At 42.2% G+C, this 127,754-nt stretch overlaps 2 protein-coding genes and 1 pseudogene across 3 annotated transcripts; 2 read left to right on the forward strand and 1 right to left on the reverse strand.

The window, feature by feature from the left end:
• Window positions 1-1,263: 1,263 nt before the first annotated feature.
• LOC117046786 (renalase-like) lies at window positions 1,264-101,594 on the reverse strand. Of its 2 annotated transcripts, none has more exons than XM_033149189.1 (7): window positions 101,426-101,594; window positions 100,286-100,391; window positions 97,080-97,222; window positions 94,639-94,800; window positions 31,594-31,767; window positions 15,878-16,053; window positions 1,264-1,561 (listed from the first exon to the last, which is right to left on the reverse strand). In XM_033149189.1, exons 1-7 carry the CDS (start codon window positions 101,544-101,546, stop codon window positions 1,409-1,411), a joined length of 1,035 nt encoding a protein of 344 aa, XP_033005080.1. In that variant the 5' UTR covers window positions 101,547-101,594; the 3' UTR covers window positions 1,264-1,408. The 2 variants fall into 2 exon arrangements, with proteins under 2 accessions (XP_033005080.1, XP_033005081.1); XM_033149190.1 differs by having other exon boundaries at window positions 94,639-94,797; window positions 101,426-101,592.
• An 8,932-nt stretch (window positions 101,595-110,526) lies between these two features.
• Window positions 110,527-118,737, forward strand: LOC117046788 (lysosomal acid lipase/cholesteryl ester hydrolase-like). Its single transcript, XM_033149192.1, has 10 exons — window positions 110,527-110,637; window positions 112,504-112,616; window positions 113,176-113,290; window positions 114,691-114,889; window positions 115,197-115,306; window positions 115,625-115,761; window positions 116,929-117,075; window positions 117,600-117,671; window positions 117,755-117,823; window positions 118,420-118,737. The coding sequence occupies exons 2-10, from the start codon at window positions 112,515-112,517 to the stop codon at window positions 118,651-118,653; spliced, it is 1,185 nt and encodes a 394-aa protein (XP_033005083.1). The 5' UTR covers window positions 110,527-110,637; window positions 112,504-112,514; the 3' UTR covers window positions 118,654-118,737.
• On the forward strand, window positions 114,144-114,555 carry LOC117046787 (annotated as a pseudogene).
• Window positions 118,738-127,754: the final 9,017 nt, after the last annotated feature.

Genomic DNA, 127,754 nt, shown 5'->3' on the forward strand with positions numbered 1-127,754 from the left:
GAGGAAATGGGGTAACAGTGCCCTCCTCTACACGTCTATGATTAAGTAAGTCCCACTAAGTTTAATGGACTCACTCCCAGGTAAATGGGTATAGAATTGCCACCTGAATAGCTCTGCCATTCTGGTAGATTCCTTAGATACTGTGCACACAAAGCCACTGCCTGTATACGACACGACAAAGAACTGTGGTAAATAAGTCAGGGTAATGGCTTTTTTTAAAAAAATCACAAACTGTTTATTGTTTTAGGACACATTATTATTATCTCGTTCAGTGATTCTCAAACTATATTCCAGAGAGCAATATGTTGAGGGAAATAACTGGTATGTTTGCAATGAAAACGCAAGCCACCAAATATTCTGATATATGCTCTTCAGTGAAACCACGCAATTCCACAATTCCCTCAGAAAGCCTTTGTTTGGCAATAGTGATTTTAGGTGGCCATTTTAAAAGGTGGAATAATCACCACGAGGTGACATTCCTTCGCATTCACATGGTAAAATGGTTCTGGGAAAAAGTGCAAGGCCACGAGGTACTATGAGAGACTTTGGGTGCTACCTTGCTGCACAGGAAAAGGTTTCATCAGTTCCCCTGCACTTCCTGTTCTGTCACCACACCACCTTCCCATTTTGCATCTCCTTGACATCACTGCGTAGAGAACTGGTTCATGTCATTTCTGTGCAACAGAGAAACATCCAAATCATGTTTTGAAATAGAAGCTGTGTTGTGATATTGGCTTTCCCAGGATTTGGCAACTTGAACATTTTGCAAGACCGTTTTAGCGTGTGAACATGGTCAGGAAAGCCACACCACCATGGCTTGTATATCCCAACTTTGTTCCATTGTGGAACTCAATATAGTGTCCACTGGTTTTCCAGGTGGCCTCCCATCTAGGCCCTCACTGCATCCAGCATGGTGGTTGCATCATGTGACTTCATATGATGCTAAAACTGGTGAATACAGATGACCGATCCCAGTCAGAATCACACAACTACCCATTTAACTCACTGGCTTGCTGTTCTTTGGTGGTTGGTCCCTATAATAATTAAGGAGGTAGTCTAAGTTTTCCTCCCCCTTACCCATCTAAAATTGGTGGAAATGTTTTGCCGAGAGCTGGGGAATTTGGGTGAAGACAGAAGGTATACAACCATATTTATGTGTGTCTGACACTCTGTGAAGCCAGAAAAGTTATCACAGTGAGTGTCTTCAAGGCAGAGCAAATAAATAAGCAACATTTCCAACTATTGCAATAAGTCTGTGAAACGTCTGAAGACTTCTCATGATTTATTTCCTTAAAATAGAGGGCAAGTAGGTAAAGTATATCAAGCTTTAGTATATTGTATAATTCGTCATAGAAATAAGATGGCATGGGGGTGGGACAGGAAACAAGCAAGCAAATGATGAAAAATCCTACAAACTGGACTTCAAAGCCTGCACAATACTCATTGCTGAATCTATGCACCCATCAAAGTTGGAATGAATAAATCCATCACCTCCACAGACAAGAAACGGTTTTGTATGGAGAGTTATTTGTCCTGGACTGCCAGGGAAAGCTTTGGTAACCTGGAAAAAAACAAACATGGAGGGGATTAGAAAAATAAGCAGCTATTCATTATATTGCATGACATATGAGTAACTCATATCTCAAGGAAAGACGTGCGTTAATTGGAAGAAACAGTCCCTTCGTTTTAATAATAATTGACACCTATCACAACAAACATGTTTAGTGCTCTTTCATTCTATGGTAAAATGCTTTATGACACGAGGAGGGAAAAGGAACTGAAACCTCTATAAAATTCATGAAGGCCATCTGCCTAAAATACATTTGCACTACTGATGTTGCCGAGTTTTGAAACATCGGCAATATGAATCTTAGCAGCACGCAATACTTGTCTCATAGAAAATACAAAGTACCGAAGCCTGCTTTTTCTGGTTCCAAAGCCATTTCCACTCATTCGTACATTTACCTTCCTCGCTGGATCTCATGGGGGAATCGAAGGAGGTCTTTCATTCTCCTCTCTTTGCACATGGCATGCTGCCGCACATGTGAGCCAACTGCACTGGGAAAAGTATTTCCCCCAGTATGGCACCTGCCAAGCCAAGTTGGTTTGGTGTGCCTCACCTGCACCCGGCAACATGGATGCCCACTTGAATAAAACTTTTTTGGGGGGCAGGTAAGTCCCACCCTGCATATTCGATCAAATGACATGGCATACCATTTGAATGGGAATTCCCTTCAACCTATGGGGGGGGGAGTGGCCCCTTCAAATATTTTATGGGGTGGGGACGAAGGGACCTCAGCCCGTAGGAGTTGGCTTCTATGCCCACCAATTTCAGCATAGTCTGAAGCTGCATGATAGAACACCCATGATTGCTAGAGTTAAGCAGGTCTGGGTGCAAAGAGGTCCTGGATGGGAGTCCGCCTGGGAAATCAATGGACGCTGCCTTGGGTTCCAGGATGGAACAAAGGTGGGATATAAATGTAAATAAATGGATGCATGACTAGATGGATAAATAAATAAATAGATTTAAACTTGGAAAGATTGAATCCCCATGCCTTATATAGGCTACGACTCCAATTAAGAGATTTCTTATGACAGCTAGCACTACAACACCATCATCGTTTAATATAGCTACCCATCAATAAATACCCCTTGTTTGACTTGTAACAAAACAATGTTAAAAAGACAAGATATAGCAATTAAAAGCAACCAGAAGAGTAAGAAGAAGCAAAAAAACCTCCTTACAACTTAGAGTGAATGAATCAAGTTAAGAGCCAGGATTTTAAGTACAATTTGCAAGTCTGAGTAAATAAAAAGGTTTTCAGCTGCCTCCAAAAAGATGATAAAGAAGGCATTCAGGTAGGCCTCTCTGGAAAGAGCATGCCTAAGCCTCTGCCCATAAGCCATGTTATCAGTGTGCAGGTTTGCATTATGGCTGTGAAAGCCCCTAATCTGATTCAGGGCCTCATTTGGCCCTTTGGAGTGGCCCTAATCTGATCCTGACCTGGATCCAGGGCCCAAAATGGATTGGGGCCTTGCACAGTTTTTCATTAGGGCTTAAAACCACAATTGAACATTTGGTGGGTGGGTGGGTGAGGGAGGAGGCGGCAGTGTGCATGCGTTTCCTTCTACTCCTTTCTCACCTCACCTCCTGACCCACCCTTTAGACAGGCCCAGATTGATCTGGGAGACCTGGGGCTGCCTCAACCCACTCTGGCCAAATCCTGGGTCAACCAGAATCAGTTCAGGATTTGGGATTTGTCTGGAGCAATGGTTTGCATATATTCAGCATTATTAAAATAAAATAAAAAACACCTCTCAATTTGAAGAAAGCACAGAAGCAGTGGTCCAAATCCAATACATAAAAACACAATGTATGTTGAACCTATGATACTGCTAATGGTCAAGGAGTTCTCTAAACAGTGAGAAATGGCATTACATTTCTCTGGGCAAAGTAAACACTGCATGCGTGGTCCCCTCCACCCCTTGACTTTGTTAGGAGAGGAGTGGAATAGATTCCTTTTAGCATCAATAGACCCGTTTACAGAAAGAGAGTACAATATAAATAAAAAGGAACATAGACTGTGATTACTGCTGATGCAAATGGAAATAGCTGTTTATATGTTTACAGATATGGAATTTGCCTGGGCTTTATAAAAGGGACACATCCACAGATTAATGTCAACAGGGCAAAACAGCAACGACTGCTTATCAAAACCACTGACTCAGATGAAAGAAGTGATACGGAAATACTTTATCTTGAATTAAAGCTATGCCTGCCATATGGCTATAAAGATGAGCCACAGCTGAGTCAGCAAGCTAATGCCAGCCACATCTTCCTTCCTCTCGGCCTTGGTTTCTGTCCTGCTGCACTCTTAGCCTTCTCCTGCTTCCCACCTTTTCCTGCTCATCTTGCCTCACCTGCCCTGTTCATCCCCATCCCTTCTCCATTTGGTTGTCACTTCTACCATATGCCTTTCCCTAGGCTACCTACTGCCTCCCTCTTTTGACCACCATGTTTACTTTCTTGCCTACTCACCTGATCTTTCTGCATTTGCCCCCTTCTTCCACAGCTCAGTGGTAAAGCATCTGCTTTATATAGAAGGTCCTAGGTTTAATCCCCAGCCTGACACCATGGAGAGCTCCTGCCAGGCAGTGTGGACAGCACTGAGCCAGATGGAGGAAGGGTCTGCCTCAGTACAAGGTACCTTCCTATGCTGCCTTGTTTCCATATATATAACTTATAGGGAAGTTCACCCAGCCTTGAGATGGCTGAATCCTTCTAACAACAAGCAGAAATCTTTTTCATTTTTATTTTTTATTGTTCGCCCCCGCAAACCTGTAAAGTCTGCTTTTAGAAATCCTGCATTGTCATGTAGCAGTCCATATTACTAGACAATGTCTGTGCACTGGGCTGCTTGCTTCTGTAGGTTTGCATTCCTTCTTTGACAATTATTGTAAAAAAAAAAAAGGCATTGGTAATGCTTACAAATATGCCTAGTTAATGTTAGACTTAATCAGTGCTAATTTTTCTTTAATAGAAAAAGTGGTGCCGGAACTCACCGTGAACACCTCCCTCGTTCTCTTAGAATGGCAATGGCACCCACCTGAGAGGTGCTGAAACTCACGTCAAGCGAGTTCCGACTGAACAAAAGCACTGGACTTAATAGTCTAATAGCAGCCCCCACCCCCAATGGTAATGTGTATTATTCTACATCCTTCTCAAAATGTAGTTAGCTGCTCCTACTGCATTTGGTGGCCCACTTCCACATTCTGCCGAGGGGGCCATTTGACTTTTGCCGCTCCGGCGGCATCAACAATTTTTAACCTTTAACCCTTTTCAACTCTGAACTGAATTTAGCTTGCGGATAAAAGGCATATTTTATTTATTTCATGTGTTAAAATTCGTACCCAGTGCTCAAGACGGCTAACAGCCTCAATGTAAATACAATGAGAAAGCATCAATAAAACACATTGTAAAAAAGAACTAAAGTAAGGCAGGCAAAACATTACTAACAACTCTTAAAGCAAGCCCAACATTAAGTCTCAAACCTCAGCACTCTTGTTTCGTATTCAAATTAACAACTAAAGACATTCACAGGAACATAATGCTCAGCCTGACTGATGGAGACGTTGCTCCTTAATCAGTTTTATTTTACTCATTTATTGCTTTATCTTATACATGTTTATCACCAAGCGTTGCAACACCAACTTTTGCAAAACTTTTATTTGGAAGGCAGTTGTTAACCAAGAGCACCAGCCTTTGTATCATACAAATTGACACGATGTGTGAACTGAAATGTCCCAACTGGCTTTCGCTGAAGTCTGCTGAAAATCTCAAGCAGGGTGGATGGAGGTTAAAGGAATGAATACCGTGGGTGATGCTAATGGCTGCATGTGATGACAAAGCAATCAACATGGGCGAAAAAGGTCCAATTTTATACTCTTCCTGGTTAAGTTTTTCACTGCGATGGATGCCAATGTTTATGAATGTTGCTGTCAAATATTTATTGAATCAGAGATACGCTTGTAATATTGACTGAAATGTACATCTTCTGGCAAGACTAAGAGAAGGGATTGTGCATCACGTTAACTGAGATCAATGAATAATTTAGAGTGGCCTGCATTTTCATTTTCCTTTATGCATGTAATATAAAGCCAATACCCATCCGCACCATAGACAGAGCCATGTAAAGCCAGGGCTTTACATTACATGCACTTCATGCCAAGTAGCATGCTTGGCTATTGACACCAATTGCAATATCCACTGTTGTGTGTGTGTGTGTGTGTGTGTGTGTGTGTGCATGTGCTGAGTGTTGATGGAGTTAGGGAACAGACAGAACCCAGGCCCTTTTCTTTTCTCTGGAGAAAAGTGGGGTGTTAGGGCTCACCGTGATATTTGACCGAGGGAACTTCCAAGCTGTCAACAATCTATGGGAGAGGCTGAAGTGCATACTGGGAAATTCAGCCTTGCATAGCTGAAGTGGGTTAAAGCACTCCGCCATCCTAGCACAACAAATACACTTTTTAAAAAATAAACAGGCTTTTTGCAGTTAGGAAGGTGATGGGGAAATGCATTGAAAAGCATGGAATGAATGAATGAATGATTAACCAGAAGTATAAATACCTTCAAAGCATATCAGAATGCTCATTGTTGTATCCAGGCAGAGACTGGGTACAATCCAACCTCCTTCTAAACTTAGTGCAAGCAAATCAGGATGCTCAACAGATTGTCTGGAGAAGCCATCAAACTGAAAATACAGTGAGAGAAGGCTGAGCTTCTCTTACCCTGCTGTTTCATGAGCATAGCTTAAAAACCATCTAAGTATACAGTGCCTTGAACTTTCTAAATTTAACACTGGACAAAAGTATCTAAAAACAAAATCCAATTTAATTTTTTTTTCCTTTTCATTTTGGGGGCGGCGGGGGGGGGGAGAAGCAGCCCCTTGGAAATTCCCAATTGACCCATTACAGAGAACGAATAGCTGAGCCTGCAGGATGAAAAAAAGAAAGGGAAAGAAATTATTTAGTACAAGGAGGAGAAGGGGAAGATAGGGTGTGAAAACAAAGTGCAGCAGGGGCCAACAGGAGAGTGATGTGACCAAATTAAGCCATGGCATAAGGAGAGCCCAGTAGGCCCATCTAATCCAACATCCTGTTATCAGGGGCCAGACACATTCCTATGGGAAAGAGAACTTTTGGACCTCTCTTTGTCTTTCTCTCCTCACTTCCTGTGTCAGCCTTTCCAGCACAGTCAATGGATATTCCCCCTATACATTCTACCACTGTGGTTAAGGATCTGCAGCCAAGAACCAACTGTGCAGTAAACCCAGCAAAGTTTCTCTTCCCCCTGTGTATCAGCTCCCTTTAACATTTAGCATGCCCAGTGGCCTTTTTTGTTTAAAAGGCGGTTGGGTGGGGGGGGTGGGGGGGAGGGAGGAAAGAACTGTCTCCAGCCATTGCAAGCCAGCTGTTGTATGTGGGCCACTGAGCTTTCTTTAATAATGGAAGGGATGTGCTTTTAGGAAGCAGTTCGAGACTTGACAGCTCGTGGTGGCCTGTTTGGCCTGCCTGATTCCACCTTTCACAAACGAGCCCGTATAAAAAAGCAGGACTCTCTGGAGAGCACAGAGTACAGTAGATGAGTCATGCAGAGCATTACCGTGACATCTGCTGCCACGGCTATCGTTATGGATCCGTAAGCCTGCCTGTTCAGGCTGACGGTGTATGTGTGTGGGAGGAGTTAATGGGATAGAGAGAATTTCTCTTTCCCGAACTCTGTAACGCAGTGCCAGACTGCAGTGTCCAAAGCTGCAGCTGCTCAAGGGGCACGGCATCTATGGCAGTGCCTAGGAGCAATCTGTCTGCAGAGAACATACGTGCAGGAGGAACCCAAGTGCACACTTCTGGGACCAGCTTTCGCCGCTCCACATTGTCACGGAAAGGAGGGCAGGGGCAGGGCATGCCCTAGTGAAATGGCAGTTGTATGTAGGAATGAATACAAGGGGAAGGAAGGAAAGGAAAAGAATGACCAAACTTAGTGGGGCCTTGTAGGCATCTAGTGCAACCCCTTCCTCAGTACAAGAAACCCATAGCTAGATGATTTGACTAGACTTTGCTTAAAGACCTCCATCTCTCCCTTAGATAACTGGTTTGACTATAGGCTTGTTCTTACTTAGACATTTCTCCAGCTGAAATCCACCCTCCTATATTGATTTAAGCCCAATAGTTTTAGTCCTATCCTCTGGGGCAGCAGAGAACAAATCTTTGCTGTCTTCTGTGTGAGAATCATTGGGTATCTGAGTGCTGTTGCGATCTGCCTCAGAATTCACCAGACCCAAGTTGCCCATTTCTTTCAAGTTTTCCTCATAGGCCTTATTTTCCAGATTCTCAATCATCTTTGTTGACTTTTTCCTGAACCTGTACTGGTTTGTCTATATCCTTCTTAAAGTGTGAAGGCAGAACTGTGCACAGTGCTTCCAGATGAGCTCTGAACTGTGCAGAATAAAGTGGTGCCTTTACTTCTTACATATTGGAAACCATGGCTCTATTAGGCTAAAACTGCATTAGCCTGTATTGATGCTACATCACACAGCTGACTCATGTTCATGTTGTGCAGGACTGTGATCCAGACATCACAGCCAGGTATTCCCCCCCCCCCAATCCTATACTTGTACAATTGATTTCCTTCCCTCTAACTGAAGAACTCTGCAATTTTCTCTGTTGAATTCAGTTTCTTTTTGTTTCAGACCAGTTTTCTATTCCTTTTCATTTTGCCGGAAATATTGATCAACAATGGGAAAACATCCAGAAATTTCAAACGCTATGAAAATTGTATTACCGGTATATTTATAAGGACACCTAATGTCAATTATTCCTTCCATTATTATGTGGCTTACATTATTAAGATTCGCTTGTAATTATCACTCTTTTTAGAGAAGCTAATCACTGCCGTGCTTTACTCACATCCTGTACTTAAGATTTATTTATTGTCATTGTCCGTATATACACAGTATACACAACAACGAAAATCAAACACCCAAAGACCGGATTTACCATACACATTTGCACATATCTCCAACACTCTCATCCTTATTAAAACATAATCTATTAAAACATAACATAATCCAGAGTATAACATAACCTATTAAAAGCATAGCATAACCTAAGAGCCTGTCTCATTCCCTACTACTCACTGCTTACTATTACTTACTACTGACCCTGAGATCATTATTAAGTGCTTCTGAAGAGTTCCTGTGAACAATTAGTACTAAATGTCGCCACGAAACTGCGGGATGCACCACAGAGAATATACAGCCGTACCTTGGAAGTCGAACAGAATCTGTTCCGGAAGTCTGTTTGGCTTCCAAAACATTCAAAAACCAAATCACTGCTTCTAATTGGCTGCAGGACGTTCGGTTTCCAAAAGAATGTTCGCAAAATCACTTCCGGGTTTGCGGAGTTTGGGAGCCAAAATGTCTGAGTTCCAGGGCATTAAGGATCCAAGGTATGACTGTATGTCAATTCTGATGAACTCTACTGGTTCCCTGTTCACTTTCTGGGCCCAATTTAAAGTGCCCAATTCATTAGTCTTTGACTGCCATTCAGGGTAGTTAAAGGACCATCTTCTCCACTATAAACCTACCTATTCTTCAAGATATTCATTGGAGGCCTTCTTTCACTTCAAGTATGGGAGAGAATTGCCCTGGGCAGTCCCTTTCAAGGCTTTGGAACTCCGAGACAAACAGTGTGTTTGCAAAGCGCCTTTTGCTTTCTGTCTATGGTACTGAGCTTTTTAGGAGGAAGGTTCTGCTGCTTTTTTGATTGTTGTTGTTGCTGTTTCAAATAACTGTATTTGGTTTTGATGCTGTGTAGCTGCCTTAGAGTGTCAGTGTTGTGAAATGTGAAAGGGAAAAAGATAAAGAGTTTTTAAAACTAGATGAAAAAGAATAGAGTGGCAACTGAAATGACAACAACTGGAGCAAAATCTTCTGAACAACCAAACCCCATTTTAATACACAGTAGAAATGAACATTATTAATGTTTTTGGTGGTGGTGGTGGTGGGGGAATGGGACATAGATCAACGCTTGCTTCAGAGTAAAGGTTCTTTTAGGTAGATCAAAAGATGTACATCCCTCTGGCAGTGAGACCAAATGATATAGAAGTGAAAGACAGCAAAACAAATGAGAAGGTTTTTTTTTTAAAAAAATAACAAACAGCAGCTTAAGAAAAAGAATGCAACCCCCCCCCCTTCAAATCTTCCCAGTAAAGTTTCCCACTTGACTCTTCCCTGGAATCTGTTGTTGTTCAGTTTGGGTTTGCCTCTTCCGGATCAAAGATTTGTTTAGAAGTGCAACTGAACTACAAATGTCAAGTTTACTGCTCTACTTCCCTTGTGTTATTGTATGTCACTAGGTACAAGGCAGCACAAAGCATCAACCTTAGTAAGAAAACGATGGTACCGAGCAACAACAGCTCCGATCATTCGTAACAAAAATCATTGTCTACAAAATAATAAATCATGTGCTTCAGGTGTTTAATTGGGACTTGTAAAATCCAGCCCCACTGCTGTTAAGAATTTAACTGGCGCTCTAAGCCAGCTAAAACTAGGGAGACTAGCTCACTTGTTCCTGGACTGTAATGGGGAGGAGAATGGACAAAGCAAAAGAGGGCCACCTGAAAGGGAGCAGGGTGCAACAGGAGTGAACAACAGGTGTGCAGAAGCAACTGGGCAAGACACAAGCCTCTGGACCTACAATTCAAACAATAGGCAGAAGAGAACCCTATCCTATGGAGGGAAAGAGAGTTAAAAGAGGTCTTCTGTCCTTTGGCTACATTGGATCTTCTAGTGACTAGTCAGTGTGCACACAGAATAATAGCATTGTGGAGTTGGACAGGATGCCGAGGGTAATCTAGTCCACCCCCCCCCCCCGTAATCCAGGAATCACGCAAGTATGCACACATATGCGCACATACAGGGAAGAAATGCAGCATGCCTATTTAGGATTATTATTAGCTGACAGTGCTGTACTTCGAAATTCAAAATCCCCTTCCATAGGGTCATTTTGGCTGTATGATACCTATGGCAGAGATGCCCTTCTGATTCAGCAGGAGAGACCAAGTCAACGTGCCTTTTGACCCTTTGTGCTTGGGAATGGGAGGTGGGTCTGCTTTTAGGAATGTGGGCTCCTTTAAGATATAATTTCAATGATATAGCAAATGCGCCGCTTATAAAACAAGTATGAAATGACCATATTGCTCAGGCTATGCTCCCCCCCCCCCGAGTCCTACCACAATGCAACATGATGGCCGAAAAGACTTTCTGGCTCAGGAATCCTTGATTGCTGATGCTAATGTTGTCTTATCATAATTAAACCATGGGATAGAGCACGGCAGCTGTGCTGCTAAGTAGTATCAATAGAAGTTTGGGAGGACTAATCCCACATCTTCCATGGATAATTGTAATGTCTGCATTTTAATCCTGGGATTGTATTTGGCCCATATGAAGGGCATAATGGCTGTACTGAATTAACAAAAAGAATAAATCCCGCTTGAAAGCCTCGGGGGGTTGGGGGGACCACGTCCACCCTTCATTTTCTCCTTTTGCTGCTGTGTCAATAGTTGATTGGAATGTTAAAAGCAAAAATGGCTGTAAGGTAATTAGTGAGCACCACTGCATAGTCAGTAGTCAGTTTTTGTAGGAAGCTTCCTTTCTGAGAATGCATTCTTCAATTACATTCACTTAATGCCATCTACGGGGACAGATCTATGGCTAACAAATAAGCTTCTTATGAATCAGCAACATCTAATATATAAGCATGTGTGAATTAATGGGGCAGGCAAAGACCTCTTTGTCGTTGTCATCATCACCATCACCAATCACCATCACCATTGTTATTTATTAAATTTCTACACCACCTTTTACCAGAAGATCACAGGGTGGTTGACAATATAAAAACAGATGAAATACGTCCAAAAACCAAGCCACATCGGAAATTCGGCTTCTGAAAAATGTTCAAAAACCGGAACACTTACTTCTTGGTTTTTGGCGTTTGGGAGCAGATTTGTTCATCATCTAAACCGCTTGAGAACCAAGGTCCCCCCCCCCCCCCTTGTCACAGATAGTTTAATTATCTTAAGGCCTGGGAGAAGAGGTATGTTTTTGCCAGGCACCTAAAGATATGCAAGATTGCCCGGGGAGAGAATTCCACAAATGGGGAGTCACTGCAGAAAAGGCCCATTCTCATGTTGTGGTTCTTGAGGTACTGCAGTCCTGAGCTGTTTACAGTTGTATAGGTCAAAACCAGCACTCTGAAATGGGTCTATAAACTAAATGGCAGCCTGTGCAGTTGGGCCGAGATTGGCATTATATGCTCAAACTGTCTTGTCTCAGAGAGCAACCTGGCCGCTAAATTCTGCACCAGCTAAAGTTTCGGAACTGTCATCAGAGGCTGCTCCACGTATAACACATTGCTTTAATCTAACCTAGAAGTTACCAGAGCATACACAACAGTACCTGTAGTTAAGACTGCCCCTGTCCTGATATGGGTGCAGCTGGGCCACCAGCCAAACTAATGGAAGGAACTCCACAGCACTGGGGCCACGTGAACCTCAAGTGACAGCAAAGTACCCCTGAGCTATGTAACCGCTCCTTCAGAAGTGAAACCCCATCAAGAGCAGACAACCAGCCATTCAGCCTAGGGAACCACTCACTAACAATGCCTCATTCTTATATGGATTGAGCTTCAGTTTACTGGCTCTCGTCCAGTCCATTACCAAAGCAAGAAAATGGTCCAGCACATACACTGCCTCACCTGCAAATGTAAAGGAGAAGTGGAGCTATGTGCCATCAGCATATTGCTGACAACGTTCTCCAAACACTAGGTGATTTATGACTTCACGTGCAGAGGACGTTATCTGGCATGTGGGTCATTATGTGCATTATAAGGTTTGCATAAATGTTAAATGCAAGGATCCATTTCATGCCCCATTTACTTTGGCCCTGAGCTATATGCCTAGCCCTAAAGTACCATGCCACACAATCCTAAGCTTGGTTCTTGGCTAACCTGTAGTGGACACAGAAGTGGTGGCTAGAGAATATATAGGTCCAAGAAAAGATCTGTTCAAAGCACCCTTATTATTTTTGATGTGGCCAGTTGGTGTAACCTTGCTATATTTATAGTACTGAAAAGTTGTTGTCTTTTGCACGCTCTTACGTTCCTTATATGTTGCTGTTTTATTATTGCTGTTGGTATGAAATTATTCTTACAATGTGTTGATTACGTGATGTATTGTTGTTCTTGTTGTTGTGGACAACACAACATCTTTTTTTGTGGAAAGGCGGTGTACAAATAAAGTGATGACGCTGATGATGTTTGTTAGGGAAGCTAACTCCTAGGGTAAGGGTGCATAGGATTGAAACTTTAGATGCCTACCTATAAGATGAATGTGGCAAACAGATAATTGCAAACATGCTTACGAGACACACACTTGTCAAGCTCTGGCTGCCTCAGTGGCGGCCTCTGTTTTTGCTCCATGGCAACCCTAAGATCCATGAATCGTGTTCAGAGTTGTGCATCTCTCTTCTTCTCTCTGGGCTCCAGGAATTAAATACCATGTCCCTAATTTCAAACCAGCTATTACAGTGCAGGCCATTGTGGGCATTACAGTAGCACGAGTGATGAATTATAATAACCACAATAAACCTAATTAACAACCTGGTGTTTTTATCTTTGTAATTAAATCTAGCTGCCATAATGATAACCACTCTGGAAATCCTGCTGCTGCTGCTATTATATTATGATCAAAACAGATTACCTTATGGTAGTATTTTTAACCTCTGGTCCTCAGATGGCCTCTTGCTGGTTCAGAGGCTGCTTCCTGCCACTCTGGAGCAAGAGTGGCATTTGAGCCTCCTGCTGCTGAGGCAGAAGCTCAATTTGCCCCTTCCTTTGACAGAAAGGGAGTCCCAGAGCCAGATCACTTTGTAGCTGGATGAAAGTGGGGAGATGAGCGAGTGATAAAACTCAAGTTTCAGGGCAGGCTATGCTCACCTCCTAAGAGGCTGTTGCACATGTATTGTGGCAGTCACATTTAAGAACAAGGGACAAACCAATGCTACAAGATGAGTATGAATCATGTGCATTGGCAAAAAAACGTGCCTTAAAATCTACTTTTCTTCTTTTAATTTCAAGAAGAAGAAGAAGAAGAGTTTGGATTTGCTATCCCGCTTTATCACTACCCTAAGGAGTTTCAAAGCAGCTGACGTTCTCCTTTCCTTTCCTCCCCCACAACAAACACTCTGTGAGGTGAGTGGGGCTGAGAGACCTCAAAGAAGTGTGACTAGCCCAAGGTCACCCAGCAGCTGCATATGGAGGAGTGGAGACGCGAACCCGGTTCACCAGATTACGTGACTACCGCTCTTAACCACTACACCACACTGGCTCCCAGGCTCCAGAGCCATGGCAGAAATGGAAAGGTGACTAACTGGCTAAGTTTATATGGCCCTTTTCTGCCAATGCATACAAGACAATTTACGATTTAAAATAATGGCTTATAAGGCACAGTACAAAATGAAAACAAAGCAGAGAAATAGGAAACCAAGCAAATGGAGTTATCAAAGATAATCGCTGTTTCCATTTTTCATGTTCATCATAGTTTTGATTTTTAAAGCTGAGCAGCCTGAGGCCAGGGTGTCTAAAGGACCACCACTTTCAACATGAACTTATATTCAGAGTCATTTTAGTCTTCTGGGGGCAGGGAGGTGCTTGCAAGCAAGGGGGTCCTTTTACTGGTGGTGCTAAATTATGGAATCCTGTCCCTAGATATGCTTTCTGGGATCTTTCCTTAGTTATATTTTGGGTGCCAGGGAAAGATTATACAGTACTGTTCTTTCATGCTTTTAATGTATCTAAGATCCTCTCATTGTCTTTTTTTGTTTGTTTGGTTAAAGCTGCTGTTTAATTTGCTGGCCTTGATGTTTTTATCTTGCAGTTTGATTGTTGTTTACTTTGCTGTTTGGTATTGTTTATTCTTCTACTGGTTACTTGAGGGTATTGTCTTTAAAAAATGGACTTTTATAAAACAAACAAACAAACAAACAAGTTTCTTCAGGGGCAGTGTGATGAGCATAACAGGTATATATCCATGTCTGGTCCTGCCCTGTAACATCTTGTGAAATTCATTGCGCGATGTGATGATATCTATCTATCTATCTGGTAACTATCAGCATCTTCTGGTAATTATCTGCACACACATTACAGTTGCTATATCAATATATCAATCTCTCTCTCTCTCTCTCTCTCTCTATATATATATATATATATTCATTCTCCTTCTACAAATGTTGTTATGGCTCCATTAGTTTATGTGAAGGCATAGAAGAAGAGAAGAAGCTATGCCAGAAGAGAGACATATATGAAGAAACAGCCATTTCAGCCACCAGAGCAAGGTGTATCATATTTGACAGCCAGCTATATACTATTTCCCTTTATCATCTTTTATCCAGAGATAGGAAAATAGCTAACCATGATTACATCAGAGGCACCATTTTTTTGTTCCCAGCATCTGGCTAGCTGGAGGCCCAACCTGGGATGGGGGGCATCTATCTCCAGAAGGGACTCACACAGAGAACCAAGATAGCAACAGTTTCTCTGCTCCATTTCACACATTTGATAAGTAACTGTCCTGCAACGCTCAGTTGTCCTGTAGCAAGAACAAAGAACTAACAGGGTCAGAAAAGATAAAGCAGAATAAAGAATAGACTTCAGGCCCTCTGTGCGACCCCAGGTTTTCACGCCACAGTGGTGCATGGATATAGGGTCTCTCTCTGTGATACGGTTGACCACCATGATTGCTGCTGCTGCCATTGCAGGGTGCTTTTCTAAAGAAGGTGGGTATGAACCTACCTTAGAATGGGTCAACCTCATGGAATGCTTACACCCAATTCTGCACATTTTCCATAGTTGGCGGCAGGCATAATACTTAACTGGAGATGCCAATAATTCAACTAAACCCACACATACAGAACTCAAAGTGCTGTAAATGGTATTGGTAGGTGGTCTCCCCTTTGTCTGGATCTAGACCCGCTTAGCTTCAATGAGATGAGTGCATCATGTGCCCTCATAACAAAGCCCTGGCTCTTTGTGCTATACCACAAAGCTTCAGCAAGGGACCACATCCTGATACAACAGTGATATGTAGGCGGCTTGCATTCAGATGTCTCACAAAATGCTGAACAAACTACAGCGAGTCAGTGTTCAGAAGCCAGTGCAACACTTGAATAAAAATCATGTGCGCCTCTCACATTCCCGAACAAGCTATCCTTGGATGGTATCTGACTTGGGCATTTTGCTATCATCCATTATTAGAGATTACCTGAGAATACCTCCACCTATGGCACTTGATGCTGGCTGGTTTAGGCAAACTAGGTACAACATCTTTCAGCTGGTCTAGGATCAACTGCTGAACCTTTTCCTTGTCTGACTCCAAGTGGCTAGTTCCAAAGGGAACGCTGGTGTGAACAACAACAGATGGCGCGACATCAGGTGATTCTGCAAGAGACACAAAGAAATACATATATATATACATATATATTTACAGATGGCCTCCAAATAAATATGTTCAAGATTCAGCACTGTTTTGTAACTTAAACGCAGCTTCAATTGGAATCCAAAAGCAACTAATGGCATAGTAGCTCCCTGAGAGTTAATATGGATAGCGCAAAGTAAGCATTATACCGGTAATCTGTTTTCTCTCTGAACAACATTTAATTCAGGGGTGGGTAACCTTTTTCAGCCTGAAGACTGCATTCCCTTCTGAGGGCCACACGCCAGAGGTAATAAATGTATTTTTTACTTTTGTACAATGGGCTAGTATCCTCACATATTCACAAGCCCCTCTCTGTCATCTATCTGCACAAGCAGGAGGCATTATTGGAGTTCAAGGACACAATATAAGCGGGCAAAAACACTAAAGTTGTGGCTTGGGGACAGGGGGTGTAGCTTAGAGAGAGAGTCCTGAGGACCATATAGAGAGGAATGTACCACCTAGTAACTAAAGTATATAAAAGGTAAAAGGTAAATGACCCCTGGATGGTTAAGTCCAGTCAAAGGCGACTATGGGGTTGCAGTGCTCATCTCGCTTTCAGGCCGAGGGAGCCAGCATTTGTCCACAGACAGCTTTCCGGGTCACGTGGCCAGCATGACTAAACCGCTTCTGGCACAACGGAACATCGTGACTTAAGCCAGAGTGCACAGAAACACCGTTTCCCTTCCCACTGCAGCGGTACCTATTTATCTAATTGCACTGGCATGCTTTCAAACTGCTAGGTTGGCAGGAGCTGGGACAGAGCAACGGGAGCTCACCCTGTCGTGGGGCTACGAACTGCTGACCTTCTGATTGGCAAGCCCAAGAGGTTCAGTGGTTTAGACCACAGTGCCACCCACACTAGGCACACAGTGTGCCAAGGATGCAGAACCTGTGGTCCTCCAGATGTTGCTGAACTCCATTTCCCATCAACCCCACCTAATACGGTCAGTGGTTAGTGATGACGGAAGTTGTAGTTCAGCAATATGCAATATGTTGTAGTAGGTAAAGGGTTAGACTAGGACCAGTGCATTCCAGGTTTAAATTCCTACTCAACCACAAAGCTCATTGGGAAACACTTGTACTGGTCGTATTGTCTTCACTTAACCTATTTTCCAGAGTTGGCGTGAGGCTAAAACAATTAGCGGACAGCCATGTGCACCACACTGAGTTGCTTGGAGAAATAATTGTAGTAAGACAATAAATCAAAGTATGCTGCCACCAGTGAGACAGTGGTAGATCCTGCTGCCTGGTTCTGTCAGCTGCTTCCTCCCTTCCCTCACTATTCAGACCAACCATGTCTCTACTAACCACATCGGTTGAATGCATTAGCTCCAGGGTGAATTAGGGATGCTTTACAGTGGAAAAGGCAGTGAGAGATTTTACTTTCTTGGGCTCCATGTTCACTGCAGATGGTGACAGCAGTCACAAAATTAAAAGACGCCTGCTTCTTGGGAGGAAAGCAACAACAAACCTAGACAGCATCTTAAAAAGCAGAGCCATCACCTTGCTGACAAAGGTCCGTATAGTTAAAGCTATGGTTTTCCCAGTAGTAATGTACGGAAGTGAGAGCTGGACCATAAAGAAGACTGATCGCCGAAGAATTGATGCTTTTGAATTATGGTGCTGGAGGAGACTCTTGAGAGTCCCATGGAATGCAAAAAGATCAAACTTATCCACCCTGAAAGAAATCAGCGCTGAGTGCTCACTGGAAGGACAGATCCTGAAGTTGAGGCTCCAGTACTTTGCCACCTCATTATTATTATTTTTATTATTTGTACCCCGCCCATCTGGCTAGGTCCCTCAAGCCACTCTGGGCGGCTTCCAACAAATATTAAAATACATTAAAATGTCACAGATTAAAAACTTCCCTAAACAGGTATTCAGGTAATTTCTGAATGTCAAGTAGTTGCTTATCTCTTTGACCTCTGATGGGAGGGCGTTCCACAGGACGGGTGCCACTACCGAGAAGGCCCTGTGCTTTGCTTTTCCTTGTAGCTTTGCTTCTCGCAGTGAGGGAACCGCCAGAAGGCCCTCGGCGATCTCTGTGTCTGAGCTAAACGATGGGGGTGGAGACGCTCCTTCAGGTATACAGGACTGAGGCCGTTTAGGGCTTTAAAGGTCAGCACCAACACTTTGAATTGTGCTGGGAAACGTACTGGGAGCCAATGTAGATCTCTCAGGACCGGTGTTATGTGGTCCCGGCGGCCACTCCTAGTCACCAGTCTAGCTGCCGCATTCTGGATTAATTGCAGTTTCCGGGTCACCTTCAAAGGTAGCCCCACATAGAGCGCATTGCAGTAGTCCAAGCGGGAGATAACCAGAGCATGCACCACTCTGGCGAGACAGTCTGCGGGCAGGTAGGGTCTCAGCCTGCGTACCAGATGGAGCTGGTAGACAGCCGCCCTGGATACAGAATTAACCTGCGCCTCCATGGACAGCTGTGAGACCAAAATGACCCCCAGGCTGCACACCTGGTCCTTCAGGGGCACAGTTATCCCATTCAGGACCAGGGAGTCCTCCACACCTGCCCGCCTCCTGTCCCCCCAAAACAGTACTTCTGTCTTGTCAGGGTTCAACCTCAATATGTTAACCGCCATCCATCCTCCAACCGCCTCCAGGCACTCACACAGGACCTTCACCGCCTTCACTGGTTCTGATTTGAAAGAGAGGTAGAGCTGGGTATCATCCGCATACTGATTAACCCCCCAGCCCAAACCCCCTGATGATCTCTCCCAGCGGCTTCATATAGATATTAAAAAGCATGGGGGAGAGGACGGAACCCTGAGGCACCCCACAAGTGAGAGCCCAGGGGTCTGAACACTCATCCCCCACCACCACTTTCTGATCATGGCCCAGGAGGAAGGAGCGGAACCACTGTATAACAGTGCCCCCAGCTCCCAACCCCACTAGCCAGTCCAGAAGGATGTTATGGTCAATGGTGTCAAAGGCCGCTGAGAGATCCAGCAGAACTAGGAAACAGCTCTCACCTTTGTCCCTAGCCCTCCGGAGATCATCGACCATCGACCACCTCATGAGAAGAGAAGACTCTATAGAAAAGACCCTGATGTTGGGAAAGATGGAGGGCACAAGGAGAAGGGGACGACAGAGGATGAGATGGTTGGACAGTGTTCTCGAAGTGACTAGCACGAGTTTGGCCAAACTGTGGGAGGCAGTGAAAGACAGGCGTGCCTGGTGTGCTCTGGTCCATGGGGTCACGAAGAGTCGGACACGACTGAACGACTGAACAACAACAACAGTGGAAAATTTAACGCCATGAATCTAACTGCAAGGTGGCAACCCTGAGATACTTCCAGGGGTAGAGACAGCTCTTACTAGACCTCCTTCAAGTCTCTGTCTAGCTTCAGATATTCTTTCTTTCTTACATCTTTTGCAGGTCACACCTAAAATCCTTCCAAGCCACCTGAGGCTGCTTTGGGCCTAACTTTGTGCAATGTGTAAATGATTTATCTGCCAGCACAAGCTCTTCTCAGCTCATCCCCAAAGGGGTGCTGTGAGAGTTGTGTTGCCCAGGAGCAATGAACCACAGAGGAGATGGGAAGCTTCCTAGTAAAAGTAAAGAAAGAGACGGACGCTGTGCTCACTCAGCAATAAGGAACGGCAACTGAGAAGCTGTTTTTGTTGGGATGGCAGCAGAGAACTGTGTGTGACTGAGGCTGAAACCCAAACTGCGATGGATTTAACGCTGAGGTTTCTGGAGCGAGATCGTTCTTAAAATTAAGGGTTATTCTTAGAAGATGACATTCAAAAACACACAGAGCGAAATCAGATTCTGAAGGTGACGGGCTATGTTTTTATGGGGGGGGGGGAATCACAGTTAAGTTCCATGAAAACGGTGGTGTGGTGAAATGCAGAAACTGACCAAAACTAAAAGTGATACAATAGGAATGCATCTTCCTGTATTTTGCGTATTTGCTGCTCTTTCTACAGTTTGCTCAGCATGTGCCTCATCTGATTTCAGGCACAGAACTCATTTATCACTCAGAAATGTCAAACATGCTTGTGTTTGGAGCCAAAATGTAAACAGGGCTCAAGCACTTGGTACAGCCCCAGTTCTGTTGCGTATGACCACCAGGATAGTCTCGAAACAAACCTAAAAAACTTGTTACCGCTCAAAGTCTTGGGGAGGATTATTTATTGGGAACCAGAAGCTTGCTATGGTGAAGTATCACTACCCACTCCGAAAAGATGGCCGATACCACATGGAAAATAAACAAATAGAAGCAGCGAGTCTAACTCAGACAAACAAGATATCACAACAGTGAAGAAAGAGAGGGAGAGAAAGAAAGAAAGAAAGAAAGAAAGAAAGAAAGAAAGAAAGAAAGAAAGAAAGAAAGAGAGGCCAATAAGAAAGTACCATATTGTGCGATTTTAGCTATAGGAAAGATCTTGGTGCCAATGTCCCTCAGGCTTATTGCCAACTAAGGAATGAATCAGTAACATTCTAGAAACTGGACTAACACAACTAAATTTGGTTAGATGCTTCCAAAACAAGTTAGGCAGCAATCATAACCCTACCTACCTAGGAGTAAGCCCCACTTAGCTCAATAGGACTTACTACTCAGTTAGGATTGCCAACTACATGCAAAGGCATTTGGGTCATATTGATGCTCCTGTTCCTCCTCCTCTCCCACTGCGTCTTTTTTCATGACTCTCCTGTATATGTTTATAGGCATACATTCCTTGCCTTGTCTCCTGTTAATTTGATTCTTTCCCTTTTCTTGACTGAATTATCTGGAGCGATTTCTTCTTCTTTCCCACGGTGTACCTGCACTCCGATGGAGGAATGTTATGATTTGAGGAGTATCAGTTGATTGGTTTCTGCTGTAACTATTGATTGTTATTGTATGCTAATGTTTTATCATTGTAGATGGCTAGAGAACACTGCTATAGGGAGACAGATAAATATTGCAAAATAATAATAAAAAGTCTGCTCTTCCTTTCTTCCTTTCCCTTCAGCAGTTACCATATTCACCCCATGGGATGTGAGCAGTAGATCTCTTTGATATTTTCTAGCCCTGCCGTATCCATGCTAGGCTGTTTCCCCACACCCCTCTTCTTGGTATAGTTAAAATGTAAGAGAATAAGGCATTATTTTTTCCCCTTTTGCTTTTAAAAAGAGTCCTTTCATCCCTTCTTCAGAAGGCAGAAAATAACCTAAGGAGAAAAACTGCAGTTGATCCCCCAATTTCTGATGCAAATTATTCAGAGTGTTGGAGATTTTGCAGAAGTCTTTTCCCTGTTACTATCAAACAAACAGCCCTTTCACTGCATTTATAGTCGTCTTTCTGCCAGGGGACCATCATACTACTTGCATTCTGCATAGAGGAAAGTTCTTGGGATAATGAAACCTCATGAAGATTTTGCACTGGACTGTTCTAAGTATTTTTGCTCATACCCCTGCCACCTGCTTCCCTCCCAGCCCATAGTGTCCTTATCTGTTTGCCTTTCCATCTAGTCAACTCCTTAAACTGCTCGAGACAGGTTTCTCAGTTTGCACCTTGACTTGCAGGTGATTATTCCATATCTTCCTGTGGATCTGTTCCAAGAGCTCCATTGCAATTCTGATCCCAGTCCTACTAGAGCTCACCTTTCAAATAATTGGCACCCTACAGGACCGATGCTGGTGGTAAGGCAAACAGAAATAAGCGAGTCAGAATTTGCTCAGAAAATAACACCAGAACATGCTGAGTGGAAATATGTATCATTCATATATATATATATATATATATATATATATATATATATATATATATATATACACACACACACACACACACACACACACACACACATACACACACACACATATATATATTTGTGCCCTCACTCCATTAACAATGACACAGGGAAAAGTCAACTTTGTTGACTTCCATCACTTAAAAAGGACTTTTCCAATCTGGCTGTCGCAATAAAGCTGGGGAGGTGGAACCTGTAGCCCCTGGATGCTACTCTGTCCTCAAAGCTGCTGCCATCACGAATATGGGTAACCGGGTTTTAGGTTGTCCCTAAAACAACCACCTATTAGCTTGCATTGACTGCTCCTTGCATAGCCAACACGGGCACGAAGACTGCAAGCCCTTTGTGGCAGTTTACAAATACTGTCACTTGATGCCAACGCTAACCAGACATCTCTCTGGTTGGAAGTCCAGGGTGTATTTAGTAGGGTTGCAGCATTTGGTTAATTAATTGTTTCAGTTTTGACTGGCTAGAAACTTGCTACCCAATGAATTGGGAGGCTGATATTTTAAAATAACTTACAAAAAAACTGTCAGTATTACTTGAGAAATTCCCTCTTGAGCAAAAGAAATGGTTTTTTTCTACGTGGCGTTTGCTGTGACAAGTGCTTGCATTGTCTAAAAACAAAAAAGGTTTTCTATTCTATTATTTGTTTTATTCACATGAAAAACCATGCAGCTTTGATCAACCAACTAACCAATCAGCTAAAACTCATACAGTTATCAGCTAGGGTTTTTCATTTTTATTGTTTTGTATTTAGGAGCTATGTGCTGAAACAAAAACAAACAAACAAACAAAAAAAAAAAAACCCAAAGAGACAGGCCAAATAAATTTGAGGAAATATACAAGGCAAACAAAAACAAGTTGGTTTCCCAAAAGTTCTGATTCTAGCATTTTTGTAGCTACACTGACTGTTTTCAAACCATCCCATTAAAAATTGTTTCTATGAATTGCCCCACAACTGATGTTATGTAATGGGGGCTGTGAATCTTAAGTTAGGAAAAAAAATATTAACACCTTTGATGTCATACAAAATATCTATTTAAAAATATTAATTGCTTTCCATTTCCATTTTATCAGCTGAAACACAGAAGGATTATAGCACAACAGTGAAATCATTTAATCTAATCTCAGTTGAAGAGTTTTTTTGTTCTGTGCTAATTCGCATTTGAAGGTGAACCCACCTAATTTACACCTTCTGAAACAATACATGAACCAAACAAAACATACCCATTCCTTTAAAATTCACACTTCTCCATATTTTTCAGTGCAGTTTTTTGCCCCAGCGATGTGTACATAACAATGAACATATTATTGAAAATGATTTAAAAATAGATTACAGTCATACCATGGTTGTCAAACTCCCTCGAACTCGGGACATTTTGGCTCCCGAACGATTGAAACCCGGAAATGACTCTTCCAGTTTTTGAATGTTCTTTTGGAAGCCAAATATCCAATGGGGCTTTTGCGGCTTCCGATTGGCTGCAGGAGCTTTCCGCAGCCAATCAGAAGCTGCAATTTGGCAGTCGAACACTTTGGAAGTTGAACGGACTTCCGGAATGGATTCCGTTTGATTTCCAAGGTACAACTGTATATTAGGGAATTTATATTATTGATTTATATTATATCTGCTTTGCAAATATGGCAGCACTGAATAAAAATGTGTATATTCTGAGAAACTTACATTAAATGCTAAATTTTCATGAACACCTTTTTAAAAAATTTGCAAACTGATCTGGAAATGTAGAGAACCGAAGGCTGGAAAAATGGAGAACTGGGATTAACTGAAAGTGATAACGTAGCTAACAAGTAGCTATGTTATTGCTACTTGTTTCTGATAAAAGAAGGACTTTGGGACAAAGAGATATGGATATTGCATGCTTTCCCACATATTTTCAAGAAACAATTTTGCCTATGGGAAAATGGATTTAAAAAAAATAAAAGAATTACAGAAAATTAAGGAGTTTAAGATAACTACTGCCAGAAAGGGGTCTGGGAGTATCAGAATAAACAAAAGTTGATGTTTAAGAGACATTAAATGTTTAAGAAGTTATAGTGATTTAACTTTTTAATCTTAATGATTAAAAGTGCTCATGACATCGATGCAGTTTGAAGGAAAGAAGTTTCAGTGAAAATGGTTCTACAGTATTCTTAGCTAAACTACAAACCTGAGCTCAGTAATGTCTAAGCTATGTTAGCAGATTGTAAATCATGAAGAATTAAAGGTTTTGCTTGAGTAAATGTCTCTCTCAATACACTTCACAACGTGAGAACTCTTCCTGTGAAGATTGGAGAAGCTAGAAATTATACATAGTCTATGAAAGTGGAAAACAACATAGCAATTCCGGAAGGTTTTAGAAAGTGGTGAGGTCTGAAAGCAACGGTTTAAAGTCAAGCAGGCAGGGATGCCTGGTCTGTTCAACCAAGAAAGTTCTTTTTGCAAAATCCGCTACTGTGTTTGCCAGCTACCTTTTCATTTACATTACAGTATTTCTTATACATGTGAAATATGGAAGGAATAAGCCACTGAAAGCCAACGTGGAACTTTCCAGGTGCTGTGGGACTCTTATTCCCATCAGCCCACGTTAACGGTCAGGGATGATGCAGCTTCTGAAGGACACCACATACAATACGTGGTCTCTGCTCTTCTTAATCATTTTTTAGACAACCCCACAGAAAGCCACAGAATTAGAATAATTCTGCCGCCGTTGTTTTAAAATGCTGTTTTGACAAGTTATCAAGCAAGTTCTCACAGAAACTGACATTTCTTGTAATAAAAAAGAAAGCTCTAAAATCTTTGATTTTTCTTTTTTCTTTAATTAAAAAACACAAACAAACTGTATTTGCCCAAGTATAATCGCATTCTGTGCAAATTGAATCGGTGATTGTTACCCAGTTCTGAACTTAAAAAATGAAGTTGAAGCCAAAAGTCCCTACCACAATCAACACTTTTGTTCACAGTCTCCACAGGGATGCAGAGAACAGAATGTGCTGAGAAACTAAACCACATTTGCTTTTAGAAGTGGTAGTTCCTCCTGTTTGTGAATGAAGTGGTATTTCTAGGGCAAACTGTGGAAGCACGTGCTAGTTTCCATATGCATCTCTGCCCCATGGTTCATAGTGTTTTATTTTATTGATGTGTAAGAGAGAGAAAAAGGAGAACAGTCTGACTAAAAAAAAAAAAAAAACCCTTTTAAAAGAACCACAGGTATTTGTTTCAGGTCTGGTTGAGATGTTCAGTCCTCATGCCAACACATACGATGACCTAGAATCAGAGCTTGGTCACTTTGTGAAAGGTCGATATAAAAATGTTGGGTGTAAACATGTAAATAAATCAATAATCTCCATTTAAAGCCACCTGAACTCACATGAGAGTCGGGAGGTTGCATGTAATATATGTGCAATGTGTCTAACCCTTCTCCCTCCCAAAACACCTCCACCCCATAAGTTAAGTGACCCTGGACAATTAGGTTTCTCAAGTCTCATCCTTATTCTCACCATATGAATGCTAGTGCCCAAGGGCAAAATGACCAAACCACATCCTCGGGCTTCCTTAAAAAAGATATTTCACTTAGCCACTTGATTTTATGGTACAGTACACGTTTTATGGTATGGTGTACATAGCATGTGTTCAGTACTTTTAAGTGGTAAGAGACAACACTCTGTCTTTTAGCGTAGATAGAATATGCTGTGCCATGCATGTTTTGCCCTGAAATATTGCTAAAACAATGGCAATTAGTCTGCCTACTGAAGCGGGGTTTGTGCTCACTATTTTAAAAATGTAGCATTTGTCTCCTGATCTAACGATCCGTTCCAGGTGCGCAAATTCTGATGCATGCCCTGAGTTCATTCCTTGCAACGGTTTTGCCATTCGTGTCCTGTTTAATGGGAAGTTAAGACCTGCTTGTTCAGGAAGGCTGCTGGCTTGCTTTTTTTTTTAGTTTTAATTAATACTGCTTATTTTATTTTATTTATCTTGTTTTATTTTACAGGATCAATATATGGCTCAATCAGCAACATCTGTAAGTGGTTTACATAAAGTGCACATTAAAATTACCCATAAAATCAGATGCTAAAGAAAGTTAGTCTGAACATTTTCAAAATAAACCCAGCTGCTGTTGTTTCTTTTCTTTCTTTTTTTTTTTTTTTTTAAAAAAAACTAAACTAAACTAAATGACATGTTAAAATACATGTCAAATGTGTAAGTCTAGGTAAGCATGCATAACAAAAACATTTTTAGCAGGCATCAAAAGCAGTACAGTGAAGGAGCTGCCTAATCTCAATGAGCAGGGAGTTCCACGGTGTAGGTGCTGCCATGGTGAAGGAATGATTCCTTGCAAGTGCTGAATAAATATTATGTGGCACTTTGTATTTTTATAAGCTATTAACCACTTCAGAGTCCACTGTGCCGAGACTGCACGATTAGAATTTTTGAAATAAATAAGAAAGCATTTATATAAGCATTCATATAAGTGGTTAGCCTCCAGCGCAATTTATTTTAATTATGTAGAGAGAATGCAGGGGGGGAAATGCCATTTCTCACTACTTCCCTTTCCTTTCCCCTAAAGAACAAAGCAGAGATCTCCAACCCAGTGCCCATGGGCACTATGGTATCTAAAAGGGGTTCGAAATGTGCCATTGGGCAAGTTCCCTAGACCCCGAGTGTTCATTTAAAAAATAAATAAAATCTCTAGCTCTCCTATAAAGAAAGTTGCAGGGCAAATATGTGGGAAACTTTTATGCAATTTTCTGTGAAATGAGAATGGTAGTGTGGCTACCTTGTATGTTTTTCCTAGTGCTTAGGAATGATCTCTCTCTCTCTCTCTCTCTGTGTGTGTGTGTGTGTGAGAGAGAGAGAGAGAGAGAGAGAGATCTCCATAATCAGGACCAGTAGGACATAGCTAACTTCCCATGGAAAGCATAAGGATGTCAGACGTGCTTGCCTCTCTAATTCTGAATTATGCCATGCTCCCTGTGGCAGCCATTTTGTGATATGCCATGCCTTGTCCATGGTAGCCATTTTGTGGCTGGCACTTCCAGCCCTCTTTCAGAATTTGAAATGCTCCCCAAAGGGCTGGGAACCCCTGAATTAAAAGTCCGAATGGCAATGTGTAAGGGAAAATGACACACACAAATAGAGATCTAATGACAAGCAGGGTGAGAAGAAAAAACCCTGAAAAGTAGGTAATCAGTTATTTGAGCGTACTGGGTGCCTCTAAAATATCTATCGAGAAAAATCATTTTGGATTTAATAAGATGTATCTAGCTATGAATAATGAATAAAAATAAATTCCTTCGAATCTAAAAATAAACTTGGAATTTCCTCTGAAATGTCAGTACTGACGTTAATGTACTACTTTGCAAACGGATGGGCTGTTCTTGGTTTTTCTATTAAAAATTCACATGGCTTGTCGAGTTTCTTCTATTCCTCCTGGAATCGCCTTAATGTATAGAGCACATATCAGAGGGAGTCCTGCAAAAAAACCCACGCTGGATAACCTATTCCGTCTTTCGTTATCTTCGTGAATAATTTCTTAGTGGCCTTGAAAGGAGCTAAGAAAGGGGCTATAAAGCAAACCGATAAAGCGAAGAGGAGTCAAATGTATTGGTGGAGTGACCTGCTGAGGGAGGCAAAGTAAACAAAGGCCTTTTTACATCGGGAGGAGGAGAAGAAACCGTATATGCGGAGGCTAGAGCAAGCTTGAAAAAGCTGAAAACCTTTTCCTGCAAATTTCCTAACTGCAAAGCAAGCCACAAGAGAGGCAGTATACAGCATGTCTAGTGGTTAAGGATGGTGATCACTGTAGTCCAATCACTTCTGGAGGGCCACAGTTCCCCCATCCCTGATCTACTGAGTCCCACCAGGCAAGAGTGAGCCTTGCAAGGAACACTGTTTTCTGCTCTGTCTGATGCATATTGGCATGACACAACTGGCACCATGTCAAGAAGCCTACACAAAGCTTGTAGGCAGGACAAAGAAGAATGACACCTTCTGTCTGCACCCTATGGCTTGCTTCTTCTTTCGGCAAAGCCCACTCTTTGTGGGTTTCATGCACCAAACATGTTATGCACTGCAGACTGAGAACAATGTGTATGAGTTCAGTTTTAAGCACTTATTTATACCCTCGTACTTATCTTCCTTCCAATGGGAGCACAGGGCAGCTAACATGCCTGTGCATGTGAATCATCTATAATATCTATGCAATGACTGTGAGCATTATAGTATGTGTATTTAGCATTTGGGGAATACATATATCCCTGGCTAGATAGTCTTCATCATAAGCATCCTGGCTTGCAATAATGCTCATTAAACATGGCAAACAAAGTATGTCCTTAAGGACAAAAATCCCCTTCACTCTTACTGTTCTTATTCAGCTATTTCATCACTAATTTTTTTTTTAGTTAAAGAAAACCCAGAGAATATGGAACCATCTCATAAAACCCCTGAGATTCAATAGAGCCCTTGCCATCACAACTATTTCTGTTTTGCTGCTAATAAGCACATTGTCCTACTACTACTTTTCTTGGAACGGAGTTGCAATTTGCAAAATTCAACCGAGTTAACAAGGGGCAACAGAGTACAAAAGAGAAGGAGGACCATATGTCATAATGAGGTCTTGTGGGAAGGAATTCATCTGCAACTGCTGGTCTTCAGCATTTTTTTAAAAAAATATATAAAAAGCTTATAACAGTTATATAGTTCACTCCCTCTGAGAAAGCTGGTTATCTTAGACAAATTACTGCCAACAAATATTTCTCTCCCCCCCCCCTCCACCAACCTCACCCCCAACTCTCAATTTATAAATCTGTGTCATGAAGGATGATACACTGTGGCTTTCTCTTAATCCACCAGAAGCAGCTGGTTGAATCAGGCTTACATGTATACAGGCACAATGGCATGATATTTCAATCAACAGAGGCTGACATTTTATTCCCCCTTCCCTTCTCGTTTTGTTTATTATTAATTAAACACAACAGAAACAATAATGGAGCTGGCAATTCATTGGGCAATACAAGTTTCATAACAGGCACCTGCCCATTCCATTACCGTAGCTATTAGCCCCAAATATTTCTCCTCAATGTTCCAGAAGTGGCTAGCTACTTCTGTTGTGCGTTTTCTCAGTTAGCAGAAGAGAAATATCCATTTGCAGGTGTGGTCTGAATTGACACTGCACCTGCAAGAATGTTGTCAGGTGGGTGAGGCTGTCCACCTGCCAATGTTGGCCACAGGAGGTGGGCCCCTGCAGGGTTATGGTTGATCTGGGCAAGCACAGCTGCCACAATCGCAGGACCACAAGATGGCAATGGATGAGAAAAAGAAGAGAAGATGGGGGAAAGAAGCAGCTAGCCAAGCCAGATTCCTTGACAAACCATGGGGAGAATTCAGGTGAAAAGTTAATGTCTTTCCCCTCTGCTAAAAAAAAAAAAAAGATGTCCTTAAATATCAATTCTTAACCTATACTTTAATATAGCTATTATATTTTCATGTTTCAGATGTTTTAAATGTGAGAATCCTCACAACACACATGATTTTGTACTAAATGCAGAATATAATAGATGGAAGGTTAAAATTCCTCTCCCACATCACAAACATAAACCGTAAGCCAACTGGGAGAGCAGACCAAGATTTGGGGAGCAGTCCAAGAGATGCTGATTGAAGTGAAAACTGGGAAGATACCCTGGGAATTTTATGGAAGGGTACGATATGCATCTCTAAAATAAATAAAACAAAGACAGTATGACTGTTGTTGACAATGAGTACAGATAAAAGTAGTTATTAATAACTGTATTTTTTCTGGTTATAAATTGAGGTGTGGGGGGTGTTACTGGCTTGTTTTGGTTTTGTACTTTTTAATAATATATTTAGTGCTTGTATTTTTATGCTGTTAACTACAGACGAAGGGTGGGATAAAAATTTATAAATACTACCACTATTTTTTTAAAAAAGTATGTCATATATGGTTCTTATACTGTTGGAAGTCAGGGCTTATCTAATAATAATAATAATAATAATAATAATAATAATATCCCGCACAAACAAACTAAATCTGTGCAATTTTTCTTTAGTGATCTGAGGAGAGAAATGAAGTCTGGGAAATATATAAAGTCATCTATATCTAGATCTATACATACATAGACATAGATGGCTATGTATATATAACCGTCTTTGAATGAAGACCAACTTAGAAAGCCATCTAGGAAACAGCAGGCTGCAACTGATAGCACATCACTCTAGCACTTCTCATGCTTCATTGCCCTGTGTTCAATATTGGATTTAGGTCAAGGTCCAGATCTTGACCTTCTATGCCCTTGGTGGGCTGCGCCCCCCCCCCCCTGGCCTCCTGATATGACCTACATGACAGCTGCATTCATTAGGGATGCTGCAGTTACAGGGACAAGGGTGAAACGGGTAGGAGCAGAGGGCAGCCTTTCCTGGCAGATGGCCCACAGCGGTGCCCTTAAAGAGCAGAGGCTCGAATGTCTGCAGATTCTACCCAATTGGTGCAAATTGCCACTGCACTTGCACCTCTGCAACAGCAGCTCTACAGAAAGGAGCTCGGCACAGTTCCCCCTGAAAGAATACATTCTTAAGACACAACATGTGGACTGTGTGCGTTCCTGCCTTGGAAAAAGGCAAGTCTTGGTTCATTTCGAGAAGACACCTTTGAAAATATTCACTCTAGAGGGACTTCTAAGGAAGGGTATGTGTGTGTGCTGGAAATAGGACTTCACTTTCAGGGGCCCACGCCACTATCCTTCGAGACAGATAGATGCCGACAACCATTTGGACATCATCAGAACTGTGGCAAAATGCAGAATTCTGTAGACTTTAGAGCCAAAATACACATTAAATGTGTGGTTTGTTAACCGCGTCTTGGAAACTGCAATGTAGGAGCAGCTGAAGTTGGGGGGAAGCACATCCTAACTGCGACAGGAGAAACAAGGTGGAGGGTGGGTGGGTGTTAAAACCTTTCTTCCCATGCCACAGTCCTGATGAAAATATCTCTTCCTCCAAAGAAGACATTTGCCTCAGAAGGGGGGTGGGGATAAAAGTGGCACCCAATGTCTTTTCCACAGCCATTTTCAACAACGTATCCCGAAACACTGACAAAAGCAGCACTTCGCAAAAAATGTTTTTTTTAAAAAATAAACAAAAAACTTCTCGAATAATATATGGAATTACGGAAACGTCACGGTCCTTCCATGCTAACCCCCCTCCCCCAGTCACTGACAGAGGACTGGGCTCAATAGCCATGCCTACACAATTCATTTCTGGAGCCAAGCATGCTCAGCGGGGAGGAATGACGAAGGGTGGTAAAATTCTGGATGGACGGTAGTATAAACTGTGCAAAAATCAAAGCTTTAAACAGCAGAACCAGGGCATTTCTTGGAATAGCCGGATTTTGATGTTTTCCTTTGTTCTTCCTCTTTCTCTTTTTAACCCATCTCTGACACTGCTTTCATAAAATGCTATAATATAAACCATGTGTTGGGTGATGATGATGATGATGATGATTTTAAAAAATCCTTCTTAATTTCATTGTGCATTTTATTACAGGCCAAATGGGACATTACTTCCCCCCCTCCTTTTTTTTTTGGTTAATCCCCTACGGCATGGAGTTAAATACTTGCTCTGTTCAGAATAGCAACACTCAATTAAGTCGCTTCTCCCCGCCCCCCCCCCCCCTTCATGATCTACACCCTCCTTTGTTACTGTGCTTAAAGGGAATAATGGGAACACTGACCTATATTGCGCTTCTTATTATCAATGGAGATGAAGCGTATGCAGGGATTATCGGAGATGTACCGTGCTGCCCAAGGGACATCAATCTGTGTGCCGGCTTCATAAAAAAGGCCCAGAGCGTAACGAGAGGAGTAGCTCACAGATTCCAGTTGCTGCCTTTGACTTTTGTTAATTACTGCAAGGGGGGGGGGGAAGACAAATAAAGGAATTAGACAATTACTTTTCTCTCAGAGCATTAAACCTGCAAATAATGCTATACAGTAGTTAAGCAGCTTAGACTTTTCCTAAAACAGCACTCATATGTGGCTAGAAATAAAAGGGGAGGGGGAGTGCGGGCGGCAGAAGCCATGCGCCACTGCATAGTTTCAAATGACAGGACATGCAATGTAGCCTGGGCCTTTGTTACTGTCACACAGACGGCCATAAGACGATCTTAAGGATACTTAAGAAGCCACGTTTTATGAAACATGGGATATATCCTTGTGTGTAAAGTGGAAAGGGAAGGGGACAGGTAGATGCGAGTGGAGGTGAAACAGAGCAATGGGTGGGGAGGCGATATAAGCCACTTGCACAACCCCACCCCCCTGAAAAAAGGGGCGGGGGGGGGGAGAGAGAGAGCTTTGCCACAACAGAATCTTGATAACACATTATGGCTAAGAGGAAAGTCCAAGATAAAATCGCATCATCCACAAAATATATGTAATCGGATTACTAGCTAATGGCTATAACGAGAAGGAGAAGGAGAAGGAGAAGAATAAGAATAAGAATTACATCTCACAAAGGGTATCGTATCACATATTAATACATTTAATTTGGGACAGTTCATAACTTACAGTAAGTTCTAAAAGCCCACTCAAGGACAGAGACGTGGTACTCCATTCAGAAACCCGTTCCAAAAATGTTATTAGGCAAATAGGAATCCATTTCCTCCCAAGGAATAAAACTCAAAGGATGTCCCAAGAGGTGGTGTCCCTGAGTGTACTTTCAAATCTTTGTTATTATTGCTATTACATTTCTACCCCACCTTTCCTTCAAGGACCTCATGGTGGCATATGTGGTTCTCTATTTTATCCTCACAACAATCCTGTGGGGTAGGTTAGGATGCGTGATAGTGGCTGGCCCAAGGTTGCCCAACGGCTGAGTGGGCTTTCGAACCTGGGTTTTCCTAGTCTTGCTCTGACCCTCTGACCACTACAACACCGTGTGTTAACCATGAGGAGCCTACATCATTATTCATGCCCAAAGAACTGCTATCAGATTTGCTGATGAAGTACCCATTCCCAAATCCCCTGCTCCAGATGTCCTTGAAAATTCTTCTGCTTTGGTGTCAGAGATGACCTCAGGCAACTCACAATGTTGTAAAGTTCATGCCACGCATACATATATCCCCAATAATGCCAGAAAATAACTGCTCATCCTATCCGAGCTAGGCCATCTGAGCTGTTGAGGAGGTTTCCTCATTCAATATACCATCAGGTGATGGAGATCCCCTTAGGCATAGAGCCCTGAGCGCCCAGAATGGTCTGTGGTGGCGATCTATCCAGGACTTCGCTATTCATCTCAGCACCAAACTAGATACGTTTTGTCATGTAGTTTGCTCTTTAACAGGTGGAACTGGATCATGGACCATGGCATGGTCAGAACGGTCCCATTTGGAATTGTACACCTATCCACCGTGGGATGTATATAGGAAAACTATGGAGCAAACATTTTGTTTGGCCCCCAGCGATGAGGTCAATTTTGGTGTGCAAATAAATATCAAATATGTGAATGGAGTTCCCCTGGTAGTGAATAGGAAAGGGTACTGTATATGCACCAGGGGCAGCTGTGGTGGTCTGGGCTGGTGACCTTGTCCTCTTACTATAACGCAGACATAAATTCAAGAATGTGAGTCTTATTTTAGTCTCTTCCTCCTTAAAAGTAGTCAAGGAGAATACTTTCGAGCTTCCATAATAAATAACAATACATACGTAATATTGCACTCAGTAGAATTGCCCGCATAGGTAGATTTCCTTTGCATGCAAAAAATTACTAAAAAGTCATGCAACCACACGTGTGCATCTGCGTGTTTGGAATTTAGAACAAGGACTCCAGAAAATATCAATCTTAAGCACCAAATAATCTTTTCATTACTAATCAGCAACATTCTTGACAACGCAGACTCAGTTCTTGGTGACCTCTAGATCTGGGAGTTCATGAGTACAAAATTATATATGTCTATGCTGCTGTGAGTATAGATAAGATTGTGAGTCGTGGACAAGAACCAGTACATTCACGATTAGAGATTAAAAGCGCTGTTTCATTTCAACATGGCTCCAGAGTAATTTCCCTGGACTAAACACACATGGAGACATTCATTCATTTATTTATTCCACTTTCACGCCTGCTAAGGACCCTCAAAGCAGTTGGTGGTACCATAAAACTAAAAAAAAAAACCCCACAGAAACATGCTTATATATATATTTGCAGATTTCTTGACAAATAAACAATTTCAGATAAGAACAGATGAGACTAACCACTAACCTAGTAAGAAACCATTAACTGGTTACTACCTCGCTAAAGCCTGGTAGAAAGCAAAAGTCTACATTTCTAGCAATTTCAACAGAGCCACCCATCCACACATTGAGTGAGAGGAAATTCCACAAAATCAGAATGGTATTTCCTGATAACAGATATTCTTGTCCAGGTTAAGTACAGAGGGGCTTTAGGCTAAGTGGTGGGGTACCTGCTTTGCATGCAGAAGGTCTCAGGTTCAATCTCTAGCTAGGGTTGGGAGATACCCTGTTTGAAACCACGGAGAGGCACCGCTAATCAGCGTAGACAGTCCTGAGCTGGATACAGCAATGATCTGACTCAGTATAAGGCAATTTCCCATTGTTCCTAATCGTGGCACCCAAAGTTTTATAAGTCCATTATTCTCTTAAGGTCCTCTGAAATATGGCCAGTATTCTGAAGAATGCTATTCATTGGGCAGGCAACATTTTCACATGTCTTCTGTGAAAAGGAAAATTGCAGTGCTCTGGCCTGAAAAAGAATGCCATGGTATGTGATATTATATTTTTTAAGTCATTAGGAAAAAAGGAAGGAGCATCGGAGGGGGGGGGGATCCACCAGAAAGATGTGTATGGCAAAGACAAATACAGTGGTACCTCAGAAGTCAAATGGAATCTGTTCCGGAAGTCCGTTCGACTTCCAAAATGTTCGGTAACCAAGGCGCGGCTTCTGATTGGCTGCAGGAAGCTCCTGCAGCCAATCGGAAGCCGTGGAAGCCACACTGGACATTCAGCTTTCAAAGAACGTTCGCAAACCAGAACATTCATTTGTAGCTTTGCGGAGTTCGGGAGCCAAAACGGACGAGAGCAAGGTGTTCGACAACCAAGGTACGACTGTATGTTTCTCACTGGCTAAATGAAGGCGATGCTTCCTTGAAACTGCGGAAATCACCAGTGCCATCTGCAGGTAGTCACAGCTGTCACTGCTCTGCGTCACCCAGCAGTGGTTCTGAAGCAAACTCCAGAGCCGCAAGCCCCACAGGGCAATAGGAAGGGCTGCTAATCCATAGCTGTCATGCACTTCAACTGTATTCACAGCCTCCGCCCTGACTACTTGACTCACCCTTTCATCGGTGCCTCATTCACCCCACGGGCACTGAAGTTTAATGACTCTTTAAAAACACTTTATATACACCTATGAAGTGGGAGGTGACACAACCCAGTCTGCCTTCCCTACCCCCATTTCATTCAGCTGAATGCAAGAAATCTGCAGCTAAAGCATCCCCAACAGTTATTAATTTTATTATAGAGGTGAGGAAACGCCCCCCCCCCCAGCCTGAGGGCAGTATTCCCTCATGAGAAACCTTCCAGGAGCTACATGGCAATGATGGGCAGTGCCTGTTGTGAAAGCTGGTGAAGCAACAGGCTGTGATGTATATTTGCACAGCAGGATGTATTCAAGCTATGCAAACGTCACAAGGTTTCCATGCAGACACCTGTCTATCCTCCATCCATTACAGCAGTTCAATGACATATTTTAGCCAGGCAAAAGCAATAAGAGAGGGTTTAGGTATGTGGCTTTGTGTGTGCATTTTTTTTGGGGGGGGGGAGGGAATAGGAGAACAGCTAGGAGAAGCCAGGAGGCCTGAGGTCCTGGGCCCTATGTTTTATTATAATGCAGGGGTGGTGAACTGATTTTAGCCCAAGAGCTACAACCAAAGGAGCAATCATTCAGGGGTGGGCGGAACCAAATGCCAAGGGTGGCCAGGGCCAGAGGCAAAAGTGAGTGGGGCGACAGAGCCGTCTCATCCATAGAAGCCGGTGGCGCGGTGCGCCAGGGCGCTGGGCGCCCCAGGGGTGCCCCCGCGAGCCCGCCGGCATACCGGGCTCCTCCTCCCCAACCCGCCCCCGCCCCCACGGGCAGGCGGGCACTCGCGCGCCGGCGGGCGGGCTGTAAGCCGCCCGCCCTCGCCTCCCAGAGCCCCAGCTGGAGCGCTGGAGCGGCGCGGGGCTTTGCGCGACCTTCCAGCACTCCAGCTGGGGCTCTGGGAGGCGAGGGCGGCCGGCTCGCGCTCCCGCGCGCAGCCGGCCGCCCGCCCGATGCAGCGCGAGCTGCCCAGCAGCGCCGCGCCGTCCAGCTGCGCGCGGAGCGCGAGCTGCGCGGGAGCGCGAGCCGGCCGCCCTCGCCTCCCATCCCGGAAGCGCTGGAAGGGCGCGCAGAGCCCCGCGCCGCTCCAGCGCCACGCCCCTCACCCCCCGCTCGCCCACCCCCCTCCCAAGGGGCGGCAAGCGCGGGAGGGAGGCGGCGGGGAGGCGGCATGGCGGGGGCGCCGGAGGGATAGCCGCGCCAGGGCGGCAGATCCCCTTAAGACGGCTCTGTGGGGCGACAAACGTAAATGTTAGCTTTATACCATATGTTAGCTGGTTTCTACACATACCTCTATCTATCCTCCATCCAGGCCATTATCAGAGCTTCAGGACACATTTCAACATGATAAGAGGGGCTAAAGCAGGGTAGATGAGGAACATGGCCTGGGCAGAGGTTGTGTGGCATGAGGAGAGTCCAGAAGGTCAGATAGGAAGGGCTGGAGGACTGCATCTGGCCCCCAGGTTCCCCACCCAATTATATGAAGATTTTTGCCTCACTTTTCTAATACAGGCAGCAACCGTTTTAGGAGTATCGTGCCGAACCTGGAAGTGACCCAAAAACATCACAAAAATGTCACCAAAAAGGCGACGGAACTGTGTAGGCTGACATGGGCCCCACCAATACGCATGGGAGTCCGGAATTGGTTGTTGCCTGTATATACGAGCTATTCAAGGCGACCTGCGATAATTAAAATCACAATAAGAAAATACAGCAATGAGCGTTCCCCACATCAAAACGGGGTGCGCATGTTGCGGGGTTGCGAGGGGTCCCTTTGAATCACGGAGGCAGCTCCTGGCAGTTGGATTGGCTTCACCTTCCCAGGTTGGGATACCTGTGGACTCCACCTATGCTAGCAGCCGCCCAATCCCGGCTGGGAGGTGTTGCCAAAGGGGGATTGGCCAGGTAGAGGGAGGGATTATGCACTACACACAATAGATTTTGAGTCATACCTGGGAAGCAGCCGTTGGAATCAGAGCTTCCCCACCCCCCACTCCCTAAACTGATGCTTACTTTGCAGGTTTAACCACCTTTTTTCCACAGCCACACAGGCACGCAGGCGCTGCTATGACAAGGTCGCTGTTGAAGGGCCGGAAAGGAATTTTCCTGCATTGGCAGGTTTCGCCTTTCCCGTAGCAATTCGTCACAACTTTGGCGGTTGCAGGCCTTGGGCGGAATCCTTTAGTCATTTACAGGATTGGGGGGGCGTGGGGCGGTGACCCCAGCCCCCATGGTGGCGGCGATAACAGGGTTCCCGTTAAAGGGGTCTCAGGGGGAGGCATTGACCAAACGCCCAGGGTCGTCAATGCCCTCCCCTTCCAGCGGCAGCGAACATAGGGGGGTGGGCTATCTGCTTGAACATATGTTCTCCAGACTAGCCCACTTCCCAATCATGCTGGATAACCCTGAAGGTACCCAGAACCCTGGCTGGGGGGCTGGGAAGGATAAACGCCCAATGCCTGAGCCAAGGTCTTCCTACATCTGAAATATTAATAAAGTTGTGGCCAATTTAATCCCATAGAACGTTGTCATGAGTAGTTATTTCCCTCAGGGGCTGCCCCGGGGTGCGGGGGGACTTCGCCTGACCGCGCAACAAGAAGAAATATATATAACAGACACAGGCATGGCAGATAAAATAAAACAGTCTTTAATAAAAACACCTCAATGTGGAAAATTAAACGATTGATAAAATAAAAGGATGTCTTCACAAGTCAGCAGAAGGCCATCGGAGGACGCTCCCCAAACCTCATAGAATGAAGCATTCTACCATCCTAGTTGTTGTGGCTGTTGTCCTACTCCTCATCACAACTGACCATTCTTCCAAAGTGGGACATAGACAAGCACTCTGTGGTGGCTGCCCACTCCTGCTTAGAGACATCCCGTGAAGTTACAACCTGGTGCCACCATAAATAACTGGTTCCATAGTAAAATCACTCTTACCATCAATAGTCCACCCCCCCCCCAAAAAAAAACTTCAATGCAAATCTACCCTCCTGGGCACAGTACTCTAGATGAGGTGTGACGACTGCAGGATAAAATGGGACTATCACTTATGGCTACTTGGAAACCATGTCTCTATTAATGCAGCCTAAAACTGCATTTTCCTTTATTGCAGCCATGTTACACTACTGACTTATGATCAACTCATGATTGCCTACAATCCTGAAGTCTTCTCACTACAGCTAAGCCATGCATTTAATTTTACCCCTCCCCCAGCCTATACCTGCGTATCTGATTTCCCTCACCAAGCGCAGCACTTTGAAATATGAAACACACCAAAGTAGCCCAACTACATTCAATTCTACAAGTAAGGGATGACTAACCTTTTCAGGCCTACGGGCACACTTTAACCCTCTAGCCACTTATTTCCCCCTCCTCTGGATCAACCCCACTGAGAGACAGAGAGAGATAAGGTAGCATGCACACAAACACACTTCACTTTTCCAAGAGATCTATGTCAAAGTCGGATCTTGTGGAGTTAATCTGACCTTTGAAAAACACTTAAGATATGAAAGAGGAAGTGGGAAAGAATGTGGCACATCCAGCTTCAGCTCCATGTATTTTTCAACAGAGAAAAAATGTAACCACCCTCACCACTTCATGAGCAGTGAGTTGTGTGTGTGTGTGTGTCTCAGGAGACTTGTGGGTGCTAGGGAAATACCTCATGGGTGCCATGTTTGTGACCCCTTCTACAAGTTGTGTTAAGAAGTCCTGCTTCCTTATTTGTGGCTCTTGTGAACTATTGAGTGACAGTATTCAATAATAATAATAATAATAATAATAATAATAATAATAATATTTTTTATTCATACCCCATCCTCCCCGGCCAAGACCGGGCTCAGGGCGGCTAACACTGAATATAAATACAGTAAAAACATTAAAAACAAACAAACAATTAAAATATATGTTAGCATACAGTTTAAAATGCAGCTTAAAATGCAGCCTCGTTTTAGAGGTAGCCTATAGACCACCTGGTCTATAGGAACCAGAGACCAAATTGCAAACATGCGCTGGATTATGGAGAAAGCTAGAGAGTTCCAGAAAAACATCTACTTCTGCTTCATTGACTACGCCAAAGCATTTGACTGTGTCGACCACAGCAAACTATGGCAAGTTCTTAAAGAAATGGGAGTGCCGGATCACCTCATTTGTCTCCTGAGAAATCTCTATGTGGGACAAGAAGCTACAGTTAGAACTGGATATGGAACAACTGATTGGTTCAAAATTGGGAAAGGAGTACGACAAGGCTGTATATTGTCTCCCTGCTTATTTAACTTATATGCAGAATTCATCATGCGAAAGGCTGGACTGGATGAATCCCAAACAGGAATTAAGATTGCCGGAAAAAATATCAACAACCTCAGATACGCTGATGATACTACCTTGATGGCAGAAAGTGAGGAGGAATTAAAGAACCTTTTAATGAGGGTGAAAGAGGAGAGCGCAAAATATGGTCTGAAGCTCAACATCAAAAAAACTAAGATCATGGCCACTGGTCCCATCACCTCCTGGCAAATAGAAGGGGAAGAAATGGAGGCAGTGAGAGATTTCACTTTCTTGGGTTCCATGATCACTGCAGATGGTGACAGCAGTCAAGAAATTAGAAGACGCCTGCTTCTTGGGAGAAAAGCAATGACAAACCTAGACAGCATCTTAAAAAGCAAAGACATCACCTTGCCGACAAAGGTCCGTATAGTTAAAGCTATGGTTTTCCCAGTAGTAATGTACGGAAGTGAGAGCTGGACCATCAAGGAGGCCGATCGCCGAAGAATTGATGCTTTTGAATTATGGTGCTGGAGGAGACTCTTGAGAGTCCCATGGACTGCAAGAAGATCAAACCTATCCATTCTCAAAGAAATCAGCCCTGAATGCTCACTAGAAGGACAGATCCTGAAGTTGAGGCTCCAGTACTTTGGCCACCTCATGAGAAGAGAAGACTCCCTAGAAAAGACCCTGATGCTGGGAAAGATGGAGGGCACAAGGAGAAGGGGACGACAGAGGATGAGATGGTTGGACAGTGTTCTCGAAGCGACTGGCATGAGTTTGGCCAAACTGCGGGAGGCAGTGGAGGATAGGCGTGCCTGGCGTGCTCTGGTCCATGGGGTCACGAAGAGTCGGACACGACTGAACGACTGAACAACAACAATAGACCACCTGTGCCAGACATTTCAGGTGAAGGCTAAGCTGAAATTAATACCATTTTACATTCATATGGGATAGCTGATCATCTGTGAACAGGCACAATCTGGATCTTATAGAGTTCCCCCGTGTGCTCAGACTTCTGAATGAAGCACCCTCCCTGTGGCGCCCTTCAATTTTTGTTAGCCATCTCAGTAATTACCATGATTGAATAGTCACTGGAAACATGGCTTAAATCTCAAGGTGAAACACCAGTTAAATGGTTAATGTGACAAAAAGGATACAAAGCAGAAGCTTCTCTAAGAGAGTCTGTGCCAAACTAACCAATCCTCTACTAGGTTAATCTTTTAAAGTAAGTTTATATGATTGTTCAAATTATCAATGCACTTGCACCAACTTTCTCCTTTAATTGGAACAGATGGATATATATACACAAAATATGCAATATCTTCCCCATGGATCTACATTACTGGGATGTTTCATTATTAAGAAGCCATTTGGGAGGTGAAAGTGTACATGCATGGTCATGTTTGAGGACCTATTAGCATCTAGTCTGAGCAAATAAAAGCCTTTGTGAACTGCACGTCAAAGTAACATTCAAGTTTCGAATGAAAGACAAAAAATGTTCACGTTAAGTGTTGTCTTTCACCCATTGCCTAGATCAGATTAACAGAAATATTGCATAACAATGCACAGTTATATGCCTGGCATTGTGAAGATTTCTTCACAAGATTTTTTCACAAGATTTCACAAGATTCATTGTGAAGAGAGCCAGTGTGGTGTAGTGGTTAAGAGCGGTAGACTCGTTATCTGGGGAACCGGGTTCGCGTCTCCACTCCTCCACATGCAGCTGCTGGGTGACCTTGGGCTAGTCACACTTCTCTGAAGTCTCTCAGCCCCACTCACCTCACAGAGTGTTTGTTGTGGGGAAGGAAGGGAAAGGAGAATGTTAGCCGCTTTGAGACTCCTTCGGGTAGTGAAAAGCGGGATATCAAATCCAAACTCTTCTTCTTCTACTACTACTAAGGACAATGAGGCGAGTCAAGTTCAATCAAGGTGAGAGTTTCAGTTTTGGGAATTCTGCATGTGTTGGTTTGAATTTGAACAGGGTAGATGATTTGACATTGTTTCTAAAATAATATATATATGTCCTTCCTTCCCAAAGCAGGTATGATTTTATAACAACTCTAGAGTATGGGTGTTGGGGGAAGAGTTGCGCTCTTGCTTTTAGACTGCACTCATACAGTTTACAAGATGCTGGAGCTCTCTGAGAGCTTTAAGAAGTCAAGCTAATTAAGTCATGGATAGAAGGTTTGCAACAGACCACCACAACTGGAGCATAAACGGAAGCCTTGGTCATAACTGTCCCACTGGCAATTTAATTACAAAGAAACAGAGATGGTTATTTCCCCCTGAAACAAACTAAAAACAAAACTGTATTATCATTCAGATGTAGCAACACCTCTCCCATTATGACTTAAAAAGAAAAACAGCTATCCTGATGCTACAACATTCAAACAAAGATGCTAGTGCTCCATCCTAATTCGGACAAGTGATAAATTAAGGACTTCAATGTGCAGAAGCCAGAAGACACTCCCATGTACCATGAGAGCTGGGAGATAACCACGTTGAACACTTATAAATTAAGAAATGAGAACCAACAAACTCTCTATAGAGAGTGAAGGAATTGACCTGAATACCCAATATTGACTTGGAAGTGGTAGAGCAGTGGGACAATGCCTAGCAAGAGTCATGTGCTGGGTATGCCTCACCTTGCTAAGGCTCCCAGTTGCAGGGGCAAGGGCTGTAGCTCAGTGTTAAGAGTACATATTGTGCATGGAAAAGTCCCTAAGTTCAATAAATGGTATCTCCAAGTAGGGTTGGGAAAGAGTCCTGTCTAAAACCCTGGAGAATTGTTGGGTAGCCAACACTGTGCCTTCCAGAGTAACTGGACTGTAAATGCCATCATCCCTATCCATTGGCCATGCTAGAGCTGATAGGAGCTGGAGTTCAATAGCAATTAGAGGGCCACAGGTTTGCCCACTTTTGCTGTAGACAATACTGAGTGAGATGGACCAACAGACTGATGTGCTGTAAGGCAGCATCTTGTATTCCTTAGAAGAGTGGTGGTACCCAAGATGAAGCTGAATGGGGGAACGAGCTAGGAAGGAGAAAAAAGAGACCCATGTCCTTGATCTGGAGGGAAAACCCATCATAAGCAGTAGTATGTGTGGGAATTAAAGATCATTTATAAGCAAGGAAAGGGAGATTGTAGGAAGTGGGATCAGTTGAATGAGACATATTAAATGGCAAGGAGAAAGGAAACCAGGGATAAAGGAGCTCTTGTCGGTAAGAGAAGAGGCTCCTTGTATGAATCTTCTTTATACTAGGTCAGGTCATTTTGCAATGTACTCTCTATTGATTCATCTATTTGGAAAAAAATCATAGACAGCTAAAAATTAGTGGTGTGCAATAATAAAAACACAACAAATAAGGCAGATTAAAAGCAGTTTCCCAAAAGAAATCTGATATCTGACATTGAGTCAACAGAACCTTCTGGGCAGGCCTATAGAAACAGTTTCTAGCATCTGATGAAATGTGTATGATGTTGGTACTTGTCTAACTTCAGTGGACAGGCGTGCTGAAGGAACTGATCTGAGTCACCATGAAACAAACCTCTGGTGCACATGGCACCATGAGGTGAGCTCATATAGTGAGCAGATAGGTATATAGGGAGTAAACTGATCTCTCAAATATCCTGGTGTTTAGGGCTTTATACACTACCAGTAAACTTTAAATTTGGCCTGGGAGCATATCAGCAACCAGCATAGCTCTCTCAGCACTAGTGTTATGAGTTGACTCTAATGTCCTATACACAGAGATATGCTGCAAAGCAGGTGAGGCTGTTTATCCATCTTGCCCTATGTTCACTACTCAGGCTGGCTGCAGCTCTCCAGACTCTCAGGACAAAGTCCTCCGAATCACCTGATACTTCAGGTACTGGGGACTGAACCTGGAAACTTTTGCATGCCCGAGGCAGTATGCTTCTGAATACAGTTGCTAGAAACCACAGGAGGGAAAGAGAGTCCTGCTGCTTGCTTCTGTGTTTCTTTCCCCCATGATTGTTTCTTGTCAAACAGAGGTTTGAATCAGTAGAAAAATCTAGGGCTTGGTGAACTACCCTTCTTTCACTTCAGTGGTTTGATCTGATATGGGGAATATATGGTGATGAGGTGATATTCTAAAGCTTTTGTGGGAGGGCGTTTCTTTCTTTCTTTCTTTCTTTCTTTCTTTCTTTCTTTCTTTCTTTCTTTCTCACCCTTCCTCAGGTACAGTGTGCAGTCCTCCTTTCTCCTCATTTTATCATCACAACAACCCTCAGAGGTAAACAGTCCAAAAAACAGTGACTGGTCCAAAGTCAGCCAGTGACCTTCATGAGAATTTGAACCTAGATGTCCCCAGTTCTCTAGCTGTGGTACTTTAAGCACTGAATTATGCTGTATCTATTCACACAAGGAAAGGTTAAGTGAGATGGGCAGGTCTGGACTGCTCAGTATACGAGCATAGAATTGTGCTGTTCACCTTTTATTTTGTTACTTTCCTTTTGTATGTATATACATATGCCTGGGGTTGTGTGAACACACACACAAATCATGTTCAATGCAGTGCAAAAAAAATATATTATTTCTTCCATCAACAGACTGTTTTGTTTAAGATGATTTTATTTGTAGTGTCTGACTAAATCATACTTTGGCCAATAATTTAAAACTAGTCAATTAGATACAGATTGCCTGAACAAGCTGTAGTATTTTGAAGCTGGTGCTGATTGCTGTTTTAAGTTAAAAAGGAAATTGTGGTTAAACTGTAACATAGGTATTTTTAGCGTGGGCATTCTGTTTAACAGAATTCAGAAGAACATTTGCCCTGACAGATTATGCAGCCTGACCTTTTTTTTACCTTGGAGCTGATGGTTGCCAAGTCCAAATTCCAAGAAGAAGGGATACTAGAAAAGATGTGGTGTTAGTTCCGTGGACTTGGAATGTTCCAAAAAAACAAGGAACATCAATTGTGCCATAACTAGCAATAGGATTGTTGAAGTGGTGCCCAATTAAATGTTCTTTTGGGATGACTCACTGGATGGGATCTGACTGATCCAACAGACTCCAGGCTGCGAAGGAATCCTCCTCTTCCCACCCACCCCTGGCTAAATTGGCTGGAGACCCTGGGAATTTTATGCCTTCTCCTTGCATTGTGTGGTTGGGCTCTTTGCCCGAATCATCTACAGCTATTCATAAGTATCTTGTTGCTGCACTGCACCTGCTCCCTTGCTTGTTGGCCTACGTGGACTGGACTGTGAAGGCTGCCGGGTGGACGGATACAGCCCTTGCTTGTTTCAGGGGGTTAAACCAGAACACATGCAGCCTTTCCCCATTCTATGCGACTGATGGCAAAGCAATGAATGTTTAGAATAAGGGGGTGGGGTGGGAGATGGAAAGAAAGGCAACTTCCTGAAATGTTTTGATCAAGGAGATTCATTTACTCATGAGACTAATAGCTGTGTCTGAACATGCATGGGAAGATACCGGAGGGGGGGGGAAATTAATACATGCACAACAATTGCTGAGAACAATACAAAGCAATGTTAAAGCATTCTGCAGTTCCCACTATACTTGGGAGACGGATCTAGATTTAGTTATCCTTTAGAGCACACTCATAGAAATGAATGGGACTTCAGCTAGTGATGATTAACGTAATCTCCATTGATTTCAGTGGATGTACTCTAAACCTGAATCTGACTCTCAGAAATCACAGAATCATAGAGTTCGTGCCACAAGATTCCTGAAGCGAAAGCACTTCCACGTAGGAAATATTTGGTATATTTATAACCCTGGCTTTCTTCCCATTATGGAACTCAAGGAGATGTACATGGGTTTCCCAGAATGTCTCACATCTAGGCACTGATGAAACCCAAACCCACTTCACTTCAACTAAATTTCTGCTTCATGTGCCTTGTACACCATGCACTGGGGCACAATGCCTTGAATACTTAATATGGGTTGGCATATGAAAGTAGCACAAATGTGGTGAAGAGAAATGACGATTGGTTGCAGCCAGATTACATGAACGTGCATTTTTTAAATGGGTATCACATATCTATCATTGCACTCCTTAGACGTAAGCCCCACTGAGTTCAGTGGGAGTTACTCCTACACAAAGTCAGTATAGGATTTCAGCCTAAATTGGTTCAGTATGCTTCCCGTGCACCAACCAAATTAATTTCAAACTAGTTAAAACTCAAGTTAAACATTAGCACTGAACAGACATATAAGCAAAGCTTCCACATGTTACAATAAATATGCTATTCTGGTGTGTCATTAAGGGTGTAAACAGTAACAATAATATTTAATAACTGACACCACAATCGTAGGCATGTCTGCTCAAAAGTAAGGCCCATTGAACAGGGAAGTATGTACTGTATTGTAGCCTAAATTTTATTAAGAATTGTTGGTAACTGGGAGCTCACGCACAGTAATTGCATAATTTTATGAGTAAGTTCGAGACGGTTGCTCTGATACCAGTTGTCCGAAGCCCCACATGCTATGGTGATATGCAAATCTAGAGATAGGTAAGTTTTTTGACTCCATTTGCATATAAAGCCAAACCTACCTAATTTGTATTTTCCAAAAGAATACATGAACCAAAACACAGCCATCTTTAAAATTCACACTTCTCTGAATTTTGCAATGCAGTTCTCCAGCCAATGCATATACCAATGAAAGCAACACACACAATTTGATTATATTAGGGTACATTGCTTTCAACGAATGTGTGCATTAGGCAAAATTGCACACAAACATCTTTATTACAACAAATACACACTAAAATGATGGTGAATTTTCATGATGATTCCCCCCCAATGGAATCTAGAAATGGAACTGTAGTGAACTGAATTTAAGGCTGTAGAAACAGAGAGAAATTGAAACTAACAGATCCACCCACACCTATAAGCAACTTTGGACATTTGCCTTACAAGTAAAAAGTTTATTTATTTAGGCAATTTAAATTCTGCTTATCTATAAAAAAGCATGGAAAGTTTAAAAACATAGTCTTTATGTAAGACTATAGAGAATTACTGTTTGCATTAAGGAGAAAACGTTTAGAAGCACTTCTGAGATTGAAACCATAACATAGGAAACCGCCCTTGAACACTGTTGCGACTTGTAAGGGTAGAGCTGTATTTTTAAAACGCAATGTGAGAACAAGCCTGAAATACTTTCTTTCCCTTTAGAATAAAGCAGTGTTTTTCAACCTTTTTTGGGCAAAGGCACACTTATTTCATGAAAAAAATCACGAGGCACACCACCATTAGAAAATGTTAAAAAATTTAACTCTGTGCCTATATTGACTATATATAAAGTAATTCTCTTGAATAGGAATCAAATAAACACAAAGAAAGTATTTTATAATTACTTTATTATGAAATAGTAAGTAAACAGAAATATGAAAAATTATAAAATACTTTATTCAGTGCGCAACCAAGGCCTGTTTGGCTGAACACAAAGTTGATATTCTGGCTGGAATTTTTCCCACGGCACACCAGGCAACATCTCGCGGCACACTAGTGTGCCGCGGAACAGTGGTTGAAAAACACTGGAATAAAGGACATTTTGCAATCAGAAGCGACACTGTTTCAACCTGACAGGCCTTAAACTCTATACAGCATTATGTCTGAGGTCTTGAATTATACAAAATTACACATTACATTAAAAGTTGATGAAGTCAGCAAGCAAGAAAACCATTCCTTCCTTTGTGGGATTTCTCTACCAGAGAATCAGAAGCTGCTTATTAAGATACTATCTGTGAGGAGGCTATAAAGAAGAGACTTTAAAAAGAAAAAAAAGAAGAAGCCATTTGTTAATCATTAAGGGTTTTATTTTTTATAAAAAAAACTGTCACAGTGAAATGATGCTGGCTTGTTGCCACCACATAGGCCATTTCCAGCTGCAGAGCATTTGACTGCTTTTATACTTACGTAGGAGGTAGCAAAGGTTATGAGAAAGACATGGTCCTCGAGCTGCGTTTCCTTATCATGTCTTCAGATTTTAAAGGGCAGCACTGCAGATAAATCCAGCCATGTTAAGGCTTACACAATAATGGCAATTAAAAAAAAAGAGATATGCAAAAATGTAAGTGCATATCGAATATGCTGAACTTCCATTTTGGTGTTTCTACTGAAAGCTGCAGCATAATAGTTACCTTTGCAAGAGCACAGTGCTTAGGAACATTACGGCAATTGTCAATTAACGAGCGGTATTTCTAAATCACTGTCGTCATGAACGGTTTCCTATAAAGTTTATTGCCTGAAGTTTGTGACACGTGAAAGATGTGTAAAGGGTACATTTATGGAGTTATATAATCAAAGCAGGGGGAAAGACACGAAGAATTGCGTCGCAATGAGTTTTTATGAAGTATCATAATGAGTTACGACAACTTTTCAGATGTGTGTATCAGTTCAGTGGAACAACTGAAAAACAAAATCCGACCTACATTATAAGAAACTCAAGCAGCTATTCATATAAAATCTTAAATTACTCAGCTAGAACGCTGTTCTGATACAGACCAACTTAAGTGGAGTACCCTGATTCTAAAAATATTACGTAGGCATATGCCTCTCAGTGATATCATTGCCACATATTTCCAGATCAAATGCGCTATCTGGCTAAGGCAAAACACCCGAGTCCCACTGTTCTCCTTGGGAAGGAGTTAAGTGCATCCTCTGAAAAGTGCAGCAAAAAGAGCTATAGCTGTGTAAACTTTCATGCATCGAGATTATGAATCAACTTTCTAAATACAGAAAGTGCATGGAGAAAACTAGGACACCCAATAGTAGTTTCTTGTAAGCTCATGCTTACCAGAAAAACCTTCCTCCAAACCCAATCATAATGATTTGGAGGGCCCTGATCATAAATATGCTGTTTTGTTATGCAAAGGGGACAAATGGCTCTTCTGTTAGCCTAGGCATCGTTACTGGTGGGGTGGGGTGGAGTGGGAGGCACCCTGGATACCTGCCTGTGCCAAGTGACTGGAACGTAAATTACACCCATCTGACAGGCTGCACCCTCCAACTATTCAAAGGTTTGCTTCATAGAATCATATGCACATGTCTCCCAAAAGGGATATTTATTTGTGTGTGTGTGTGTTTGTGTGCGCATTTATATCCCACCTTTCTTCCAAGGAGCTCAAGGTGGTGTACGTTGCTACCCGCTCCCAATTTTAGTCCAAAGTTGCCCAGTGAGCTTCATGACCAAGGAAAGATTTGAACCCTGGTCTCCCAGGTCCTAGCCTAACATTCTAACCAATACACCACACTGGCTCTCCTTATGATTGTGACCTAGGTTTCAATGTGTTCACAGACACTTCCTAGGGTGTTACAGGACTAAACAGCTGGAACAAGTGTGGTTAACGGAAAAGGGTATAGCGGGCATGACTAACCCCTAGTTCTATAAGCAAATTGAGTCACTAGGCAGTTCCTGAGCTTAGCTAAGCACCACACGTATTAGAATTGCAGATCTTGTTGCCATCATGCCAATAAAAATTGTGGTCCTGGCTATTCAATATTGTGATGTCTTATTTCTTTCTTCCAGCAAGTAACTGCACCAGCATTACAAGTGAGATCTGTAACAAAACATTGCAGTATATTGCCACCTAATAATAGGAATACTTCTGTTCTAGGTGCCAACCAGCCAGCAAGCTGTGCCCTCCTTTAGACTGCAACAAATCAGGAAATGGTAGCTTGTGGCTACCCAGATGTTGTAAAATTCCAATGTCCACCTGTCTCAGTTAGCATGGTCAGTGTTCAGGTATGATGAGAGCCAAACAATATCTGTATAAGGCATTAAGAGGTCAAACTGGGCATTTCACACCACCCAACTTACCTCCCTTTCTGCCAATCAGTGTAGACAATACTGAGTAGATGGACTAATGCTCCAACTTTTTAAAAGGCAACTTTCTGTGTTCCTGAAGTGCACATATATACTGTACAGTGGTACCTCGGGTTACATACGCTTCAGGTTAAGAACTTTGCTTCGGGATGAGAACAGAAATCGTGCTCTGGCGGCGCAGCAGCAGCGGGAGGTCCCAAAAGTGGTGCTTCAGGTTAAGAACAGTTTCAGTTTAAGAACGGACCTCCGGAATGAATTAAGTACGTAACCAGAGGTACCACTGTATTCTGTTCTGTGCATTTTGCAAACAAGGTAACTGGTTCATTTTTTATCAAGTGATAAAAATATGAATTCCAATGGTCTGACTTTAAGATCATGTGCTGGCAAAAGGGTGCGTGGCATAGCAACAGCCCCCCCCCCCAATATGGATGTATTTATTAATTAAGCTGGAATTACTCCATGGTCTTTGTAATAATTTGGACCATGCCATGGCAGCTTTGTTTCCTACCTTGAAGTGTGGAGATTTAGACAATGAACCTTTTCACGGTACATGCCATAAATATAAAACTCTCATTGCTTATATAATCTTAATTACAAAGCACTTAGCAAATAACTTTTGCATAAAGCATAGCACGCCTCAAGCAGTTGAGGTGAACAATGAAATAAGAGCATTCATTTTCTTCGTGCATGACACTATTTGCAGAAATGGCACTAAAAGCCTTTTAACTCACACAAAAGAGAATCTGGGTTTCTGAGGTGGCCCCTCCCTCGCCAGGGAACAAAGGCATGTCTAGTGATCTTGACCAACCCGTTTCTCTCCTCCACACTCGTGATGGATCAAAATAATATTTGGTTTAGGAGAATTCACTCATGCACCTAGCTCTGGTAGATCTCAGGTTTTACACACCTGTGCTAAGGCACCTGGCTTAACTTCTGCACCACATAAGCCAAGGATGGGTAACTTGTGGTTCTCCAGTTACTGTTGGAGTCTAACTCCGATGAGCCCCAATCAGCATGGACAATGGTTCAAATCACCTGGCTCCCCGTCCCTGATGTAAGCAGAAAATGCTTACTTCCCATTTGTTCCAACATTCACATGCTGGAAGAACGGTGCTTTGGAGTGGGCTGCCCTCTGTGTACTACCCAGATCTATTTATTCTTCCCCTCTGAACCAGATAGGGGCAAAGGCAGAAATCGAGCAGATGAATCTCTGTGCCCTGGTGTCATTGCTCAGTGGGACGCTTAAAGGTCTTCCAGCAGGAGAAGTGAGCAGAGCAAGCAGAACGTGGCCTAAAGCATGAAGTCAAAAACAACTGTGAGACCAGCTGGAAGGGGGGAGAAATGGGCAATACCCCAGGTTGGTGGATACACTTTAAGGCAATCCCATCTTCCTTACACAACACCAGCTACCTCTCCTGTTTCATCCAGAGATGGAATATACCCACAAGATTCACAAAGCTTCCTGAATGCTTCTACACAACACAGATTGGCCCAGTGATTCAGGAGGGGATAAGAGGATCTGGCCATATCTCAGGTTCTCCATGTACCATGCTGACAGGGAGGCAGGGCTGCCCACCTGTCAATCACCTGACAAGACGCCAGGAGACCCAACGTCAAAAGAAGTAATAGTTTAATGGCACTCTGAGTGCGCTCCCGATTCTTTCCTTTCTTCCTTTGCAGCCTGGCTTAGACACAAGTCAAGCTACACCAGGGAGTTCTCAGGTGGCTGATTGGCACTGACAACATGCCTTTCTTACCAATGAACAATTAGGCATGAATTCCAAGGCTCCCACTTGTTCCTTTGCAGCTGTGTCATTACCTGCCTCCAACACCTGTCAGGTATGGGCCAACTGGGTGTTATTTGGGCCAAGTTGGGTCTAATTTTGCCTGTGGGCCATAGATCCCCCACTTCTGCATTAGGCCTAATGTACCACCACATTCATTTTAAACGGCTCATTTTTTGGAGCCAGAATACTGACAGATCTTTCTGCCAAGTGCAGTCTTAGTTTGCCTCCAAACTGAGCTTCCATTGTGCTACAGATACTGTCAAGACACTGTCAAGGATTCTCAGCAGCACCACACAGAGTTGTTGAAGTGAAAACAATGGCTTGTTACCTCCAGCAGATTGAAAGCCACTTCTCCCCACTCTTTGGGGTGGGGTGGGGCCCTGTTGAATGGAAGGGAAGCAGGTAGAGTGGAAGTTCACATGTGAATGCATCCCAGGCACAAAAAATCATCTGACCCAACCTATCCTTCTGGGGCCAGAACAAAGAGCTGACATCTACTCCCACTAAAGTCCTCAAGTGATTCAGCGAAACCACATCAAACACTATGGGAAGCAGCTGATGGGCTGAGCAGCACAAAAGACATACTATAAGCATAAAACAATCTTTCTTCACTTTTGTGAAGCAAAGCATAGTCAACCCGTCTTTTCTTGTCATGCTTTCTTTCTTTCTTTTTAAAAAAAAGTCTCTTACAACATATACCACTTAATGCATTGTCTTGATACACTTGCATATTGCTCTCACAGCCCACCCAATGAAGTATTGATCCTTCATTGCAATTGCTGCTCCGCTTTCATTCCCATGAACATATCACTGTGTGTAAGAAACAGTATTTCTTACGCAGGACAGTGTCCTCGTGATCGCATGTCCTTAACATTATGGGCTGGTTAGTTTTACTTCCACTGATTAATCCCTCTGTGTATTTTCCCCACCTGGCATTTCCCTTTAAAATGATTCCTTCCTGTTTTTAAGAAACATTCATGGGGGGGTTGTGAATGCATTTTTTTTTAAACTAGTCCACTTCATATTTGGATAGATGGTCTGTATTATACACCTGGTACAGTGAGTTCTATATAAGCTCACACCATAATACAGCAAATCACTTTGGGGGTGTTTATAATCAGGAACAGATTAAAGCAATGAGGATCTTATTATACTTAGCCAAAGACTGAGATCCCACCTCCCAGATGAGGGAGGAACAAATCTGTCAGTTTTGGGTTCTCTCCTTTTCTCACCCCCCTTCTCTCTCTCTCTCTCTCAGTCCTGTGTCCTCTCAAAACAACCTTTGGACGCCAATGGTTGGTACTGGTAGTGTAGTAGCAAATTCAGAAGTGCAGGGTTCCTTTATGACAGTCATTCCACACCTCCTCACAGCCATGCCGCCTTCTAAGATTATACAACCTTCTAAGATTATACAAAAAAAAAAAAAGAGCTTTCAGTCTCTTGCTTTGTTTGGAGTTCTGATGAACAATATATGCAGGATCAGGGTATGGGTTTGTTTGTCTGTTTTTAGTTCATCAAGAAGACGACAAAGGTAGAAAGAGCAAGAGCCTTGACTTTTGCTGAGAGTAAGTTACAACTCAGAGCAAATCACACAAACACACGCTCAGAGCAAAACGTTTTTGGGGTTTTGCAGAACAAAGCCAAGCAGCTTTTTAAAGTTTCAATAACACAGCCCACAAGTAAAATATTAAAAAAAAAAACCAACCCTTACAGGGCAGAGACATAAATGTGCAGAAATTAAATTACAAGTCCTCAGTTTCAAAATACCAGGGTCCTTCCCAAAGCAATAGCAATTTGCCTTCAAATGAAGCCCGTTTCAAGCATTTCCCCAGAGGGGAGGAGGAGGCAGAGAGCAGAGCCTTTAGTTCGCCCAGAATGTCCTTGGCAATGCTCTTGGCAAGGACATTCTGGTGCAAAATTGCAAAACTGCCTGAGGGAAAAATCTTGGGTGCTGCAGATAATGACCTATTAGTCTCATTCTTTAGCTACTTAGAGGGCAATTAATATGGTAACTTTGCAGCAGTAATACGTAAGTCAATGCAAATCATCACTTGTTGGGAGCTGGGTTGTAGGATGCCAACATGGGGACTTTCCCAGAACTCTGCTCCCAAAAAACATAATGGGTCAATGACCCACAACCCTGGCTTACTACACTCCTGGTTGGCACAATCCTAAACTAACCCAAGGTTAGTAAAAGGACAATGCACTAGAAAGGTCTCTTGATGTTGTTTAGCGCACAAGTGATGGAGCAGGAAATAACTATAAGGCTAAACCCATTGACTCCAGGCCACAAAAGTGAAACAGGAAACAAAATATAACTTCACGGTCTTTAAAAGAGATATGGGAATTGCTATGGCAGAATATAAATGACATTTTTTTCCCTTTCCTGTCCCTACATTTCTTTGAAAGCAAAATCTCAAGTGGATTGTGTTGGGCCAAGGAACCGTTTACTTCAAGGTGGAGTCAGTGAATCATGAGGAAAAACTGGAAGTGCTGGCAGGCATATGCTAATCCGCTGTACAGTTTGTTCTCTTGACATATATTAGGAAATTGCTTAAATAATAACAACAATATTAATATATTTAAGTATTTCCAGCTGGCATACATATCCTTGATCCAGCACATTATCTGCTGCACCAGCTGGGTTAACCGAAATCCCGTTTATTAGTGACAGAAAATAATTGTCACTGTTCTGGTCAAAAGGCGCTGCTCAATAAGGAAATTAAACTCCCTGCTTTCTCCTCAAATTTCATATCACCCTGATTGGGCAGATGAAAGATATTTGATAAGATAAGTGGAAGTAATTGGCATTACTCAAAATATGTATTAATTACCTGTGACTGGACGTATCAGGTTATTCAAGCTTGTACATTAGAAATTAATGAAGGATATGCAATATTTGCCAGTGAGGATTTGAGAATCTTTGGTGATCTAAATACATTGCAGCTAACAGCCTTCTAGCATTGTCAGGTTTTCTGTGCTTGCGCCAGATAACCTTCAAGGTTCCTGTCCACATGTGTGACAGAAGGCCTGTGACAGAGCTGTGAGCAAATACCTTCACAAAATTCTCTAACCCAGAGGTTTTCAACCTTTTTAAGTGCACGGCTCCCTTGACCAACTGCATTCTTTCTGCGGCACCCCTGTGGGGCTCAGGAGCCCAGTTCTCACCCTTTTTCGAACACCCTCCCTTGTGCAGTGTTCTCTCAGCTTCCTCTCCTCTCCCCCCTCTTGGGAGTCCTCTGGGGTCTGCTACCCTGGTGCCTGAGATGCCACCCCCCCCCCCCGCCCCAAAGAGAGGTACCTCCTCACACTGTCCCACAGGGGCCTGGGAAGAGGATGCACCAAGCCTTAGTGGTCTAATGGAGACAGGCCAAAGGTGAAGACTTTACCTTGGGAAGCAGCAGTGGGTGCTGCCAGGCCTGCATGGCAGAAAGGCTCCCCTTCATTACCGGTCATTCTGCTCCCAGGCAGGCCTTGCACACAGCAAGCACAAGAAAGGCCAGCACAGTGCCTGCCTGCTGCCCAGCCTCCCACTTGTCTGTCCATTCCCAACCTCAAGAGCTGGTGAACTGGCTGGCTAGGCTCCCTCGCCCACTTGCCTGCTTACTCCAAGGCCGCCTCAGCTCCAGGCAACAAGTACCCCCTGACCAGCCCCAGAGCCACCATTTGCCTGCCCAGCTTGTACCCAGTAGAAACAACAACAGACAGTCACGGTATCTGTACCTCAGAAAAAATACAAAACCGTGTATATCACTGGAAGAATTGCATAAATATGAAACTAAACTGACAATATCATAATGCAAAGGGCATTTATAAATATTTCATCAGAGGCAAAACTATATATGCTTTAAATCATCAAAGTGCTAGTACAAAGTGCAATTTACAAAGTCTGTCAGACGCGTAGGTCCATCCTCACATGTTGGAGGGATTCTGAATAACCTTCCCCAACATTGTGAGGATGGACCTACGCGTCTGATAGACATTTGCTATACCATCTTCATCATTATATTGAACATTATATGGCACTTTGTATTTTTGCACTTTGCAAATTGCACTTTGTACTAGCACTTTGATGAGCATATATATATGCATATATATATATATACTAGCACTTTGATGAGCATATATAGTTTTGCCTCTGATGAAATATTTATAAATGCCCTTTGCATTATGATATTGTCAGCTTGTACCCAGGGCTGCTGCAACAGCTGTGCAAGCCTTGGGGAGGCAGAGACGTGAGGGGGGGGGGGGAAGGAAAGAGAGACAGAGGCTAGTGTTGCCCATGGCACCCCTGACCAGCATTCAAGGCACCTCAAGGCTCCATGGCACACTGGTTGAAAACCCCTGCTCTATTCTATCTTTGGGCAAAGAAACTGATGTGTTAAAAAAAAACCAAATCCTGAACTTCTGCAGTGGGGAGTAGAAATTATTGCAAACGTTCTAATCAGTGCTATTTTTATAGAAAAAGAGGTGCTGGAACTGAGTTCCGGTGAGTTCCGTCTGGAAAAAAGCCACTGGTTTTGGGTGGAGAGTAGTGGGTCTCACCAACAACAGTCACAATAGCACACTTGAGGTTGTTGTTTGTTTGTTTGCTGTCTGTTTGTTTGCCTTTCAGGCTTGGGGGTTGCTGCTACTGCTGCTTCTGCAAGTGGGAGCAGTAGCAACTGTGCTGGTAGTCTGGCTACCATTTACATCTTCCAAAAATCCCTGGACCTACCTAGTGCCATTCTGCGACACTGGAGGAAGGTGGCCTACAGAGAGGATGACATCTACTCTCTCTCTCCCCCCCCCCCGGCACATGATGGAGAAGATTATGAAAAGCAGACTTTTCTAGCTAAGAAAAATAAAAGTTTTTTTCCACAAAAATGGTCTTCTGAGAAACTTCTCATGTTATCCTCAGCTCTAGGAAGCACAGGCAGAAATAGGATGGGGCCAGTAACTTGTTGCAGTGGGAAATGATGGGTCAAGGAGTTTGGCCTGGCAAGTCAGGAGGCAGACACTTTGAGTGGTACTCATTGCTAGTCCTACTCAGAGTAGACCCACTCAAATTAATGACCATGACTAAGTTAGTTCCACTAATGTCATTGCTTCCAATGTGTGCAAAACTCTCCCACAGGGGTGGGAAATCAAAAGATCAGGAAGAATCATCATTTAACCATTTCTGCAGAGAATGTGATGTGGTAGATAAAATGTTAAGAAGAAACCACTCTACGATAGTGATCCTCTGAACACAGCTTCTGTAACACTACACTCTAGAGGTCGTATCACATTTCAGTCCATCTCAGATCTCAGTCCTGAAAGATTGTTGGCAACAAGGTGAAAAGATGAAAAAGATTGCAAAACGCATTGCATACCACTGGATCACCTTTCTGTGGAAATGATACTGGGTAGACTTTTAAGCAAGGCATAATAATTAGTGATGACATGATGCAGACTGTGATGAACAGTTCTGTGTACCTGCCAGTTGTATATTGCTGCACCTATGAAAGTTGAGCTTACCTATAATGGATTTGACTGCAATCTGAAACACCATGGATAGGGAACCGGCGGCCCTCCAGATGATTTTGGATTCCCAACTCCTGTCAACCCCAGCTATCGTGGTTGAGAATAACAGGGTCTTGTAGTCCAGCAAGATCTGAAGGGCAACAGACTTCCAACCCCTGCTAGACACACATCCCTGGGAGTAAGTCTCATTTAACTCAATGAAACAAGGTTCTGCCCTACAAGTTAGCCCTACAAGTTAGCTGCACGATGCTCAACGGATGGGACAAGTTGCTCATCAAAACTTAAGTCCCATTGATTTGACCTGGATCCTGACTTAGTCTGGATCCAATGCATTAATTTTTCAAACTTTCAAGCAATGGAAAGAAAATGTCCTAAATTACCGAGAGATACATGCACACATTTCCAGCAAAGGCAGAAAGGCTAGTGAGGAGTTTTGCTAAGAAAGATTGCCACAGTGAACGAATAAGGGTGAAAGCAGCTGTCCCACTCTTTGCTTGCGTCATGGAAGGTGGTAGTGGAGGTGAGGGATGACAAAGGCCAGTGTCATTTCAGTGTAGAGCCACTGTTGACATCAGTGATCCTCAGAATCTGCATGCTTGCAACCAGGAATGCTAAAAGGATTTCCTGGGCCCAGTACACTGCATACATATTGGGTCCCTTGCATTCTCCCCTCCCCAAGCAATCTACTGCCGAGAAGCAGGGATGGGTCTATCTTCCTAGGGGCCCTTGGGATCAAGTATCGGTAGGCCTTTTGTTCCCCACACCTTGTTCCTCCTCAAACCACACTCCTTCTCCTCCCTTGTGGCCCCACCCCTTTAAAACAAAAGAAATCTTTACTGATATGGCAGTCCCCTCCTGTTAAGGAAAAATAATTTTTTTTGAATTTGTTGGGGGTAAAACTCACCCATATTCTATGCCTTACCTCCAAAGGATTCATTATGGTTTACCATGCTAGTTATAGCCAGATTACAGCAATAGACTGGGATCTCCCTGGAATCTTCCACACAGTGCACAGATGAAAAATAATTTTCAATTTTGGCTGTTTCTGTTTGTTCACTTCTCTATATTAATGTTTCCACACTCAAAAAGTGTGTGTCAGAGGGCAAAAACCATTCTTTACTGGCATTTGCAGGAATCTTTGAAAATATGCACTTTGAATAAACAACTTACTTTCGTTGTTCACCAGGATTTTCTACACACAACTTAAACACACTATGCTTAGACATCAGAAGGTATTCTAGGATTGATCTTTATTATCATGTGCCCCTGTTATATTGGACCACCAATGCACAAGGTAGAATAGTAAATAAAAGTCTACTCTCTTAAACTAAATACCATTTTAAAAAAAAAGTTACTTTGCTTTCTCAAAATAAAAAAAGCCTTTCATAATAATTCAGCTACAATTCAACCACATGTGAAGCATGTATACAGTGAACAAAAATGGCACACTGAAAACCCCAAGGGGATTCCCCTCCCACAGTCTTTGATCTTCTGGACCTCATCCTAGTTTTGCAGAGAGAGAATGAATGATGTGTTCAATCACAGCTCTGGCTTCACTCATTGGCTAAAAAGGTCGCAAAAAGATCTTCAAGCTTTCAAGCAGTCGACAACTCTCCATTAGGCTAGACATTAGGCTTCTTAAAAATAAAAATAAAAAGTTAAGGGAGAAGAGAAAAATGATCTGGTGATAAATCTATCTATATCTGCATCTAATAAGAGTTTTAATTTGGAGTGTGAAAGAGGTAACAGACATTAGAGATTTGTGGACTTTGCTGTCCAGGGCGCAGCTTGTATTCCCTTCCCCTCATTACCCCATCCAACATGTGAAAATATTTCTTTTTCCCTGTCCCGTTGTTGTTATTGTTGTTGTTGTTGGCATCACACAACAGATTATATGTTGTTCATCAAGCTCATATTTAGATTCAGTGCATAAGGAATCATGTTCAACATAATCTGCTTCTTTTGTTAAGTAGATCGCTCAGCACATTCTCTTTTGTAGGGACAATGGTCCTTTGCAGAACTAAAGACTTGGGCAAGTACCGGTATATGTGATTGGTTGCCCTTGTATCTAAAGATAAACGATATCATTTGGATACAATAATGTCAGCATAACGTATACTATGTCGTTAAATTATGGATACAGAATCCTTTTTTAAAGCCAATACAACTTGCTAATTTGCCATGAAAACTGACAAAACATAGGAAATGAACAGATTTGTTCAGGGCAGATAAATGCAAACCCTGCAGGGCACATAGACTCTTACCTTGCATTTTAAAAGGGGTGGGGGAGTCCTTGCATGCTCTGTAAAAGAAGTTATACTGTAAACCGAAACATCTCCTTGCCCCCCCCCCCCCATGTACAGTTGCTGTGAAATAAACTAGCCTAACCACTAAAGGTTTTGTTTGCCCAATAAAAAGTACTGCCCTGATTTTGAAGTTAGTTTATTTTAAAATAACCATAGTTCATGTTAACACAGTTTCATATGCTCCACCAAAAAGAACCTGCTTCATCAAGCAAAAATAATAACAGAGGAGCACTAGTCTCAAGAGGAAAAAAAAGAAAAGAAATGGGTGGACAAAGGAAGAATTTCAGAGCTAGGCATGGGGGGGGGGACAGGACGTGTTAGACCTTTAATCTGAATATGGCGGCTTGTCATCTCAAAAGATGTTTGCAGCATACCATGTGAAAGCAAGCGTAAAAAAAAAAAAACTGACTTTGGTTCCAGAAAGTAGCCTTTGAGAAAGTGAAGATGAATCATGGGGCTATGAAGCATGAGCTTGATTCCTATCGTGTATTTTGGTAGCCTCAGAGAAGGGTTCTAGTGAGAGGCCGAAAGAGGACTCTTCCTAGATGAAATATATCAGAATGAACTGGGCACAGATAAGCAACGGCGAAGGAATATATAACCTAATCTGGGGAAATACATACAAATACACACAGACACACACACACACACACATCTCAGCCTTTGGTTGATTACTCATCTCTAGAGAACGTTTTTATTGTGTTGTGCAAGTCCTTTTCATTTCTGAATTTTTTTAACCCAATGGCCCACCACCTTTATTACATACCACAAATCCCTTCCTTTTAAAAGAATGGTTATAGTTCAGTTGTCTATTTCAAACAGCACGTAATTGGCATTTCAGTTTTAAACTAAGTATGCCAGGTACACCTTTCTTGCCCTTATACTGGGAAATAAAACTTGCAGATCAAAGCACAGCTTTACAGAAAGTACTATCTAAGGCGGGGGGGGGGGGGAGACGACACTTTTGTGGAGTATCACTACATTAGTATGTATAATTTAAGTGTGTTTGGGGTCTGAAGTTCTGAAGGACCCAAATATTGATATGAATTTGCATACCACTGAAATTCCATAATTTATTGATAGGGGAGCCTATTAAATAATAGAGGTGATGCTTGCAGCAGTTAGAAAGCTTATGTATAATTTACAAATAAAAAAAAACACATAGGTGGAATTCCAGTTTACTTGCACAGAAGTACTGTGCATACTGTACATTAAAAAGTCAACTTCTAATTTCTATTTCCACAAGATGCATTTTGAGATCTTGGGGGCCAGTGAAAGCTTTGTTTGAGAAAACCGGCTTTGCTAGATAAACATCTCTCTGAATATTAAATATTCCCAGTAATCGGAGACCCTCTTGTTACCCAGATCAGGAGCTGGCCTGAGCATCAAGCAGAGTGAGGCAGACACCAGTAAATTTCTGTTCTTCATTATCAAAGGAGGACAGATAGCATGAGGATCAATCCCTTCTTCCAGGACCTGGTACATTATTTACTGAGAAAGATTTATATCTTGCAGGGATGGTGAACCCTGTTCCTGTCCAGATATTGTTGGACTCCAACTGGCATCATCCCTGACCACTGTCCATGCTGCCTGGGGCTGGTGGGAGCTGGAGTCCTAAAACATCTGGAGGGCCACAGGTTACCCACCCCTGATATACTGCTTAATCATAAAACTCTCTAAGTGCTGTACAAATTCTGAAATAAAAGTAATACAGGAAGGGACATTGCAGATTGGCACTGCAAACAGGAAATGGTAAAACATCTCTAATCCACACCATCACCTGCCTAGAAGAACACAGAAAGAGCTTTCAGGATCAGACCATCTAGACCTGTTCTTGACAGTGGCCAACCAGATGCCAAGGCCATAATAGGACCCGAGGGAGAGAGACCTCTCCGCTCCAGTGGTTTCCTGAACCATCCTCTCACCAGGTATCTCAACTGCAGTTTTTCCTCAAACACACCTATGGAAATCACTCTACTGTGCCATGCTATATTATTCTTTGTTCAAATAAACGGTCACATTTTCTGCAGTCTCAATAATGATTGTGGGGGATCAAAGATAAAATGGCAGAAAAATGACTGGACACCACATAAAATGTGAATGAACCAAGTATGGCTATTCTTGTATGTAACTGTCTCATATGGAAGCATCTCTTATCTCTCCTTGAGCTACCTTATTCCTAACCACTAAAAGTAAAATCAAATTTAAAAACAACAACTGTTTAACAAGATTTTCAGAAAATGCCTAGCTCGGACTTTAGCAAGAGCAAAAGTGGCTTGGCAGATGCCAAAAATACATCCCCTCATGCCCTCTGTACTGGCCTTGTACACTGCATTGCTGACAGCTTTCCTGGTTGAACTTAGAACCTGTGATGGGTGGTCTTTTAGGTACACAGGACCAAGACACTTTTGCAATTGCAAGTCTTGCTTTTAACAGCATCAGATCACTTCAAGTGACATCTCCTTGTTCTAGAGCATGAAGAACAAGACTGGTGTCACACGAGAGCTGATTTAGTTACATGCCACTGAAAACTAGCATCTCAGAAGCCTTACTGGCATAACTTAATTTGTTTTATTATTATTTTTTCAAAATTCGAGAAAACGTTTTCAGGCTGAGACAGGCCGCCTGGAGCAAATTTTTACAGTCGAGCAATAAACCTCTTAAAACATGGGCTTATAATGGAAATCCTGTCAGGGCCTTAATTAAAGTAGGCGCCACAAAAGCGCAACCACTTAGACAACAAATGGATTTTGCCGAGAACGCTGGGCATCTACTGACCCGTCTGCCTTAAATGCTTCCATTTCTATTGAATTCCCAACCCTTTCGTTCCATTATTCCAAACTATGGTTCCAAAGACGTCTCTGAATCAGATCTCTTGTTCATCTTGCAGTAAAATTTGTGTTACACAAAAGCCCTATTCACTTGCTGTCCCCTCATGTGATTACCACTGTGTAAGGGGAAGAGTAGGACCACACTCGAAGGCCCAGCCCCCCTCTTTAACCCCCATCCCCCACCTTCCATGCATGGAGGAGGGGAAGGTCTGAATGAAGGTGACCTCTAGGCGAGTAGGCTCCCCACATGGTTTAGAACGCTAAACCCACTTGTTTCAGAACTCTACACTCAGGTCCTGCATGCAAGCTCCCACGGGCACCGAGTTCACCATTGTAACAGGATGCTAGACAAGGCACATCTACACCATACATGAGAAGCACATTTAGCACACATTTAAAGAATATGGCTTGCCCCCAAAGAATCCTGGGAACTGTAGCCACCAATGTATTGTTAAAAGGGCCATAAAGAGTTACAAAGTACACAGAGTTGCATAAAATCGTCACATTGTAATTTATAGGCATAGATGCAAATTTGGAAATAATTAGTAAAATTTGAATAGAAATAGTGGGACACATCTGTGTGCCCGGTCAAGTTTGTGACTCAAGATGCTCATTGCTGATGAGAAACCTCAAGGCCCCTATCTACTCTTCCTTAGTGGAGTTTTTTTTTATCATTAATCTGACCTTGGACTGGACACCACTTCCAATAGAGAACTGTCCTCTGAACTTGGAAATATCAGGGTTCTTAGCTCCAAGGGGAGCCTTCACAAATAGAAAAGGTTTCCTGCTGCAGAAGTAATCAAAGCCAGCACATGTTGTATGATGGCAGGAGTGGGTCTAATCGTGTGGCCTTGTCACCCTTTTCTTCTCATGCTGGCTGTTCAGGACTGTAATACCTAAGTTCTGCAGAGGGCTTAGGTATAAATTCTAACCACAGCACGACCTTCTGTTAATCCCTTCCCTCTATCTAACAGGGGCCCACGGGAATATCCACGACCAAACTTACTCACAACCAACACAAAAGGTGAGTGTTAATGATCTGTATCCCACAGACTTGCCATAAGGTTTAATGAGTTCGTCACGCCTGCAAAGCAATTTGCACTTTTAAATGCACTCAGAAACATTTCTTGGCAAACTGGGGCAAATGAGACTTCAGAAAAGAATTCAAATTCAAATAGTGCAATGTGCTGAAAACCAACAAAGGCACTACTGCTTAAATGTTAAATATGGTGTGTGTGTTTTGCTATATATAAACACCAAAATACATTTGGAAATTCACTTGTCAGTTCCCATCTCGACCTGGAAGTGGATGATGGAAATGTGCTTGATTGTGACAATTCCCTGAGCAGAAATCTCTCCCCCCCAACATGGGGTGTGTTTGCAGCTGTTTCCATTCCCATTTAATCTGTATAGTCCACATGACGCTACCCGCAAACACCAATCTCAGTGCTTTCCCCTGAGATTGAGGAGCTGGACTACTCTGGTCTAATTTAAATAGGAAAAGCATGGATTAATAGCCAAATATTGTTCAAATATGGAAAAGGGCTATATAGGTTTAAAAATACAAACAACCCTCTGTTGTTAGACTCCAACTCCCATCAGACCCAGCCAGCTTCGCCAATCATCAGTGCCACAAGTTCCCCATTCCTAGCGCACTAGGATTAACAAGAATCAAGGCCCACATGAAAGCTGGTTAATTGATGTAAGAAAGTGAAGGACTTCTGGGAAATGATTTATAATGTGGAAAAAAAAGTTGAAATATACATTTGTTAAAAAACAAGAAGCACTTCTATTGGGTATTGTGGGTACAGAAATTCATAAGAATGATAAAAAAAATTGTTTTTATATGCGTTAACTGCAGCAAGGATACTATTAGCCCAAAGATGGAAACAAGAAGAAATACCAACTAAAGAAGAGTGGCAAGAGAAACTGATGAACTATGTTGAGATGGCGAGACTAACAGGGGAAATTCGTAATCAGCAGGACCAGACTTTCCTAAAGGAATGGAAGAAGTTTTCGATATATTTGGAAAGCAACTGTAACCAATTGAGATCGCTTGTAGGGTTAAAAGAAGTTTAGTAAGGAGTAATTTATAAATTATTGTGAAAATAATTAAGAATAGACGCATTGGAAATTTGAGTTTATAGAAATAATTATAGTAACAAAATGCATAATTAAAAAGACTTTAGAAAACCATCAGTCGAGGTCTAAGGAAGTCTTAGGCTGCAATAGCCAAAAATTCCAAAATGATGTTTAAAAGGATGTTATGCTGGAGAATATGTGTAAAAACTAATAAAAATTATTTAAAAAAATAAAAAAGAAAGGAAAGAAATCTGGTTGTTTGAAGTCTGCTCATAATGCATGTGTCTAACTTCTGAAAATTGCCACATTGGCGGGGGGGGGGAGGCAATCTGTCTCAACCACAATGCAAATTAGATGTGCAAAGTGGCACACAAAGTATGCAAGCCATTTTTAGTGGTGGGGACACACACAAGACTTTTTAGCTGTGCTACAGAGATGTTTCAGTTCTATATCTCCTCTCTATCTCTCTCTCTTCCTCCTGATTAAATGTACTATCTTCTATTTTGTTCCCAGATCTAGATACTTAAAATTGCTTGTATTGACTTTGTCCAAAAATCAATGATACTGATTTATTGTTTATGTTTACTGCTTGTATGTTTACAAAAGCCATATATTATAAGAAATTAGAAATTGGGGGTGGGGATAAGAAATGAGAAAAACTGCAAGCCTCAACCAGAGGCAGCAAAGACTCTTCATAGATACAGAGCACCCAAGGCCAAATGATCGTGAAAGGGACTCAAAGACAGGATCAAACCACTGTATTGGTAATTCCAGGAGTGAAAAGTATTATTCTACTCAGGTATATCTTTTTTAAAAAAATGTAATGTGTGAAGTGGTGCTTAAGCTTCCATGTTTTCTGGGTAGATTAAGATCTGTCGTTTTGATGTCCACATAGGGAAAATGTGTTTTAAAATACTTTTCTCCAATAGTATTTTTTCCCCTGGTCAGACAAGTCTCCTATAAATCTGCAAGTCAGTCGTTGCAGGGGCTTGTAAATGATCCAAAAGTACAATATGATTAAGCCTTTAATGGACAAACTGTAAACCTTAACAGATGCACTGAAATATTAAAAAGATCTTTATGACCTAGTTCTGATTCCATTGTTTCACCCCTCTAATGATGTTTTGAATTACACTATAAGCATTTAGAAGCTGCACCTACTCACAACGCTGGCAACTTCTCAGAGTTTTAAGCATATTATGTTATTACTATTAGCAATCCCTTGCTGGTATTATATTGGAATTATGTTCTTAAAGCATCCATTTTAAAATTATGTCTTTAAAATGCCCTAACGGAGGAGGCAGGCAGGCAGGCAGGCAGGCACAAAATCACATAATATATTCACATTTCATTATTGTAATTTACCAACAAAACAATCTGCTGTATCGAGCATTATTGTTGTCCCTATATTAATTTAATTTTGAGAACTAAAATATAAGTTCTCGCCATGCCATTGTGAAGCCTTCATCCCATCCACAGAAGTAGGGTTTTAAGGACAAGAATCTTCTGGGAAAATATTGCCACACAATATCATAGGATTTTTAAATAGCTAAGCTAGATACATTAAATGAAGTTGGCAAAAGGGCGTGTTTTTTTTTCAAGTGTTAAAATATACAAACTTCAAAGCAACACATAGAACAACCCTGTACACTTCTGAGTTCTTTGCATGAAGGACAGCATTCCAATATTGTTACGAGAAATAGTGGTAACTGAAAGGTTTGGTGTGCTGGGAGTCATGAGGAATATGATCCTCTTGCACACCTTGGAAGGCTTCACAATGGAACAGCCAACGCAACTCAATATTAGCACAGTCCCTTCAAATTGTAGTAGTTATAAAGCTACAATAGGAGCAAATGCTGTCTGGGGGAATCTTTGCATTAGGAGAAGGCGAAGAATATAACCCACTGCATAAATTATTAAATTACAGTTAGTCTCTGCACCTTTCTATAGTAGTCTCAGGTTTCACATATTGACTTGGCATTCCTTCAAAGCACTTTAAAACACGGTAAGAAAATTGTGCAGCCTTTCCAGTTGCAGTAGGGTCATATGCTTCACGGGCCTCAGCACACCAAATCCACAATAAGTTGTTGCTATAACTCAAACTCTGTTTGGATGCTGTCCTTTGTCCAAGGAACTCAGAAGTGTGCACAGGGTTATCTCGGAACAATCTGATGACCTACTTTAGGCTGAGAGACCGTCCTCTCCAAAGCCACCTAGACTATTTCATAAGCATAGATTTCAAGCTTGATATCATGTTCTTTAATGGATATCTGATAAGAAGTGAAACAGGGCTACCCCGAAATAGGGCAGCCATATAGAAGCACGTCTGGTTGTAATTTCAAAAGACAATTACATTTTACAAAATTGCATTCCCACCACCCTGTCCCTAAATGGCCAGAGAATCCATGCTTTTCAACTTCCAGTACCGATGAAACTTTGATCACCGAGTCACAGAATTGTAAAGTTGGAAAGGACCACAATGGTCACCTAGTCCAACTGCCTGCAATGCAGGAATCTTTTGCCCAACTTGGGGTTCAAAGCTACGATGCTGAGATTCAGAGTCAGAGTGTCTGTTTGAGAGAAAGAAGAAAATGTTTGTTGGGGGCAAGATTGGCCTTCTGGAGCTCTAACAACCTATGACATCTTCGAGGTGAAGTCCTTTCCCTGAACTATGGGAGAAGGTTTCAAGAAAGAGTGGAAAAGGGGGGGGGGAGGGAATTACCAAAACCCCCAGATCCCAAATATAGCAATAAAGTACTAGGGTTTGATGTGGGCACTACAAGGCTCCTGAAAAGGCACACACTCTTGTGAGCAATTAACTGTTTAGAACCAGTTGCAATAACTGCTGCATCTCCAGCAGCAGCACATCACTGCTTTTAGTAGCGATGCAGGACATGCAACCTTTCCCCCCCCCCAATGGTGCTTGAAAAACCAAATGGGATTTTGCTAATCTAAGTGGATTCATTCATTGTTCCCTTCACTCTGTACTTCTTCCTACCGATCAGGTTTTTTTCTTTCTGTCATTGCAATGCTTTCCCCGTCTTTTGTTATTGCTTTCCCTGTCTTTAGTTATTACAATAATCAGCCTTAAGAACCACCACATCTCAAGAAGTTGGGAGGAAAAATGGGCTTGGCCACTCTAAACGCAAAAACTTTTGACACCTCTTTTTTAGGCTGGGAAGGAATTAACCAGCAGCTTTCCCTTTACTGTACTTTAAATTATCAAGTAGCTGTGGTATCCCAGCACTCGTTCACATGAATGGTTATTTCATAACATGGCTCTAACTCACTTTACACCGAGCAAGCATTGAATAACCAGGAAATGAATAATGAAAGCTACACTTAAAAAGACACCCAAACAAGTTAAGGTATGACAACATAACAGTGCAAGTGGAGATGAATTTGAAAATCTCTCCAGATAAGCAAAGAAATGTAAAAGTTCATGTAGTGGCTATGAGCGGAAACTCGAAAGCCTCCAGCTGAAATTTCTCCTTATCCATGAAGTCGGAAAAGCAAATAGGAATAGGAGTATTTCCACCTTGTGAGTGTTGTAAGATCTATAGTAACACAGAATATTAGCAAGCAGAATTATTACCTAACAACTCAGTGCTTTTTGTTGAAATTATTGCATCTAATAAAATATACTATATTATGCTTAATTGGCACAGAGCATGAAGACTGATCTAGTGACTTCTTGTACTAAAAAATAATAATACTCAGTGTTCTTTTTTTGCCATGCTCTGCTGCGGGAAAAAATAAATAAAACCCCAGAGCAGCTTTTCAAGTATCAGTAGGAAGACTGTCCCTGCTGTTAGGCCTACAATCTAGTAAGATACACAAAAGGAAAAAATGGATTAGCATATGGAACTCATGTGTGAGTAAGCCCTGGCATCCGTATGAACAGGGAAGCCCATGACTGGCTAGAGCTCCATGTGGTCCAACAATGCACATGTGGAGCATGAGAACTGTGCTGTTTGTGAAATGGCGCTTGTCAGTTTTGTGGCAATTTTTAAAAGACAGAATGTTCTCTAAATTCTGGAAAGTAAACAGATCAGAAATGCAGTAAGTGCTCCCACTTATTTTTTGCACGATAAGTAAAACCTCTGTTCATTAAATATCAGACAGCCAATTTTTATTCTACAAAAGATGACTGTTTGGACAGAAAGACATTCTTTTAATCTAGCGACGTCTGGGCATTCTGTGTTTATGAGTGGGAGCTCCCTTTAAAACGAACATGAAAGGACAAAGCTTACACAAGAAGCCCATCCACAGTCAAGAAAACAATAAATAACAGAATAAGATCAGACAGATAATACAACAACACTTTACACTTCTCTTTTTTTTAAGTTCAGAGGTCCCATTTCTTCTTAAAAGCATGAAAAAAGCCATACATATTGTAGCAATCATATAATTAAGATTTCAGAAGAACAACCGATGGGAGTGTGGGGGGAGCTATGATAACAAACGCCTACTTTAACATTTTGGGCAGCAAGACCCACACAGCTCTCTGAGAACACAATAATCTCTCTTCATGTTGGGATTCCCACAAGTTAAAAAGAGCTTCTTCTTCTTCTTCTTCTTCTTCTTAACTGTGGGTCCCCATTATCCTATGGAAAATCTGCTAAGGTCCAGAAAGCTAAAAATAAAACAATGACGATCATACCAAAACCGACCAACATTTATGATTTGGCTGGGTTAACAATAATTGGAAAGGAAAGGAAGATGAAACAGTGACACAAACATGAACAACAACCAGAGGCAGGTAACCATCTAGGTCAGGCATAGGCAAACTCGGCCCTCCAGATGTTTTGGGACTACAACTCCCATCATCCCTAGCTAACAGGACCAGTGGTCAGGGATGATGGGAATTGTAGTCCCAAAACACCTGGAGGGCCGAGTTTGCCTATGCCTGATCTGTGTCCTACAATCAATGGAGTCATTCCAAGTGATAAGAGTGGAGTGGGATTTTTGTAGGGTAGGATATGTCAAGCCAGAGGTGGAGGAAAGGCGGGAGGGAAGGCAACACAAGATCAGCAGCCAGCAGTGAGCATCTGGGAAAGGAGGTGCATATTTGTCCACTTCTCGTTCATGTCACTTCTGCAAGCGTTCACTCCTAAGGCCGTCCCCTTTGTGCATCAATCTACAACCTCTTTTTCTTGCAAAGCGAATTACTCAGTTGCACCAATGATTGCACAGGTTACAGTCAATGAACGAATACAAGGAAAGCTTTTCTGGAAGCTAACGGGCCTTTGTAAAAGTCATTGCCGCAGGACACTTTTGACACACCTAGTGTTTGATAAACAATTAAATCTGAATGGTTATTTTATTGCACTCCCAAAGTAGGTGTCAACATCTTTACCAGTTTTGCTTTCTTTAAACAAACAACAACAACAAATGTAAGGCAAACCTGCTGGATCAGACCAAAAGCCCAGCTAGCGTGGCATCCTGTTCTCCCAGTGTCAACCAGGCAACCAAGGAAAGCCCAGAAGCAGTACCTGAGCACAACAGTACTTTTCCCACATGTGACTTTATTTTATTTATTAATTTTCTATTCCACTCTTCTGTGCAAGGCAAACCAGGGAAGCAAACATCAAAATATTAAAATAGTACAAATTAAAATAAAATAAAACAATGGAAAACATTTTTTTTTAATTCAGAACATCTCCCCCCCCCCGAAAGCCATTGAATACCCTCACACAGTTGCTAAGATTAGCACTTGTCAGATTTCTGGTTTTATCATACATTTTAATAGTCAGCTGTGACTATATGTGTGGAAGGCATCCTGATCATACAGACCAGTTCCATCCACTAGGTAATTAAAGTAAAGTAAAGTAAAAATAAATTACTTATACCCTGCCCATCTTGCCAGGCCTCCCCAGCCACTCTGGGCAGCTCCCAACAGAATATCAAAAACACAATAAAACATCAAACATTAAAAACTTCCCTAAACAGGTACACCTGACGTAGGTAGGAACCTTGGAAGCTGCCTTACATCCAGGCAGAACAATGGTCCGTCCAGCTCAGTATTGTTTAAACCGATTAGCAGAGGGTGGAGACACGGGGAATGAACTGCTCTGGCAGCAAAGCATGACCTGCACTGCACTTGCTTGTGAGTAGAGATTAATGGATTGCAAACTAAATTAGCTATGACTTAAGTTTCAGTAGGACCTTTTATTCCAAATCAGGAATAATTGCTGAAGGCCAAATGACACATGGCCACATCTGCATAGTTCTGTCTGAGTATTTAACAAAAAAAAAACAAAATAAAAAAATAAAAAAAATGGATTGTCACCATAGGGCCCCCAATCTAGACTGGGACCCTACAATATGAGGGAATAGGGGGGCTTCTTCCTTGGACCTACTGAAACTTAAATCATAGCTAACTTAGCTTGCAATCCTTTAATCTCTACTCACAAGCAAGTTCCATGAGTCTGATGGAACTTACTCCCAAGATAAGTGGGAATAGGACTGCAGCCTTCATCCAATGCGTGGGTAAAAGTTTATTGAGTATTCTGATCCAACACTATGGGGGTATTCAGAACTGTGGAAGGAGGACCCCATAAGATGTCTGGATGGTGAGGTGGCAACTTTTTGTTTCCATGTCTGAGACTCGTAATTATTTTGTTAAGATGAAAGTCAGCTACACAGTGTAGCAATGCTGAGGCTACGTAGGCGTAGCAAGTGATCTGTTGTTAAATGAGAGACTTTTGAGAGTCTTCTAAAAGTTGCTCGGTACTTTCCAAAAGGAGATGAGTCAAATAAATAAGTAACTGAAAGTATCCTTAAAATAATTCAAAGCAAAAGTTAGGAGGATAGAATACTCACAGAAGAATACTCATGCAGCAAGGCAAAATTATGACATTGCACTTCTGCATTTTAAGAGGGTCACAGAACATCATCAAATGAAGACATAAAGGAACATTGTTCTCCTATGCAACACAACTGCCCACAGGAAATTAACATGGCCCCGAGAGGCTTTGAGACATGCTTTAGAAATCTAATTCCGTACTTTTTTTTACAGCAGATTTGTAGATTTTATCTTTAATATATCCTAGATGGATGCTGTGTCTCCCGCTTCCCCCCTTCCTTCTCTTTATCTGATTGCTGGGAAAAGGCTGAAATAATTATCATCTTAATTGAGAACGAGGTTGTTGTTTTTTTTAAAGTCTTGGAGAAGGTTTTCACATTCTAAAACTGAGGCATCATAACTCATACTCTCAGAAGGTAAAATCCACTGCCAACCAAATTGCTGCCAGTTGTTACGTCCCGTGAAAAAGGTATCACACTTCTTTACTGCTAACCAGTCAGCTCCTATATGTATGAAGGGAGACACAAAATCTAAAATCAAATGGCAACTAGTCCTACTTTTAGAAAACAGAGCAGGATAACAACAATCTGCTCCACTGCCCCGTGATGTGCACTGCCCCGCCCTCATTTATGAGCTAAACAAGTGCAAACTGATTCTGCGAAAGAAGTTGCTTTGCAACCTAATCCAACACGGAGTGCAGTCGCAGTCCCTCAGAGGACTGGATATTGAGGCATAAGTGGGAAGGAAATCTATCCTTTCTGGAATTCCTAGAATCCAATGCCAGCTCTGGAGCAGCAGGTGTTACATCCTTTCATGAGACTCCTTTAAGATTCCTTAACTATAGTTTGTGCTGCAGCAGACAGAGAAGCTCTCCTGAGTTACATGTTCATCATTGTTATCTGTGGGCCCTAATTGTATGCTGGGGCCTTTTAGGAAACCTGTCTGTAAAAAGAAATAGCTGGTTATGGATTACTGGCTGGTTTTGATGTAGTCCTTGCTTGCTGATGTAGAGCTGCCTTGGTCAACCTGGCAACAACCTGTTCAGGTGTTGTTGAACTACAACTCCCATCAGCCCCAGCCAGCTCTTCTTAATTTCATTTATCTGTTGCTTTCCATGAAATATGTCTTAAAGCGACTTGAAGATTTATTCTAGGACTCAGTTCCGGCACCTCTCAGGTGGGCGCCATTGGCATTCTAAGAGAACGAAAGATGTTCATGGTGAGTTCCAGCACCTTTTTCTAGAAAAATAGCGCTGATTATAGCCATTACGTAACTCTGCTCTAGGGATAACATGCTTAATAAAATGTTTTTTTTTAAAGGAATCAGCTTTCAGTGAGCAGCAGCAGCAGCAGCACAGTATTTTAAGCATTTAAAACATTGAATGAAAGGCTCAAAAACCCAATTTTCAAACCTTCTTCCAGAAGCGTAATTTCTATCTCTTTTCTTTTCTTTTTAACATGACTGTTGGCAGTGAAAGTGGTTCTAGATTTAATACTAGTAGGAGATTTGTTTTTGTTGTCATGTTCGACAGCAAATTCTGGATATTATCCAGTGGGTAAGCAGCCTTGCCCCCCCAAAAATAAAAATTAAAAACTGTATCATGTGATTACAACAAAGGCGATTATGACAACAAAGCATGCGCACACACAATTTCAAAAATTGAAACCTACCCCAATTTTATATTTCCTAGTTGGGACTGGAACAATACTTGCCAAGGAGCCCCATGGCCAGTAGTTTGATCAAGATCATAAACTTGCCCTGTTCAATGCATTCTACTACTAAAAAACCAATTTCCTTATGAGTTTTATTTAAGGCTGGGTCAAAGCTTTATTCCTTTCTCTAGGTGAAAAGGAGTTTCAAAGCTGCAGAGGGCTTCTGAGGTGCACTGTTTGGGTCATATGTGGCATGGATGTAGAAACCATGTCCTTACAGATGTTGGATACCAACTCCCCTCAGCCCCAGCTACCATGACCAATTGTCAACCATGATGAGAATTGTATACAACAACAGCCGGAGGACCACAGGTTCCCCCAAGTACTGATGCCAACTCACAAAAGAGTCCAATCGCCTATTAAACCTAATAACGAGGAAGAACAGCATTAGTCTTAGCATTATATGTTTTGCCTTGTATTAATTTGTTCCTGTGAGCCTGTCTTGTAAGCTGCAAAACCTCGGTTTTCCTCCTTTAATTGGAGCATATGATTTACAGCTTTCTTCTGTAGCTTTTATGAAAGACATTTTTAGCTGTCCCGTGTGAGTTGCTAACATCTGCACTGATGAAGAAATTGCAAAAAGAGAGGGGGAGGGAATGCATCTCACAAAGGATTACAACGATCAGATTTTTAAAGAGCAGTTATATATTATAATTTGATGTGCTGATAGTTTTTGAAGTACAGTCCAATGTAAACTTCAAAAGATAATGAATATTTCATTACCATGGAGCTGACAGAAAAAGTTCAGAATTAGGACAGTTAGACTATATATAACCACTTAAATGGCCTCAACTGTATTTAGAGGCTTCAATTGTATTTCCTGATTGGTTATGAACTGTCCTTTTCTGCCCTGCAGTACTGAGGGATGTTGGTGAAAACTGCAGGCGCATCAAGATCTGTCAAGGAGGGCACCAGGAAGCCTCTCTGGAGTGGAGGTTGACGACTTCCCTAATGCCTTGCTTCCTCTGCCCCATGACAACTTCCACTCTTCTGATCTCCAAAATAAATATTTTATTCTTCTTTACGCACAGCATCCTGAAGGGTGTTTATTTTATTTTTTTAAAAAAAATATTTATTTTTGCCAGAGTTCCACTGTGGGTGGGCTTGCAGCGAAACAATGCTGAATGAAGATGCCCTATTTTTTTCTGAACTGGGAACTGACGAGGGAGATTTCAAAAGCAATTAATCCTACAAACCCAGCTATGCCGGTTTGGGAAAGACCTTTCAGATGAAACACCAACATGCTGCGTGGAAAGTGCATCCTCCCAAAGAGAAGCCACCATCCCGCCTTTGTGGAAATATTTAAGAGTGAAGGGCAGGATACAAATCCATTAAGTTCATACATGCACCCACCGTTTGCTTGGTTCCTGTGCCTCACTGCTGATCAGCCTGCTCTCCTTCCCACTAGGTAGTATTTTTAAAAGCAGAAGCATAGTGCATGTTACTGACTAGAGCAGTGTTTCCCAACCTTGGGTCTCCAGCTGCTGTTGGACTACAACTCCCATCATCCATAGCTAGCAAGACAAGTGGTTGGGGATGATAGGAATTGTAGTCTAAAAAGTGCTGAAGACCCAAGGTTGGGAAGCACTGGACTAGAGCAGTGTTTTTCAACCACTGTTCCGCGGCACACTAGTGTGCCGTGAGATGTTGCCTGGTGTGCCGTGGGAAAAATTGAAAAATTACTTTATATATAGTCAATATAGGCACAGAGTTAATTTTTTTAACATTTTCTAATGGTGGTGTGCCTCGTGATTTTTTTCATGAAACAAGTGTGCCTTTGCCCAAAAAAGGTTGAAAAACACTGGACTAGAGGATATCAACCCAGGGCGGATCTACACTCATGGTTTTTAACGTTAAGGAAGGGTTAAGGAATGGTTTTGATAATATCGATGTCCTACTTTTTAACTTTCGTAATGTGTTATTAACTTGTCTTTTTATTGCTTATTTTTTAAATTCTTTTATGCTGCTATATCGGTGAAACACTGCTTGTATGTCCCTATGTAGTGTTTACCCCCCCTTTTTTTAACTGCATTCAAACTCCGACCTCCCTCCAATGGTACTTGAGGGGCAGATAACAAAAGACAAGAGGCAGAGAGGGTTAAAAGGTGACCCCAGAGCGGGACAGGAGCAACCAGCAGGGAAAGAAGCAGCATTATGGAAAACCGTGTGGCCAGGTATTACTTACATTTGACCGGGGGGGGGGGGGGACCACCAAGGTAAAAAACATTTTAAGTAACAAGTATGCCCTGTGAAGTTTTAAAATGACATATCTAATGTTGTTCTATTGGGATGAAATAATGTTAAAGGGGTCAATATAGATCCAGCCCCAGTGGTGATAGTTAAAAAGGATATTTCTGAGAACACCTTCCCAAAAGCTGACATTAGTATATACTAGTCAATGAAAGGGCATGGGGAGCAAATTTGAGCAGGGCTACAAGGGGCACGGGTGGCACTGTGGTCTAAACCACAGAGCCTAGGGATTGCCAATCAGAAGGTCGGCGGTTCGAATCCCCGCGATGGGGTGAGCTCCCATTTTTTGGTCCCAGCTCCTGTCCACCTAGCAGTTCGAAAGCACATCAAAGTGCAAGTAGATAAACAGGTACTGCTCCGGCGGGAAGATAAACAGCATTTCCATGCACTGCTCTGGTTCGCCAGAAGTGGCATAGTCATGCTGGCCACATGACCCAGAAGCTGTCTGTGGAGAAACGCTGGCTCTCTCGGCATATAGAGCGAGATGAGCAAGGGAAGAGTTAAGCACCCACTCCTTCTCATGCTGCCCATCCACCCTGACTGCTCCCACCCCTCCAAACATTGAGGAATTCATCCACATACACACTATTGGTTCTCCAGGGGTTAACATGCGAACAGGAAGGAGAGATGGTCTTTCTTTCTTATAACTAATGCATTTAGTTATTTAATTTCATGTGTTTTTGTGTGTATGGCAGGGGAACTGCCATCTTGGTTTCCCCTCTTAATTTTTTTTTTTGTACTTATGCAGATCTCAGACCTCATTTGGCTGAGCCAAATGCCTGAACTAACCCAGTATTTTTCAGTAGAGATTTTCAAGTCATACGACTTACACAGTGGTGGTTCGCAATGCACGAATGTCAAGAAGACTCATGTATTTATTGTGTTAGCCATAGCATGCGGCACAGTTGCCTCAATTTGCAAACTGGGTAACTATACGGTTAAATTTTCTGGCGGACTATAAAAACCACTAAGCTGAAAGTAGCGACTAGTTGAAGTAATTAATCAAAGAGATAACCTTTGAATGCATTGCTCTTTTCAGGAATATGGTTGCTAGTTAAATATGAACATCTGGGAAGCCATTATGAATTCACTGTGCATAAACCTACTGACCTGTACATAAAACTCCATTTTACTACAAAGAAATTAAACGTAATAAGGAATGAAACAACAGCAAAAGTATGCATTCCTTTAGACCGTTCCCAGTCTCCTGCCCACTAATTACAAAAGACAGCAACATCTTGACGAAAGTTTGGGATACTTAAGTGCAATATGTCTTATTTGTTTGGAAGGTACGTAAGCATAGAGGGGTGTGCATAAAGAAAACCCATGTCCTTTGATACCTGCTCACATGAAATGGGAAAGATTCTACAGAGAAGCAGATACGAGATCCCGACATTTTTCAAGGGCTCAAAGTAGTGATTACACTGAAGTTTGGAGACTGGGCCCTTGTGAAGCCAAACCATGGTGAAAATACTCAGGACTTTGTTTTCTTTATATCTTTCGCTCTGGCTGTTGCATCAAGTAAGGGAACAATGAACAGAGCATCTACTGGCGTATGTGGGTGGATCCCCATTCAGCAAGGGACACGCACAGAGAAACCTGCTTCTCTGGCCCCAGTTGGATTTGGACATCCAAAACATGTTGCCACTTAGAAAAGAACCTTTTAAAACAGGCCTGAAGAATCAGGTATTGAGATAGAACAGAACAGAACAAGGACCCCAAACACAAAATGTTCCAAGCATTGCTGCATGAAATTTTCAAGTTCTATTTGGGTTTTGCTTTGTTCCTGCCTTTATGTTGGTTTTTATTGTGTTGCGTTTGCATGTGTGTGTGTAACAAAAATCCTAAAGAGATTTTCTTCTTCTTCACCTGCTCACTGTGAAGATACAAAATAAATCTAATCATATGTGTGCAAAACACCCAAACTTTTAATGGGAGCAAGTGTTTGTGCTGGAATATACCTCGTCTCTAGTACGAAGAACTAAAACCAAACAAGTGGTTGATTCTAACTGAGTGGGAGACATTAAAAGCAGTACTTAACAATACAAAATCCTGCCAATTCACTTTGAACACATTGCTACTTTTTGGCTGGGGGGAAAAATACATTTGGTGATAATAATGCCTACTTGCCAGGGCAAGATGAGAAATTAGGGAAACCCTGAACAAAGCTGCCAATTAGCACTATCATTTCAAACCAAAAGGAAGAACTGATATAATTGAGCTTACAGATGAGATGCATGGCTGCCCAAGTTAAATGGTACAGTGACTTCCTCCGTGAAATTCAGAAGAAAAGCGAGAAGCAAATATCGGAAAGCTCTTCAGTTTCACATCAAAAACTGGAGCTGGAGAACAAAAGCATATAGCTCTGCAGTTTTCAAAAGCTATGACTCAGCAATACCTCCTCCCCTTCCCCTGCTTTCCATTCCTTAAGAAACTACAGCCACCCGTCTTTGTATATATGAGGCAAAATCTATGGGAATAGCTGTACAGGCACAATGTTTCAAAACCTAAGGCTTCAAAAAGTTAACACAAGCATTCATTTTAGCACTTGCTGCCCTGGGAGATGCTTTCTTCAGCTTGCCTAAGGATTCTGCAAACGGTTGCCAATTTTCAATTTTCCACTGGATAATAAATACATTTTATTGCTATTATTAAATAGATGTTCGTTCGACTTCCCTATAAAAACTTTGTATTCAAACCAGCTGACAAATCCCAATGTCTCTCCACACTCTGCGGTGTATCGACAACCATCAGTAAAAGTATAAAATATAAACTCACATGCATACAAACAAATTATACCTAAACCACCCTTAAAACGCACGGCAGTGACAACAAAACAAAGTACAAAAGCAGCTGACCACTTTGAAACCAAAAGCCTGCTTGGGGCTTAAGCACACATCTAAAAATGGGAAGCGAAGGAAAACAGATTTGCACAAATAATAATAATCAAGACAGCCTCCGATTACCGTATATGCATAAGGAATAAAAAAAGTTGCAGTCTTACAGGAACAGACATTTTGGAAAACCAACATAAAAGAAAAAAAGACATGAACAGAAAAACTGAGCATGGCTATGCATCAATTGATCTTGATAAGTGCTCAAAGTGTTGCCTTAGTCTACAGTTCCATAAATACTATCTGAGAATAAGTCCCATTGAATTGAGTGGGCTTATTTCCAAATAGATATGTATAGGATTCCACGGGACACAAGAAGTATACTCCTAAGTATACTTCAAAAGATATGTGGTCATAAATTAAAGTCTTAATCAGGCACCCCCAACCTGCAGCCCTCCAGATGTTTTGGCCTACAACTCCCATGATCCTTAGCTAACAGGACCAGTGGTCAGGGATGATGGGAATTGTAGTCCAAAACATCTGGAGGTCCGAAGGTTGGGGTGCCTAGTCTTAATCATCAGGAAATAATCTGGAAATAAAACATTATTACTGCCTCTGACTCTAGGAGTAAAATTATCTATGATCATAAATAATCCTGTCAATGATAATTTTGATCAACTGATAATTAAAAGCATGACAGATATGTAACTATAAACGCCATAGATGGAACAAGTAACAGATATAAAAAAATAAGTGTTAGTTTCTATTTTTAAAATAATCATAGTAAGGACGACACAACACATGTTTAATTCAGTAAGTGATGAATCACTTTATATGAGCAGCGAGATACTGCTACTAGAGCTAAAAACAATGCAACAGAGTACTGGGGGTGATTTAGAGACCTCCAAATATTATAAAATATCACACACTAGTTTTGACTGTGAGAGATATCTATTCCCTCATCATTTTACCACGTGCTATGATTAAATACTTCCATTGCTAATTAACCATTGGTTTCAATAACTTTAAAACTTGAATACTATGTGGTTACCAGTTTTGGAACAAGTCAGAATCTTAAACCAACTTAAACCATGGTTTAGTATCGAGGTTTGTACCAAATGGGAAACTATGGTTAACTGGAGATTTATGACCGCCATTCAGATGTGCCAGAAAGAAAGGAAGGAAGTGGCTGTGGGGGGCACAAGTCTTGTTCATACTGTATCTGGTTATTACACCAAGATATGAGAGTTTGAACCCAGCCTTTGTCATAACAAGAAATGACAGTAATTTTGCTGCCTCAGAAAGTACCAGCTTCACTAATCTAATTATATTTTCAACATCTACAATTTAGGGACCTGTTTTGAAGGGTGCAAATAGAAGGACCTAACATGATTTAAAGGTGTGTTGGCTGAATATATCCATAGGACTTAAAAAAAAATGTATAGCATCTTGATTAAAGTTATATTGAAGGATTTTATTTAGGCTGCTCACTAACAGTGTTCGCTGGGCAGCTAACAATATAAAATACAATACCATAAAACAACAAATCGTATCATTAAAAAATTACAGCAGAGATAGCAATAAAACCAGTTTTACAGCATGACTGAAAATACATAGCCTATAAACAGACTAAGACCAGAAATTATCTAAAGTTGTGGGAGAATTAAAAAACAAAACAAAACAAAACAACTTCACTTGATATAAAAATGACCATAAACATGGCTCCAGTTGCACCTCTCTGAGAAGGGCATTCCACAGCTGGGGTGCCACCACTGAGAAGGCCCTACTGAGCAGCTTTCAAGATTGGGGTAGATATATGTGGAGTAATGCTATCTTTTAGGAATCAAGGTCCTAAGCCATTAATTGTTTTAATGGGTCCCAACAGTACTTTGCATTGGGCCCAGAAACTGAGTGGGCACTAGTTTGGGACTACAGTTTCTAGGCAGTCTTCTGCAGCAGTCCCACATACAACATATCACAATAATCAAAACGAGAAGGTTCCAGAGCATGGGCAACTGTGGTGGTGGATATCTCCATCCAGAAAAGCGCACAGCTGATTTGTCAGATGGAGCTGATGAAAACATGCACAGATCACAGGTAAAAGAGATACAATTGTAACCTCAAGTTTCACCTTAAGTCCCATTGAACACAATGGGGTTGACTTCAGATAGACGGCCATAGGACTGCAATTGTTAATTATGCTAACATGTAATACAGAAATCTTAAGTGATAAATCATCATAACATCCAACCTGCAACTTTCTGCCATTTACCTAGTTTGTAAAATGTCTCTCTCACTCACATATTACTGTTACAGGTGGGTAGCCGTGTTGGTCTGCCATAGTCGAAACAAAATAGAAAATTCTTTCCAGTAGCACCTTAGAGACCAACTGAGTTTGTTCTTGGTATGAGCTTTCGTGTGCATGCACACTTCTTCAGATACACTGAACCTGGTCTGAACAAAGACATTGGATTCTTATCTCATTATACATAACAAAGCTATCTTTAGCCATCTCACCCCTTGTCTTTCCCTGCAAGACTAATTGCAGCCGTTAAGAGTCGTCTACATGTTTTCCACACCTATCAGCTGATCACCCATTCCCACCACCCTTCTGAGTAATACCCCTCCCCACTCCCTCACTATATTTAAACATCTGGTGACTTCTGTTTCAGTGTATGTGAAGAAGTGTGCATGCACACGAAAGCTCATACCAAGAACAAACTCAGTTGGTCTCTAAGGTGCTACTGGAAAGAATTTTCTATTTTGTTTCACATATTACTAACATTTCACTCTCTCGCAACCTTTCCCCAGGATGGAAATTTGGGCATAGAAGATTTGATATAAATTTGGAAGTGGGGGGCGGGGGGCAGGGCGGGTGTTTTGAATCACAGAAGAACAATCATAGAAGCAATTCTCCGATTGTTCATTTCTGATGCTTGATGTGAAAACAAGATGAAATTAAAGCACAGCTTTATTTTATGTTGTGGAAAGACTTCCTTCCTTCCTGTTGTGTTTTATGAGACAGCGTTTGCTGAAGAGAACGGCACTGTGGAAATGAAAGCTTGCATGCATGAGCAGCTGAGGTGGTTTGGAGGAATTGGTTTATAATGCTAAATAATGGAATAATTTTCCTAGCAACGTCCTTGGTAAGCACACAGAGCGTGGCACGCTAGCATTAATTATACAGTCCATTTTCATCTCAGATTGCCTGAGTTTAGCATGAATTGGTGAATCTTATTCATTTGGAAGGAAGTTCTTCAAGGCATCAGATAAGGCTCTCTGATGGCGAAAAGGTCTTCTGAGGCCCCTATCTTCTAGCATTGCGTAACAAGATGTTCATCCTTTTTTCCATGTTGAAAAATAATAATAATCCAGGGGAGTAAATACTGGCTGCATGCAAGATGGATGGAAAAATTCCACAACTTTATATTCAAATTAAAAATTCAACAGATGGGAGGCATATACATCCCCTGAACAGCCTATGTGCTTTTATTAATATGGTTAGTATGGCTTCTGACAAGTACCACGGTCGTCGGCATTGATCACTGTGTAACCAACCAATTCCCACCCCCTCTAAAGACAGCTCACTTTCTTATACCGCGTCACTGCACTTCTACCCAATTTGAAATATTTATAAAGCATCCCTTCGTTAAAGAGCGACAAGTTCAGAGGACTCGGAGAGCGGCTATGTTGTCGCAATTCCCCTCCATCTCAAGGCACCAGAATAGAATTGCCCAGATTGTCTCCACATGTGTCCTGATTCAGCTCAAGATGAACTGACCCAAGCTGCAGCCACACACATTATATAACTGCAATAGCCAGCGCTTATTCTTAATAACTGCTAAGAACGGCACACAGATACATGCTGCAGGAACTCTGCCTGAATAATCCCCCTGCCTTTACTGTTCTACGATGCACGAGAAGCCAGGACAAACAACACTGAATTTCCACATCTGAAAGTATGCTCAGGGCATCTCTGAGTTAGTGCACCAAGGAGGAACAGAGCAGGTTAACAGGCCATCACAGCAAGCTGTTTTGGTCATTTTGTATTGAATGTTTGTGGGTATGGAGAAGCAATCAGTTCAGCGCTCACCCATACTTCCTGTTTAATGCAAACAGTAGGCTTCCTGTGTCTCCATTAATTCTCCCTCATCCATATGAGGTTCCCCACCAAATCACTGTCTTCCCACACAAAACCCCTCTGGATTTATATTTTTTTCCATACTAAGGATATTCTGAAAAGTAGAGCATATGAGAAAGTAGGAGAGGGTACAAGCTTACTATCCACATTAAACAACACTATAGATGAGCTTTGGGTTACTTGAACTGGGCCCACATGGTTAATCCTATTTTTCAAGCACCTAATGTTGCACTAATCCCAATCTACTGCACGGTTACAACATCTGCAGCCTTTTTATGGCGTTTAGAGGTGTGCTGAATTTAGATCTTGGGCCACAGGGGAATGCTCAGATGCTCACTTCACAAAAAGCCCAAGTTCCACATAGGCTGATAAAAATGACACATTAGATTGAAACCAGTCTACCAAAATGGTTGTGGGAATTGTCCCCAGGAGCTTGATTTCTAGGGGGAATTTTTATTTAGAGAAATGCTGCCAACAAAGAAAGCCTGATAAGGAGCAGAATGTAACACAGTAAGAATCGTTATATATAGATTGTATTATGAAATGTCTTGTCTTTGTTGGTTGAAAGAATGGATAACATTGGAAAATACCGACTTGTTAGATTTTTTAGAAGAAGAAGAAGAAGAAGAAGAAGAAGAAGAAGAAGAAGAAGAAAAAGAAGAGGAGGAGGAGTTTGGATTTGATATCCCACTTTTCACTACCCAAAGGAGTCTCAAAGTGGCTAACATTCTCCTTTCCCTTCCTCCCCCACAACAAACACTCTGTGAGGTGAGTGGGGCTGAGAGACTTCAAAGAAGTGTGACTAGCCCAAGGTCACCCAGCAGCTGCATGTGGAGGAGCGGAGACGCGAACCCGGTTCCCCAGATTACAAGTCTACCGCTCTTAACCACTACACCACACTGGCTCACTGTCAGAAGGATATGACAACAGATTTGGATGGCACTCTTATCTCTGGTAAGATAAAGTGAAGGTTCATAAAGGTTTTACAAATCATGTGATAAGAAGAGCCTTATATGAGGTTTGGGAAAGAAACAAAAATCTATTGGAAAGGAAAACACCATGGTGGATATCACCTGTTGAAGTATTAACTGTAAAGAAGGTAAATATGGAAGGGAGATGGGCCACCTATGAGGAGATATTAATGAAAACAGATAGAGGTTGGAAATTGAAACCATATAACCAGATTGAAGATGCTTTTACAGGATGGTTGCAATATCACCAAGTTAATGATGTGTTTATGAGTGATAGGAAAGTTGGTTTTGAAGATAAAAGATCTAAGTTTCAAACCAAATTGCTAGAAGGCAGAAGCAATTCAGAAGAAAATGTAATGAAAATGAGGTTTAGATGGCACTTAACACTGGTTAAGTTGGTTAAAATGTATAGGATGAGGGATAAATTATGTTGGGAATGTAAAAAGAAGGAAGTAGATTTTCATCATATGTGGTGGACATACGAGAAGACAAAAGTATTTTGGGAACTGATCTATAATGAGTTGAAAAAAATGTTTAAGTACACTTTCCCCCAAAAGCCAGAAGCATTTTTGCTAGGTATATTGGGAGAAGAGGTTGCAAAAATAGATCAGAGACTATTTAAGTATGCAACAACCGCGGAGAGAACATTACTAGCCCAAAAGTGGAAACTACAGGAGTTACCAACGATTGAGGAGTGGCAGACGAAGATGATGGACTATGCAGAACTTGCAAAACTGACCTGCAGGATCCGAAACCAGGATGAGTCAAAATTTCAAAGAGACTGGAGTAAATTTATTGACTATATAGATAATAACTGTAGAAGTTTGAAAACACTAGCAGGACTGAAATAAACCCTACGACATTGACTATATGAGATTGGAAGAGACTGTGGGTATAAGATTGGTTAAGAAAGGCTGTTGTTGAGTTGAAGGGAAGTCACAGCTCAGTGGAGTGAAGGGAGATAAGATATGTAAAACATTGATGAAATTAAGAGATTTATTGTTTGTTTGTCTGTTTTTGTTTGCTTTTGATTATTTTAAATGAAAATTTAATTAAAAAAGAATTTGAAAAAAAAGAATTGTTATATCAGTGAATTCCAGAATATCAATCACCACGAAGACTTCAAAGACATAAAATCTTACAAATACTATGAAGGAAATTCAGAAATTATTTCCATAATTTACGGAACACGTGTGCCTTGTCCAAGAATAATACGACCAAAACCGAACAGTTTTGATTTGTTACAGTGTCAAAACTGCCAACATCTTTTTCAGATGCCTCTACATCACTCAGAAATTAGAAGGCAAAGTTGTGAATGCAGTAGCTACATGTTACACAAGAATTGTTGTTCTAACAGAGCTTTTGTCTCCCATCCAATAATTAGCTCACCAATTACGGAAAATATGATTGTGTACTTCCATCTAATAATATCCTAGCTGTGTTTCTCTGTCCTTATTGCTGGCTTTAAAATACATAATGCTTTAGACATGGTCTTTTGATGTACACTTTTCCCCAAACCATATTCAGCTGTACGTTCTGCCATGGGTACAGAGGTAGGGAGTGGAAAAACTGCCCTATCTGGCTTTTTACCTTGGGCCTTCAGTGCAGCAGTTATGGACCACAAAAGAAGGCCATGCACAAAACTGAGCAGGTATTCTAAAGCCCACCCTAGATCCCTTGAAGTACACAGACTCCAGAGTTCTGCATACCCACCTATCATTTTCGAAACCATCCTGTCCCCCAGACACTTTTTGCTCAGGTAGGCCTTCCCCTCAGGCAGCAAATTTTTTCAGCCTTCCCGGGTTGCTCCAGTTACCCCAAGGAAAGTGTGGAGGATGCTACAACCCCAGCCAAGTCCGTTCTTTGCCTCCTTCACTCCATTGTCTTCCCTGTTCCCCATATTTGTTGTATTCTTCGCTTAGTCAGGACCTTTAAGGGTGGGACACAAAGCTATGTGTTTTCCTTAAAGGTAATTTCCCTGTATTTCAATCATCTTGGGAGGGTTCTAAGGAATCCAAGTTATCTATTAAATACAAGACTAAAGGCAACCTAAGAAGGCATATCTACCTGTGTATGACACCCAGGAACTTAGGCGTAGGCTCTCTAGGAACCTTGATATACAATCATGGTCTTGAACTCTTGGGTCACTGGGGAATTTGGGAAACTTGATTCTACTCAGTCTCCTCTTCTTGCGACAAGTAACAGCACTCCACTTCCTGGTTCCCCCTAACCACCCCCATTTCTCAGCTTCCCCTGTCCTTTCTGTTCTAATGGGAGCCAAACCTCCTTTATTTGATTAGTTTTCACCACTGAAATTTCAGCTTCCATTTCAGCCTACCAAATCTCTAGCATCCCACCCTGCTCCTGTTAAAGCAACCCCAAGTCTCTCTTTCCCAATCTATCCCTATCACAGAAACAAAGCAGCAACTGCAAGCCATTAGTCCCAGGCATGCTGGTGCTTACGCATACGTTCTACTCTCAAGTAACCATTTCATGGTCTCCAACCATTTTGGTGGTATCAACCACACAGCCCTTTCCCTCTCCCGATACCGTTTTGGTGTTCTGCAACGAAACCCACGCTGATTTAATCCAAATTGAGATTGAGTGGTATGGTGCTAATTCCCCATGGCAACTGACATGCAGTGCAACATCCTCATGGAGACTCTGGGCCCAAGATCTAAAAATATCATGCCTCCGCAGTAATGTTGCACATGAGTTCATGTGCTTCATGTGATCAGGAACACATGTAGGCTTGGCAGCATGATGTAGTGCTTCCTTGGCTGAAGACTTAAGTTGGAACAAGCAACAAGAAAGAGGAGGACTGGGCCCCAACATCCACTCGAAGAAGCTTTACCATGCTGCAGCCTATCCCTGTTGTATTCGCTGCACACACAATTAGCTAATCTATGTTCCCACGTTGTTGCAAGGACACAGTCAGCAATGAAGCATACTGTTATGTACTGAGTTGAATATGATCCAAAATGCAGCAGTCTGATTGGTCCTAGAACAATAGGATTGAGATTGCAGCAGTCTGATTGGTCCCAGAACAATAGGATTGAGATTGCAGCAGTCTGATTGGTCTGCAGGAGCCACCCAATCCAGCTCCAGGTGGAAGTGAATCCGCACTCCGATTGGCATACAGGAGTATCCCGCAATTAGCCAATCATGTGGGGCCCATTGTGTAAATAGTGTATATAAAGCAAACGTTTTGGGGGAACTGCATTCCCCACTACTATGAGCTGAATAAAGAGCATGAAATTCACACTTGACTCCGAGTATATTTCACATACTTAAAGACTCAGAACAGTGTGACAACCTCAGTTAAATTCCCGCATAGGCTGCACCAGACAAGCATACCTTTAGTAAACTGAAACTATTAAAGGTCTGCATAATGTTAAGAGCTACCGCATGCTTTTACCACCTTATTATGCTCTCTGCAGGAAGTAAGCTTGTGAGGCAACTCTTCTTCTTTGCCAATGTAACTGGTAAGTTTGCCAAAATGGCAACAAAGGAAAAGCTATTTAAGCGGGCTACCTGTTTAAGTATTAGATGATTCATTAAGTATTGTAGAAAAAGGTTTGTTTGTTTGAATTATGTTTGATAATTTCTGCTCTTAATTTCAGTCATCATAAATGTTTCTGGATACTATTATGATTCATAATTTCCCATGACTGTTCCTCCTGCATTCCATTAAAATAAGTTAAAATAGACACAGTACATTCATTAGTAACCTTAAATGTTGATTCACTAAGATAGGTTTATCTATGTGAATCAATGTTCAGTGTTACTAATCAATTTTATCATATAGTTTAGCACATATAAACTATATAGTACATATATTATGACAGTAATCTTATGTGCTTAAATATGTGATGTTATCTGACAGCCTTTCAGTGTCTCTGTGGAGCAGCAATGGCTTGTATGTAAGAAAGACATCCATTCATCAGCAGTTTCTGAACTGTGAGGGCAGGTGAGCTTTTAAGAAGGACTGGAAATCTTTACACCTGCAGAAGAGAGATGGGGAAATGATTGAGAGAGATCTCAGAACTAGGAGATAAGGCTACCATACAAAATATGCAAATTAACTGTGGCGAGCTTCTGTGGAATGTCCTATGGGAATAAAAACTCACTCCACCTGCCTGCTACATTTTGAATGCTACCATTTTATTTCCTTGTTGGATAATATTCTCTCTTCCGTTTAGTTTTAAGCTTTTAAATTAGGTTAGCTTGTTTGCATTGCTTCTGCATGGATTTATTTACTTATTTTTTGCATTTTTTGACATTATTTCTAACTGTTCTTAATGAATTGTTACATTTATTATCGCTCATTTGGTACGTAACAAGCCGTTTTGAGCACCACTGTGGAAAAGTGGAATGCAAATGAACTGATGATGATAGATTTTAAAACAGACTCTGCTTTCATGTCGCAAGCCCCCCCCCCCCCGCCCCAAAATGAGGGCTCAGTGTTTCCTTTTTTAAAAAAGAAAGAAAACGCATGCAGAGCTGAAAGACCAAACTGGCTTCACATTAGAAGCTGGATTCTGACATTCCCAGGACAATTATGAAGTTGTGTAAATCTCTAGTCGGCAGAAAATAACTCTATAAAAAAAAGAAACCTAAACAACAACAACAAAAAGCTTGCTTCTTTTAAAGGCATACTTCCTCATATCATGGCAATATGGAAAATGGTGTGATGTTTTCAGGAAGGCAAATGTTATACAGATATTGCTTCAGAAACTTCATTGGGTTGATAAGGGCTTGGAATAAACAAATCGCCAGTGTTATAAAAGCATGGGAATGTTTATCTTTTGGCTCCATTAGCACCTTTTTATTAAACAATTTTGGCTGAGTGAAGGCCTCTCAAGCTAAGTGTGGGGTGCTGGAACATGACAACAATAAGAAATTATGCCTGCACAATATCAGACGTGCACAATTTGTGACTCCAAAAGCTGGATTCAGCCTACTAGAAGCTCAATAAATCTCCTATTTTTACTGCCTGCCTGGGCCTGCAAAAACAGGAGTCAAGGACTTTGGGCTACATTTGGTTGTGCAGGCCAGCCTGACACCTTTTGAAATTCCCACGATGAAGCAAGACATGTTATATAGGCTGTTACACACACACACAAAGACACATACTAAACTCAAGTTAATTGCATGCAAAAACTGCAAAAAATTTTTTAGCAGGGGCAATTAGAATAACATTAATTTTCTAACATTGCTCAGCTTTTTTCTTTTCTTTTTTTAATCAAAAGAAAGCCTATTGGCTCAACATGTTTTATCTGTGGCTAAAGGATCATGTATCAATTCTGCCATTTGTACTGATGTAAACCTCCAGAATGTATTTTGTATAGCTAACTATTTAGCTCTATCCCCTGTACATTTTCCTTTATTGCTATGGCTAGTGGCTAATGAAAACAAAGTTTCTATCTATCTACCTACTAAACTCAAGTTAATTGCATGCTTGTTGAGGTATGAAGGAAGCGAGGAATAACCTTATCTTGCTGGATATGGAGATTATCATTTTTTGTGATTGAACTACATGTACATCCCATCATTTCTCTGAGGAGAAACAGCGCCCCTCCATTTTCTTCCCCTCATACAGCCTGTTTATGGGCTAGACAGTGTGTAGCCACCCAGTGAACTTCAAATATTAGGTTTTTTAACCTGGATTTCCTCGGTCTGGCCTAGCCTAGCCCTCTATTAACGATACTACCCAGGTTCCCAAGTGAAGCACTTACTTATACAGGAGCAAATTCCTAAGGAAGTACTGGTAGGTGGTATTTTACAGTTTGGGTACAGTTTGGCTCTCACCACACATTACTTTACCTTTCTCTACTGCAGTCTACTGCACTTGCAAGCATAAATATTAGAATCTATTATCATTATCATTATTTAAATAGGGTTGCCATATTTCAAAAAGTAAAAACCAGGACACCAAAAGGTGGTTGAGATTTCTTTTTAGGAAGACCCAAAAATAGTTGAGCTTCCCCCCCCCCCAGGAAACCTGCAAAATTGTTGAGCTTTTTAAAGGAAAACCCAAAAATGCCAAAAAATGTGATTTTTCAATTGACTTGCCTAAGATACAGGGCAAAGCGCCACAGATAAAAACAAGAATCACTAAAAACGGGGGGGGGGGGAACCAATCGTTGAAAACAATTAAACATCATATACATTTTTTAAAAAAAAACATACAAACATTTACAATAAAAGCAGCACAGCACCAGTTACGCTTCCTCCCTATCAGGGCACTCAAAAGTCCTGGCTCTTTCAGAATGATTTTCTTCCCCCAGCTTCACCCTCACCAGTTTGTGGCAACATGGTTTTCACAGAAAGCAGATGGTATGCTAGATATCAGCTTTCCATGCTTCTGTTTTAATACAGCTTACAGCAGTCTTGTGCTTCTCTCAAGCTAACTCTTGATGAACAGGCAGGGATGAAAAGGAAGCCCACGTGCGTGTGCGTGACACCGTACCCAGCTGAAAGGGGACAGTCACGCAAACAAAACTGCTGAATGAGAGTAAAGAAAGGCAGACAAAAGACAAAAGGAAAAGAAACATTCTTGTTTATTTTCTCTCTCTTTGGAGACCTATGTTTGGGGCACTCGCTAAGTTCCAGGGGCTGTGTACTAATGCAGTTGGTGGATGGCTGATGGAGGACCCAGGATGCGAGACAGGGAAATGTCAGTCTCCCAGGGTGAGGTGCTGGGAGGAAAAAGCAGGGGGGGGGGGCAGGTGAGATCTGGGAGGGGCAGCTACCTTTTGTGGGTATTAGGGGCTGAGAACCCTTTAGGAGACGAATCCATATTTTACTTGTTCTGTTTGTATTATTTTTTTGTAGCTGTTATTGTATTCTGAAAAACTTGAATAAAAATATTATTTAAAACAAAAACAAAACAAAACAGGAATAAAACTGTCGAATGGAGGGAATGCATGCATACAATCCCAAGTAGTCAACATATCACTTCATACATCTGAAGTGTTGGTGGTATGGTACTATCGTCTTTCAGCTAACACAGGGGTCAGCAAAGTTTTTCAGCAGGGGGCCGGTCCACTGTCCCTCAGACCTTGTGGGGGGCCGGACTATATTCTGGGGTGGGGTGGGGGGGGGGGAGGAACGAATTCCTATGCCCCACAAATAACCCAAAATGCCAAAAATGTATTTTAAATAAAAGCACACATTCTACTCATGTAAAAACGCCAGGCAGGCCCCACAAATAACCCAGAGATGCATTTTAAATAAAAGGACACATTCTACTCATGTAAAAACACGCTGATTCCCGGACCGTCCACGGGTCGCATTTAGAAGGCGATTGGGCCAGATCCGGCCCCTGGGCCTTAGTTTGCCTACTCATGGGCTAACACTATTATCAGGAAACTCTGATAGCAGTGTTAGCTGAAAGAGAGTATACACGGATAGGAGACAGCCTTGCTCAGCCAGCATGGCCAATGCAAGTTATAGTCCCAAACATCTCGAACAGAAAAAAAGACGATCCACTCTGCAGCATTGTTATATAGCCGGCTGGGAGAACTGCAAGCTGCAGAGTGAAAGAGAAGATACTTGCTTATTTCTCTTGATTAGCCAGCCTCGGCCTCTGCCCTTTTCCTCAGTGAAGACGACAGCTTGACTGCTCCACTTCACCCTCAACCATACATTAAAATGGAAAGGGAAAATAATTGACTGAAGATTCTACAAGTAACTGACTGTGCTATGGAACAATTGTGTTGTGTAACGGTATGGAACAAAGCCATGGGGAACTGTTCTAAAAGGCATCAGAGAACAAATGTGAATTATCATGCCCATTGGCATTTTCATTAATGCAAAGCGAGCAAGCAATGGAAACTTCACCAAGGAGAGGTAAACCATTTTTTTTTTTTTTGCTTTAGCATCCCAAATTCTCCAGTCCAAATAACATTGTTCAAATAAGGCATGAGGTAGGTCTCCTCTGTTTCCAAAACAAATTCCGATGATAAGTGTTGGCAGACGTACAGAACTTGGAATATTTTGACACGGATTTGGATGGAAGAGGAGGAGAGTGGGGGGGGAAGTGGGAAGAAGCCTTGAAAATGGAAAGGTAGAGTTTTAGGAATGAAGACACAAAGACATTTATTCATTCACTCACTCACTCACTGTCAGTATAACACAGACATCTGCCAGTATACAAAAACGCTTTGAGTTGTCAGAGAGGACCCATTGAAATGAATGGCTATAATTAACTTTGGTCTGTTAGTTTCAATGAGTCTACTCTGAATAAAAGTTAATTTAAACAACTCAGGACCGCAATAACTTAAAGATTGCCTCCTTCCATATGAACCTTCCCAGACCCTGAGATCATCTTCTGAGGCCCTTCTTTGTGTGCCGCCTCCTCGAGAGGTCCAGAGGGTGGCAACACAAGAACGGGCCTCTTCTGCAGTGGCTCCCTGTTGGGGAATGCTCTCCCCAGAGAAGTTCGCTTAACGCCTTCATTATACACCTTAAGGCACCAGGTAAAAATGATCCTCTTTAACTAGGCCTTTGGTTGACTGACATTCAATGCCCTTTTGTGTTTTTTTCCTGGGGTGTTATTGGGTTGTTCTTGTTTTTATTTTATGTATTCTGTGTTTTTATATTGTGATTTTATCCTGTGAGCCGCCCTGAGACCTGTGGGTATAGGGCGATATAATACTACTAGTATTACTAATAATTGATGACAAACCTTTATTGCTTTGCAGTCTGCCTCTTATTGAAGTTTAACAGAATATGCCAACCAAAACCCCACAAAAGGTAAAGAGCGCTAAAAAAGGTGTTATTTCAAGGGGAAACTTTGGGGAAAGAGGAGCTAGGCAAGGATGCGAGCTTAAATTTAGGGACTGCCCATGGAGCCCAACCCTAATATTAAGGAATGGACCCACCTTGTGATTACCTTTGTTGGGACACCTTTGCATTCCCAGTTCAGGAATGCCTTTATGTTACTACAGGGGAATGTTGGGGTGGGGGTGGGGGTCTATTTATTGAAATTGAAAATAATTCCAGCTCTCCTGAAATCCACCTGAAAATCTGTAAAAAGCCCTCTTAGCGCTTGTTTACACACAATTTTGCAGTCGTAAGCATGTTAAGTGGTGACCTGCATGTGGGAATGAGCTGCCAAGGATCTAACACCACAGATGGAGCTTTCATATTTTAGTCACCTGGCATCCCCTCAACCTCGATGCTGTGCTGGAGCTGTAAGTCATCAAGGGCGAGTCTGGACACGCTTCATTATGTGTAGTGGCCAAGGGTGCAATCCTATACACAATGTAGCTAGCCTGTCACTTTATCTATTATTTTATCAATTTGGCTTGGGCTGATGGGAGCTGCAGCCTAACAACACATGGGGAGCATCACATTGGCTACCTTTGCTTTACACACTTACCTGGGAGTAAATTCCATTGAACTCAGAGGCTGTTACTTCCAAGCATCCATGTTTAAGATTGCACTGTTAATGTGATGGATAATTAAAATCTCGCTTACCTACACACGTGTGGATGAGGAACTTCCTATTATTTATTACATTTCCCCCCTTCAAATTTCAAATAAACCTTATGAAGTCAGCACAAATGTTTTAATAGCAGAAAACATTGATCTAGAGGCGGAAGTTAAGCTTGAAATGATAGCTGGCGTTTATTCACAGCTAAATCGAACCTACCTTTGATTTTTAAAGGCATTTTGATTTAGCCATTTCAAAGGCCATTAAAATGCTGCCATCCACTGCCTCTTTAAAATACTGCAGCTTAGAACAGGATTGCCTCATCCGCTGCAAGACTGGTTCCAGTGCAACATGCGAAACACTTCCAGGTTCATTAAATGGTAACCCTTCAAGTGCCAAACATTTCTCCTGCCCAATAAATCCAATGCAAGGAAGTGCTAGACTTGAAACATGTCAAAATATTGTTTCTTTTGAAGCTTAACTCTGGCAGTTAAGTGTCACAGTGAGGATTCAATTTGATAAATTTATGCTGCTCCTGGTTTTTAAGTTTTAGCTTCCAGGCTTTTTGCATTCTGAAACTGAATGTTTGGGAATTTTTGTTTCCGAAATCTCTCCCCACCCCCTATTCCATGGAAAGTGGCAATAGCCATTGACTGACAGAAATTTTTGTTTTTAAATTATCAACTCATTTTGAGAAAACACATCTTAATAATTCAATCATAATTAAATAATAATATTTGCACATATACGGTGAAATTGCTAAAGGTAAATGTCAAGTAAAAATAAGCTTAAACTTACAAATGAGGGAGCAGCTTTTGTCTGCCCATTAAAGGAGTTTATTCATTTGAATGTGTTCGAACTGATCTGGATAAATACAGTCATACCTCTGGTTGTGAATGGGATCCGTTCCGGAGCCCCATTCGCAACATGAGCAGTGCGAAACCTGAAGTGCCGCGTCTGCGCATGTGTGCAACGCGATCCGACGCTTCTGCGCATGCGTGAACCGCTGAACCCAGAAGTAACCCGTTCTGGTACTTCCGGGTTCGTCGCGTCTGTAACCCGTGATGAACGCAACACGCAGCGTTCGTATCCACAGGTATGACTGTATTAGGCTGCAGCCTGCTCAAGATTCTGTGTCCTGTGAAATAGTCTTCAATTGCAGAATCACATCCACAAGAGAAAAGGCATTAAAGCAACAACGAGAAGCAAAAATAAAATAAAATTAACATAGATGAGTAATGTGGAAATGCCAGTGCATCAATTCTAAGCGACAGAAGCAACCCACAGAAATCACTACAAATCTCTCAGTATTTCCTGTTATCACACTATCATTTCCTTTGTTGTGAGATCTGGTAAACAGATAAGATAAACCAAATTATGCACTGCCCCCAAGATTAGGTCAAGACCCCATTCAGAGCTTCAGAAAACAGCATGCCTCAATCTGAAGGGTTTTGAAGGCTGTTTAACTCAGTTTTAGGGTCCAAAGCAAGGACTCTTTGGTGGTGGGGAGGTTTCATCCTCCACCCCTCAATTTGCTGTTGAGAAATAAACAATAAACTATATTTTTTTCATTTTGAAAAGTGGATGGAATTTGCATGCCTAGCATCCCTCTAGAGAGGATTAAAACTGCCAATGCACAAGCAAACAGGTCCAAAAATCTTTCTACTGGGCATGTTTAAATCCTGATTTATTATTATTATTATTTTTAAAGGAAAAACCTTATAATTTCCCCTGCAACTATGGCTAGAACTAGGTGAGAATGCCTAATAACTCCTATACCTAACTTTCTATGGGCTGGGATGTTTTGTTTATTGATTTATCTATCACCTGAGATGTCCCTTTCCGTACCTGTAGTCTAAAGTAGCACAGCCCAGGCACCTTAATGACCATTACGCCTTCAGTTGTCCTAGATGTAATGGACAAAAGTAATTATGGATTTATTTAGAGAATTTGTATGCCACACTTAAAAAACAAAAACAACGAACCTCTCTGGATGGCTTGCAATAAAGACAACTGAAATACAAAACCATTCCAAGATGGAATCTGCATCAAAACGAAACACTTCGGCAGAACAGACAAAACCTGACCCAAATGAGCTTACAGCACTTGCCAGAATGCATAACAAAGATCTTTGCCCGGTGCAGAAATGGCATCAAAGACGGTGCCAGCTGAGCCTCCCTAGGGATAATATTCCATAGATTCCCTTTTCAATCATGGCATCTCACCTCTCCAGTCGCCACATGCCTAACATCAAATGGCTGGGGCAGAGGGGGGCATGGAGGGATGTCTCCGATAATGTCCTCAAAGTTCAGATATACATTTCCATATATATTACACTACATAAAACCGCATATAAATTACATTAATAACAGAACATTGTGGTTTTCACAACACCAGTATGAACTGACAGCCAGCCAGCCAGCCAGCATGGAAGCCCTGGCTGCAAATCCTGTCAGCCATGACACTCGCTGGAAGACCTTGAGCCACTCTCTCTCAGCCACACCTACCTTGCAGAATTGTTTTTTGAGGATAAAACGGGGGGTAGGGGAGAGAACCACGTATACTTCTTTAAGCTCCTCGTGAGAAGCGAACGATATAAATACAGCAAGTAAGCAAACAAACAAGTATGTAAAACAGAACTGAACAAGGAACCTTACTGTTCACAATGTCTCCCTGGAGCTGAAGAATCTGTGGGACAGGCACTGTGAGAATAACTATGTCAAACTGGTCTGAGGAGCCTGTACTAACACAGACCTCCCACTTCTCATCTCTGAGGCAGATTTGTGTGACGTGGTGGTTATAGAAGACATCAGCACCTGCATTGAAAGAAAGAGAGAACATAACAGATATCTGAACCAACTAACGAACAAACATCACCTGTGCTTTAGTCACATCAAGGCTGATGCTACACACTTGACTCACAGGTGCCTTTGAAGGCTGTCCAGCAACTTCATCCTCTGAAGAACACAGCTGCACAGGTTTTGACCGGACACAGTTAGGCAGAGCATGAGACCCTTACTTCTTTCCCATCTGCATTGGCGCCTGGTCCGTCTCAAGTCCCACATAAAACTGCTTGTGCACTAGATCAGAGCAGCCTTTTCCAAATTTGTGCCCTCCAGATGTTTTGGACAACTTCCATCAATCCCTGTCCCTGCTGCAGCTGACAGGAGTTGTAGTCTAAAACTACAGCACTAGGTTGGCAAGGGGACAGTGGAGAGGGGAAGGTTCTCCATTGTGGAACCTCACTTTGGGAATTATCCCAGTGCCTTCCTATGCATATCTACTGAGAGGCAAGTCCCGTTCAACAGGACTTTCTCCTGAATATGGGACAGTGCCTGAAATATTTTACACACTTCCCTGTGATTAAGAGCTATTGAACCCAACAAGGCTATTGAACCCAACAATGTGTCTGAGTAGACACATATGTTGCAAATGCCTTTTTGGTGACAAAGACCTTCACATTTTCTAAGGTCTTTAAGTTTCACGTGGTATTTAACGTAGCTGTTCATTATTTTCTTTTATTTATAACTGTTGTTTTTAAATTGTATTGATTAGTTTGTATCTTTCTTTCTTTTTGTCACATTGAAGCAACTACACTGCAACTAATGGACCTTATTTTCACATGGTTTTCCTCTAGCAGCTGAGAAGAAGAAGAGTTTGGATTTGATATCCTGCTTTATCACTACCTGAAGGAGTCTCAAAGCGGCTAACATTCTCCCTTCCTTTCCTCCCCCACAACAAACACTCTGTGAAGTGAGTGGGGCTGAGAGACTTCAAAGAAGTGTGACTAGCCCAAGGTCACCCAGCAGCTGCATGTGGAGGAGCGGAGACACGAACCCAGTTCACCACATTACGAGACTACTGCTCTTAAACACCACACCACACTGAGAATAAGGCAGCTAAATATGCCATAGGTTCTTGGCTTTAATCCCACCTTAAATCACAATGGACCTGTTCTCTGCTCTGTGTAGAGACAGAAAGAAAAACCAATTCTTTTTTCTCCTAGCACCTTCCTGGCTGGACCTCACTTGCTAGCTTGTCCTTCTGCCTGTCCTGCCACACCACCTAATACAAGTGATATATTAACTTTCTGGTTTTCTCCTCTGACATGAACTACTGTACACAGAGGGTGGACTATGAGAGTCAAAGTGTAAGTCTGGGACACTGAAACAAGCAATGGTAGAGTAGGGTAGGTATGTAAGAGAATGGAAAGAATTTGGGGCGTTGTTTCTTCCAGCCGGATGGAACTCAACTTGAAGAGGTTCAATATCTTTTTATTATTTGGTCTTCATTAGTTAATCTCAGACCTGTAATAAGGAAAGCAGCTATCCTCCAAGAAACAAATCTGGCATTCATAACTGACACCTGTTTGGTTAAGAGAGCCAGCCAGATCTTGCTCACCTGCTTGGGGTGGTAGTCAGGAAGGCAGAGTAGCACATCCCTGATGGCTTTTAGAATGGACTGCAAGACCTTCCTTATTCAAACGGCAATGGGGAGGTGAGGTCACTTTGGCTGGATATTTAATTGCTGCTGCAGATGTTTCACTTGTCTGCAATTTGCTTTTATTAACAGTGGATGCTGCCGTCTTAATTATGAGTGAAGAACCTACAAGCTTCTCCGGAGCCGTTTTGTCATTATAACTAGGTTGGAAGCCCAAATGAAAAAGGCCAGAAACTGCTTTGCCACCATGCACAAAATTATTTGCTGAATCGAGCATAGGATGCAGAGAGAGATTAATATTTTAACTAAGGAAAATAACGCATAGACAGGCCAAATCCAGTAGCTCTATTTCTGTTCCACCATTCATTACCGGTAGTATATGTGTATGGAGAGAGAGAGAGAGAAGCTTGAATTTATAGTAACAAATAAAAACAGACTATAGGGTTTACCCAAAGTAAGATGTCACCTGCCAAATGTGATTTTCTAAACACACCAAGAATGCAATTCTATACACACTGGCCTGAAAGCAAACTGCATTGTTTTCAATGGAGCATACTTCCGATTAAACATGTGTAGGATTGCACTGAAAGATTCACTTTTAAATGTGGGGAATACTTCCACAATAATATATTTAGGATCATTGTTTCAAGATCTATACCTGACTCCTTTAAATAGTGCTTCACAATTGATGACATTCCCTCTGGTGTTACAAAATTCTCCGCCCCTTCCTTCATCTGCATTCCTTCTACAGGGGCAGTCATTGGCCGCAGCACTCCGTGAGTCAGCAGATCTTCGTAAAAGCTGAAAACAAACAAAACAAAAGCATAAACACATCAATGTCAAATTGTCTATAGTTACTGTATTAACTATGCCCCCAAAAGGATGCTTCTGTTTTAAATACCCAACTTAAAGTTGAGTGATCAAGTCCACAAGCATTAAAATCAAAAGGAAAAATATCCACATGCACAGCAATGGCCTTCGCATTCACTAGAAAGCTATTGCTACTTAAGATAAATTATCAAGAACTGACCAGTTTATGTGTGTGTATGAAGCTAACTTACTAGCTGCCCACAAGATGCTATGTAAGAATGTAAGGCAGTTGTCAACCTATGGAAAGCCATAGGTTCCCATAGGTTGGGAATAACAGCACTCTCCCCATTTGTGATTCCAAGCAATTGGCATTCAGGGGCATATTTTCTTCAACCGTGGAGGTAAAACCACAACTACCAACGCCATTCAGCGCTGCCAGTGGTCAAGGATGCTGGGACTTCAAGAACATCTGGTAGTAAACCACTTTGGCCACTCCCAATGCTCGACAATACATCAGCCCTGAGTAACTTTTGGCCCTCTGGATATGCACTGAATGCAGGCACGGATACAGGAATCAGCTGCCCGAAAAAGGCCTGAAAGTGCATGAATGCTGCCTGCTGAAACCTCAGAAGGCAAAGTTCTGGCAGTATCCTCCTGCAACTACCGGTAGTAAAACCAGGACAAATAATGCAAAATATCTGAAACTGCATTAGAAGTGATTAAAGTAAGAAAAAAATAAATAAGCAAACTGCAAAATATGTTTATTTTAGTCAGGTCTTTATTCTCGTCTTTGATGAATTAATTGCTACACACCCAGTTTAAAGGGAATGCAATGTGGTCTTAATTTGGATGACTACATTATTGGGTACTTCTATTGTTATTGTTCTATTATAAAATCTTGAGCACAGCCTTGGGAGGGCAATTGTACCCTGGGAGAGATTTTTATAACCCACTGAGTAAGTAAATAAAAAAATAAAAAATGTCCTGATTACACAAGTCACAGAATCTGGCTTTCCTTGATGAAGGGATCTGGATTTAATTTATTTCATTCTAGCACAGACTCTTTTCATCCCGGTTCAAATAACATATTCCTACGTTCCACGGGAAGGAAGCAGCAGGTGTAAGGGACTGTACAGCTCGCCCAATGCATCAGTGGCGGGCAGTCTGTGCCCTCCGGATGTTGCTGGACCTCAGTTCACATCAGGCAGTATGGCCAACGGTCAGGAATGATGGGAGTTGGGAGTCCAGGCCACATTTTCCCACCCTTGCCTTATGTTCTGGTTGGGAGAAGCAAGCCCTCCAACCCCCCCCCCCCCCCCCCGCTCAAGATAAAGCAGCTGGAAGCAGGTATGAATGTGCCCAACTCCCTCTCTCTTCCTAATTAAAGATGACTATACAGTTGCTCATCATCACACATTTATCATCACACCTATCAAGCTTACCAAGAACTGAAGGTACTAAATTCATGTTGAAGCTACCCACATTCTTACCACACTTCTGTGTCCAAAGGAAAAAACAAGGATAAACAACGTGACATGGGAGAACATGAAAAGGAAATGATGCATGGTGCCTGCCACGCCAACTACTGTACCCATGTTTTCACAAAATAGTCCTGTGTAATGACTCCGCCAATATTCAGCAGGTGCCTTCTCTTTCAACTTCAAAAAACATGCTGAAAACTTTCGTATTCTGTCAGGTTTATGCAGGCAACTAAGAATGCATATTTCTGTAACAGCTGATCTATTATTTTGAATGTTTCTATCTTTTTTTTAATGGTATGGTTTTGTGAACTTGAAGAGTTCACTAGCAAGAGATGTAGTAGTGGCTCCTTGGTTACATGTCTGGCAGCAGCTACTACCCACCACCTACAGAGAAACAAAACAAATTGAGCCCAAACCTGTCAACTACATCAGAGATCCACGTTCAAAGCTACAAATGGAACTTTCTTTTTAAAAAGCAAGTGGTTTAGATCAGGGTTGTGCCGTATGTGAAGTGAAATAACTGTCTAGGGCCTCCCTTGCCATGTGCCGGGTTGCTTTGAGCCACCATTTTAAGTTTCCCACAATACCTTGAAGCACTTGATACAGCGTTTTTCGAGGCCAGTAAAATGGTCGCCAGCAGCAGGCACTGATTGGAAGAGCAGCACCACGAGGTAAGGCTACCGGATGCATGGAGGACAATTTGCCGAGGACTGCTTCAAGCCTGCTGTAGTCATTCGTAAGTAGAACAGCCCTCATCCAACAAACTCTACTTGTGAGCTTCCATAGGCACTGGATCAATGCAGACATGCCAGTTGATCAGGCAAAATTGGCTGCCAAACTCTTAAACCTTTCACAGGACTTCGATGTCAAGAAATTAACAGGTGAAGCTTTTCACAGAATGGAGAAAGGTAGGGCTGCTAGCTAAAACTGTCTGCTACTCACACTAAAGGCATAGGTGCATTAGCTGGTTGAGAAGCTGGCAACCTTACACTACCTGCTCTCTGAAACAGAAGACTAAACTTGATGGAGGGGGGGGGAATCTCAACTTTCAAAGTATCCTTATGTTAGTTAACAAAGATTTGCAATTGCTCTTTCATATACTAAGAATGTGCAAGATTTGTGACAAAAGACCTACACGAGTCACTTAGGATGCTCCAACACAGTCATACAGACACCAATGCTTCACAAATGATGAAACACAACTGTAGCTTACAAGTGTGTACAATATTTAAGCAACCTCTTATTTTTAAAAAAACAAAAACAAAAAGTGAAACAGGAAAAAGCTGAGCATGAACAGAGAAAATTCAAACTGAGATTCTATCTCAAGAGTTTCAGTAAGATCTAATTAGCAAAATTGGGGTACTTTCATTAGCAGTGGCTCTTTCCTTCTTAAAAGTCACTTTACCAAATTCCCTTTAATATTTCATTCATTGGTGCTCAGCAGTAGATTGCAATGTAATCAACAACCACGGGTTGCTATAACAGTATTGGCAGGTCTCACCCTTGACATATGAACCCCCCCACCCCCCAAAAAGAGAAACCCAACCCGTTGTCATTCATTTCCCCCGCTCACCCTTGATGCTTTTTGGCATATTCGGGCATCCGAGTGACGTACTGGGCTCCTAGATCTGCCGTGCATTTCGGATCCTGAGTGCTGCGGCTTGTAGCCATTCTTCCCCCTTAAAAATCACGTGCGTGGAGACAAGAAGTTTTTTAAAGCACAGCCGCGCGTATCCAATCAGCTTCCTCCGTGGGGCAAAATAAGCCAGTGGCGCCTAGTAACTGGGAAGCGGCAGGGGTATGGTCAAGTCATTCCGAGCAGGGGGCGATGGTTTGTTGCCTAGCGCTTAATTAAGAGCTCAGTCCCAGATAAGTGTATCTATTGGATTGCTGCCTAAAGCTGTCTGTTTAGGAATCCGGTTCCAAGTTACAGTATAAAGACCCAACAACCCCAGCTTCGTCCGCAAGGGGATTTTTCACCGTGTATATCGGGGGAGAACAGACTTCAGGGCTGTGTGTTTTCCCTCCATCCCAAATACACTAGCTGCTGCTAGGTGCAAAGGACACGCGTTCGTTGATTGATTGATTGACTCTCTACAAATCTATAAATATAGCCTACCTAAGCGATGTAGAATGTTAAAACACAACAACAGCTCTTCCACACAAAAAGCGAGTCCGGGTTAACTCGAGTTTTCTGCGGAAAGCGCGTGCGTCATTTTATTAGACAACGGTGAGTCAGAAATCCTTGACGCTCCCCTGGCAAATCAGCCGGAGATCTGTTAATAGATCCCGATCTACCTTTACTCCACGCTTGAGGATAATGCACGCTGAAATAAGCCTTGCATGGGGGAACGTATTCTGAAGCCGTGTGCTGCTCTTGACGCATCTACCGCCGGGATTCACTCAACTCTTCTTTTTTCTTTTTTTAGTTTAGGACGGCGCTGCAGGACGGCCACAGATACTGTGCAAAATTACCTACAAGTCCCAAGGAACACGATGGGACTTGCCTCTGAGTAAACGTGCAAAGGATTAGGGCGGACACTCTCTGAAGCGTGCTCATGTGGAGAAGCGGAGCTTGGGCGCGTTTATTCCGGACACTTCTCCTGCCAGCCTTCCCAGATCCCGCGGCCGACCTGCCCGGTTTATTTATTTATTTATTTTTAATTCTTTTACCCGACAGGTTCTACTACGGCCGAAGAAGAGAGAGACCCACCTGCGCCGCGAGCCTTGTCCCACAGCACGATGCGCAGGAGGCGCTGCGGCAGCTCCCTGCGCAAAAGCGCAGCGCACAGGCTGCCCGTCAGCCCCGCGCCCACGATCAGAACCCGCGCCATGGCGGGACCGGCCGGCGGATGGCGGCGGGATCCTCCCCCTCTTCCTGGGTTGCTTGTGCAACCGGGAGGCGGAGCCGACTCGCTGCAGGCCGCCGGCAGAGGGAGATCGCGCCGCTTCCTCGCGAAGGCAGACGCTTTTGGGTAGCTTGTTCCCCGGTCGTGGTGCCACTGCGAGCGCGGAGGTTCCTCAGAGCCGGCCTTCTCGGTGGAGGAGGCAGGAAAAGGACGTTAATTTCTCCAAGTTAGGAAGCGTGCATAGGAACCCCGCTTTGTGCAAAAACACACCCCGCTCTCTGATTGCGCACCAGAACCTAATTACATATTTCCCGACTCAGGGCCTGCCCAAGACATTTTGGCACCTTGGGTGAACCACAAAAGAGTGCCCCGTCTCCCCACAGGGGAAGAAGAGGGGACTGAAGATCTAAATCAGGAACAAGCAAGGGAATGAAATATGCATTAGGATCTGCTGCCCCTGTGCATCCTGCCGCCTGGGGTCACCTTGCCTCCCCTTGCCTCATGGGTGGGGGTCCTCCTGGGCAGCCTTGTCCTGACTGGAAAGGAAACGAAGAAATGTAATGAAAGATGCATGCGATTTTTTTTTTAAAAAAAGAATATATATATAAATTACAGAAGCATCTTCATATGTAATATTGACACATCTCAATATTAATATTTCACAATGCTCAGTATAACATACATTAAAATGTTCCAAGCAAAGTTCACAGCTCAGATGCATTAAGCATGTTTCTTGCTTTGAGGTGAGCAAACCATAGTTTGCAGCAGTGTCTCAAATGTACACACGTCAGCTAAACCACAGCTTACGTCTTCAAATTGGGTGGAAGCTGGTTTGAGGGAAAGTGCGTCAAAACAGTAGTATTTCTCAAGAAAGTAATAAAATACATATGGATTGTGGCCAGTGTTAGGTGTAAGGTAAAGGTAAAGGGACCCCTGACCATTAGGTCCAGTCACAGATGACTCTGGGGTTGCAGCGCTCATCTTGCATTACTGGCCGAGGCAGCCGGTGTACAACTTCTGGGTCATGTGACCAGCATGACTAAGCCGCTTCTGGCGAACCAGAGCAGTGCACGGAAATGCCGTTTACCTTCCCACCGGATCGGTACCTATTTATCTACTTGCACTTTGACGTTCTTTCGAACGTCAAAGGTGGGCAGGAGCTGGGACCGAGCAACGGGAGCTCACCCCGTCGCGGGCATTTGAACTGCCAACCTGATCAGTTCCACAGCGCCACCCACATCCCTAGTGTTAGGTGTACTTAGCTTGAAATAACAGTGGTGGGAGTGCCGTGGATCTGGAGTACATTTCAATGTGTGTACAGCCTAGTTTTTGTCATATGGTGAAGACAGGGCCAGTGCTATAATTAGGCCAGCTAGGCAGTTGCCTAGGGCAGAGACCTCAGAGTGGCGCAGCTTTATACAGATTAGTTTTTGTTACATCTGATAAATTTCTGAAAATATTTTTCTTTTATTTTATATTTTGGATAATTTTTATCATTTTTAAAGTAATTCATACATTAGAATTGTTGGGGGTTTTTTGGTATACTGTACACCCTCAACTTGAATGCATTTAACTTATGCATATTCAGCTTTATGTGCTTGGCAAAAAAAAAAAAATCATAAAAATAAAAAGGAGGGGGGGAGATGACAGGCTTCCGGGTAAAAAAACTTTGGCAAACTTCTGCCCACCATTGCACCTAATGTGTTTGGTTATACCTGATTTTGGCTTTAGGTGCGATCCCCAGAACCTAACCCCTATGTAATTCGTGGGCTTACTCACTGTACATGAGATAGAACATAAAGTTGATTGAAATTTATGTTTCATGTGAAAAATTACTTAATATTAAATATATTACAGTCTTATCTTAATTTTGTTTTAAAATGTATTCATTTTTCTAGTGAGCTATGGGTGATAAAAAGTGACCGCCTGGAGCTCAGTGCTGCAAATGAAAGGCTAAGGAGCAAGCTAAGGAGCAAGCAAAGCCAAGAGGGTTTCCCCCTGAAATACCTTTGTGCACAAAAAGAAATGGAAGAACAAGAATGTGACTATACTCTTGTTGAAACTAGCACTGAAGGAGCTGAAATTGATTGATTGATTGATTGCATTTATGAACTCTAAGCTGGAAGTTTCACAAATTGGAGCTATTTCTGGAAAACACAAAGGAAAAAAAAAGGATGTCAAGAAATGTGAGAGGACTGTAAAGTCTGTAAAAGAAGGTGGTATTTTTTTATGCTTGATCTTCAGAATTACAGTGACCCTACTAACTGGCCTAACAGTTGCATTGATCATTTACAGAGGCTTATAAAACATGGACCACAGCAGGTTGTATCACATGCTTTTCTCAAAAGTTCAAACTTATAAAAGTTACAGGTGGGCAGCCGTGTTGGTCTGCATGCACACGAAAGCTCATACCAATAACAAACTTAGTTGGTCTCTAAGGTGCTTCTGGAAGGATTTTTTAAATATATTTTTCATAAAAATTTACAAACGCTCAACTATGTTGCAATGAGGTTGCAAAAGAAACTTAGTTGGCTTGGAAGCTATATCAACTGAATATGTCAAAGCACCAGCACTTCAACCTGAAAGTGACAGCATTTGCAAAGGAAAAGGCATGCAAAGTGAGATTTTGATGTGCCTGAAATTGAGAACATCCTGGGGTGAAGATGAAGCTCGCTTTTTACTCTGGCCTTGTGACACCCGATTTGTCTGATTCGTTTTTTTTAACCACACCACAATATCACACAGGGCAGGGACTTGGAAACTGTGGCCTTGCAGATGCTGAACTCCGTACTCGCATCAGCTCCAGCCAACAAGGGCCGTGGTCAGAGATTATGAGATTTGTAGTCTAGCAACATCTGGAGACCCACAGGTTCCCTATTCCTGATATAAGAAGAATGTGCGGGATCAGACCGAAGGCCCATCCTGGCGGATCCTGGCAGCCAACCTATGGCAGCCTATGAGAAACCCTCAAGATGTGGGCTTAATGTGTAATGTAAAATATTTTCCAAGTCTGTTTTAATGCTCTGTGGATGACTGCATACAGGACTTAACATCTGTACGTGCATTTGTCCTAGAAGGCAACACTTTGTGCTTGGTAATTTATTTATTTTTTTAAATTCAATAACAGTTTATAATAAAAAGGAGGAGGAACTGAGTGACTGAGTTTCCACTTCTGACTCCTAAACACAGGTATCTGGAGGCCTATAGGGCTTTGTACTTCAGAAACCATTTGAAAGCTCCTAAAGAATCTGTTTAGATATCAGTATTATGTGCACCAAAGTAACTGGTATCAAATAATAGTTACCTGGTTTCTGTTTTTAAGCAAATATTTTTTGTGTATTTTTTATAACTACAGTTGTTGTAAACTCTTCCAATTTTTTTTAAAAATAAATTACCGGTATATAAATATTTCTTAGAAAACAAATAAGTAAATACTGTAGCAAGTTTGAAACAGTGGCGTGGAGCAGCTGCAACTTTCTAAGGCTGTTGAAGGCAGCTTATTAAGTACTGAAATCGCTTGCTTTTGTTTGGGCAGAAATAAATGTCAACCCCATTTCCTTTTCAGAAATGTGTAGATATGCATGCTGGATGTGCACTAGAAATCCAAAACGTACTTCCTTAGAAACAGCTGAGTGATTATGGAACAAGCTGGCACTCATTGATTTGGGCTGGGGGGGTGGGAGGGAAGCACGATGCAGTTCACATTTAAGGATGAAACTGCCCTATTTTCACTTTCCAAAACAATGTGCAGACAAGACACAGCCACCCTGGGAAATTCAAACTTCTCCAAGCTTTGCTGTGTAGTTCTCTAGCCAAACCATATGTATAAAAATGCACACCAGGGTGAAATGTGCACATATGCCTATATTAGTGAAAATAACATACAAAATGCATTATATTAGGGGAAACCACTTTGAAGCAGCAGCAGCAGTAATGATGATGAGGATGATGATGATGATGTACCCCACCAATCTGACTGGGTTGTCCCACCCACTCTGGGAGGCTATTTGTATTTATAGTTGGGGAAAGTGCATTAAAAAAATGGGTATATTAGGAGAGGTGCACATCAAAATGCTAATTCTCTCCGCCCCACCTTGCAAACTGGTATGCTAACATAGGGAACTGAATTTAAGATTATAAAAATTAGAAACGAAGAAATTGAAATTGACACATCGCCCATCCCTAGTTGAAGAGTTTAGATTGTGTTAACACTGAATTCAGCAGGACTTGAAAGTGCTTAACTTGGGATATGTATCCAATTCCTTTTTTTATTATTAGAACTATGCATCGGTTTGTGAAATTTGTATTTATCTATTGTGAATGAGAAATATTTGTCTCTGTGTGTGAACTGGTAATATGTACGGCCAGAAGAGGGCAGGCTTATCCTTTGGAATTGCTCTTCACAGTTGCAGCCGCAAATTAGAGGTGCAGTTTAGCTACATCTCCATACAGAAGAATGCGCTAAGTAACATATATTTATTCTCTCTCTCTCTCTCTCTCTCTCTCTGTGTGTGTTTTCTATTCTTTAGAGATCTTTCAGAAGCGTATTGATTGCAGAAGCGTATTGATTGTTTTAGAAGTGTATTGATTGTAGAAGTTAGGCACTGTGACACTTGCACACACTTTTCTTATGCTGTTTCTTTAAGCACATGCAACAAATTCCTGGTTTGCAGAATCGGGGAATAGAAACAACTAGGCAAGTGTAGAATACGAAACCCAGACTCGCATTGAGGAAGCCAGGGCACTTAAATAAATTTTAGTAAGGTAGACACAGTGGCCTAAAATATCAAGCATGATATGAAAGAAGAACTGAACCTGACCCAAGTATTAAATGTATATAAAAGCATTGTGATACTATCAGTTTTATTTTTCAAGCTGCAACAGGCCTGTTGGGCAGACCAACTGTGTGTTACAAAGATGTCTGCAAGCGTGACACGAAGGCTGGCAACATCAGCCCTGCCATGTAAGAACCCCATGCAGACAACCTCAGTGCCTGGAGACAGTCAGGTCGTGTATACAAGGCAGTGACCAGAAGTGGAACGACTACTGGGGGAGCACAAAGAAATGCCATAGGGCATCCGAAGCACCACAACCAGATGCCTTCATTTGCCCCAGCTGCAACAAAACATGTCTCTCCAATATGTCCATCTCTACAGCCGCAGCAGGCGCTGCAACTGTCCAACGGTGTAGTGATGGATAGGCAGCAGAAGAGCAAGAAGGCCACACAGAAAGACTGGGCCAAGTCAAGTCAGTTTATTGTGTGTTAGCAGACAGCCATTCTACACATGAAAACAATAACAATAACAAAAGTATTATTATTATTATTATTAAGTTTTACATTTCTGCTTCTTAATTCTTAAGTTTAATAGCACAGATTTTTTTTTTTGAGCCATAGCAGGAAATTTAGATATTCTGAAGTATATACTACATCAGACAGCAGAAGACAGTTCTTTGCTAGGGATCAGCTTCCCCCCTTCTGTGATCTTCACAACGGGTAAATATACCTGCAATTGTTTCTAAGATCATTATAAAAAGGGCATTCGTGAATTGTATCTTCTATTGACGCAACCACAAGCTCTGTCCTCCTTAGGAATTCCTTTGTTCCAGCCCATTCAATCTGCTAGTGGAAGGACATTTAATCTTGCCTATGTGAAGGCTACCCTCATTTTGACCGTTTGGTAGGTGTGGGCCTTGCAGCAGGGTTTTTGTTTTGTTTTTTAACTGACTTAGCTGAGTTTGCTGTTTACTGCTCTGGCTGAACCTTTGCTTCTCTCTCTCTCTCTCCCCCCCCCTTTTAAAAGTGCTTTGTACATGGTGCAAAGGTAACAGTCCAATGCTATGTCTGGTGTGGCAGTCAGATGTAGGGATGCAACTTGGCAGTGCACTGTGAAAATTATCAAAAATCGCTCATAGGCTGGTCTCTAGTCCTTAGGGGATTCTGTGAGCCCGCTAGGTAAATGATTCCTTGCGGTCAGAGGTTGGAAGAAAACAGGCAAGACCAAGGCAAAACTTAGAGCAAAGTGGCTAAGAAGCCTGACCTTTATTTTGTATAAGCAAAAACTGCTATAGCAGGGTCTACACTCCTCTATACACAGATATGAGTGGAACCCCTCCCAGAAGGTGCTCCCAACTTTTATCAGTTTCCCCACTTTCCAGTTCCCCCTCCCACCTTCCATTAATCACTATGTCATCTCTACATAGCCAGTGTGGTGTAGTGGTTAAGAGTGGTAGACTCGTAATCTGGGGAACCGGGTTCGCGTCTCCACTCGTCCACATGCAGCTGCTGGGTGACCTTGGGCTAGTCACACTTCTTTGAAGTCTCTCAGCCCCACTCACCTCACAGAGTGTTTGTTGTGGGGGAGGAAGGGAAAGGAGAATGTTAGCCGCTTTGAGACTCCTTTGGGTAGTGAAAAGCGGGATATCAAATCCAAACTCTTCTTCTTCTTCTTCTACATAATCAGTGGGGCAGTACGTGGGCAGTACCTGGGTGTCAGGTAGCCATCCTTCTCACCTTTTACCCATCAGCGGACACCCAATAACATAAGATAATGAAGCTATTTACACTTCCTGACCCATCTGGTCAGGTTGATCATGATCCTCTTTTTTCTCGGAGTCAGAATCCATTCCTGGGTTGCCTTCCTTTGTAGTTTTGATAGTTACATGTCTAGCACTTGAGTGGGTGAGATGTTTCTTGGGGTGAGGTGTTTCCTGCCTACGTGACTCTACACTTTTTGGGTAAATGGCTGTCTAGTCTCCTTTTCCCTGTGCCAAACAGGACTCATGGAGATGGAAAAAAGAGCAGCTGCTTTTAGTTGTTTCCTGAGACTTTGCACAATGCATTTTATAGTGACTTAGGCAGGATACTATTACTTCTATATAGTCACAATTTTAACTGTAGATATGACATTTGAAGGGGAAACTTCATATGGCTGCAGTACCAGTGTACATACTCTAGATGACATTCTTTGGCTGGAGCTTGACAAGTCATTTAATGCAGACAGTTTTCTGTTGCCCCAAGCCATGGGGGTCTTCTGAAGTTGGGCGTATGCATAATCGCTGGGTAATTTGTCAGTTCTTTCCCCCAACAGGAACAGCGTTGCTAAAAGAATGTAACAGCTACTTGTCCCAGGAAATCTATGGATTTTGGCTGGAATGATTGTGGCCCCTTGCAGTCTCATCTCCTCATGCACATTTCCTCTCAATGTTTGCATCTAATGCATAAACTTGTGACTCTATTGTCAGATACCCTGCCTGGTGTCATTTCTTACACTGAATGTGTGGCATGTCAGTGTAATGTATCCAGAGGCCTGTGTGTTGTAGCGTGGGGTTCAGGGGTGGAGCAAGGGGGCGGGGGGTGGTCCGCCCCGGGTACCACCCTGGGGGGTGACACTCTGGGGGCGGGCCCCACCCCCGCAATTGATGCCGGCGGCGCGGCAACTTTTAAAAGGCTGCAACGTGCAAACAGCAGAACAGCATCTGTGCTGCTGTTTGTGCGCTGCAGCCTTAAAAGTTGCCGCACCGCACGGAAGGGGTGCCGGCCGATCGCGCCCGCCATCTTGGGTGGACATGTGCAGTCCACCCAAGATGGCGGGCGCAATCGGCCAGCACCCCTTTCTGACAGGCGCCGCGCTGCGTTTTAAGGCTGCAGCGGGCAAACAGCAGCACAGCGCCGGTCAGAAGGGGTGCCGCCCCAGGGGGGGTGCCTTCACGTTTGCTGCCCTGGGCGGCAAAGCAGCTCACTACGCCACTGGTGGGGTTAGTGATTTCGGTAAGTGATTTCAGCTCTCTGACATAGTAAGCAGGAGACAGTTTCTTCATGTAACAATTCTTTATTCAGGCAACAAGACAAGACTGACCGACTGAGGAGAGGGAAGCTACATTTATAGGGACTGGGAACTTGCTCAAAAGGGATACATTTTGGAGGGAACAATTTCAAGCAATCACAACTCTGCCTTTTGATGAAAACCAATAAGGCTGAGGATCCAAATACAGCAACTTAAATGAACCAATAGTAGCTGTTCCTTCTGGAACAGAAAGGCAGTTACTTTACCCTAATGCGAATACAGACAATAGTAATACAGATATAAAAACCATTGAATCAATACACAACACTGTGGAGTCACCTTCCCTGCAATTGTGGCTTCCACAGGAACAAAGCACAGCTCACGCACAGGACTCCTTCACAGTAATTTCTCATATAACATACAAGATTGCCCCCCCCCCCCACTGTGTTTAGCGCAACTGAATGCTACTGCCTGGGCTGTCGGCCTAGGCAGATGTCTGACCTTACTGACACATCCTTATCCCACCAGTTGTCCACAAGTAAGAACAGGGGAAAACCCCCTCAGAGTTTCCCCATTCCACTGAAGGATCACCACAAGGCTGTGATTTTGAAACAGCATGATTTACTGATTTCTTCATTCTCTTATTTATACAAAACCTGCTTTTTAAAGATTAGATTTAAGATTAATGTTAATCCTCAAATTAACTTTAAGATTAATGTTACCTTGTTTGACAAGAGCTTTCCAAATAGCCTCCGAAAGCCAACAATTAATTGGCTGTCCAAGCGTAATTTGCGTAGCTGTTTCACAATAGCTTAGGAAAGCACGCAACTGCTCCGATTTATGAGCTAACCTTTTCATGAGGGTTAACTGGACCCTGTAAAGATGTCTGATGTATCATTTTTTTAAAAGTGTACATAAATTTTTTTGTGGGGGGGGGAGGAAAGGGGGATGTGAGCAGAACCGACTCAAGTGGTTGCTTAAACTGTAAGAAGATCTTATCTCAAGTGGCTTGTTGTCTTTTGATAGCCAAGACAGCGTCACAGTTATTTACGTGACCCCTGCATTCTTCTCCCCTCCCTACCCCCTGAGCTCCACAGTTTATATATTAGAAAGGCTTGGTCAACAAGAGACACGGTTTATTCTAAATGGTATGTGTTGAGAGAACTGTGGCTCCCTTTGACCATCTTAAATGTTTTAGCTCTGCCCTTCATTAGGTTTACTTGTGTTTTCTGACTTTTGCAGGTGCTGCTGTTTTTGTAGTCGAACCATTTCGAAGCATCAGATCTTCAGAGGTAAGGTTCTCGGAACTGTCCAGGGTGTGTATAAGTGTGTATACGGTTAGATCTAAGATGTTTTTAATACTAGATTTATCTTTCATGCACAATGTACACAGCACATGGATTCTGCTGATATACCTGTAGGTGTAGAAGATGTCCTCTCTCTACACAGAGAGGGGCAGATTGACAGAAAACTGATTGTCACTGCCTACTGTGGTCACTGCCTACTGTGGAGAGCCAGTGTGGTGTAGTGGTTAAGAGCGGTAGACTCGTTATCTGGGGAACCGGGTTCGCGTCTCCGCTCCTCCACATGCAGCTGCTGGGTGACCTTGGGCTAGTCACACTTCTCTGAAGTCTCTCAGCCCCACTCACCTCACAGAGTGTTTATTGTGGGGGAGGAAGGGAAAGGAGAATGTTAGCCGCTTTGAGACTCCTTCGGGTAGTGAAAAGCGGGGTATCAAATCCAAACTCTTCTTCTCTTCTACTGCATAAGAGAGACCTTTGATATATAATGTGGAAAATGTATATGGATGGAGAAAACTTGAGTTGCAGCAGTAGCCATGATTCACACAAGGGCCAAATGACATGGTACGTTTAGCTCCATATCTGTGCCTTTAAATGCAGGGCTGGTTTGTTTGTTTTACACAGATTGTCAGCATAGGGACCCTGATGCAGATAGGGACCCTAGCATGGTGTTAGGGTGACTTTATTTATTTATTTATTTACCACCCTTAACCTCCACCACCCTTCCACCCCCCCTCCACCTCACCCAGTGCTGGGTTGGGTTGGGGTGACTTTAACCCACCTGCTGCAGTCCTGGTTCAGATCACCCAACTGACCCCTCAGTGCCTGCAATCTGCATTGAGGAAAACCCCCCTGTAATTTTCACTTCAATGGGAACTTATTTTTCCCTATTGCCGGCATGTAAGGTCTGATCTGGTTTGCTGCTGTGTAGGGGTGGGGGGGAGGGAGGGTTGAAACCTAAAGGCACAGATACGCAGCGAATGTAACATGTTATTTGATTGGAATCGCTTTGTTTATTTTTGTTATTGCAGAAAGGGACCAAATTGGAGGCACTGTTAATTTGTTTGTTGTTGCAAACGTTAGTAAGTGGCCAACATTGTAATACTTCTTGTTATGTTGTGGTCAAGGGGTGTTACGGCCTGTTGAATCCGCCAGATGGGAGACCCCGATTGTCACGCCCTTGAAGGCAAACAGGGAGGTGTGCATATGCACAGATTACAAGTGTACAATTAACAAAGCTTTACGGGGAAACTCATATCCCACCTTCATCGCCAGTTGTTATGTCATGGTTGCAGTCTCTATATGATTTCAGCTCTTTGTGTAATCAGCTCTGGGTAGTGATTCAGCCTGTTAGCTAGGATATGCTAGGAGTCAAGTCTAACAAGAACAATCTCCTTTATTGCAGTAGGAACTTGACTGACTGGAGGGAAAGGGCGAGCTCCTTTTATACTCTCAGGAACAGGAGTTGGGGAAAGGATACATTTAGATTTTGGCGGGACCCAATCAGTGTAAGGATCCAAATTGTGCCAACAAGTTAACCAATAGCAACTGTCACCGCACCCTTTTGAATCACCCTGGAGCAGGAAAGGTAGTTACAGAACTAGCAGTGAAACTCATGTATGCATATTAAACCAGTACATAACGCCTCTTATCTGCTAAGTGTTGATTTCTGTCTAGGACGGTGCTCCTAAGAGCGGTTAATCCACTTCTTTCTTTGAAAACACTGTCGACTTACCTGAAGTGCAATGACCCAAGCTGACCGTTTTAAAAGCCCTGAGTACGAATAACGTTGACGCATGCGAAGTTAGCTCAAACTCATCAAATTTGGGTGTGCTAATTAAGATCCATTCCCAACAGGCAAACAGACGATGTCTTGGGCTTCCATTCTCATCTGCTTGGTTTATGGCTCTGTGTTAGCTCATGGACTTATTGGGGATAGATCAGTTGATCATGAAGCCACTTTAAATGCGGTAAGTAATGTAAAGCGGGGAATGTTCCCCAAGACACAGAATGAGAGAAGCCCATTAGGGGAACAGTTAAATGGGTTCAGCCCACAAAATGTGTGACCTGTTCTCTGCCAAACATCATTCCACGCTGATTGAGCTCGGATCTACTCCAGGGGACACACTCACTAGTTGGAAATCTTCCAGGGGCCACAATGATTATTATCATTGGAAAAAAGAGAAACACCCCTAAAAAGAAACGTTATGAGGGATGGGTGAGGGCCAGATTCTCACTACCATTGTTCTATAAAAAGAGGGTGAGGCAGATTCTTTTCTCCACCCCCCCTCCCCATACATGGTATGCTCCTTTCCTGCCTCCCACAACATTGTCAAAGATGTGAGAGGAAGTGGAAAAGAAGGGAGTTCATGAGCAAAGGTGTGCTGTCATTCACATGGCTGTGTCTGGATTTTACTACTCCTCCAGTCCCTCTGAGCTGTGACAGAATACTTACAATGCTTACTTGTTCTAGCAGAGCCTTTTAAAGCTTCTCAAACTGATTTTAAAATATTATGTGTCTCCTTGTAGAAAGCGCTCATCCAGTACTGGGAATACCCTGTTGAGGAACATGATGTCATGACAGATGATGGCTATATACTTACCATCTTCAGAATTCCACATGGCAGAGCTGACCCAAGCACGAGTTTGTACTATAAATTCTTATTTGCTTGATTTCCATTAAGACTTAATAATGCTTAAGAACTAATATGCTTTTAAGGAGGGACTAATTTCCCCCCTCCCTTCAATCTGTGTATAAATATCTAGTTTGCCTCCTGAATTTTAAAATTGCTCAACCTTCCTCTGCTCCCCAATCCCACTCATCTGACCCTTCTCTGTGCATGTCTGGGGCACTGAAAGTGGGGTTAAAAATTAGAGTGGCATCACTGCAACTGGGGACAGGTTAGCTCAGATAGAGCATGTCAAAATATTTGCAACCAGTAGTTACAATAGGCATACAGACTCTTCCGGGTATGTATTTAGCAAATGATATATTACAGGACAAAAGTTACTGTTGAGTGGTGATGTAAAAAATCATCAATTTTGATTATGACCTGCATTCATTGCATTCAGCACTGTTTCCATTCTGCAGTTCAGCTTCTGACAAAACTAAGTTATTCCTCTCACTGTCCTCTGGCAGAACTTTACATAATTACAGAGGTAATCATTTTATCGTTACATTATTCCACACCATTTATTTAAATGCAAAGGAAATGCAAGTCGTGTGTGTGTGTGTGTGTGTAGAGTAATCAATTACATATCATTTATGGACTGAAAACAACAGCAAATACCAATTGTATTTGCTGGATTGATTTCTGCTCTGGACATGGGACTAAGAAGTGAACATCAACAATTTCTGCTTCCGTTTCCTATGGAATCCTCTGACATCCTTGCCTTTGAGCTTGCCAAAGTTCAAAGATAATGATGGGAGGCCAGAAAGTGGGCGGGAGAGGAGAGCGCAGGAAGACGGGGCTCCGAGCACGTGCTGACTGGCTCCTTGAGAGGTCCCTGCCTGACACGACACCATGTCCGAGGAGAAGCCCAAGGAAGGAGTAAAAAACGGAGAATGACCATATCAATTTAAAAGTAAAACAAAACGGCACACACCACTAAGTAAACTGATGAAGGCCTATTGTGAGAGACAGGGTTTGTCAATGAGACAGATTAGATTCAGACTTGATGAACAACCAATTAATGAAACAGACACACTTGCACAGATGGAAATGGAAGATGAGGATACTATTGATGCGTTTTAACAGTAGACGGGTGGCATGTACTAAATATCCTGTCCTTTTAGGAAGAGGAATGTAAAATTTCAACTCACTTTATCATCTGTCCTTGAATGTGCTATTAAATAGTAAACAAATGAACATGCCAATCATACAGGAATCTTCTCATGTTCTGAGGACATTTATCCGGATTCTTTCCCTGTCCCGCGTGTGCAAGTTGAAGCTGCACCTGTGGAAAATTACTGCGTCATAAAAATGAGCCCAGTCAAAGCATCCCCCAGATTGTTCAGCACCCCTCTCTTTTCCTTTCTTTCAGGGCCAAGGCCAGTAGTATTTCTGCAGCATGGCTTGCTTGTAGACGCTGCAAACTGGTTCCAAAATCTTCCTCATAACAGCCTGGCTTTCATGCTAGCTGATGCTGGCTATGATGTTTGGCTAGGAAACAGCCGAGGGAACAACTGGTCCAGAAGACATCACATTCTTTCACCCAGATCACTGGAGTTCTGGGAATTCAGGTAACCTGATTGTTGCACAGCAAAAGTGTGTAGTCTGGCAGCAGCATTCCTGTCCCAGCTATAAAACTCTAATTAAAGGCAGCCCCACATTGGAGAATGCATTGATCATATCAGCATCTATTGTGCTGAAAAGATCATAATGTTAGGCCCTCTTTTCTCAGTAACCTCAGAGTATCTGCAATTACTGAGCACAGTGCAAATGGGAAGATAGTAATCTTGACATAAATGTCTGGAATTCAAAGAGTCTGCAAAGTGCTTTGTTATCCCCATGAAACCAGCTTAATGTGGATAGTATTTTTCCCCTCAGCTTTGATCAGATGGCAAAATATGACCTTCCAGCATGTATAGATTATGTTCTGCAGAAAACTGGACAGGAACAACTGTCTTATATTGGCCATTCACAAGGAACCACTATGGGTAAGTTCAAAAGCTTGCAACTTGACCAGCAGATACAATGAAACTTATTTCCAAATAGACAAGCCTAGAATTGCAACCTATTTAAAGGTTCCTATTTACAGTCACTCTGCATATCCACATGCAGTGAAATATGAAGTTGTAGATGGCAATTTTGCTAAACTTGTTTGCTTGTAGTTGTGCAATGGGTGGGCTTTGCCTTGTCCCTAGATGCTAAAATGTCAACAAATCAGTTCTTCAAGTTTACCATAACACCCCCCCCCCAATTTTTCCATTCTTGGATGACAAAACCTGTTACTCTCTCCTCTTTCTTCTCCTCAGCTTTTATAGCTTTTTCTACCAATCCTAAACTGGCTGCAAAAATCAAGCTGTACATTGCCTTGGCTCCTGTTGCCACAGTTAAACATGCTAGAACTCCTCTGGCAAAGCTCTCGCTGCTTCATGAACTGCAAATCAAGGTATGCAGTTCTTGTGAGTGTTCACTATACAGATCCAGAGCAGAATATCCTGCAGTGGGAAACAATTTGGTGCTGCTGCGGCCTATGAACCACAAGAGCAACTCCTTACACTTTAGCACTATGTGATGCCTGACAGGCCGGGCATCAACACCTGACGTGGGTTGGGCAAGCATTGGAGCTGACGTCAGCCTCTTTTTTTCCTCTGTGGCCTGGCGCTGTGAAGTGAAGCATGGCGGGAGTCGTAGTATCGGGTGGCTAGAGCTGCAGTGCCTTCACCGCAGCTGCCCATTTGCTCTGCTGCCTGCCACTGCCAACACCCATCCCTCAGTAAGCTTTGGGTGAAACAACCGGGAGGCTGTGGAAGGGCACTTTGGCCAGGCCCTTATCAAACCTTGCAGTGGCCCCGTGAAAAAAGTACATCAGTGGATAACGTTGCCTTGTAAACTAGGCAGACTGTTGGTTTAACTCAGCGCTGGCTATAAGTTTTTGACTTGAGGGCCACATTCACTCATGACCAAGCCTCTGGGGGGGCCCATGCAGCCAACAGTGCTTGTGGACAGCAGTGGGTGTGGCCACCTCACACACTTGCCCACACACTTATCACATGCACACACAGGATACACAGTGCAGGTCAGCTGAGAAGGAGGAGGATTGTTTCCTCGCACTCCATCAAATGATCCATCTGCTGAGCAGAAAGGGGATTTTTTGCATCTCCATTGGGGTGCATTCTGTCTGCTTTAAGTCCTGCCCCCCCCTTGCTCTTGCCACTCTTGGTCTTTAACTTTTCAGGACTTTAGGATTGTCCTTCATATATGATGTACGATTACTTTAGATTTTGCTGCATTACACTGAATGTTGTTGTTTTAATATTGTACAAATGTTTGCATTTTCATTTGCACTGGAATCCATGTGCAGATGCCTTTCCAAAATTTTAATTAATCAATAGATAATATAGTCTATTGTAAGGGCTCTCTTAAGGCCCACATTTCATTTCATTGCATTCCAATAGTACTTAAACTAGAGACATTTGCCAGGCAGAGCAGTGTCCGTGCCTGGCCTATATTAAATGCTTATAATTTGGGACTTTTTAGATCATATTATCACTCTACGGAACTGGAATAACAAGGATTCCGTATCCTTAACACATGTCACTTTGAAATTTTGCAGGCCATATTTGGAATGAAAGAATTTTTACCAAAAACTTATTTTGGTTCTGCGATTGCTGCTGAGTTTTGCAGCCAAAACTTATTGGCCCCCATTTGTGGCAACCTCCTGTTCATATTGTGTGGATTTAATGAGAAGAACCTAAACCTGGTGAGTAGAATTTATATATATATATGCTCTTCTGCATTCCCAAGACTATCAGTTGCATCCACTTACTCCTCCTGAATCACATGTATTAGGAAAAGCAACGGCCACACTCAAGCATGGACCACTTAAAGACCAGGGAAGGAGCCTGAACATGCAACTGAGTAGATGGTGCCTGGCTTGGATAAACAGAGACACATTATCTGTCTGGTTCTGTCTAAACGAGGGACCCCCGGTCATCCAGATATTGGACTACAATTCTCATGATTCCTGACCTTTGAACATGCTGTCTGGGGCTGATGGGAGTCCAACAATGTCCACTAGGTTCCCCATCACTGGTCTAAGCAGTTGAGACAAAAAGGGAACAAACGGCGATCATACACAAAAATTCAGCTGTCGCTAGGCCACAGTTCTATACATCACTGCATGCGCATTTAGCTTATCCTATAAATATTGTTATTCTGAATCACATGTGTAACCTTTTCTATGCCTGGCTGGCTTTGTGAAAAAGAAGCTATTTTATCTTTCAGAGCCGAGTAGATGTGTATGCAGCCCATGCCCCATCTGGAACATCTGTGCAGAATATAATCCATTGGAAGCAGGTATGGTCCGCCGGAAATCCCCCTCTCCCATTGTTCCTTTTCCTGATACGTGTGTACATTTGAGATTCTTTTTCTATCTGCAGAGCGTCCTTAGTGGTAAACTCCAAGCTTATGATTATGGATTGTTTGACAACCTAGCTCGTTATAGCAAGGTAAAGCCTTTTCCAAGTTTTTCCAGATTTTGTTCCAAAATGAAAATGAAAATACTGAAAGTCTGCAAATGCCCTTACTATCTCCATCGCCCTTAAAGCATTGAATACCATGCTGTATTTATTCTAAAAAGCAACTGACAGGTGACAGTGGGGCAGGGGTGAGATGGCAAAAGAAAGTAGGTTGTGCAAGAGAGTAAGCTGGCTTACACTGCCTGATGAAGCCGGGTTCAGTGATTAAAACGTTGCAGTGATTAAAATTAATTAAATAATAATAATGTTTTGTACCTTTTACTAAACAAATAAAGTATAACAAGCTGGCAAAAAATGCTACAGGTTCTTAATCTCATTTTTGTTTATTGTTATTTTAATTTTGCAGAAGTATTAGATTATTGTTGTTAACTCTTTTTATTGATTTTTTTAAAAATCCCTTTTGTAAACAATATTTAGGGTTCTTCTTGTTTAACAGTGCATACCTTTTATGAAATATTTATTTACATTTCTCCCCCCTCCCCTTACACATACAAAATGGACGAAACTTTGCTAAAATCTTATTCCGTTTCATCTGAGCTCATTTTCTCTTTCAATCTCTTCTAAAGGCTCAACCTCCTGAATACAATATAAGGGATATGAACGTAACAACAATAGTCTGGAGCGGTGGAAAAGATTGGCTTTCTGGTCCTGAGGATGTCGATGTGTTAATCCCCCAGATCAAAAACCTCCTTTATCACGAATATATTCCTGAGTGGAATCATCTGGATTTTGTGTTTGGTCTTGATGCTGCCGATCGAATGTATTACAAAATCATTGAGAATTTAAAAGAGAACCTTTAAGGAGATGTGTCTCTTAGAACAGGAACAAAGTCCCTTTGCTTTCCTGATTGTCTGATTTTTTAAAATAAAAAATAAACTAATACTTTATAAAACTTTCTCATAGTATTACTGTACCTAGCACATTTTCACCCCACCTCAGATTTAAATGCACATCAGTCAAATCAGATTTGATAAATATATTGCCCAATTTACACATCACCCAGGACATTTCCTTATTATTATTATTATTATTATTATTATTATTATTATTATTATTAGAATTTATATACAGCCCTATACCCAAGGGTCTCAGGATGGTTCACAGAATATAATCAAGATATAAAACCACATAATAACTAATAAAAATAAAAACAACCCAGTAGCCCCCCCCCCAAAAAAAAATTTTTAAAAGAATATGTGGGACAAGAAGCTACAGTTAGAACTGGATATGGAACAACTGATTGGTTCAAAATTGGGAAAGGAGTACGACAAGGCTGTATATTGTCTCCCTGCTTATTTAACTTATATGCAGAATTCATCATGTGAAAGGCTGGACTGGATGAATCCCAAACCGGAATTAAGATTGCCGGAAAAAATATCAACAACCTCAGATATGCTGATGATACTGCCTTGATGGCAGAAAATGAGGAGGAATTAAAGAACCTTTTAATGAGGGTGAAAGAGGAGAGCGCAAAATATGGTCTGAAGCTCAACATAAAAAAAACTAAGATCATGGCCACTGGTCCCATCACCTCCTGGCAAATAGAAGGGGAAGAAATGGAGGCAGTGAGAGATTTCACTTTCTTGGGTTCCATGATCACTGCAGATGGTGACAGCAGTCACGAAATTAGAAGACGCCTGCTTCTTGGGAGAAAAGCAATGACAAACCTAGACAACATCTTAAAAAGCAAAGACATCACCTTGCCGACAAAGGTCCGTATAGTTAAAGCAGTAGTAATGTACGGAAGTGAGAGCTGGACCATCAAGAAGGCCGATCGCCGAAGAATTGATGCTTTTGAATGATGGTGCTGGAGGAGACTCTTGAGAGTCCCATGGACTGCAAGAAGATCAAACCTATCCATTCTCTAAAGAAATCAGCCCTGAGTGCTCACTAGAAGGACAGATCCTGAAGTTGAGGCTCCAGTACTTTGGCCACCTCATGAGAAGAGAAGACTCCCTAGAAAAGACCCTGATGTTGGGAAAGATGGAGGGCACAAGGAGAAGGGGACGACAGAGGATGAGATGGTTGGACAGTGTTCTCGAAGCTACTAACATGAGTTTGGCCAAACTACAAGAGGCAGTGAAGCATAGGCGTGCCTGGCGTGCTCTGGTCCATGGGGTCACGAAGAGTCGGACACGACTGAACGACTGAACAACAACAAAAGGATGTGAATCAAATCAACCAAAGGCCTGGTTAAAAAGGAAGGTTTTTGCCTGGTGCCTAAAGGTGTATAATGAAGGCACCAGGCGAACTTCCCTGGAGAGAGCATTCCACAGATAGGGGGCCACTACAGAGAAGGCCTGTTCTCGTGTTGCCACCCTCCAGACCTCTCGAGGAGGCACATGAAGGGCCTCAGGAGATGATCTCAGGGTCTGATATCTCCTGCCCTGCTGAATTCTATCTGAAAATCATGGAGAATGGCCTTTTCTGTGGTGGTTCCCCATTTGTGAAATGCTCTCACCAGTGGGGCTTGCCTGGCACCATCATCATATATCTTTAGGCAGCAAGCGAAAGCTTTCCACTATTTCATTGTAATATTGTGCGCCACCTCAATCTCCAAGCTTTGCAAGATTCCAGGGGTTCCAGGAGCTGACCCAGGGTTTGTGTTTTCTTTTGGATATGTGGCACAGCAGAGACTGTGGTGTCCTCACGATATATAGTTTATTTATACATATACAGTGGTACCTTGGTAATCAAACAGCTTGGCTCTTGAACAAATCGACTCCTGAATGCCGCAAACTTCTTCAGAGCACACGAAAGCTCATACCAAGAACAAACTTAGTTGGTCTCTAAGGTGCTACTGGAAGGAATTTTTTATTTTATTTTCCTTTGACTATGGCAGACCAACACGGCTACCTACCTGCAACTGGAACTATGGAAGTAATATGTTGCTATTCATTTTCTTGACAAGTCAGTAGGTGGCAGCAGAAGAAAGTAAATAGCTCATGTCCTTGGCTTCCCTGGCACTTTCTTCTCCTGCTTGGGTCAAGCTATCTAAGAAAGGATGTGTGTAATTGTCTCCCCAAGTCTCCCTTATTTCAGCATACTGTTTTGTCCATTTGCCACCTTCTCACTTTCTTTATTTTCTTAATGAAGTTTAATATTTCCGGGTCACTCAACCACTGCCACAGTTTCCTTTCTCCTGGCAGATCAAGAGGAGCAGACGACAGCAAAGGTTGCAAGGTTGTAAGCTGGGGCAATCAGAATAAGGTCCACTATCTGACTGCTGACTCAGGACCCCAAACTGTGTTTTTATAATCGACTTTTTATTTTGTTCTGTACATATTGCAATGTTCTTTTGTTGTTATGGCCGATGGCTGACGCAAATGAAGTTTCATTCATTCATTCATTCATATTATTTGGAGGACTAGAGTGTATATGCTTGCCAAACTCAAAGATTGTGTAATCTTCCACGGGCTTAGATCACTTGGGTTGATGCTACAGGAGTTTAGGATCAGGGTTGTTAAAGACTAGCAGGCTCCTCTAACTTCTAAGAGTTCAGAGAACCATGGGCTGGCTTTACACTCTGAGTAGTTTGCAAGGGATCTGGCTTAGAAATGCAGGGAGTGTTATTCCAGGATCTTAGAGGTAGTAATAAGCACCCCCAGATTTCTTCCTGGCTGTGGGTTGAGATGGAAGTTAAGAAGTGAGTATAAGATTGTTAAGAACCAATTGGACATCCCTACAACACTGTTGTGCAGCAGTTGTGCAAGGCAAGGTGCAAGAAGGCTTCCTTGAGTTTCCCCATTCTGCCACACCTACAATAATCCAATATGCTGATATTTTGTTTAATTACAAGGCACGAGATCACCCTGCAGCTCTAGATGCAAAATGACATCATTTAGCAAGAGGAACTCCTGGCCCAATAAACAGGTTTCTCTGCAATGAGAAGCCATGTGTCTATTCAGAATATGGTGTTGTCATGTAAGTTGCTGAGTTGTAGTTATGTGTTTAATTTTATATAGCATTAGTATGCAGGATCAAAGGAATGGAAGACTAAATATAAATAAAAGAAAACCAATCCTTTTTTATTTGAAGGGAACAATACACCTGCACAAAATTTTCTCCAGTCTATCAGTGAGAACTTTTAAGTTTCATCACTTCTTTGAAGTGATTGGGGACAAACTGATGAAAATTCTAATTGAATAAAAGTTGCACAGTCCTAGCGCCATACAAATGAAATTACACCGACTATATGGAAGATTGTATAGCCTCACTGGAAACGAAGTTAAAGCTCCCAATTTTAAACCACATCAGAGTGTACCGCACTGTATGGAAAATTGCACAATCCTTCAAATTACACAAGTCCACATAAAACAGTTAAGTTAGCCCCAAAACCAATAATCTGCTACAGCAAACTGCACAAATCTGACGCAACTCATAAGCTGCCCAATTCCAAATTTGTCAAATCATAATTCTACTCAAATCAGTATTGGATTGCACAGTTCTGCTATAAACAGGCTACGGAACCTGACTCTTCAAACTGCAGAATGATAAAAAATAAGTAATATAAATAACAAAGCCTGAACGAGCTATTAATGAATGCATCACACATCACAGACTGCAATTTGTTCAGTATGTTTCCCAATTATACTTCTCTCCTTAATAGGCCTGCAAGCCTATAAACATGTTCCTAGAGTAAGCATGTATAGAATTGCACTGCACATCATCTCAAGAAAACACATATGTGGTCTCTTTAAATGTTAATTAGAATTGGATGGCAAATAGACAGTTGAAAAAATATATATACACAAATAAATCTGTACCCAATGGATGAAAGGATATATGATTTCTGACGTGATTGAGAATCGCATCGCCAGGGATGGAGAACTTTAAAGCATTAAGATCGGAATGTGGAAAATATGAGAACAACAAGAAGAAGGCAGGAACGAAAATATTGGAGAGGTCCAGACTATGGGGACTATGGGGAAAATATTGGAGAGGTCCAGACTTCAGAGGTCCAGACTATGGGAAGCCCAGAAAAATTAATAATTAGGATTGCAATTTGGTTGTTTTTAAATTTTAGTTTATTGTTTTTAATTGGATTATGATCATGATTTGATGGATTTGTTAATTGGCTGTTTTTATTGGAAAATTAATAAAAAATGTTTTGTTTTTAAGAAAGAATTGGGTGGTTCTATTTCTTTTCAACTAATTGTTTAACATAAAACAAGTTTCTTTTAAAAAAACATACAAACAAACAAACACTACAACCACTACAACAACAGTGCATCACATGACATATTATATTTCAGATTTGATTAGTTTGTTCAAAATAATCTCCCCCCCTCCTCCTCCTCCTTTTTCTTCTTCTTCACCCAAACAGGTCATGCCATAGAGTTCCATGAAAAAAGTGTTACAGTGTCCTTTGGTCTCTTTACCCATGGAATGAAGCCATTTCCACTGACCCACAAAACAATCCTCAGACTGGCCATCTCAGTGATTGAAGTTGCTTGCTCAGCTTCTCAGCTAGTGCATTATTCCAGACATAGTTATGTACTGCATGCGTCCTCAACCTTCCAATGGTTCTTTATTTGAGACATGGACAAATAACAGCACCTTCCTATCTAGTAGCTTTTATTCACCAATTATACAAAATTATCAAAGGGGATAACAACATGGGTTGGAGCCAGCTTTAGACTATACTCCTAATCCCACTTACCCTGTTGCGTTAATTACCGCTAACCCGTTAAAGCGGTGGGTGGGGTTTGCGACCCGGCGCGGGCTTCCCTAGCCCAGGTGACACCCCCTTTTGCTTGCTGGCTGTCGCTCCGCCCCCTCCTCAGCTAGCCAATTGGCTGCTGGTTGGGGGGCAGAGCGAGGGCCATGCAGAGAAGGCTCCAGCCGACCACCTCTCCAGTCGGACTTCGGAGCGTTGCATGAAACAGAAATTCACTGAAATCAAGTTAGATGTGACCAGTTGTTTTCGGTGCGTCTATTCTAAGCATGCCTAAATCTGGATCCAACCCAATAATCCTAGAATATAATGTGTCTTTTTCAAGCAATTTTTTTATTGCCATGATGATATTATCAGCTAAGAAAGAGGCTGAGAACTCGCATAGTCATATTCTGTATGATATGAGGGTACTTCAGGCTTCCATAACTTCCAGATAGGAATGGAAGGATCCATTGATATCAGTTATCCCAGTTTCCCATGTTTCCAATCTTAAATTCATTTCTCTGCAGCAATTTGTGATTTTTAAAAATAGTCCTTGTGAAAATTATCCAGCATTTTAGGGCAAACTTCTCATAATAAACACTTTTTCATGTAGCTTTGACTAATGTAAGCACATTTACAAGCAATATAATGCATTTGTATATGCTATTTTCATTAATATTTTCATTTTTATGCACACTTTCCTAATATATGCATTTTTGTAAACACTGATTAGAAAACTGGAATTCTGAGGATAACTGTATTTCAGTCCGCATATTATTTTGGAAAGTACGGATTTTATAGATTTTGTTTTCACTTTGAACTAAATTGAATCTCTCTTCTATCTCTACTTCCAGATTATTATTTTGCCTACTACATCCTGCAAGTCACATGTACATTGCAGAAAGTGCAGTGAATAAATGACGGAACTCTCACACCTCCAGTTTCCTGGTTATGCTTATACGGTATACAATTGATCCTCTACTGGTTTAGCTTAATTTGTTTATTTTAATAATTTATTTATACCCCACCCCTCTGGCTGGGTTTCCCCAGCCACTCTGGGCAGCTTCCAACAAAATATTAAAATACAATAGTTTGTCTAACATTAAAAGCTTCCCTAAACAGGGCTGCCTTCAAATGTCTTCTATACGTCTGGTAGTTGTTTTTCTCTTTGACATCTGGTGGGAGGGCATTCCACAGGGTGGGTGCCACTGCCGAGAAGGCCCTCTGCCTGGTTCCCTGTAACTTTGCTTCTCGCAGCGAGGGAACCGCCAGAAGGCCCTCAGCGCTGGATCTCAGCGTCCAGGCAGAACGATGGGGGTGGAGACGCTCCTTCAGGTATACTAGACCGAGGACGTTTAGGGCTTTAAAGCTCAGCACCAACACTTTGAATTGTGCTCGGAAACTTACTGGTAGCCAATGTAGGTCTTTCAGGACCGGTGTTATGTGGTCTAGGTGGCCTCTCACAGTCACCAGTCTAGCTGCCACATTCTGGATTAGTTGTAGTTTCCGGGTCACATTCAAAGGTAGCCCCATGTACAGCACATTGCAGAAGTCCAAGCAAGAGATAGCTAGAGCATGCACCACTCTGGCGAGACAGTCCATGGGCAGATAGGGTCTCAGCCTGCATACCAGATGGGGCTGGTAAACAGCTGCCCTGCACACAGGGCATAATACATAATGAGATAAATTCAGCAACCCCACTATTCTGAGATGAGAATTCAAAAGGCATACCAGTTGATCCAGAGGCTATAGAACCAGGAATGTCAGGTTTCTAAACCTGAACTACTTCTAGATTACAACTGTAATTGTTGGATTCCACCAGAAAGTCCAGAGATAATGGTTATTATAGTTCAACAACATCCAAAGGGCCACAGGCTCCCCATTCCTATCCAAGAGTGAACCAGAGTGTTGTTTTTTAAAGAATGAAATTGCCACTTAGGAAAGAAAGAATATAGCTGAGACATTATGTGTATGCAATTCCATCATATTGGGCTTTGGGGGTAAGGTAGCTAAAATGAATGTGCAGTTAATGAAAAGATACATCAAGGCACTTTATGGGTGGGATGTATGCAGTATAATTGCATGTTCTGAAAGTGTAATAGTCTATGATCATGCATTCCTTAATATCCTTTTGCTTTAACACCTGAGCAATATTAGAACCTGCACATTCAGATGTCTAGCAGATCCTGCAGAACTTGGCAAGTGAATGTAGACTTGTGATATTAGCTACAACTACCTCTGGCAAAGATCTGGAGTGGAAGTGTTCTGTCACTTTCCTGGCTTGCAAAAATACCACGAGCAGCTGGATGAGAAGGGTTTTTTGTTTTTTTTTAAACAACTATAGACAACTTCCGGCTCCCAGGGTCACAGCCACTTCGTACTGAAGAAGTGTGGAAGGAGTGAATTTCAGCACATATGGTGTGTATTTGGAATGCTTTTGATGGAAATAAAGGGTGCGGGTGGTTAAAAATTAACGCTGGATAGTGGGGTTGCTGGATCTATTCCATTATATATTAGAAAATCTGTTGTTTTGTGGAATAATAAGAGAGAGCGTTTGTATGAAAGTGACTACAATTTATCAGCAGCACTTAAGTTTAGGACAGCAGCAGAAGGGAACAGTGGTGGCAGCAGGGAGCCATAATGGAAGCAGAAGCCATTAAAAGCTGAACCTCAACTGTATGAAAATTTGGGTTCAGCTTATCATCAGTACAGGAGGGATGCATGTGCGGAATGAAGCCATAGCAATATTACCTTTCAAGATTTTAAGAAGGAGCAGGTCTGGATACAGCAATGGTCTTGAGATGCTGGAACATGGTCAGAAAACACATTTTCCGCATACAAATAGAGCCTAGAAGATTTTGGCTTCTTGTGCATGGTACTGCAGCATGCACTGTGGGAATCTCAAGGCTTGCAAATCAATCACAGGAAGCATAACAGTGTGTGAAGTAGCAAATGGCATGCATCCCAGAGTATACAGGTTTTCTAAAAGTTTGGGTGTGATTGGGTGTCTGAAATAGGATTGGCTTTTTGCCAATGGCTTCAAATGCTGACAAAGAACAATATAGCACCTTGCTGACAGAAGGAGTTTTACGTATCCAACCAGAGGAACCAGTCACTAACAATATTTCTGTGTTGTCAATTAATCCTTGGCAGGCTGGCCAAAACAAAAAAAAACTAGCACCACCCCTTTTTAGGTACCTTGGCAACTGCCTTATATTGAGTTAGACCACGGGTCCATTTAACTCAGTACTGTCTGCAATAACTAGGAGTGCTTCACCAGGGTTCCAGCTAGAGAACTGTCCTAGGCCTGACTAGAGATGTCGGGGATTGAGCATGGAATCTTCTGCTTGCAACTCAGCCGCAACTGAAAACTTGCCTGGAGATTTTGCTTCAATTATTTAATGACCGAGATCTTGGATTATGCTATTATGAATACCAACAAAGGAATGCCCTCTAAGGATACAGCTGCCTAGGGACTATCAGGACCAGCTGGGGGCTGGGCAGGGAACTTTTGGCAGATTTGTTCCCCCAGCTCTCTAGAAGCACTGTGACGAGGAAGAGGAACCGATGGCCTGCTGGAAGAATTGCGAGGAGAAGCCTCACAATTCAGAATTGTTTGGAAACTACTTCCAGGTGATGTCATATCCCGACGTTCCTTACCAGCAGTGGGTTGCTGCTGGCAAGTCAACTATGAAGGGGAAATGCCAATGAAGTCTTTGCTTTGGGATGAAGTAAGGGCAAGGGCCCTATCCTTTAGAAGCTTCCCTGCCTTGTGTAGACCTGGTCCTAATTTGTAAATGTACCTGTCCTCTGCTGAAACAGGGATAGGAGAGTTATCACCAGATAATATGTGGAACAGTAGTTGGTAGATGGTCTGCTAATATGGAGATGGGGCATGATATTTATATGGTGGAGAATGTTGGGAGGTAGACCTGAAACATGGGATGGTGCCTTATATACTACTCAGGTTATTGGTCAGTCTAGCTTAGTTTTGTTTACTCTGACTGGCTGTGACTCTCCAGACAGGTAATCTTAACATCCCTACCTGGAGGTGCCAAAGACTGTATCTTCTGCATGCAAAGCAGATGGTCTACCACTGAGCTATGTCCTTCCTCAAGGAAGGCCCTTCCTGATAAAAGATTACTAAAGGCAGTTGGCTGATACACTATTTTTAGTGAAGCTTCTGCATGGTGGGATGGGGGAGCAAATTAAGTTTGGTTCACATTTTAATAGGAACAGGCC

This window comes from Lacerta agilis, chromosome 5 (genome assembly GCF_009819535.1).
Source record: "Lacerta agilis isolate rLacAgi1 chromosome 5, rLacAgi1.pri, whole genome shotgun sequence".
Taxonomy (NCBI): Eukaryota; Metazoa; Chordata; class Lepidosauria; order Squamata; family Lacertidae; genus Lacerta; species Lacerta agilis.

Bases quoted from the DNA above. Each gene is read 5' to 3' on its own strand.
- LOC117046788 (XM_033149192.1), top strand. From the start codon at position 112,515: ATGTCTTGGGCTTCCATTCTCATCTGCTTGGTTTATGGCTCTGTGTTA. The intron at 114,890-115,196 runs GTAACCTGATTG...TTTTCCCCTCAG, and splicing joins CTGGAGTTCTGGGAATTCAG to CTTTGATCAGATGGCAAAAT. The intron at 115,307-115,624 runs GTAAGTTCAAAA...TCTTCTCCTCAG, and splicing joins TTCACAAGGAACCACTATGG to CTTTTATAGCTTTTTCTACC.
- LOC117046786 (XM_033149189.1), bottom strand. From the start codon at position 101,546: ATGGCGCGGGTTCTGATCGTGGGCGCGGGGCTGACGGGCAGCCTGTGC. The intron at 97,223-100,285 runs GTGAGCGGGGGA...GTTTGTTTTCAG, and splicing joins TATGCCAAAAAGCATCAAGG to CTTTTACGAAGATCTGCTGA. The intron at 94,801-97,079 runs GTATAGATCTTG...TTTCTTTCAATG, and splicing joins GCACTATTTAAAGGAGTCAG to CAGGTGCTGATGTCTTCTAT.